We start from the raw sequence: 144,179 nt of genomic DNA, 5'->3' as shown, positions 1-144,179 counted from the left end.
CTAAGTTCTTCACTGGGATGTATCAGCTCTTGCTTTTCTTTCCTCTCCTTTTAACAAGTGTTCAAGAACATTCCCTAAACATCCTACATGCTAATCTATGTTTTGAAGTCTGCTTCTCAGAAAAACAAACCTGCAACAGTGGAGAGACTTATTTGCCCAGTGGCTGGAAAGGCTGCTAGAAGATAGCCATCAAATGTTAGTCTCTTTTAGGATTTATCTCAGTTGAAGAATACTTTGTCTACCAAATCATGTCTTCCTCCAGAAATGGTCCACATTCAATGACTAATCGATGTGGCAGTATAAAGGGCTTGTCATTCTCACTCCAACTGAGGACAATTCTGATAGGCCAACTGCATTCAAAGCTTCCTATGGCATCTGCTGAGGCCTTAGTTGGGACTGAATTACTGTTCAGTTTTTCCCCCAACCCAATTTTCCTTCCTTCCTTTACCTTCTATAAGGGCACTATTACTTCTACTACTACTACTGCTGCTGCTGCTGCTGCTTCTTCTGCTTCTTCTTCCTTCTTCCTTCTTCTTTTAAGATTTTATTTATTTATTAAAGTGAGAGAAAGAGAGAGATCACAAGCGGAGGGAGCAGCAGAGGGAGAATCAGACTCCGCTGAGCAGGGGCCTCAATGCAGGGCTTGGTCCCAGGACCCTCGGATTATGACCTGAGCCAAAGGCAGATGCTTAACTGACAGAGCCACCCAAATGCCCTTATAAGGGCACTCATTACTCAACTCTATCTGAGAGTCCACTTCCTGTGACCCCTAACCTCTTCCATCTGGCTAACCCAGGTTTTCTTTTTTAACACTTTTTTAAACCTTAGCAAAGTACTTTAATAAAGTTCCATTTTGTTATTTCACTCTTCTAAAATTAAATAAGTGGTAAATGCATTTTATCTCATTTCATGAAAATATTTTCCATCAGTGCCCATAGTTTAAATTTTTAAGGCTCACTGATAATGCCACCTGGATTAGAATGTTTATATGTCATCTTCTGTTTTATTGATTTCAATTATTTTAATTTTTTTTTAGATTCTTTTATTAAACTAAATTTCTAATTGTTTGACAACTCTATACAATATCAATCAATACCTATGACTATTTAACCACAATATGTAGAAGATGATTTCTGGTACTCTTTTACTGAATATTGAACAAGTGGTCTTATCATACTGATAACTTCAGTCGAAAATGACAGAACCTGCTGGTTGTTCTCTAATAACCATTTCTTATGATTTAGTTTAATCTCTCTCTCTTTCTTTCTTTCTTTTTCTTTCTTTCTTTCTTTCTTTCTTTCTTTCTTTCTTTCTTTCTTCTTTCTTCTTTCTTTCTTTCTTTTTTTTCTTTTGCAAGCATAAGGCTGTCTTGTTAAATACTATTTTCCCTTGCAACTAGGTGTGGCCCACGTGACTAAATTCTGCGCATTTGCAATATTAATGGGAATGACGTGTGCCACTTCCAGAGAAGGACAACTGTCTTCTCATGGATGTGAACACAAGGGTAAGAGCTAGATGGAGGAGAGACCTTGAGCCATGTTAAGGATGGCAGAATGGCAAGACAGATGGAGCCTGGTTTCCAACATGGGCCAACACCTTAGCCAAGACTTTAACATGAGACAGAAACATGTATCTTATTTAAGCCATTATTATTTTGGGTCTTTCCATTATAGCAGCCAAATCAATTCCTTAACTAATCCTCTAGGAATATGCATATCTTAGGGTGCTTCCTAATGTTATATTCATATCATCAGTTAGTAGTAGTTGCTTGCCAATAGATTGGGAAATGTATGAATTCTGCTAAAAACATGCTTATTAATCTGGCCTTTTTGTGTCTGTATGGATAATTGGTGGTGCGCAGAGTTCAAGAACTCTTAGGATCAACATGACATGTCTTCTCCAAGTATTGGCTTTATGCAAAGTTTAATAAAATATTAAGCTTCAGAAATTTCCCAAAGATAATTAAATTAAGTCGTTAAAAAATTTATACAGATATATATTAATGTTTAATGCAAAGCTACCATGATATTGTAGGAGAAACACAAGACTTAAAGACATTTAATGCTGGAGATGAGCTATTTTTGCTGTGTCCCCTGCCTACTAGTAGGCTCATATTCCCAGTCCATTTGCTTTTACGGCATTTCTGGGGAAATTTTTGGGAAGCACTTTTCTATGGAGATGTTCTGTCTCAATGTCAGGAGCTCTCAGGCTGCATCAAAATAATGTTTTCCTTATTTATATCAGCATTTAATTTGTTGCATGGAGGTCAAGACACCATTTATTAAAATGATGCCTTGATGTTTTAGAAGTAACGTATTTTAAAGTTTTAGAACTAAGTTTTGTCATTTTTCTTGACTTTATTCTTTGAGTTTTTTAAAGATATTCTCATTACCATTTTCAACAGAGGTCTTATTTATTCCAGCTCAGTAGTTATACATGGCTGAGTCTGGCTCAGACCACGGAGGCCAATTTATTGTTTTTGGCTGTCCTTTTCCAACTTTGTTATTCAAACCCTTGGGTGGCTGCATGCTCATTTTTGAGTGTCTGATAGAGTTTCAGAGATTCCAAGCACATAAAACAGAATGTTAGAATGCTTCTTGGGTTCTGTTCAGTGATAGAAATTTTGGTATGAAGTTCAAAATTACAAATATAAATGGATTTTCTTCCTGATGGCAATTAAACTTTAGCCTCATTTCAACCTCCAGAATATTAAACCTAAGAGCTAACAGTGGGGACAAAGTTCAGATAGAGAGTTGGATATGTTTAATATAGTTTGAAGAGGGACATTTTAGGGGAGCTTTGGAATGTTGAGTGGAGCTAATGAAGATACATAGTAGCCGGCATTTATGAAACCCAAGTAAAACACCTTCTATCTACATCCTTATGAAATGGATGTGTTTGAAAGGAGTGCAAAAAGGGTTAGAGAACATGTTAGCATCATACTAATTATCAACAAACGATAATTTGTATGGATAATGTAAGGATAATGAGCCTTCTCCTTATCAGGCTCACTGTTGAAATTAAAATTATTGGATAACAGGAGGCAATGATCTTATATTTGGGGTTTCAGCTCAACCTCAGAGTGCTAACCTTATGCTGAGCAGCATGAGGAGTATAAAGAACAAGGGACAAACAAACAAATGGGCGAAATGGCACATGAAACAAAGAACAATGCAAAGCCACCAGTGATTAACTGCCAAAATGCTGTGGAAGTTGCACTTGGAGCATGTTGGGCAATTGATCATGATACTTGGCAAAGTCCACTGCAGCTGAAGAAAGCCTGAAAAAAAAAAACAAAACTGAGGTGTTGTAAAGGGGACTCTTTACACAACCACAGTTATGTTTCAGCAACTCGGTAACAAAAGCTGTCACTTGGCAAGAAGATGGAGTGGAGAAATGAGCAGTGGTGAGGGGCCTGATACTTGTGCCTGCTCTGTGTGGAGAAATGCCAGCAAGTCACAGGTCTGCTCTGGGTCTTGTTCTTGTCACTCCAAGATGTTCCTCCTTGATTCAGTGAGGGTACATAGTCTGCCACCGTAGAACCCAGTTTGGCCTATTTAAGCAGAAGAGGAATTTATTGGAAAGCTGGGAGGTTGTTTACAGAATTGAGGAGAATACTGAAAGAACCAGATTAACTTTGGGAGTTTAGGATGTAAAATAGGAAGAATGTCAACCCTGGGATGAATCCAGTATTCATGCCCTTTGCTCTAAGATCAAGTTTCAGGGAGACAGAATCTGATATGCCTAGTTTGTGTCCCATGGGGATAGACAAGAGATTTATCCCAGAACTTTATCCAGTGGAAAAGATATAAAAGGGGAAAATTATACTATCTTTTGCTGCCTTCCAGTTAATGCATAGCACCATTCTGACTTTGAGTGTTGGTTGTTACATTATATTGAGAAAGTTATTTAAAATGTTTTGAACTTCAGCTTCCTCATCTGTAATGACAGTGTCTAACTCAAAGCATTGGTTGAAAGTATACATTGAGGTATGTTAAATCTTAGGCTATTGAATGGAACATAGTAAACACTCAATGAATATTATTTTCTTTCTCTTAGTCTTTGGAAGATGGTCCAGTATATGATTTAGGATGTGTCACATATTTACAAGTATATTCTGAAACCATAAAAATCCTAGAAAAGAGAGCACAAGCAGTAATTTCTTTGACATTGTCTGTAGCAACATTTTCCAGACAAGTCTCCCAAGGCAAAGGAAATAAAAGCAAAAATAAACTATTGGGACTATATCAAAATAAAAAGCTTCTGTACAACAAAGGAAACAATAAAAGACAACCTACTGAATGGGAAAGATGACAGCATATGACATATTTAATAAAGGATTAGTAACTAGAATAAAGAAGTGATAATAATCCAACACCAAAAATCCAAATAATCTTATTAGAAAATGGGCAGAAGATATGAACAGACATTTCTCCAAAGAAGAGAAACACATGGCCAACAGACAAGAAAAGATCCACAATATCATTCGTCATCAGGGAAATGCAAATCAAAACTATAATGAGATTTCATCTTACACTTATCAGAATAGCTAAAATAAAATAAAAAAAAGAACAAGAAACAACAGTGTGGTGAGGATGTGGAGAAAAAGGAATACTCTTGCATTGTTGGTAGGAATGCAAACTGGTGCAGCCACTGTGGGAAACAATATAGAGTTTTTTCAAAAAATTAAAAAGAGAACTAGTCTACAATCCAGTTATTGTATTACTGGATATTTACCCAAAGAATACGAAAACACTAGTTAAAAGAATATAACCATCCCTGTTTATTTGCAGCATTGTTTTTTTTTTTAGCATTGTTTATAACAGCCAAATTATGGAGGCAGCCCAAATGTCCATTAAGAGATGAATGGACAAAGAAGATGTGGTATATATATAATATATGATATGTAACAGAATATTAGTCAGTCATGAAAAGAATGAAATCTTGCCATTTGCAACAACATGATGGAGCTAGAGAGTATTAAACTAAGTAAAATAAGTCAGAGAAAGACAAATACCATATGATCTTATTCATATGTAGAGGTTAAGGAAAAAAAGAACAAGTGAACAAAGGGAGGGGGAAAAAAGACAAACCAAAAAACAGACTCTTAACTATAGAGAACAGAGGGTGACCAGAGGGAAGGTGAGGGGATTAAGAGGACATTTACAGTGATGCGCACTGAGTAATGTATAGTTGTTGAGTTACTACTTTGCACGACTGAAACTGATATGACACTATGTGTTAACTATATTAGAATTAAAATAAAAAACTTAATAAAAAATTGAACTACATCACATATCCAGAAAAGTTTACATATTATAGGTAAGTGGCTTGATGAATTTTCAAAGTGAACACACCCATGCACCTACTACCTGGACCAAAAAGGAGAATATCTCTCTTGGCCAAGAAGCATCCCTTTGTGCTCCATCCAGTCAATAACCACATTTCACAAAAGGGTAAAATTCCTGACTTTTACCACTAAAGATTCGTTTTGTCTATTTCTGAATTTTGTCTAAACAGAATCATATATTATGTATTTCTTTGTCTCTGGTTTCTTTTGCTCAATATTTGTGAGAATCTTTCATGTTGTTGTGAATAGCAGTGGCTTGTTTATTCCTGTTGCTGTTTGGCATTCCATAGTGTGCTTATATTAATATTTACTTATCTATTCTACTGTTGATGGACGGTAGTCTTAACATGTACTTTTCTATCCCACTGTTGGCGGACATTAGGGTTATTTCTGATTTGGGCTATTATAGACAGAGATACTGTGAGCATTCTTGTACCAGTCCAGCAATCTTGGATAATTATGAGAAATTAGAAGTTTGAGGATATGGTAGTAAAAGAAACCACTGTATATTAGTTCCCTAGGGCTGCTGTAACAAAACCACATACTGGGTAGCTTCAACAATTGAAATGTATTGCCTCACTATTCAGGAAACTTGAGATCTGAGATGAAGGAGTTGGCAGGGTCCTTTCTTTCTGAGAGCTCTAAGGAGAAGACTATGTCCTATGTCTCTTTTGTAGTGTCTGATGATTTACTTGCAATCTTTGGCACTCCTTGTAGATACATCTCCCCAGTCTCCATCTTCACTTGCATCATTATATGGCATTTTCCTTTGTGTGTGTCCTTGTGTCTGAATTCCTCCTTTTTAAAAATTTATCTTTATTGAAGTTCAATTTACTAATATATAGTATAACAACCAGTGCTCATCCCATCATGTGCCCTTCTCAGTTCCCATCACCAGTTACCCCAACACCCCCACCCCTGCCTACTTCCCTTTATGCAACCCTTTGTTCATTTCCCAGAGTTAGGGGTCTCTCATGGTTTGTCTCTAATTTTTCCCACTAAGTTCCCTTCCTTTCCCTTATAATCCCTTTCACTATTTCCTATATTCCCCATATGAGTGAAACCATATGATGATTATCCTTCTCCGATTGACTTATTTTACTCAGCATAATACCCTCCAGTTCCATCCACATTGAAGTAAATGGTTCTGATGGCTGACTAATATTCCATTGTGTATATAGACCACATCTTCTTTATCCATTCATTTGTCGAAGAACATGGTGGCTCCTTCCACAGTTTGGCTATTGTGGACATTGCTGCTATGAACATTGGGGTGCAGGTGTCCTGGCGTTGCACTACATCTGTATCTTTGGGGTAAATACCTAGTAGTGCAAGTGCTGAATTGTAGGGTAGCTCTATTTTTAACTTTTTGAGGAACCTCCACACAGCTTTCCAGAGTGGCTGCACCAGTTTGCATTCCCACCAACAGTGCAAGAGGGTTCCCCCTTCTCCACATCCTCTCCAACATTTATTTTTTCCTGTCTTATTAATTTTTGCCATGTTCACTGGTGTGAGGTGGTATCTCATTGTGGTTTTGATTTGTATTTCCCTGGTATGGCAAGTTGGGAAAATTGGACAGCCATGTGCAGAAGAATGAAACTGGACCATTCTCTTATGCCATACACAAAGATAAACTCAAAATGGTTGAAAGGTCTAAATGTGAGACAAGAATCCATCAAAATCCTAGAGGAGAACACAGGCAACATCCTTTTTGAACTTGGCTATAGTAGCTTCTTGCAAGATACATCCATAAAGGCAAAGGAAACCAAAGCAAAAATGAACTATTGGGATTTAATCAGGATAAAAAGCTTCTGCACAGCAAAAGAAACAGTCAACAAAAATAAAAGACAACCTACAGAATAAGAGAAGATATTTGCAAATGACATATCAGATAAAGAGCTAGGATCCAAGATCTATAAAGGACTTATTAAACTCAACACCTGAGAAACAACAACAACAACAAAAAGGCAATCATGAAATGCGCAGAAGACATGAACAGAAATTTCACCAAAGAAGACATGCACATAGCCAACAAGCACATAAGAAAATGTTCCGCATCATTTGCCATCGTGAATTTCTCCTTTTTATAAGGTTGCCAATCATGTTGGATAGAGCCTACTCTAATGACTTCATCCTAAACTGATAATCTGCAAAGACCCCATTTCCTGAAATAGAATCATCATAGGGTACTGGGGGTTAGAACTTCCAACATTTTTTTTTTTTTTGAGACACAATTCAACCTATTACCTAGAGCACAGGGCTGTATCAGAGCACATTGTTGTTGAGAAGGGTGGAAATTTTGAGTGGGAATTAGAGATTTTGTTTTCATTTATGAGACTTTATTTTCATTTTATCACATATATTGTCATATTTCACCAACATATGTGAATGTATGGGTATGCAAAAGTTGAACATAAGTATAAGGCTATCTGGTCAATGCTTATTTGTTTTCTAGAGAGTAATAATTTCTATTTTAATTTCTTTTCCTTCCAGAATTGCCTGCAACTATTTGTATGCTAGATTCTGTCCAAAGATGTTCTGAATTTCATTATTATTTCTAAATAAGGGTTTTCTCATCTGTGATCAGTTACTAGGTCCTTCCATCTTCCCTTCCTTGTCAATATTTTCTTCTCAATAATGGGAAATTGGCTTCCTGAATCTATATGTTTGAACCCCTGGAACTGAGCATATTCTCTATGCCAGCAGCTCCTGCCCCTTCCACACTCCTAAAGTCTAGCTATTTAATTATGGAGTTAATCTTGGGAAATTCCTAGGAAAAGGAATTTGAAAGTGTTTCAGGTCAGCAGCTCACCAAGACTGGTTCCATTTTGATGTTGGCCTGTGGCTCTTATGCAGCTCTGCAGACACATATCTTTTTTCCTTTGTGTGTAGTGCCTAGACCTTTCAGTCTTATGCTTCAATCTCTGAATATCCTTAATTTTCACATTATATGGAGTCTTCTATGAGATTCAGCAGAATGAGAGGACTTTGGAAGAATAATAGGTGTTTGCTTGCTGGGGCTAGACTACCAAAACTTTCGTGCACATATATTTTTCTCTCAAGTATCTTTTGGTACCTCCTTTGTGCGTGAGCTTCATTCAAATCCCTTGGACTTGTTCTTACAATATACCTGTATGTTTTATTATTGCTTCCAGTTCTGTCTTAACCTGAGTGCTCTCAGCACTCTCCATCTTTCCTTTTCTTTTGAATTTAATCACTCCAGCTCTGGGCCCAGCAGTGATCAGCACTCATAACATTACATATGTATGCTTAGAATCTAGGTCTTCTAATTGATCCAAGAGAAAATATTAAGGCAGCATATTCATTATAACAAGGTCTTAGTTTATTAAAAAAGCCATCGTACATTTGAAGTAAATTGACCACTTTTTGTGAAAGAATGTTTAAATATAGCAATAGGAAAGTGGATGCATATTAAAAAATTGGGTGCCAATAGTTGGTTCTGAAGCTCATTAAAACAAATGAAAGATTTGGAATATTTTCTTGCATGTGGGTTTTTTTTTTTTTTTTTTGGCAGAATTTACACATCCACATTGCAAGTTTAATGATTCTATGCTTGTGATTAAAACTCAAGTAATAATTTTTTTTCCTTTGAAGAACATAAAAAAATGCATGTGGCATCCATAATATTCAGTACTTCTCTGTCATATGGTAGAGTTTCTGGGTGCTTAAAAATATTAGCTCCTTTGCATAATACCACTTGGGAATAATTTCCATCTTATGGCTCCCATTATATCAGTGAGGAAATAAAAATAGAAGGATTGTGTCAGGTTAGTGGCGGGATCCCAATAAAAATTCAATCACTCATGTAACCCAAACCCAAGGTTAGAACCCCAGGTGGGAAATTGGGAAGACTTCATTGGATTATCTACCATATGGGCTCATGGAGTCAGAATCATAGCACCTTGCCTCCCTCCCTTTCTTCCTATCATGGACGGAATATGGTGAAATTAATTTATAGGAATCCTTATGCAATTCTACTTAATCTATACAGAATTAAAAACACAAATCTTGTTCCCAGCGGGTAATACAGAATACATCGTTGCTGAGCCTCTCATTTGTTCCTTGCTTTCCTGAACAAACTCATTTATTAATTCATTAGTGTGTTTCCCCTATTCCAACACCCCACCTCCTATAAAAAGGAATCCAAATGCAGGGGAAACACACAGTAGGTTCCTAAATTTTACAGAAGCAAAATCAAATTTAAATTCCTCACAGGAAACCCTACACTTCTTTGATCAATGAGCCTCTCTCCATTCTGGCAATCCTCAGTTGGCTTAGGAGCTTGCCAGGTTGGCTCTGGGCATCAAAGGATGACCCTGGTTGTCTGTTTCCTGAAGGTGGAGTGTTTACTCTTGGTTTTGCTCAGTTGCCTGGCCAATCAAATAGGATTCTATTTAAAATAACATTTTTTTTCAACCTTGGCCTCTGAAGCCTTCCAGAATATTGGAAACCTGCTAAAGCATAAACATATGTCATGTAGAGAGAAGGATAGTCAAAGAAATCAGGATAGCAAAGTCAAAGATGCAAATTAAAACCCAAGAAGAATCAATTAAAAAGGCACCAAAGGTCTGTTTAAATGATTAAATGAGACAGAAGTGCATCTTGAGATGAATAAATTACAGGAATGTGTGAGAAAAGAAATGAAGGCATAAGAGACTCATGAGGGGGAGGATAACTGAATAGATGTGAGAGAAGAGATTTAATACAGAGGTGAAGTGTACATGGTCTCAGGTTTTGATTATTAGATTGATTAAGTATGCAAAAATGTCACCATAGCCTCTGGGTAATTATACAAAACATGACAAAAATGGTGATCTCCCTCTGCTAGAAGAATAACAAGAGGAAAGCTATTGCATCCCTCATGGTGCTAGTGAGCACATGTCTCCTGATCCCCCACTGTTCCTCTTTGTACCAAATGCAGCATGTCTTCAAGCCTAATCATGACCAACTGTGCCTTTCGGTCTCCCTCCTCCCTACTGCCTAGCTAGAGAGATCTGGGTTAGGCTGCTCTGTAATAATCTGTCATTGTATATGCCTCCCTAAGTGCTTTCATGTACATCATGTAATCCTTAAAACCAGGTGAGAGTGGCAAGCACGAATTATAATTCCAGCTTTCTAGGGACAGGAACCAGAAAACAGAGAAACGTGGGTATCCCAAGCTCACACAGAATCAGGATCTGGCAAGTGCAATTGGGTTGTGCAGTACACAGGATTACAAGCCATCAAGACAAATGGGGGCTGAACTGCCTGCCCTGTCCACTTCACCACACTGAGCAGCTTGGCATGGGGCTCATCTGTGTGGGGTAGGGGCATTTTTCTCTGGTTTGCAAGGGAATGACTTAAAGGCCAGTGGTGGCCCTGAGCTGAACTTGGGTCTGTTGATGCTCTCCTTCTCTGTCTTGGTCCTGCCCTAAGATAGTTCTCTTCCTTCCCTAATCCTATCCAAATCAGGGTCCTTTCTTCATCGTAGACCCACCAGCCTGAAATCACAGTGACCCTCCAGCAATGCAGGGGTTGGGGCACCGACCCACTTACACAGTCAAAAATCCACATACAACTTTTGACTCTCCTGAAACTTAATTACTTAATAACCTGCTGTTGACCAAAAGCCTTACTGATAACAAACAACACATATTTTGTATGTTACATGTATTCTATACTGTTTTCTTACAACAAAGTAAGTTATAGAAAAGAAAATATTATTAAGAAAATTATGAGAAAGAGAAAATGCATTCACTCTACTGTACTGCATTTACTGAAAAGAGATCTGCGAATAAGTGGGCCCACGTGATTCACACTCTTGTTCAAGTGTCAATGGCCTACTGTGTTATCTTTCAATGATTTTCCATTTTGCTTCACACAACAGTCCCTTCAATTTTTATTGTTCTTTACTGTTTCTTACGGCTTTCCATATATTGTCTTTAAAACAACCTTCTGTACAAATGATTATTCCCACATGAGAGAAAGTCACCCCAGAGAGAATGTCATAAGGGCGCAGTGCTCCCAGGAAGAAAAGCCTGGATTGGAACCCAGGGGGGTTGCCTGGTTCTGGGCTCCATGCGCTGTGCTATGCTGCCCCAAACCCGCCTCCTCCCCTACTCTATCTTACTCCCTCCTGGCTTCTCTATGAGTAACTATAACCATTTTTACCTCTTCCATGAATCTCTTTATGGATTAATCAGAGGTGGGCCAAAAATACCTGATATCTTCCCTGTTGAGTCTTGGCCTAAGGCAAATAAGACTAAGATGTTGGCCTTGGCTCAGTTCTTTTGTTAAAATTCCCATTTGAAGCAGGTTTTCCATGGGATCTGTCACTCTACCTCTCCATTCCTCGCAAAACCTCTAAAGGGGCCAGTTGACCTCATCTCCATGTTTTTCCTCACCAGACTCTGAACCAATTCTGAAATTGTCTCTGGGGTTCAGGAGAGAGAAATAAGTTTTATTTCTGGATATAAGGAAGATGTGGCTAGGACCCAACACCAAAGTGGAGTTCTGACTATGTACCTACTCTGTCATAGGTGTCATAGTTGGGGAAGGAAGCCTTCCTGCAAGACAGGTGGGCAGACGAAAGGAAAAAAGTGCTTGCTTCAGGGACAGCTTGTTTCCAGAGTGAGATCCATGAGCAAGAAGAATTGCCCATTAACTCCTGCCCCCACCCTGTAAGAGAGGCTCTCGTCATCTTTCTCCTTATTTGGGATGGGAGAATGGGTGATAGAGAGAGGAGTAGGAGTAACTTCTTTTTGGGGGATGGTGGAAGGGGTGGCAAAAGAGCAGAAGAGCTGTGGCAGGAATGTGTGCAGCAAGACTATCTGGTTCACAGAAATGGAAGGGCCTCAAAATAGCCTGCAGGTGAGCTCAGTCTCAGAGTGAGCACCTCTGAAGTTTTCCCTGTCCTCCCCATGGAAGAACCACACAAAGTGTATTGCCTTCTCTCCAAAATGGTTCTACAGAGAAAGACTTCTGGAGATAGTTTTTTTTAGAGATAGAGGGATGATCCTGCCTGTTGCACATAACGGGAATTCCTGCCCCATGGGTATATTTGCTGGGGACGACATTCCTGGGACAAAGGGAAAAATTGCTCTCTTTTTCCTGGCGAGCTATTGATGTTTTGCCAGGCCATCCTCTGAAATGGAATTTTATCCAGTATGCATAGCAAAATGGGAAACATGTCCATTTTGAAATTATTTGCATGTCAACGTGTTACTGGGTAATTTGAAGACCAAGAACACTGAGACTAAATTCAATCAGACTTAGGCCACTTAGACTGCCCTGGGATTTAGGAGACAGATGATTGTTTAGATACTGGCACCTGTGGGATGTTGGGTATGTCTGGATATGTCCCTTCACCACTGTGGGTATCAGTGGTTTTCCTACATAGCAAGGTTATTTAAGGTGGATCCTTTGAGGCTCCATGTCTCCCATGTAATGACCTCTGAGATTTTAAGAACAATAAGAAGGCTCCTGGTTGACTTGGTGTTAAACATCAACTTGCTCATCTCCAAAGTAATTTTTGAGAACAATAGGAAAGAGTTGAATTTGATACAGATATGTGCGGTATCTAGTCGTCACTATCCTAGCAAGTGGCAAGACTGCGTCCTTATCTGGTTTAGTAGTGAAAATATTTTATTTACAAACACTATCTACTCAGAAAAGACAAAATGCACCACAGAGCTGAGTAATGGTAACAGGTCAGAAGACTGCTGGGTAATATTTCACGGGCAAATTATCTCTATGAATGTAATCTTGTTGCTACCGAGAATGGGTTATTTCTTTACATCTCTGGAGCATTAAGAAAGACATTGATTTTCCATAGATATAAATCAGCAGAGAGGGTGAATATACATTTTATAGAAAATCTATAGAGGAGGAAATAAGGAAAGAATAAATGGATTTCTTTAGTGGTAACGATTAAATATGTGAAAGGCTATATTGCTATAGATACTCTTCATTTCCCCAGGATGGTAAGTGAGGATAGTCCTGCAACAAAGAAAGGATCATGTTAGTTGGACAATGTCCCTTTTTACTGAAATGAGAAGGTAGGGGGAAAGAGTGAGACAGCAATAAGCAAGATTCCAGGAATATATGCGGCAAGGTCTTATTCTTTAAAGTTCAAAACTGGTATTCTGCTCCTTTTTTTTTTTTCTTTTAAAGGAAATATTTTGAAAACTGAAACTTGTACTGGAAACTAGTGACCAGTCATAAGTCTTCTCTACCCTGGAAACTTGGTTGAAATCCAATTTGGATAGATTAGCTAAGTGTTATTCCAGTTATAGTCCAGCTTGGTTTTCTTTTTTAGAATTGGGTAGTTTTATTACAATTAATTCACCTTAACTTCAGCTAAGAGAAAATATTATACCAGCTGTATGAATCACCAATTTTCTTTTAAGCTTGAGGCCTTTTGTATGTCCTGACAGCGGTATCCAGCTTGTGTTTGCTGTTGAACCCTCTGAGGACGGCTTCTGTGTATTTCTGAACCCGTTAAGTAGACCATCACCAACTAATAAATTTTCAGCCTCTTTAAATTAAATATGCAACTTAAAAATTACAGTATGACTCAGAAGTGGAAGTGACTTGTGTAGGCTCACATAATTAGTTCCTGATATGGTTAGACACCTGTTCTCTAGACTTATAGAGAACTTGCTTCATGATTGCCATGGTTTTGAATCTTTCTATGTATCTGTCTGTCTGTCTGTCTCTCTCTCTCTCACACACACACACACACACACACTCATGTACACACACCTTAGTACTATGTGTGTATATATATAATAGGAATAAAGAAACCAAGTAGACAACTTAAGATTATGGATAAGGCATACATGTCTGGAAAATTCAGTCATCATTTATAATTTATCAACATTAGAATGACAGTAGGAGGCTATAAAGGGCTTGGATTAGCTTCCATGTTACAAATGCATTGCAAAATTTCAAACTAATATATTCTCTGTTGAGTAGAGAAAGAATTTCTGAAGGACTAAAGCTAATTTGAGATATATAGATGTAGTTGTAGGTATAGATACATGTGCATGTACATACACACACACTGCTGCATTTTAGGAGAATGACATATATCCTGGGCCACCAATTGCACACCTTCAGAAACCACCATTCCCATAAAGTACAACACGTATGGGAACACCCCTCTGCCCAGAACTGCACAATGTGGAGTGCTGGACATTTATATTTGAAATATGTCAGAGTTGTCATCATATAAATGCATAATTTCCTCAGGCCTGTTTTAAGATCCTTTTAAAAGTTCTGAATCACATGTAGTTCTTGCATATTATTTTTTATGAGTGAAAGAGTTTGGCCAGAAAACTAATTGTATTTAAGAGATCAATCTAATTTGGACGAGGCTGGTGGATTTTGCAAGACTTATTTCAGAGGTTGTTACCTTAGTATCAGAAGGTTTAATGTAGATGAGACCCCCTCTACTTGTTGGCAAAATAAATAGTGAAATTAGGAAGTCCCCAAGTAAAACACAAGCTAAGACAATTCTCCCCTTGGCATCTACCATGATGTCTGGAATTCCTAATATTAGTCATTTCTTTGAGTCATGGTGTTGTCTCCAGGACTCCTACAGGGCCTCATTAAAATTATGATGTGTCCCACTCAAGTGGGGCAACATGTACGCCACTAGGCATTATTATGAATTCAACCAATAATACATTTCTTAAGGACCTGATATTTTCCTAATAATAAGTTATGGTTCATGTATAACTCACTTGATTCCAAAGAGAATTTGAAGCAACCTACAATTAAAAAGCTTATACAAACAAACTTGCTCTAAATGTATAATGGTAATTATCTGAAAAGGCAGATGATGAGAAGTGTGTATGTTTCAGTGGGTGTTTGAATGGGTCTAATAGCTGTGGTTGTGGGGTGTTGGTCGTGGTTTACTCTCAGCCTAGCTAAAAGTGTGATCTGCTGTGGGATGAAACATTCATATGCATTTATGATCTTTCCTCCTTCTCCCCAACCCTGGCACTAAATAGTGCTCTCAGAACTATTATACATTTCCTACAGTTGAGTAGAAAGTCTTGAGACCAGAGTAACACTAATGGACAAGTCATCCAGGGTGTAGTTGTGTTCTTTCCTGCTTTTGCGTGTTTTTTCTGTTTTGTTTCAATGTGTAGATAAGCTTAAGAGATAACATTTCTCTCTATTTTCAACACATGTTTGATTGAAGAGTCAGCACTTATTTTCCCTCCAGAAACCCTCCCACGGCAATGGAAAGGGAGCCCTGTGAACGAGAGCAGATGGCACACGAGCTCAGGAGGAAGGATTACAAATCCAGAGTTTGCATCAGAGAAGAACAGGGATTCAAGGGACTGTAGAATCACTCATTGAAAGACAAATATAGGTTTAAGAATAAAATATTTACATAGAAGCTTTAATTCAAAAACCACGATATTTTTGTTTTCCTATATTCCTCATTGATGCTGCTTCATGTTTGATTGGAATGTAAGATTCATGAACATTCATTCAGAAGAATGAATATTCTGAATGAAGATATTTGTTTGAAATACCCAACATCGGGTGCCTCTCCCTTCTCTTTGCTGACCATCCTTTTCCAATCCATGTCCACTTGATTCAGGTAGACTGTCATATCTGATGCCGGGAATGGAGTCTGTGACACAAACTTGACCATTCAGTGCATGAAAGCCTCTTAACCAAAGTGATGGCTTCAAAGATGGAAAGGAGTGAATCTAGGGGGATGTTCAGGAGTTCCCGGGAAGAAACATTTTCTCTTCCTTGCAGGATTGAACATGGGAGAATGTGAGCCTAGAGTTATCTGAAGTCCCCAACACAGCAGAGGGCAGAGTCAAAAGATGGAGAAATTTTAATTCTGGTGCTTTATTTGAGCCTCTGAATTAAAACCTACCTGAGAGATCCCTGGGTGGCACAGCGGTTTGGCGCCTGCCTTTGGCCCAGGGCGCGATCCTGGAGACCCGGGATAGAATCCCACATCAGGCTCCCGGTGCATGGAGCCTGCTTCTCCCTCTGCCTATGTCTCTGCCTCGCTCTCCCTCTCTCTCTGTATGACTATCATAAATAAATTTCAAAAAAAAAAAAATTAAAAAAAAAAAAACCTACCTGAGATTGAAGCTCTTCCCTATGAGCTTCTTGAGTGTGCATATTACTGATAACAAATCCATAATCACCAAAAGGTTCTGGTGAAGTCCTCAGCTACTTGAAGTTATTAAACACAAGTGGCTGTTAAAGTCCTCAGACACAAGGGACATTGAGTATTATCTTGTTAAAGACTTGTGAACTATAATGAATTTGATTTTTATCCCTTCCCTATTTATTTATTTACGTATGTATTTATGTATTTATTTTTTTATTTCACAAGAGAGATGAGTTTATTAGATGCAAATAGGGCAAATGTATCACCTTTAAACATGTTCTCTCTTTTTTTTTTGCATATTTTTTTATTGGAGTTCAATTTGCCAACATATAGCATAAAACCCAGTATCCCTTTTTATTTTTATTTATTTATTAATTTTTAAAGATTTTATTTATTCATTCATGAGAGACACAAAGAGAGAGAGAGAGAGAGAGGCAGAGACACAGGCAGAGAGAGAAGCAGGCTCCATGCAGGGAGCCCGGAGTGGGACTCGATCCTCAGTCTCCAGGATCACGCTCTGGGCTAAAGGCAATGCTAAACCACTGAGCCACTCTGGCTGCCCTCCCTTCCCTTTTTAAACACTCTCATCTTAAGAATTTTAAATTAAATTTAAAAAAAAGATCTTTTGAATTCTTTCCATGAAATGGAACCTGTTTACTTCTTGAACACTCATAGTAATTTGCATCACATTGAGATAAAGGTGTTTGTATACCTATCTTATCACCATAAACAATGTTAAGATTCCTTTGAGGGATGCCTGGGTGGCTCAGTGGTTGAGCATCCGCCTTTGGCTCAGGGTGTGATCCTGGAGTCCTGGGATCTAGTCCCAGGTCGGGCTCCCTGCACAGAGCCTGCTCCTCCCTCTGCCTGTGTCTCTGCCTCTAGTGTGTGTCTCTCATGAATAAACAAATAAAATCTTAAAAAAAAAAAAAAAAAAAAAGATTCATTTGAGAAAGGACAGGCCTTGCACATAATATAACACAGTCTTCCATTGCACACCAGGATCCATTAACTGAAGTTACCTGAAAGCATGTGTGAAGTCAGGTTATAGAGGCCTGATATTCAGGATGTGAGCCAAATAATTAGGTAAAGAAATTAAACATGGAGCCAAGATTCACTGATACTTGAAGTTACCCATATTTAATGATTGGCCACCCATTAAGGGAAGGAGACATAAGCAGAACCTTAAAACAACAGCTAAGCCCTGTATGAGATAGGTTTCATTCCAAATCCACTCAAAAATTTACATGCATGTAGTTGCACACGGCCATTCACAAAATGGCTGACTTTAAATGATGGTAAATGTTCTCTGCTTTGTTCTTTGTTTGTGTGTCTATCTCTTGCACTAGACTGGAAGTTCCTTGACTTAATCTATAAGGACTGATACTCGGTATATTTACTGAATGATCACAGAGCAGAATACATGAAATATTTTCCCTCTGATTTTTATTGCTCAGTTTAAGCATTTCATTCTGATTTTGCCTACTGCTCTCTGATTGTTTTTGCCTGCCATTTGGGTGGCCCATTGTAGAGTATGCATGTGTATGTGCGTGTGTGTGTGTGTGTGTGTGCGCGCATGTGTGTATGGCAGCAGTGTGAAGAGTTGGGCCACTGTGAACCTCATACCTTTCTAGAACTCTTTAGTAAAAAGTATTTGTGCCTTCACCCTCAGTTTCTTGTGTAATCATGGGTTTGTATGTTGTACTTACATTTTATTTCATGTCTCAGGTGGACTATCAGAACACAAATGGATGTCTGTGATAGTGTGTACTGTGGATCTATTGGTTGGGAGAGTGGTGAAGAATATACCTGGGGGGGTGCCTGTGTTCTCCACATTGCCATAGACTGGCCTTGCTCACAGAGATTCTGGCTTTGTCTATGCGAAAGGAATAGCCAGACTGTGAAACAGTTTGCTTGTTTTGGCCCTTTATATTTTTGGATCATTTCATAGCCCAATCAATTGTGTAGCAATTGGCTCTAAATTTGCCCAAATGTAGTCAGCTGAATACATATGTACACTTCGGCACTTGCACACCCACCCTCACTGTGCCTGACCTGAGCCTCTTATAGCCGGGCCCAGAGTGTCAGTGGCTCAGGACCTGCATGGACATCATAAGAGGCAGGAGAGAGTTTGGGTTAATGGCCCAAATTCTGGAATTGGATATCTGGTTTTAAGCTTAGGTTCTGTTACTTACTAGTGTGTGGCCTTGAGTAGGATATTTGCCTAATACTTCTGTGCTTCAGTTTTCTTACTTATTAAGTGTGGATGAGTCTTATCTAATGGGGTTATAAAGATTAAACAAGATAATCTGTGAGAAATACTGAGGTTAGTGCCTGCCAAATAGTAACTCAATAGTTGTTGGCTATCATCTTTGCTGTTACCACCACCATCATCAACACCTCTATTAACATCAGCAGCTGCATCAACTTTGAAGGACAGCTATTCTGAGAACTAGGCCAGAGGAGGAACTGTTGGGATTTGAGGAAGGGATAGCAGGTTTCTTTCTTTACTTTTCTTTTCTTTTCTTTTCTTTTCTTTTCTTTTCTTTTCTTTTCTTTTCTTTTCTTTTCTTTTCCTTTTCTTTTCTTTTCTTTTCTTTTCTTTCTTTTCTTTTCTTTTCTTTTCTTTTCTTTTTTTTTTTTTTTTTTTTTGATAGCAGGTTTCATGTTAATGCACATTATCTCTGGAAGTTGGGGGCTATATGCAAATGAGGTTAGGATGTATTTGTTTCTCTTGGATGAGTGGCTACCTAGACGTGGTCCTAGAGGACCAGGCCAAAAGATGGATCATGATTTAATTAGTGAAAATTCATGATAATCCTCTGGAAATTTATTATGTGTGACTTTTTTGATGGAAAGTCATAATAAACATTGTCTTCATGTGAAAAGATACATGCACACAAAAATAGTCATGGGCAAGATGGGGAAACAGGAAGATCTATCTACAGTGGCTTCTGGGTTCCGCAGTTGGGTAAATGGCTGAGTCTTGGTTTCAGTTCAGGTTTGAAGTTGAGATGGAGCCCTGCATGGGGCTGCTCAGCATGGAACACACTTGAGATTCTCTCTCCTTCTCACTCTGTCTCTCCCACTTGTACTTGCACACACTCTCTCTCTAAAATCAATCTTTTAAAAAATTTTTTAAAAAAGATCTATCATTTACCTCTATCTATCATCTATCTCTCTCCATATATATAGATATATATTAGGAAAAGTTATATATATTTACATATATTTTTTCTAATATACATATGCATTTTGGAGATCTTTATCATATCTTTATATTTAATTCTTTTTTATTCTAGAAATGACAGCAAAGTATCTCTCTGGGAGAAATGTAGTTATATGCGCATGACTGCTTGCATGCATAGTATAATCTAGGGTGTGGGCTCAGCTGTGAGATTTGATGTGGAAGGCAGATTTGAAAGACTCTGGAAGACGGCTGTTTCTCTTGTTTCAAAGCCTGCCATGAATGGAAGGAACATATCAAAACAAGTTCCCTAATGGAAACAACAAACTAAAAGCCCTTATTGGGTTTTTGTGACTCTATCAGTTTGTTCTTTAATTGTGAGTTGTCCTCACATGGGAAATATAAGTATCAATAATTTCTAGGATGTTAGCTCCACAATTCTGGTGTCCAGGCTCACTCACTTTCCCTCCTAAACTACGGCTCTGCCTAAGATGAATGCTGCTTGATGGCTTAGAATTCTTGACATTTTTCTTCCACATTCCCAGGGGTGAATAGTCAGTTATGAAAGGGCCACCTTCTATTCACTTTCTGAGAAGGAAGGATATAGAAGGAGAAGGAGAAGGAGGGCGGGAGGTGGGGGGGGGGCGGAGAAGAGGAAGAAGAAAGAAGGAAGGAAAATGTGAGATATGGTGACAAAAACACAGAAACAGCCAAGACACTGGACAGAGATAGGAGAAGCTGACCCACATGTTCCACCTCTGGTCTCCAAAGGAAATGATAATCCACACATGAGCTGCAATTCTGTTGGGTGGTTTTTTTTTTTTTTTTTTTTTTTCCTCTTTTGAAATTTTTTCCTTTTTACAGAGCTGAAAATATTTTGTTTTCCTTTCCTCTAGTTTTCTTTCTTATCCTGGGTTGTGTACCTTTTTAACATGTATTTCTTTTTTTCTTTTTAAAGCTTTGTCTTCCTTTCTGGTATTCCTTTACTTTTATTAAATTCCATTTGTGGGTGTGTATGTGTGTGTACATGTGCATGTGTCTGTTTGAATAAAGAGTGTTTTAGAAGGAAGAGATTTAAAAATCGAGGAAACAAACTGAGTTTGGAAAGAGCCGTGTTCTCTGAGGCACATTCTGTTTGCCATGTGCTTTGAAAGACATGTCCTCAGGCATGTGGTACACCAAAAACCCACAGTGAGTACAAACAGTGGAAAATATGTCTCCTTTCCTGCTTTCATATAGGCTAAACTAGCTGAAGTCATGGGCTCCTGGGTTGAGCGGTGTCTCTTCTGCTTTCCAGTGAAAAGTCAGTCAAGAGATAGCATGTTGAGCCTGGTGTCAGAGGCGGCAACAGGACACAAAAGTGGAGTTATTTTACATGTTGCACAATGAAAGAATGTTGTTTGTGCAGGATCTGATGAGGAGAAGTGCTTATTAGGTGTACCTTGTTAAAACCAGTGCACGATTTAATCATAATGATTGTCCTTGGTGGTGGGGATTAAATTACAGAGCCTCTTCTGTGTAAACAGGTAGACAATTGAAATCTTGCTGAAAAGAAAGGCATCCATCTTGGTGCTCCAGGAAATATCTGATTTCTCCGAGGTAGAGAAGAATTTGAAAAATCTGACATGACAGCATTCAGGCAGTTAGAGAAAGAAGTAGCAGCTTCTACTTCAAGATATTATATATATATATATATATATATATATATATATATATATATATATTTTTTTTTTTTTCACTCTGATATTCATTCCCGCAGGATGAAAACCAAACCCAAATACAAGCTAACTTATCATCACTTTTCCTATTCTGGAAAACCCTTAGGAACTGCTTTAAAAAGTTATGATTCTTTTGGGTTTGTTTGATTTTTAAGTCTTAGGTAGAGACTGCAATCATAATTACTGTACTTCTCTCTTCCAAGACCTGAAAAATTTAATAGGCACCTGAACAGGAAGATTTAATTTTTGTTTTAGAACTGTGCTACAATAAAGCTTGGAAATGTTACTGTTTATTTTCTCATTTTGAATCAAAGTCATTATAAAACAGTCATTTTTGGGAGTCCAAATTATAACCTCAAGGCCATGTCAAAGTCTTTACAATGGCAATTCCCATGGAAATTGCAAGATCTAAGTACAAGGTTCATCAACAAGATAAGAAATAACAAGTGTTAGTGAGGATGTGGAGAAAAAAGGAACCCTTGTGCACTGTCAGTGGGAATGTAAATTGATGCAGCCACTTTGGGAAATAGCATGGAAGTTCCTAAAAGAATGAAAGATAGGAATACCATATGATCCAGTAATTCCATTCCTGGGTATTTACCTAAAGAAAAGGAAAACACTAATTTGAAAAGATATATGCAGCCCTATGTTTTGCAGCATTATTTATAATAGCCAAGTTATGGAAGCAATCCAGAAGTCCCTTGATAGGTGAGTGGATAAAGAAGATATAATATAAACACACACATGCACAAATACACATAGTGGAATATTACTAAGTTATAAAAAGGAATGAGATCTTGCCATTTGTGGGTATATATATATATATATATATATATATATATATATATAGACCTAGAAGGTATTATGCTAAGTGAAATAAGTCAGACATCAAGGGACAAATACCATAGGATTTCACTTATATGTGGAGTCTAAAAAATGAAACAAATGAACAAACAAAGCAGAAACAGACCCATAATTATGGATGGTTGCCAGAGGGGTAGAGAATGGGCAAAATATGTGAAGGGGAGTGAGAGGTACAGGCTTCCAGTTATGCAATCAATAAGTCCCAGGGATAAAAGAGACAATATAGGGCACTTAGTCAATGATATTATGGTAGTATCACATGGTGACAGATGGGAGCTACATTTGTGGTGAATATAGCAACCTACAAAGTTGTCCAATAACTATGTTGTACACCTGAAACTAATATCACACTGTATCAGCTTCAACAACAAAAATAGTAACTGTGCCCATCATCATCAGAATCATAAACCAGGATAATGGCTTATTTTTCCTATTTGTTTTGATGCAGAATAATTTTCATTTAAATGCTATAATGGTTTGAGAAGAAAGTGATTTTAAAGAGCTAAAGACTCTGCAACCCACTGAAATAGCCTACATTTATCAATTGGAAAAAATTCAATCCAAATTTATGCCTCATACTAAATATAAATGTAGAGTCTAATTATGATGTACATAATAAAGTAATGAATATGTAATGTTAAACATTTTTAAAATACAAGGTTCATTTTTTGAGATTATTTGAAAAGTAACTGAAAGGATGTTTTTCCATCTTAAGAAAAATACATACATTTAGAATGATGAAGATGATTTACGTAGTCTGATACAATTTTTTGATTATCTCTTTTAGCAATTGCACTGACTAACATGTAAACTTCTGCTAAATTCTGCTGTATCATTTGGTGCCTGTGAGTTGAAATGCTATCTGAAAAACCCTCTGTAAGATATCACAGAAAAAAGAAGGGAAAAGGAAATAAATTTGAAATAAATACCAAATAGATTCACACTCAAATGTAAATGATACCAAGGAAAAAATTAATGAAAAGTTTTATTTTGAAGTAGTGCCTTCAACTCTCTATAATTTCATGCTTATAAAGCACACACATGCTGTCTAAATTGGCTCCAAAAGCCTTTTGTGATTGTTCATGACACACATGCCTGCTTCTGGACCTCAATTTCTATCCAATCCCCAATATAATGTAAATTTTATAAGTGTGAAATTAAGTTAAATGATGTATATCCTATGCGAGTTCTAACTATGCAAAAGCATGACCTAATTTTCTTGATTTTCTGATTATGTACTATTCTATTTTTTAATAAATATTTGTGTTGTTTGAGCCACCAAAAGAAAGAAGCTTGAGCTACGTATGACTTTATAAATCTGATTATTAAGCAAATAATTTTTTTTGTTTTCTTTCCTAGGGGGTATAACTTTTGAGCCATTTGAGATGATCTTTTCCTTCCAAAAAATTTTGCTCTTATGTGAGAGATTTAAGATGCAAATCAAACACCATCATATTACTAACAAATCAATAGCAAGCAAAATAAAATATCTTGACTTCACTGCATCTCTGGGTTTGAAGGCTTTTCAATGACCAAGCTGTGTAATGAAATTCAAGCACCACCCCAGACCATAGGCACAGGAGATTTTGCATCTCAACCTTTACGTAAGACAGCCTGTCTTCTTGGAATGCCCTTCTCTGTGTTTTTCCAAGTCACCTATTTTTCAAGGACAAATAACATGCCACTCAGTGAAGACATTCCCATGCCTTCTCTCTGCTTTCTATCACTTGCAGAAGTAGAGGTTCCTTTGCCAGTCCCAAGATACCTCTTCTTACATCCATTGTAGTATTCATTTTATTATGATTTGTGTGTATACCTTAGAAGGTGAGTTATTTGAAGGAAGTAACCATGTATTGGGCTTTTTGTTCTTATAAGCGAATCCATTATCAGGCATAGAATAATGCTTAATAAGTATTTGTTACATGGACCAATATATTCAGCCAGGAAACTAAATCCTTTCATCTGGTAATGAGTGGCTTTCAGGCTCTCGGTATAGTAATCCTTTGTTAAAAATTATTTTCATCACAACTCAGAACATACAACCCAGGAAGTACTCACATAGAGTTTTATGATATGGCCTTCCCTTCCCTCAGTATGTGTGACATACATTATTTTCCATTATTCTATTCTATTCTATTCTATTCTATTCTATTCTATTCTATTCTATTCTATATTTGAATCCAGTCATTTTTAAATTTGGTTGTAATCCACGAAATTAATTTCCTGACCTCCTTGCTTGTGACCCATAGTTTAAAAAACACCCATCTTTGTGGTTTTAGGCATATCTATTTCTTTCATTATCATCTCAAGGCAAGCTGTCCTGTTTTTGAAAGTTACCAGAGATTCACATTATTATAGCTACCTTCTAAACATTTGGTCTCCTGGAGACACCAATGTATAAATAACATGTTCCAAAATCTTCCTATTACTATTTTTGCCCCAATGCTTCTCTCTTATATTTTGTCACAGAGGTTATTAGCAAGCAAAGAGTTCTCTAATTCCGGTTTTACTTACAGTGTCCGTAAGAGATCCTAAGGAGTGATGAAAATGGTCATGTGCCATGACATACAGTGTATCTGAATTCATGTAACAAGGAATCAGTTTCCAAGAAAATTGCAAAAGGATGTTCTTGAAATAACTGTATGGAAAACTCAAAGTAAAAGCCTTAGGAACTGATCATAATTCTTGACTCCAAACCCACAGAGGAAAAAATATTGAACAAAATCATTTCTATGATCCAGAAAGTGAAGACCACAAATCAAGTTACAAAAACATTTAACTACACACCATGGTCATCCTGCTGTGCTTCAGTTACAATGGGGCAATGACTCATTGGGCAACTCTTAGTGGAAAATGTATAGTCAGGAGACAGATCCTTCTCTCTGTGAAGTCAGAAGGAACTAACCAACCTCTTCCTGACTTCCATAATATTATCCACCACTGAAAGGCTATCAAAGCAGAGCTGGAGATTAGATAATACTTCTGAATAACTCAAAGGAATCCCTTTTGGAAGTGAAAATGTTTTTGAAATTTTGCTATGCTTGAGCTAAATATAAGCGCAGCATCTTATTTATTAATTGGGGCTTTTGAAAGGTAGATGGATATCATCTTTAAAATCCAGCAAAGCCACTGTCATCTGATAATTGGTAGAAATATAATGTAAATTTTTCAGAAATGTTTTGAATGTCTTGACTCAGTCAGTAAAATTTTATTCTCCAGGGTGGCACTGTCAATATGGTGGCATTAGCCACATGAGGCTATGTAAATTAAAATTAGTTAATATTAAATAACATTTAAAAATCCAGTTATGGAGTCACAGTGGCCACATTGCAAGTGATCAATATCCATTACTGCAGAAGTTCCTATTGGACAGTACTGTTCTTGATAGAGAACATTTTATTCAATTAACATCTGATTTCTTCGGTCACTTGTTTGGTTGTTGAAAGGGAAGGGTAGAAGTGGAGATGTGACAGTGAAGCCTTGTCCATACTGGGAAAACATTGACTTCAGCCTCTACCGGGCTTGTTTTCTTACAGTCCTCTATCCCCACTGTTACTGGGTCATTGCCATGGATCCATTTTAGCTTGACTTGAGTCTCTTCAATCTGTCTTTCTCACTGCTTCCAGAGTTACCATTCTAAATCAGAGGTCAAGTGTAAGCCATTGTTTTTGTTTGTTTGTTTGTTTGTTTTCCTAAGAAAACTTCAAATCACCCCCATTATCCACAGAGTAACTTTTTATTGGATCCAATGGGGTGCAGATCAGCAGCCCTTTATTCAATTCCTCCATGTAGCTCATGCTCTGGTGATGCTCTTAGCCACCTACCCATGTGTCTTTAGTCCTTTGCCTGCACATTTCCTTGCCTCCGAGAAAGGTGTCCTTGCCTGTTGGTTCAGCTTACATGCCAGACCTTTGTGAAAACTTCTGTGGTCCCATCAGACCGAAACTTGGCACTGCTTTAAGTGCTCGCCACATGCTCTTTGCCCCTCTGTTACTGCATCTTTTTCCAATTACATGTTTAACGTGTCTAACTCTCCCACTGGCTGATAAGCTTTCTGAAGGAAAAGGGACCCTCAGTATCCCCCAAAGCTTTCTACACGTGACTGCTTAACAGGCAATAGAGAGGGACACTTCAATTTAATTTGGAGTGAGGAATAGAAAAACTGGCTAACTGGAATCGAGTAAGCGTTTGCTTAGAGAAATGGTGCTGGGGCTTGTGTAGGGTTTTAAGGGATGCAGACAGGAGGAGGGCTGAGGTTAAGACCAGAAATCTAACCTTGGCAGTGCTGAGGAGCAAAATGGAATGGTGAGGCGGCAACTGTGGGCTGCCAATGTTTCATAGGTCACAAAACACCACAAGGCATTCGAGATCAACCTCAGGCAGCATGAGTCATTCTCTCCCTGAGCTCACATGGCAGTTAATCCATAGCTCTGCTGTATTCCGTGTTCTCAGGCTGGGCACTTCCTGGTGTCAGTGGCACCATCTTACTCTCTCTGCTCTCCTCTCCTCTACCCCGTCCTTCCTAGGTGCCAGTTGCATACATCCAGCAAGAGGATTCTCTGCAAATTATGGCTGAATAAGTCCCACTGCGAGCTGAGTGAAAAGTCACCACAGGTAGAATGTAAAACATGTAAGATTATCAAGTACAAATAGGAATGTGGAGCATGTTGCCAGAGTTCTTTTATGCATTTTCCAACAGCACAGGGTCGTGGGGTCATCTCTACCATTTAACCTAGCAATATGTTGGCATGCCTGGAATTCTGAATCCCGTTTGATCAATCATCACTTCTTTTGTCCACCAAGGGCCTGTTTTTACTAGAGATAAACCTCCTTCCTCGTCTTCAAAAGGGAGCCCAAACTGTTAAAAAAGAAACAAACAAAAGACACCCCCCCCAGAAACAAATAACCCCAATCACCCCTCCCTTCCCCCACCCCACTTTGATTTTTCTCACTCTATGTTTCCTGGGGTCAATGCGAAGTGAAGGTGAATTTGGAGACTCAGAGCTGGAGGTGTTAGGAATGTGGAACTCTTTTCCATGAGTGGGCAGGAAGTTCATCAACATAACGGTGGTCAAGGAAGCTTAAAAATAAAGCTGCTTTCTAAAGGAGAGAAAGTAAAATTGAAAAAAAGAAAAAAAAGAAAGTAAAATTGATTAAGCTTTCAGTTAGCTACTTTTTTTCTTAAGGAATCAGTTGATTTACTAAAAAAGGAGGAAAAGGAAGGAAGGAAGGAAGGAAGGAAAGAAAGAAAAAGAAAGAAAGAAAGAAAGAAAGAAAGAAAGAAAGAAAGAAAGAAAGAAGAAAAGAAAGAAGAAAGAAAGAAAGAAAGAAAGAAAGAAAGAAAGAAAGAAAGAAAGAAGAAAAGAAAGAAAGAAGAAAGAAAAAAAAGCTGCCAGCAGAGGAAAAGTCAATGCACTCTTCCAAAAAGATCCTTTGACTAGAAGGAACACGTAAATTCCAAGAAAAGTTAGTTAGAAAGAACAGTTTATTCTCGCTGGTTCCTTCTCATCACATCAGTATTTATTTCCCCCAAATGCCCTTTATTTATTCATTTTAACCATCCTAGCTGTCTACATGTTGGTTCAGGGCATAAAGAACTTTTCTTACCACAAAGACCCTTTTGGGACACCAAGTGGAGACCTCAGCTCTCCTTTTAAATTCTCAGGACTCTAAAACCTAATGTCTGCAGAGACAAACAGGAGGGCTACTGCAAGAAGTCAGGAGCCTAAGTAGTTAGGATGTAGGCCTCTTACCAAGAAAAATCACGGGGCTGTTCCAACATGAGCTGGTTTGCCATCAATCCATAAGATGGAGATAGGGTGTGCCAGTTTCAGAATGTGTAACTTCTATTTACTGAAACTGTAACACATATTCATTGTAAGCTACAATTATCCACAGTTTGGTCTGTTTATGAAACCGTTTTGTGGTTATTTATTAAAAATAAAATTTATGTGTGCTTATTGAAGCTATATTTTGGCAGGCAAAGGAGGTTGGCAGAAATGTCTGAGTCAACAGCCAGGCTCCAGCCACTCTGTATGTCGTCATATAAAAACTTGTCAAATAATATTTAGTTTTTAATCTTTAGTTGCAAACATAAGGTTAGTCATGAAAATATTCTGTGAGTAGGTCTCCTTGAAACAAGAACCCGGGTGTTTGGATTTCAGTAAAGGTGATAATTAAGTTGCTGGCTTGTTTAGGGGCGATTTGTCATTCCTTTTCTTCCACAAACTTCTATTACCTGTTGTTTGTTCAGGTTCCTCACATCTTTAAAGAGCTGTTTTATAATGATTTTTTAAAATATAAGCAATCTGTTTATCTATCAAATTTAAAACCCCAAACAAATACGTCATTCATGATTAAGGAGACATTATCCTGCCAGTTAAGTCCTGGTCCTCTTCTACTGGAGGTCTTTCAAATGCAAATAGATTATTTTTTCAGACCTTTCAGTTATTTAAATCATTATTCAGTTGACCCTTGAGCAATAAGGGTTTGAACTGTGCAGGTCCATTTATACAGTTTTGTGTTTTTTTTTTCTGATAAATACAGTACAGTATTGTAAATGTATTTTTTCTTTCCTAAGATTTTCTCAATAATGTTTTCTTTTCTCTAGATTATTTTATTATAAGAATGCAGTACGTAGTACATATAGGATATAAAATATGTGTCAATCAACTATTTATGTTACTGGTATGGCTTGCGGTCAAACAGGCTTTTAGGAGTTGAGTTTTGGGGGAGTCAAAGTTACATGTGGATTTTTGACTATGTAGGGGATCAGTGCTCCTAACCCCCATGCGGTTCAGGGGTCAACTGTGTTTACCTTTCTAATGCCTTCTAAGAAGGAGGTTCTTCTCAAAGGGGCCACAGCTGTTTGTTTCAAGAATGTATATTTCATCTTACTTAGCCATGTGCGTGTATATATAAGCCAAAATGATAGAAGTTGGTTGATAAGGATCCTGAATAGAAAGAAAAATGTCATTAAATAAAGGGTCTTGGAATTGGAGAGAAGGGATGTACTCTGCATGAATAGGGAGAATCAAGTATTCTTTCCTTTGGATCTACTTGCACAAGATTCAACGAGGGAAGAGGAAGGGCGTAATGGACTAGAATTAATCAAGCATGAATTAATTGAGAAGAAAATTTTCCTAAAAGGGAGTTTCTGAGATGCGATAATCAAGAATTGAAAAAAGAGGGAGGCCTGGGTGGCTCAGTGGTTGAGCGTCTGCCTTTGGCTCTGGGTGTGATCTGGAGGTCTTGGGATTGAATCCCTCATCAGGCTCCCCCATGGGGAGCCTGCTTCTCCCTCTGCCTATGTCTCTGCCTCCCTCTCTGTTCTCTCGTGAATAAGTAAATAAAAAAATCTTAAAAAAACAAGTTGAGAAAAGATAGCCCAGTATACTTCTTGCTGTTTCCTTAAATACCTTGCAGATGAGTCATTGCTGAGATTGTGATTTAGTTTGCCTTGACAGACTTTCTATCCCAACTTTATAAGACAGTTATACATTTTATATATCAATTGTCTTCTATCGCTCCATCCCCTTTCTTCATTGGAATTTGGCTTTAGCTGTAGTAAAAAGCTATTTGAGGATTTCTTCATTGATAGTGACTTGGTCCTGCAATTTAGAATTTGTAGCCAAGACACATAACTCAATTCCATACACATTTTATTTGTTGGGCGTCTTCTGTGAGCAAAGCTCTGTGCCAGGTGCTATAGAAAATGGTAAGTTTTCTAAGACAGAGCCATTCCTATACGAAGCTCATAAAGTGATGAAAAGTGTTATCTATGGATGATCTGTTCCCATAGCCTATAGTGGTTTGGATACCATTAACATGGTGAAAGTTTATTTTGGATTCATCAGTGCACAAATCCCAAGGAGTTTGCAAAAACGCCTTGTAGGAGCTTGGTGCATTTGAAACAGAGACTCAGCATGAATGGAGCAAGAGAATGGCAAGAGAGGAATCTTTCTGGATCAGTAGAACCCCCAAAATAGCATTGTGGGGAGTTAAGCAGGGAAACAAAAGATAGCTGCAGACTACTGCAGCCTTAGAGGATGCAGCCTTAGACAGAATTGAGTGGGAAGGATGTTTATTAAGGAGTGCTCTTGATTAGCATCTGTGGGAGAAGGGATAAAAGAAGAATTGAGCAGAGGGAGAAGGTGACCTGGGGTTTAGGTCTAACCACAGCCTTGCTTAAAGGGAGCAGTGGTCCTCCAGAGTGGTACCGGTGATGCTGAGATATTTGGGCATTTATTCTTCCACTACTTAAACAATATTGGATATGGGTTTCCCCAGGATGGGGTGTGACCTGGGGCAAGGCAGTTCTTTTGCAGCCATGGCCACCCTAAAGGGATTGACATCAATATCCCTTTCTGGGCACCAAGTCTTTCATGGAAGCAGAATCTGAGACATTGACGCATCTTGATGACCAGCACAAAAAGACTATTATTTGCATTTAAAAAAAATGATGCTGGTAGTTTGGGAAGAATGGATTAAAAATAGAAAAGAGCAGGAATGGAAGCCAGTTAGGTGCTGTTGGAATTTTTCAGTGGGAGTTGATATATTTGGACTCTAGGGAAACTGTAGGGTTGCAAAGAAGTGAATGGGATCCAAAGATATTTTTGACATAGATCCTGTAGGAATAGGTGGGTGAATTGGATGAGGGAAGTAAGGAGGATGAAGGTACCAAGGATGAATCTCTTGAGTTTTGGCATGAGCAAGAGAGAGGATGGAGAAACCACATATAGAGGAGGGGAGGACTTGAGGAAGAGAACTGTGAGTCAGAGTTGAAATGTTCACCTTTCAACCAAGTGGAGACACCATGCAGGAAGCTGGGTACACCGTTCCTGAGCTTAGAAAAGAGGCCTGCCATGTTGTTTAACATCCTTGCTACTGTTAGTACCGAGCCAGTTGGAAGGACAAATTCCTAGGGAGGGAATGTGGTAAAATGGGAAGGAAGTTCGGCCGAGGAAGGAAAAATGGAGACAGAAGAATAAGGAAAACCAGGACAACATGAGGTTGTGGAAGTTTAGGGAGGAGATCATAGCAGGAGGTGTTGCTTTATTAGCATTTCTTTGAATATTAATAAGGAAGAACGTCTCTTTAAAGTTTATTAGTCCTTTTATTAATGACTTTGTTGAGGCACATATCCTATAATCCACCCGTTTCGAGTGTACCATTCAATGATTTTTTTTCTTTTTTAGTAAAGTTACCAAGTTGTGCAACCATCACCATAAAATCAGTTTTAGAATGTTTCATCCCCCAAATAAGATCCCTCATGCAGTCATTAGTTCTGTTTTTCTTTTGTGAAGCAGCTTTCGGTTATTTAAGATATCGATTTGCTAAAACTTTAAAAAGCAGATATTTTAATTTTTAGGGGCAGAGGCTTGAAAATAGTTGTTTGTTGTTCCTTTTTTTTTTTTTTTCCCCTCAGATTGCCATTTATCCTTCAGTCTGGTTGTGGGGAAATATTGCGATGTAAAACATCACAGTTTTTTGGAGTTAAATATGCTGATCTTTCTCCTTTATGGATATTTACTTTGTTTTTGATTTTTGAGATTGTTAGAAAGTCTTTTTTTCCCCAAGAGTGTAAAAATATTTTTCTTAGTGTTCTTATGTTTTTTTTTTATATTTGATTTCTAGTTCATCTGAAATTTGTTTTGTTTTAAAGAAAGAAGTAATAATCCAGTTTTACCTGTTTTTCCAAACTGTTGGCCCTTTGTTCCCAAATTATTTACTAAGGCACCCTCCCTTCAACCCTTGTTTGGTTAAATTACCATAATCTGTCCATTGTTGGATCTATTCTTGCCTCAGTGCCACTCTGTTTTACTTACTACCCCTTGGCAATACATTTTACTGTCTAATAGCCTGAGTCTACAATAGCATTTGGCTAAATCTCCAATGTGACAGAGTTGATTCAGAAATTCATTTACTATCCTTTCTAGTATGCCCTCTGGCCTTTTGTCTGCCTTTGGATGCAATCTGGCCCTCAACCCAAGTAGACCCTGCCTACCCTCAGGCTTTAAGTCTATTTATTTCGGTCACCAAACTCTCAAAATAAATCTGGTTCTTCAGCCAGACTGGTAATTTAGAAGTTTGACTGTTTTATTTGCATGAACATCCAAATTGGTGTGGCTGCCTGGTAATCTGAGGGTAGCTCACCATCATCTGCAAGCAGTCTATTTTGTGGGTAATGTAAGGTAAACAGTATCTTGTGATGCTGAAAAGAAGGGTTGACTATTGCAGTTTTATTGGCCAATTGACATATTTAATTGAATTCCCTGTAAGTAACAGGCTTTTGTGTCAGTTTTGTGTCATTTTACTCTTTCTGGTAGTCTTCAAATAAATTGGGAGTTGAGAGTTGTTTTTCCACTGGCTGCATAATGACACTGGCTATCTTTATTTATTTCATCAGCTCAAAGTATTGCCCTGATCCTGCAGAGCAGTTTGACGCATTCTCTTTCTCTCTCTTTTTAAAAAATTTCTTTTCTTGCATACAAGAAGGCTTCTGTCTATCAGCATGCAGACCCTGGGATTTTGATGACTGTGGCCTGTGAAATTAAAAGAATTCAAAGGATAGGAAGTGATTTCACAGCCAGTTACTTTGCCTGTTATTGTTCACGAATACAGAGTGATGCTGGGGAAGATTCTTACAGCATATGCCTTTCCTATACACTGATGAGTGAGAGGTTGTCAGTTATAACCAAAGTGGTACAGGTAGTTGATAGACCTTGGTTACAGTGTAGGATACTAGTACTTTTATTCAGAGCATAATCCTAGAGGTAATCATGGCAGGGTAGTAGAAGAAGTAGAGCTGGTACCTGAAGACATGCATTTGGCTCCTGGGTCCCTGAGTTAGTGACCTTGAGCAGGGGAGTTAACTTCTCTGGACCTCTGATTCCTGGACCTCTGAAAAGAAGTGATAATAAACACCTATCTCATAGGTTTGGCATGAGTACAAAACAGCACATGTGGAAATGTGTTAGGTAGGATAAGGAGCCGTAGAAATCTCGAGTAGTATTGAAGTATCTAGCCTTTCCATGGCTTGAAAGTGTTCAGGTTAATTGAAGGCAAACTAAATAATGCTGTTCATCTAATCTAATATGTCATAGATGGTAAGATACATTGTTATTTTATGTACCACAAGGGAAAAATATGCCCAATATTATCATCAAGCGTGAGACATAACCTGATTTCTGTGATGATAATATCTGAAACAATTCTGTGTCTTAGAATGGATGAAATCAGTAAGTAGAGAAAATATTGAAGATTTAGACCAACTGAGGAGAAGGCCAGAATGAATTAGTGATAAGTCAGACCTATTGAATCTTTTATGAAGGGATATGGTTTGTAACTTTTGAGTTATAATAGCTGAAATGGATTAATGAGTCACAAGAGCAATTGCCTTAATGAATAGATAATTGATTTATAATTGGCTTGTTTTCAGAAGTCAGAATAGGATAATTGTTTGGGTCCATTAGAAATCCATGCCACCTGGCCCCAAGCTGCTCTGGGTTCGTCCTCTGATGGAGCTCTTTGGGGATCTTGTTGAATTTTTCACAGGAGACATTTCAAGAGCTTTTTACACTCTCAGATTTTCAACCCCTGTGCCTGTTAGTCAGCCAATGATTTCTCCACTTATACTTGAATGTGAGCAACTACACTTTCTCTGAACCTCGTTCCAACATGTCTTTTCTTCTATTTTAATTAAAAATGTATCTTTTCTCTTCCAAGATTAAAATTGCATGAGTTTCTTTCTCACCTTTTTTTGAGATTTTGCTTTACAGTTTTTTCTTGACTTTCTCCACTAGCTTTTTCTGTTTTGCCTATTAGTGGGTTAACATTTTCCAAATAAAAAAAAGAATCTCTATAACCTATTATTAATTAGAGGCAATAGAGTTAAGCAGATAAAAGCATGAACTATAGAATCACACTCTGAGACTTCAAATCCCACCTCCCCTACTTCTTAGCTGGATGGATACATTGGGCAAATTGCTTAACATTTCTTCTTTGAGAAATTTGGGCCATAAAAAATTGTGTTTATGTCTTAGAGTTGGTGAAAAATTAAGTGAATTAATATATGTAACACACTTAAGACATTCCCTGGCACATGATAAATGCTGAGTAAATGTTATCTATTATGGTTATTATTCTTCATTTTACCAGTTTATTTCCTTTTATTCTCATCCCAACATTAATAAAGTTTTTTTTTTTTTTTTTTTAACCACTGCATTGGACTGATGTCTGGTTTTGCCATATTTCCTTTCATGCCTCTTTCTTTTATCCCACTTCTTTTGGTGAAACTTAAAGAAGTAAAGGCCAGTGGATGTGAAAGTGTTACCTAATCCCCAAATCGAGTTTTGTACATCTTCATATCTGATAACCAAGAGTAGCTCTACTGTTTTGTTCTCTCCAGGACAGTGACTTCCTACTGTCTTGTAATAGCTGCAGATTTGATCCTTGTGTTTTTAACTGGCAAGTATCAATAGTCTTATCTTTAGAAAATTACAGAAAGACACGTAAACACATTTTTGAACACTCCATTTTGCGAATGCAAAAAAGCTAACCTACATCGATAGTGGATGTCCATTTGTATAAGTGTACTTATTATATTTCCCTTTAAAAAACTGTTCAATGGAATTTTCACTGTTTTCTGACTTGTAATTCCTTAATGTTCTCTTTGGGAAGGTGAGATAAATGATTTGAGTACAACTCACATCTTGCAAAGTCTGAGACAATAACATTATAACTGTCGACAAACTGCTCTGATTATAAAACATGTGCATAGCTTTCTGTACCCAAGAAGCAGTATAAGCTCTGGAAGCACTGATTAACTATACAGAGAAGGCATAAAGCAGAGTTTGACAAAGTGTAGCCTAGCTGTTCAATCTGGCCCATCACTTGATTTTTGTAAATAAAGTGTCTTTTTTTAAGGTTATTTATTTATTTATTTATTTGAGGGAGAAAAAGAGAGAGAAATTGAGAGAGAGATCACGAACAGGTGGAGGGGCAGAGAGAGAGGGAGAAGCAAACTCCTTGCTGACCAGGGAGCACAGTGAGAGGCTCTATCTCAGATCCCAGGATCATGACCTGAGCCAAAGGCAGACACTTAACCAACTGAGCCACCCAGGTGCCCATTTTTGTAGATCAAGTTTTATTGGAATGTAGCCATATTCATTCATTTACATATGGCCACTTTTGCCTTACAGTGGCACAGCTGAGCAGTTGTAGCAATATCATATGCCCTGCAAAACCTAAAATATTTATTGTTTGGCCCTTTACAGAAAAAGTTTGTAGATGCCTGATATAGAGTATCAAAGAAATCTGGCTTTTCATCCTAGTTCTACTCAGTTACTCTCATTTAAGTATGGCCTTGGATTTATAACCTGTCTTTTAAAGGAAATAGCTTATTTGTAGGTGTGTACTGTGCAATGACAAAACAGAGATGATAGAAGTTAAAATTTGGAAGTTTAAGTTTAGGAACCAAAGTTGTCTTATAAGGGTGAGGAGGATGAGGTTAATCTTGAGTAAGTGACAGTCATCTCAGATGCCACGATCTAGGGGAGGAGAGGTTGAAGCTTAGAGAAATTGTTAACTAGTGTTCTCTGTTGATACCTTTGCTATTTAAGGAAAAATATTTTGTATTTGCTAAGTTAAAAGTGCCCTATTTTGTACGTCTTCTTTGATTGCAGAGTTGGCCCATGAGAGGACAATTTCCATTTTTTCCCCCATGCAAGAGCAATGATTATTGGTTTTAATTTACTTAAAAATGCTCTGGAAAAGGCATGAATCAGGATGCATAACAGCATGAGCTTTTGTGACTCATTCCAGTTTAGAGCAAGCATGATGCCTGTCTTATTGAGTACCTTTAAAGACCTGGTTCATTCATTCATTCATTCAAAAGTTATTTACTATCTATTTACTATTGACTATTCTGTTCCAGCACTTATTCCACATAATTGAGATTCAATAACAAAACAAAGAAAGAAAGAAACAAAGCAGGTCATTCCCCCTTTAGGGGGCCATAATCTTGTAAATTACATAGCATTTTTGAGGTAGATGAGGACTACAGAGAGACATAAGGCAAGACATAAGGAAAGGAGGCTGTACCACCCTTTTCCCAGCACTATGGGAAAAGGGTGATAAAGACAACCTCACAGAGAAGATGACATTTTTGTAAAGCCTTGAGGGAAGTGAGGGAGTCATCTATTCCAGTAAGTGCAAAGGTCCTGAGGTAAGAGGACTCTTGCCATGTGCTACAAATAGCAAGGGGAGAATAGTTATCAATGAGTTGGTGATATGATGGGGGCAGGTCAGATCATATAGAACGTTGTAGGTCTTGATAAGGACTTTGGATTTTTAACTAGATTTTCAACTAGATGGATTTTCTACTAAAAGAACTTGTAGAGTTCTGAGGAGAGGAGAGATCTGATAGTTGTTTTTAAATCATTTTTATTTATTTTATTTTTTTATGATAGTCACAGAGAGAGAGAGAGAGGCAGAGACACAGGCAGAGGGAGAAGCAGGCTCCATGCACCGGGAGCCCGACGTGGGATTCGATCCCGGGTCTCCAGGATCGCGCCCTGGGCCAAAGGCAGGTGCTAAACCACTGCGCCACCCAGGGATCCCTGATAGTTGTTTTTAAATATTACTCTGACTGATTGACTAAAAGGTGAGGTGATAATATTTAGAAACTATCTCAATAATCCTTGTGATAACACAAGGCTTTGTGTTATCATTGAAAAGTGATCAAATTTGAGGTATCTTTTAAGGACAGAGCAAACAGAATTACTGTTGCAGTAATTGTGAGATGTGGGAGATAACAGAAGAAGTCAAGGATGATTTGAAAGTTTTGATCTTAGCATCTGGAAGCATGTGGTTACCCTTCACAGAAAGAGGAAGATTATGATCAGAGCTGGTTTGATGAGGAAGAGGAGAAGTTCGGTGTCGGTCCTACTGAGTTTTTGATGTCTGCTGGCCAGTGGAGATGGTAGGCGTGCAGTTGAATATATCAGCATGAACTTGGCTCATAGCCTGGGCCACAGAGAGAAAATAGAGTTTATAGGATATTTAAAGCTTTGGGACTGATGAGATCACCAGGGGAGTGAATGAGGGAAGAATAGGAATAAGGGCTGAGAAGTGAGTGATTCCGCTGTATCACTCACTTCTCTAGTAGGCAGGGAGGTGAGAAGGGAGGTAAAGAAGGAGGGATTGACCAGGGGGTAGGAATATGAGGAGATCCAAGGGGAAGGAAGAGCTGGTGGGGAAGAAAAGTTGTGTCAACTATGGCTGACAGGTTAAACAAGTGAAAGACAAACGTCAGTGGTGACCTTTACGGAAACACTTTGGTGGAGTGTTGTGATTGTTTAATACAGGTGGAATGACAGCATATTTATGTAGATGTAATGGTCAGATAGAGAGGGAGAAGCTAGTGAAGCAGAGAAGAGTGGATAATTCCTAGAACAAAATCCTTGAGTAGGCAAGAGGGGATGAAATCTGGTGCACAAGTGGAAGGGGTTGATTTCACCCAGAAGTGCACACCGTCTGTGGAAACTGGAAGGAAGGCAGAGGGTAGGGGTGCCAAAGCTGGTCGGTGAGTAGACATGATAGAAGGTCTGTTCTGGTTGTTGCTGTTCTTGATAACACCGGAAACAAAGTCATCACGGAGGAGTGAAGACTGAGGAAGAAGTGTGAAGTTTCATCACAGTCATCCAGGGGGTAGGAGGACCAAGAGAATCGGAAATCTGCAGGGATTGTCTTGTGGCAGGAAGGGACCCTGAGAATAGCAGCTGCAAATTTAAAGTAATAGTAGATTTTCTTTAGCCATATTTAGCTCTTTTGCTATAGACCATAAATGGGTTGAAGTTTGGGCTTAACCAGGGTTGAGTTTGTTTGTTTTTTGCCGAATGAGTAAAAGGACAACAATATGAAGAAGTGATTTGAAATATACAGGGTGTTCAAGGGAGAGATGAGGTCCTGGGAGGGTCAAAGGGCCATCAGAGTGAAGGCACTAGAGTTAACTTGAGGTCAGAGTGTGGCATTCTTGGAACTGGATTATGAAGGTATGGCATTCTTTGGTGATAGTGAGGTCAAATTTGAACAAGTACCAGTATCAGAATCACATGGGGGAGCTTATTAAACACGAATTGCTGGGCCTCACCCCACATTTCCTGACTCAATAGGTCAATGTGAGGTCTGAGAATTTTTATTTCTAACAGGTTCCCAGGTGATAGTGAGACCTAGCTTTGAAAACCACTGTTCTGGTATGAGCACGGTGAATAAATGGCTGAGATAAGTTGAAGAACATTGTCATTAGAATACAGGGACTCAAGAATCTCAGAAGTCAGAATGTAGGAAAAATCATCTCTTTGTTTCAAGAGAAGGAACATTAGGTCCAGGAGCTAAAGCATTGAGAAATGATGAGGATGGCTGCCATTAGGGAGAGGAGCTTGGTGGTAAAGTCTGGCAACATGAAATTCAAATTTGGATGTTTTAATGAAGGAAGCGTATACACAGGAGTGCTCAGTGGAAGGTTGGGCAGGTGATGCCCTGAACATCTCTAAGGGTTGTCATCCACATTATGATTCCTAGGAACAAGAATGGTCTGTCAACTTGATTGAGACATGAAAAAAATAAATTTACTTCTTAGATTCCAAGCCCACAGATATATGGGCTGTATATAAGCTTGAATAATTTCTGCACTAAAGGAAGATGATTGGCTCTGCTTAAAATTGTGGGGCTCTTAAAAATCTTTCTCTTTGGGGTAGCCAACGCAGGAAAAAAAACCTCACACATAATCACATACAGCCCTCCCTATATGTACGCACCTCTACGCCCAAATGAGAATGAGTCCTTCTGACATCCAAGGTCACAAAAGTAGGGTCCTCAAAGTTCAAAGAATATCACAAATGTCTCCAAATAAAAAATTAAACAAAAGCAAGGATTATTTTGATATTTTCTATTTAATGTAAAAAAGTCTGCTTCACAGTCCTGTGAGGCAAGGGGTCATGTCATTTTAGAGACAGCAGCTCAGAAGTATTAAGTCTGCTGCTCTGTCCCTGTCTTCTTCATTTGCTCTTGCAGCATGTTCTCTTCTTCCCTTTACTCTCTTTTGCTGCTAATTATATGTCTATCTTTTTAGGTCATCCCAACACTCAACATGGGACTTGAACTCACAACCTCAAGATCAAGAGTCACATGCTCTACTGACTGAGCCAGACAGACACCATATGTATATATATTTTGGCCAAACACCATCATCCATTAAATCAGATTGACAAATGCCCGACTCTTACTCATTTTCTGGACAGCACTGATGGACAACAGGAGAAGTTGAGGGAGCATGCAGGATAGCATGGGTCCATCCCTTTGCTGAGGTTACAGGTGTCCTGTGTGGGTCCAATGGCCTCAGTGAGGGTGCTCCTTTCTGTGGGTGTGGTATAACTTGCTGGAGGATCTGGTTCTCCCAAGTTAGTAAGTAGGATCTGATGATAGCCCAGAATTGGCAAGTAAAATGAGATTTTAATTTTCATAGCTTAAAAATCCCGCCTTTACTTTCAGACTTATGTTTTAGGACCAGCTAACAACAAAACATAGAAGTGACTTTACAAGGAGAGTTTCGATTGGCTGGTTGGGCGGATAATACCCTCAGAACATAGGTACAGAGCAATTATTTTCAAATGGCCATGAAAATCCATATGCATGATTTCCTCAGATGAGCTGAAATTTAAGAAAAGGCCTGAGCATGAAGAAAACATTTGGTTTAAACTAAGCTTAGAAGAAGTTTTTGTTTTAGAGAATCCCTTTGGGGTTAAGTTTACCTCTTGTTTTTAGTTTTATTTTCTTGTTTTTGCTTTTTCTGGTATTGCATTTCTGGTATATATTGTATTCTTAAAGAAAAATTATGTGTTTTAATATTTTAATATTTTCCCTAGGGTATTTGAAATAATTGTGTTTGGAGCATGTTCTTATGAAGATGGAAATATGCTCACTCTGCAACAGCAATGCGTAAATAATTGCAGAGATAATATGTGAAGGGTGATAAAAATAGTAATTTACTTTTCATGGTCCTTCTTAAAAATGCTATTGAGGTATAAATACACATAATACACTGCATGGATCTTAAGTGTTCATGCTGAGGGATTTTGACAATTGTATATGGACAAATAATCATTACTGAAAAAATTTCATCACCATAAAAAATTGAATTGTATCCCTTCTGGTCAATATCCACCCACCTTGTCTGCATGGCACTACTTCCTGAATTTAAATTTATACAATAACTTTGTCTATTTTTGAAACTCACTAAAGAGGACCACAGATATGTATTTTTGCTGTGTGTGTGTGGGTGTGTGTGTGTGTGCAACTGGGTGAGTATATTTGTGTGTCTGTTTTGCTCAACATGATGTTTAGGATTTATCCATGTATAATGATTTTAAGATTCATTCATGCTGTGCCCTGTATTAATAATTCATTTCCTTTTATTATTAAATAATATTTCATGGTATGGATAGATCAACTTGTCTATCCATTTATGTGTTTATGGGCACTGTGGTTGTTTTCTCATTTGGGCTATTATAAATAAAGTGGTTATGAATATTCACATATAAATCTTGGCATGGACACAGGTCTTAACTTACCTTAGATCTTGAATTTAAGAATGGCTGGATGATATATTAGTCGTACAGTTCCTCTATTAAGAAACTGCCAGACTGCTTTCCAAAGTGGCTAAACCATGTTACATTCCCAGAACAGCAGTATTTGAGAGTTTTAGTTTCTCCACATCCTTGCCAACACTTGGTATGGTTAGTCTTTTAAATTTTAGCTATTCTAATTGAGATGTGGTGGTAGCTTACTGTGGTCTTAAATTTTCATTTTCTTAATGAATAATAATGTTTAATATCTTTTCATGTGCTTATCTGTGAAGCCTGTTCAAATCTTTTACTCGTTTTGTATCTTTGTATCTGGGTTGGTTATTTTCTTATTTTTGAGTTTTGAGAATTATTTATATATTCTTAATGCAAGTCCTTTTTCAGATATATGATTTATAAATTTTTCTTCCTAGCCTTGTCATTCTCTTTACTTAATTGCTTAAATAGAAATTTCAATTTTGAGGCCCAATTTATCAATTGATATTTTTATAGATTATGCTTTTGGCTTTATATTGAAAGCATATTTGCTCAATCCAAGGCACTTATACTAAGACACTTAAGGTTGTCCCATAGCTCTTAATGTTCTGCTTATTTTTTAGATTCATCATCCAAATAAAGTATCCTGTGCTTTATTTTGGGTAATTTCTATTGTTATATCTTCAAGTTCACTGATCATTTTCCTGCAATTTTTTTATTATCTGCTATTAATTCCATAGCATGTATCTTAAGTCTCACACATTATGTATGGTAGCATTTCTAGAAGTTTGATTTTGGGTCTTTTAAAAGTATCTTCCAGGCCTTTACTTACCTTATTGAAATAAAATATTTTTATGATAACCATCTTCTGTCTGCTAATTTTGACATCTGTATCAGTTCTTGGTTGGCTTTAATTGTTTATCCCCTCATTATGGGTAATATTTTTCTCTTTCTTTCACGTGTGGTAATATTTTATTAGAGGCTGGACATTGTGATCTTTCCTGTGGAAAAAAACACCTTGTGGGTGTTAATTATTTTTGCAGTCTTATAAATATTCTAGAGCTTAGTTCTGGAAACAGTTTGATACTTTTGGATCTTGCTTTTAAAATTTGTTAGGATAAAGTGGATCAGTGCTTGGGGAAGGCTGAGTGATTCCCCATTACTGAGGCAAGACTGAATTCACTTTCTGCAATTCTCCAAAGGTCACAAAAGTTTTCAGTGTGTCTACCACAAAAATATACTATGAACAGCTCTCTGTAAGGATGAAGAACTGTACCCAAAATTCTTTTGGGTAGTTCTTTCTCTAGCTTGGGTAATTTCCTTGGATGTATGTATTTGTCAGTACTCAACTGGACATTTGAGGGAGCCTCTCCAAAAAACCCCAGGGTTCTTTCTCTGTACACCTCTCTTCTTTTCTAGTACTTTGTCCAGAGGACTTTAGATGGGCTTGTCTTCCTGAATTCTCAACTCAGGGAGTCCACTGGGCTCCACCAGGTGTTGTCTGAGTTTCTCTTCCCTATGCTGCAAAGTAGAGGCAGCAAGCCCGGAATAATTTGTTTCCCATCTCTCAGGGATCATGAGCCTTCAATGCACTTAGACACTATTTTGCAAACCAATGTGTTATATATGCTATTAAAAACATTGTCTCAGGCAGGCAAGTAAGTTTAGCTCCTGTTATTCCGTATTGACCAAAAGTGGAAGTCATGTTTTACACTTGTTAGTTTTTGCTTCATGTATTTTGAAGCTCCGTGTTTATTGCATACACATTTAGGATTGCTCTATCTACTTGATGAATCAAGCCTTTTCTCATTAGATAATGTTTCTCTTTATCCTTGATGAAACTGCTTGTTCTAAATTCCACTTTGTCTGATACTGGTATAGCTATACCAGATTTCTTATGGTCAGTTTATTTTGTACAAGTTTTCTCACCTTTCTATCTTCATCTTGGCTGTTTTATATTGAAAGTGTCTTTCTTGTAAAGAATATACAAATCTTGCTTTCTCACCTTCCACCCCAGTTTGATAATATTTGCCTTTTGCCCAAGTATTTATTTACCTATTCCATTTACTCCATTTATTAATATTTATTAATATGATGTGCTTTATCTCCCATCTTGGATTTTAAATTTTGTTTAGTTTTATTCATCTTATAATAAAACTAAATTTAGTTTTGTTTCCTCTTTTTCTTCTTTATTATTTTGAATGAATCACATATTTTAGGTATATCTTTTGGGATTATCTTCTTATTAACCATTCTGGGTATCGTGATATACATTTTTATTATCAAAGTTTACTCCCAATTAACAATGTAAGAACTTTCACAATAGTGCCATATCAACTACCCTTTCCCAACATTTGTTCTATTATTATCTCACATTTTACTTCACTACATGTGCTATATTCCTCCCAATGCATAGATGCTATTTTTATTTTAAATGGCCAATATTTTATTATCATTATTATTTATTATTATTTATTATGTCCAAAAGTATATATACATGTAAAATAATAGCACATATTACTAATTCATATTTGCCCAGATTTATTCCTTCTGCTACTCTCCATACCTTATGCAATTTTGAGTTCCATCTGATATTATTTTCCTTCAGGTTAAAGAATTTCTTTTGTCATTAATATTGTATCATAAATTCTGAACACTCTCCTCCTCCTCCTTCTTGTCTTTCCATTTCTGTTTCCATTTGCATACTTCCTAATAAGTTTGCTTCAAGTTCAATGATTTTTTTCCTTCTGGTGAATCCAGTTTACCCTTAAATCAATACTTCATTTTCATTTTCTTTCTAGCATTTTTATTTAATTCCTTTTTCAGTTTTTATAATCTACTTAAATTTCCTATTTAATACATACAGTATTTGGTTCCCTTCAATTTCTTTGCATCTTCATATCATTGGTAGTTCAGAATACTACTATTTTTTATAAGTATTTTATTTTTTGATTATGACTATAAAAGCAAAAGTCTCTTGCAAATTTCTAGTACTGACCAAAAGCAGAAATCTTCCACTGATCCTTTTTTTAAAAAGATTTATTTATTTATTTCAGAGATACAGAGAGAGAGCATGAGGGGAGGAGGAGAGAAGAGGGGGAGAGAAAATCTCAAGCAGACTCCCCATTAAGCTCAGAGCCTGAAGCAGGGCTCAATCACGTGACCCTGAGATCATGGCTTGAGCTGAAATCAAGAGTCAGACACTCAACTGATTGAGCCACTGATCTACTTTTAAAAATTATACATTTGAGTGATCTTTTAAGATATAACCTCTATGCTCATTCACATAGGGCTTCCTTTTATTCTCCTACATTTTAAATAGAATTTTTATTTGTACATGTTAAAGACTAATCAATTGATTAATAGACATGATTTTCAAATTAATAATCTGATAAATTGTATACTACTTTACTAATGTAGTTAAATGATGAAAAAAGAGAAAAGATAATACATGGCTTATATAGCCATGTACCAAACCTTACTGAAAAAGAAAAAAAAAAGGTAGTTGTTTTCTCTCTGTGTGTTGGGAAATTTCTGAATAAAAGCTGTATGAACTTCACATTAATAAAAATTAAAGAGGAGAAAAGACCAAGTTTTTTAGAATGGTAGAGGAATATTTTCTAAGTCCTTTTTAAACCTTACTTCATGATAGAATTGAAATTGTCATTTTAAATTCTAATCAATGGAATTTGCAAGTTGATTAAGGTTGCATTTAAAGGTAGTATTAAGGTTGCATAAAACTGTGCCAAAGATAAGTTTTATATAAAAAGATTAGAATTCTTTCCATAGCCAAAATGTTTTTATTTGCTGTATAGAGTTTAGAGATGAGGGGATAAGAATATTAGGAAATACAGCAATGACTACTTGAATATCTGACCATAGGAGTTGATAAATCCAGACTATTATCGTCAAAGGCTCTCTAAAATCTGTTTTAACTAAACACAGTATATTTTCTTCCAGTTATGAGACTCCACTTAGCACAAAGAAGATGAAGTTATATGAATAAAATTGAAGCCCATTTAAACTATTTGGCTTGTAGCTGAAATTTACTTAAAGTTTGTTCCATTTGGTTATGGTTGAGATTATGTTACTGCTCCCAGTTATTGCTGCCCTCTTTGTAAGAAGATTGTATATTCCTACCCTTTGTTGTAATGACCACAGTGTCCTGTATGGTATGCATCCCCATCCCACTGAGCCAGACTTTTTTACTGAGTTGCATAAGCTAATGGAATGTGGATGGCAGTGGCTGATGTGAGCAGAAACTTCAGGAGCCTTGTTTAATTCTTTCACTGCTCCTTTTTTCTCTTAGCCCACGGTTAGAGTCATTGCTACCTTATGCCTCTGTCCACTGAATTACTTTTTAGAAATGTAGCCCCTGAAATTTTGAGTATAATCTGAATTATTGGAAACTATAGTTGGCAACATTCTTTTATAATTTTAATATATGTCTGAAAACTGATCATGAGTTGACACTTAGTGAAACTAGGTTATTAGGGCAAAGTTTAAGATATTGTAATACAGAGACTGTTGAATTATAGTGGTTTGAAAAGAGACAAAGTTTTCAATTCCTCATGTAACCATCTGTCTAATTTAGCTTGCTTGGGAAACCCTGCTCCCTGAAGTCATTAAGGGACTTGATCTCCATCCATTTTATTTTTCCACCCACAGTCCTTTTTTGCATGATTGGAGTTGGGCAGAGATTTATCTATATTTATAGCTCATGATAAAGGGAAAGACAAGAGGTCCTGGGCATGACATTTCCTTTTAAATAAACAATTTGGGAGTTGTATGCAGGTGAATCTCATTCATAGTCCATTGCAAAGAAAGCTGAAAATGTAGTTTTGAGAAGGTTGCCCACAAGTCCAGTCCAAAACTAAAGAAATAACTATTACCATGGGAAAGAAGTGAACTGATAAAGTGAGGTACCTTTATGGATCTTGTTGACCATCTTAGATCATTGGGCCTCCCTATACATTGCATTCTTCAGAATTCTTAAATTGAAAGAGACTCTAGATGCTGTTCCACTCAGATCCATGACAGAAATCAATCTCTCTCTTAATTTTTAGCTTTTGGAGAGAAGACAATTTAGAGCTCCTCTTGGTTGTTTACTTTGATATCCTGGGACACTAAATGATGAAGTCCTTCACAATGCCTGGCACACAGAAGAGGCCTGATTGAAAACTATTAGATGAATGCACAGTATATTTCTTAGGCTTGTAGGTCAATGCTTATTAGTTAGAGAATATTTAATAAATGTTTGTTGAATATCGAGTGAAAGGCTACTGAAGTAAATTTTCAATTATTAAGTATAAACAGGCCATTCACCCATTGAAAATGGTGAACTGTGTAAATGGATTAATTATTTCTGCCTCTGGAGACTTAATAATAATGCTAGTAAAATAATAAAAATCAAGCATTAGTCTAGAAAAAATCTAGCTGGGGCAAATTGAAGCAAACAAGATATTTAAAAAATCTTGGTTGATGAAATATAGCACGTATAGTCTGTGTTCTATATTTCAGAATAGCCATAGACTTGAACACTCTCAGACAAAGATGCAGCCAACAAGGAATGCAGGTGTCAGAGGCTGCTGGGATGAGGAGACACAGGAATGAGAAGGTGGTTGGAAATGTAGGGAATAATTTAAAATCTATATATCGATGAGTCAGCTCTAGTCAGACCCCTTTCTTCTAATTCCAAAGGGAGACAAAACTTTTTTTTTTTTTCCTATTGTGCAACCCATTCTCCCAAACTCAAATTTTTATTAAAGAAATAGAATCAACTTTATTGCAGGTGTGGGGAGACATGATGCCTCAGAGCAAAGCTTCTCCACTTTGTCATCTGGGACCTCAGAACAGAGACCCCTTACCTCAAAGAGTTAAAGAGCCTCTGAGTCCAAGAGCCCTGCAATGCACATGGAAAAGACATGAAGATACCATCACAAGAGTAAAACCACCTTTAAAAGTGATTGACAATTATAAACAGATTAAATATCCAGAAGGAGCTATTACTTTCTTCAATGGACTAAATTTTGTCCCCACCTCAAATTCCTATGTTTAAGTTCTAAACCTCAATGTGGTAATATCTAGAAATAGCATCTTTAAAAGATGAATAAGATTAATGAGGTCATAGGGTAGATCCCTAATCTGATAAGATGGTGGCCTATAAGAAAAAGGAAAGTCTACACCTCACCTCCATTCAATATTGGCTTTTTGAAGATGTACCAAGAAAGTGACCATCTGCAAGCCAGGAAGGAGGCTCTCACAGGACCAGACCATGCTGGCACTCTGATCTTATACTCCTAGATTCCAGAACTATGAAAAGATACATTTCTGTCATTTAAGCCACCCAGTCAATGATGTTTTGTTACAGCAGCTCCAGCTTCCCAGTATGCCTTCATTAAAAACCCTTCTATGCTATTTGATTTTTAATATTTTGTGTATGTCTACATTACTTCAAAAACCCTGACAAAACAATAACAACAGCAAGAAATAAATGAGACCTTCAAGCTGGTGCAGAGTGGACCAATCAGCTTCCCTTTTCATGGGTGGAAAAACCTTCTAGAGCTAAATGATTTGCCCAGGGCCATTCGGTTTGAAACTCAGCCTATTTATTTATTTATTTACTTATTTATTTTTAAGATTTTATTTGTTTGGGAGAGAGAGAGCTCAAGAGATAGCACGGGAAGCATAAAAATAGCATTCCCCATGGGAAGGGACAGAGGCAGAAGCAGACTCTCCACCAAGCAGGGAACCAGATGTAGAACTCAGTCCAGGGACTCTGGGATCATGACTTGAACCAAAGGCAGATGCTTAACTGACTGAGCCACCCAGGTGCCCCAAAATACAGCCTATTTAAAACCCATGATATTTAAATTCCATGTCCAGTGCTTCCAGTATTTGTTGCATATTCTGTAATATGTTTGCATTTTAAATATATTTACCAATTTACATATTTTGGCCAGATTGAAAACATATCACATTCTAATTTAAGATTGCCTGATTATATATAATGGCACTAGATTATTTTGATAGTATAACTGGAATCATAATCTACATAGATTGCTTACACAGGGAAAGTAATATATCCACAATATATAAACATTCCAAAGAATTTAAAATATTTGAGCATTTTCATGTTAACATCTTTGAGAAATTGCCTAGTTTAGTGAAAAGTCAGGAAAAGGATGGAATTATGGCTCTCCACTATATTATCTGTATGAAAATGGCAATCCCTAAAATTTTCTAGGTCTCAGCTTCTTCATCTGTAGCATGAGGACAAGGCTTGCATACCCTACAAAGATGTTGCAATGATCAAAAGAATTCTAAATTATTAGATGTAAATATAGTGTATATGACCATAGACCATAACACAGAAGAATCCACAGACCTGACTATCTGGATGCTTTATTATACAACTCTTTTCAAATTATTGGATCCGTGGTCCTGCTTGATTCTGTTTAGGTGTCATGGATTGTTTTACCAGTTGTTATTGTGCATTATATTTGGGGATGTCCTGTGGATGTTATGGATGTATGATCTCAGAAATTAGCTCAAACTTCTTCAAATCTCAGAACCAGTGTTTTCCAAGATTGCTATTCTCTTGCTTTTGATGGCAGACTTTGGCAGGGAAAATGTTTGGAAAGGTAGAAGTGCCTGAAGATGAGGATGCTTTTTCCCATCAAGCCATCAAGTCATGAATTATTATTGATATGGTTTCTCCTACTATTGGCTTTTTGAAAGACTGACCTTAATTTTGTCTCAGCTCTGACAAGTGGTTTCATATATTCAATTACTCCCTTCTGGATCTATTAAAAAGGGCTCGGGAAAACAGACTATGATTTCTAGAATATTCAATAACGCAGCCATCCTGGTAGTCCCCTAATTGGTCTCCCACATTATTTGTGAGCTCTTGAATTCAAAATAGATTCTTTGTAAAAGAAACAGAATGAGCTTAACCTTATGTAAATGTTTTTTTTTCTAGTGTTAGTTTAGAGGAATTGTTTTTTCTTATTTTACATGACAAAAATATGCTTTAATGTTGGTAAAGCTATTGGAACCTTTATGTGAAAATATCAAGTAACATTTTGTGTCCAAATATATATTAGTCACTATTAATTATTTACCTGTTTAGCGTGATGGCTATCTAGCCAAGCATCTCCAGTTGCCATAGAAAATGCTCATAATATTTTTCCCTTTGTCATTTTTATATCACCTGAGACAGGAGGAGCCATTGACACAAGAAATGCTGTTATTCCATGCTCAACTAACTTTTCAGACCCACCAATCCTCAGGAAGCAGTAGGATTCATTGCTCCTTCTGCACATTTACCATTTTTGAGCACAGAGCTGACTGTGCCTTGCAATGGTGTTGGTTTGTGCCAACTTGCTTGAAGCCAAACAAGTTCCTGATTTAAAATCTTCTGTGATCTATTTCCATATATACCTTTGGGATTGAATGCATTTATGTGGTTGATCTCATTTCTGAAACTAAGAAACAAAAAGGAAGAATGATTAGAGTTTATAGCAAAGTTAATTATCTATTTGCCTATTTCCACAGACTTGGGATTCCCCACTACTTCTCATGGTCATCAAAATATACAATCTATAGGTTGGAGTGTAGTGGGATAGCTAAGAATGAGGACTCAAGTTTCAGATTGTATGAATTTAAGAATACAACTAAGTCCTTTGATTATTAAGGAAGTATCAGTTTCCTTACTTATAACATTTAGATAGTAATTGCATTACCATATAAGAAAGGAGAAATAGGGGATTGACAGTTCCCAGTATTTTACTGGACACCTAAAATAAGGAAATGCTGGCTGCTATTGCCATAGGTTTTGTGCTTAAGAGAACTTCAAAAATTATGTGTTTGTAAAATAAAAATGAGTGCTGGCCAGAAGAATCCTACTAACCTTACCTGTGGGACTTCCTTAATAAATATTAATCAAAATGCTTAATACACTTCTCTGTAGAAACCAATACTGAATTTATTTCAAAAACAGATGAGTTCCCACTATGTGTGTAGTATGGGCACAGCAGACACACATGAAGCTTTTATTTTCTGGGACCTCATCATCCAGCAGAAGAGATGGACCAGTAAATAAATTGCAAAGGTTAAACATAATAAAATAAATTCAATGACAAAGTTCATATTGGTGCTGAATTTGTATACCCAGTGGTTACTGTATTGCTAGCACAAGGCAGAAATGCAAAGTCAAGGTCATCAAGCCCATAATGCAAATGTGAGCTTGATCTTAGTTTCAAACTGAATATTCTAATGGATCAGGGTTGTTATCTCAGCACATCTTAAATACTCTATTTGAAGAAGCTCTTGTAATTTTTTTGGATAAGAGACAAAAAGCCACTGCAGGTATCAAATTGCGTTGCCTTACATGGTCTGGGGAAGTGAGGCCAAACAACATCTACCGGATATGCCACTAACTGTTGTTTATGTGAGCCAACAGAAAGAATTAGTTTGCACATCCATATCAAATGCCCACACTCCCAACTCCCAACTCTTTATATAGCTGTCATGAAACAAAGATACGCCTAATTGGCTTTGCCAGCAGTAAGGGATAAGCTATCTTTTTTTCCCCCTCATCTTCATTGGCTGCAACTCCCATTCCTGATTTGACACAGAATGCTTAGCTCCCTCTAAAAATGATTCATATTAAAATGAATGCATGTTCGATGCAGTTTTGCATATAGTGTCCAAAAAGCAATGGAATGCTGGAAGTCTCCGGTGTTGTGGAAACTTGTTATTTAGGACACGTGACTGGCATTTCCTTTAGGGGTGTAAGTGGTTCAAGTGGCTCAAGATAGAATGCCACTCTATGCCTGGTATTACATTATGCACTGTCAGAAACCCTGACACTGATTTATTATTGCTGCTTATGTGTTTTACACCGTCTAATATCTTATATGAAATAGACTCCTAACTCAGTTCCAAACATTGTTTCACTAATAAGAAACAACCCAGACATATTAACATGTGCCTTACAGTAATTGTATTCACTATAACAATTTTTTCCCAACATTTTAGGGAACCCCATTGAAGTATTTCTCCCTTATTTCTTCTGATCTCATAGCTTTCTCTATAGAAGTAAAATTTTAATAATAGGGCAAGATAGCTGAGAGTGTGTAGCCTAACTTCTCTTGCTATTTGTACATTAAAATTAAATGTTGCTGAATCTGTGAAGTGGAGCTACTAAGTATTATACACTTGGAATCTTGTGACTTCTCACCAAAGTGATGGATGGATGATGTTATTTCTGTCATAAATGAATGGGAACAACTGGGAGTTTTATCATCACAAGTTAATATTTTCATGTTTTCTAAAGAGTTTGTTTTGTAAATCTTATTTCTGGGCTATATATTTACTTACAGAAATCTTTATACAGTACAGAAGAAAGAAAGTAAGAAAGCTTCCTGTTCACAGCAGTATTCTTAGCCACGTGTTATTTAGAGCACCGCATTTGTCATTTGTTTTTTACCTCACTGTGCTTTCAGCCAACTTTTTCTTTTTCTTTTTAAGATATTCCTTCGAGAGGAGCTCTATCTGTTCGGGCTTATTTGGTTCCAAGCGATATGCATTTAAATCCAGACTTTTTGAGGGAAAAAGAAGCAATTTATTGATTCGCGCGGTGTACAGTGTGTAGGACTGACTTTAGGCGAGGCTTCAGTCAGATCCTAAAAAACTGGCATCTTTCTTTTCAGTCTTTAGACTCATACAGGTTCTCTCCTCTACCTTATAAAGGGCTGCTTAACCCAACACTTCACAGTTTCAAGTCCAACTAAAACGGACAAGGGTCTTTTTGCTGGAAGTTGCAGCCAAAGTCAATGCTTCTGTTTTGTTTTGATTGATGTAGGTAAACTTCCTGGGAATCATCACCATCACCGGGCTAGTGGTTTGAGTTTGCCCTATTTTCTGCTTTTGTGTGGAAGTAGTGACACACTTGGCTAAGAGTCACTGGTGGGTAAATCCCCAGATGATATTATGGAGCTAATATTGGAAAAAGAGGACGTGCCTGCAGAGCCTGAAAACAAGCAAACAGATACAAGCAACGATGTCTACTACAGAAGGGACACATTAGTGCTCCTGACAACGACAATTTAGGTTGTGGTAGGAACAGCTGTGCTGAAGAATGATTAAATATAGGTGCCTCTGGGGGCACTCTGACCTTTCCAACGTAGGCACCTCACGTTCCCAGAATTTAGTTTCTCAGAGTGACTGCTGTCACTCTCTGTAGAAAATGGTTCTGGACCACAAGGGCTTTCTCAGTCCAGAATCATAGCCTGTGTAGCATGCTACATGCAACATCAATGTTCCTTTCTTCTCTCTTCCTTCACCCCTGTGGTCTTCCTTTCTTTCCACTTTAAGTTTCTGGGAAAGTGTCCTTCCTCACCTCTTCCTTATTACATTTAGTGCTCAGATAACTAATATTTTTTTTTAAAGATTATTTATTTATTTATTTGAGAGAGAGAGAGAGAGAGAGAGAGAAGCAGACACATAGGCAGAGAGAGAAGCAGGCTCCATGCAGGGAGCCTGATGCGGGACTCGATCCCAGGACTCCAGGATAATGCCCTGGGCCAAAGGCAGGTGCTCAACCGCTGAGCCACCCAGGCATCCCTCAGATAACTAATATTGTGATTTCTCCTGGCTTAGAGCAAATTTCATATTAGTTTTTTAGGACATAAACTTTTGAGCCTTGATCTTTATTGGCAAACCAGTATCAATGGCAGGAAGTTTCATGGAAATTCTAGGTGTACTACAGAGGTCTTTTCTAGGGTCAGCGAAAATCTTTTACCAAATGTGCTTGTGAAGTCAGCCCTGATGAGAAGAAAGACTGTGTCTATTGAATGAATACAGATCACATTTTATAGGACTCCAGAAGATTTCATTCTCTAGTTTCTCGGTTCAAAAAAACAGCTCTGAGATTTTTATCCCCTTAGAGAGCCAGTCTTATAAAGAAATATTTTGGAGTAGCATTCCATAAATTCTGCTGTGTGTGCACATCGCCTAGGATTCCTGGTAAAACACAGATTCTGTTGGGAAATCTATGAACAGAGGATGCCAAGGCTATGGGTCTCCAGGCCACACTTTGAGTAGTAAATTTCTAGCTCTGTGTTGTCTGATAGTTACTACTATTTGTGGGTAGCTATTCATATTCAAATTTAAATAAACATTTAGTCCTCAGTCTTATTAGCCATGTTTTAAGTGCTCAGTAGTCTCACATGCTAGTGTGTGAGGTATTGGGCAGCACAGACTAGATTTCCATTATCTCAGAGGCATCTGTTGGATGACCTTGCTTTATAAGATGGATTGTCCAACTTTGGAATAAGCACAATGCTGTAAACAGGGCAAGGCTTCTTCTCACAATGTCCAGGTAGCACCATTTCCCAGAGAAATGGTCTGTATCTTCAGAAGGTACCTAACCAAAATGTCTAGCATGTACTAAACCATGGTGTGATCTAAGCTCTGTGAGATTTCTCTTAAGACTTTCTTTTCTTATTTGAACACAAGACACCCAGCACCTGTTACCATACTTTGTCAAGATGCTTACATCTAATTTAGTCCTGTGTTTCTGTTGTTGGCTATGATTCTCATCTTGGTACTCTTGATATGTATTTTTGATCAAATAATTAAAAACCTGTAAAGGATCTCCTTAGCTATCCAGAAGTCTTATATGGCAATCACACACATTGTAATGTAGGTAAAAAGCCAAGAATTGGGAAGGCTGTTAGTGGCCAAACAACACACAACAAAAACTTAGCAATTAAACAGTGAAACACACATCTATAAAACATCCTATAAACACATATCCATAAAACTTTGCCATATATAGGTCTGGTGATGAGGGAATAACCCAGCCTCTGCTCTCATGGGGGGTTTATGTGGCTTTGACTTTACCTACAATTAGCTCCATTTTATTAGAGCCTATTAATTTCAATGCCTTAGAGAAGTAAGGTATATGAGTGCCCCAAGCAATGCTTAGCTGCTTCCAATTTAGCTCTGAAGCCCTTTTCCAGTGTATAAATGTCACTGTCTTACGCATGGCACTTGAGAATGCTTCCTGAGCACAGAAGGACTTATGTAATTCAGTCAATCTTATCCTTTGGATTTGTTTCAATATGGACAGGACCTTTGTGGTGATAAGTACGTGGCACACTTTTCAACGCTTCTCTGTGACTGAGACATGGTTCGGATTTTGGCGTCACACGCCCTCCAGTGCCATTCCTCCAGAGTCACATGAGTCTTTAGTATTTCTGTCTCCTGAGAGCTGGCATGACAAGTATACATTTGGCCTCAGCATTTGGTTATGTGAAATCATTAGCCTGGGTGAGGTTGTGGGGTACGTTCCTTCAAGTTTCTCTAAGGATAAGTGCAGAGCGTATTTGCTACAGGTTAAAGTTAATGTCCTTAGCAAGAGTCTGCCTTACACTGGAATAAATGTTCATAGTCAAGAAAGGGACCTGAGGTCAGTCTTCCTTGCCCCTGAAAGGTTATCTAGTTATGAGTGAAATAATCTCAGGGATGGTTGTTGGTGCCTTGAGGGGGCCCTATAAATGGCATTTTTCTTCCCTTCCTGAGATTGGAACCAATGGAGAAATGGGCATTGGAATCAGACTCATGGGAATAAGAATAATCATCTTTATGATTTTTTGATAAAACTGCTGGACAGTGGGGCTTAGGGGTTGTAGAAGGCAGCTTCTGATATGACCTCCAGTGACATCAATCTGCTGGTATCCTCATGTGTATGTGATCTCTTCCCCTTGAGGCCTAGTAACTTGCTTTAATGAATAGAATGGCAACAGTGATGCCTATATATAAGATTTTAACTTCCATTTTGCTGGTAGATTCTTTACTGACCCTCTCCCTTACTGGCTTTGATGAAGCAAGATGGAGACACTCAAGAAGCAAGAAATATAGGGCAGCCTCTGGGCTGTAGCCCATGAGGAACTGAGGCCCCAGCCCAATGTCGTGCAAGAAAGTGATCCTGTCAACAGCCAAATGAGTTTGGAAGCAGATATTTCTCCAGTTGAGCCCTCAAATGAAATCTCAGCTCTGGCTGATATCTTATAAGAAACCTTGAAGCAGAAGACATAGCTAAGCCACGTCAAGATTCCTGACCCACAGAAATTGTAGGATAACAAATTGTTTTAAGCAGCTAGGTTTTTAGCAATATTTTCCTAAGCAATAAATAAGTAGCACAAGCGAATTTGCTAAGGAGGCTTGCTAATCTACCCCCAAAGCAGACAACTATCCTTGCTTTCTGCAGCTGCATACTTCATCCTTGGGGGCTACCCGGTATAGCTTGCAGAAGTAGAGAAGACAATATGCTTTTGTTAGGTAGGTAGATTCCAAATTACCTGGGGAAGAGGAAGGATTAATTCCTTTTATCAAATTTACCTGCCAATAAGTCAGTTTCTCCTTTGCTGGGAAAAAACTGAGGGTTGAGAAAAGCTAGTAGTGTTATTCCAAATATGTCTCTCTACATATGTAAATGTAAGTGCAAATGGATGAGTGTCCTTAAGCCACAGGGTTATCTAGTGACTGGGTGAGTTACTTTACTTCTACAGGTAAGAATGAGGTTAGAGCCATAGGCCAGAAATGTTTTAAGGGAAAATTTCTTCTCATAGAAGTGATAATAGTTAAAAAAAAAAAAAAAAAGTATTTCTCTTTTACAATGAGGACCACCCCATGTTAAAGAACCCTTGCATAAATGGGGCACCTGGGTAGCTCAGTAGTTTTAGTGCTCCACTCTCTTTTGGCTCAGGTCATGATCTCGTGGGTCATGGGATTGAGCCCTCTATTGGGCATTACATTCAGGGCAGAGTCTGCTGGAGATTCTCTCTCTTTGTCCTTTCCCCACTTGTGCTTGCATTTTCTCTCTCTCTCTCCCTCTCAAATCAATCAATCAATTTTTTTTTTAAAAAAGGTCCCTCGCATAGAAAAGTGTTCCTGTGCTGATTTAAAATCTTGCATTTCACTCTTTCATCCTGGTTTTGATGTCTTATATTAAATGAAAATCCTGTGCCCCTTCCCAGGTGCCGAGTCTGAGCAATGCAGAGATACATTAAGACTCATCCCTGCTCTCAAGGGACTTACAGCCTGGGAGGCAGATGTATTGAAAGTAAGCCACTAGAACACACTATTGCAGGTTTGATTCCCCTGGAAGCTGGCTCTGAGAAGAAATTTAACATATAAAATGTTTATTGGGAAAGGCCTAAGGGATCAACACTTGAAGGAAAGGGGAGAGGGAGTCGTTGAGCTGTGAAGGAGGCCTCAGGTGAAGTTCTGGTGCTAAAAATGCCACTTGGATTTGGCCTGATAGGCTGAAATAGCGTGGCCTCCATCACTGGATTCTTCATTGGATATGGGCCACTGTGATAGGGCAGGATCTTGAAATAGGCTTTTTTCTTTTCTTTTATTTAAAGATTTTATTTATTTACGAGAGAGAGAGAGAAAAGAGAGAGAGAGAAGGGCAGAGACACAGGCAGAGGGAGGAGCAGGCTCCATGCAGGGAGCCAGACATGGGACTTGATTCTGGGACTCCAAGATCACGCCTTGGGCTGAAGGCAGGTGCTAAACCACTGAGCCACCCAGGCTGCCCGAAATAGGCTTTTTTTCTGTACCCGAGGGAGTCCCTGTAGGGGCTGAAAGCCAAAAGGATTGTGCCACTTGCTTTCCTAGCAGCTGGGGCAGCGAGTCTTCTCTTGGTGGGGCAGTTTAGAAGGTAGGATCCCTTCATCTCTCTCCAAAAAAGATAAGGATAAGACTAAATGGTAATAGCTTCTTTAGTGGAAATGTCCCACAAAATGCCCTCTCTTCACATATAGGCCCATTTTTTTTAACCCTAAATGGGGTTGGGGTGTGGTAAAGACACTCAGGGTTCTTATTTGCTTTGCCTACCTCTGCTAACCTACATCAGCCTCACCCTTACTTTGGCATCTGGTGTCCGCTGAAGTAGAAGTTCCCATTGGAACACCCCACTGCATACACTTAGGTACAAAATGGCAGTGCCTAGGGAGTGCCTGGCTGTGACCAAAAGGTTCCCTTGGATCAGTTTGTGAAGGGAACTATCTGTCACAGTCAAGAATTTGAATATTTTGGTTAATGAGATCTTATTGGAAGATTATTCTTCATGTTACCCATGATGCCCAGTGGGAATCCAGAAATGAGTGGCAGTGCAGAGCATGGGTTGAAGGAGTACAAGATCGGAGGCATGGAGACAAAATAAGAAACCAAGAAGCTGTTGGAGAGAGTGGTGGTGAGGTCCAGGGCAGAGCAGGGCAGGAACAAGAGCAGGGATGGGGGCTCTGAGAGAGGGTTTTAGAGATTAAATTGATAGGATTTGAAAATTGATTTGGGAAAAAACAGTAGAATAAATTTAGTTTTCCAGCTTGAGCTGATTTGTATGTGTGAGGGGAAGAAGAGTAGAGCTCTTTTCTATTGCAAAAATGTAATTACTCTAAAACAAACATATAGGAATATGCCGTTATTGAGATAATATTATATTTTTGAGTTGTTGCATAACTAACAGTTTTTCAGGCATAGAAAATGTGGGTGGGCATTAAAGCACCCCAAAACATTAGCTCACGGTTGATAATTAGAGTAATGGCAACCTTTTGTTGGGTATTTTCTGTCTTGCTGGCCATTGGGGCACGCATCTGAAATTTTGTTTTTAAATATTTTATTTATTTATTCATGACAGAGAGAGAGAGGGAGAGAGGCAGAGACACAGGCAGAAGGAGAAGCAGGCTCCCCATCGGGACTCTATCCTGGGACCCCGGGATCACAACGTGAGCCAAAAGCAGACGCTCAACCACTGAGCCATCCAGGTGTCCCGAAATTATCTTATTAAACTCCACAACAAGGCTACCATCCTGTGGATTATTATTATGTCAACCTACAGATGGGAAGAGGAAAATGGTGTAATCAAGATTGGAATGACCACACTCTGGCTTTAAAGCTCATGCTTTATTTGTAATAACCATTTCAAAGCCTCACTCAAGGTGCTCTCAGTCTTCTCCTATGCCTATCCCCTGGGCCATGGCATCTCTGCTGATAATGTGTACTTCCCATCCCTTGGCAGCCAAAGGGTTAAGGGTAAGGTAGCTGATTCTGCAGGCAGTCTATGCCAGTAATTTGTGGTATGGAATGTTGATGTGCTGAGAAAAAAAGATGCTCTGGTTGCCAGGATTTCTTGCATAGAAACAAAACTTCCATTCACATCCTGCTGAATTTCCAGGACCTAATTAGATGTGGGACCAAATATTACAGTTTCTTCACTCAACAAGAGCACAGATGAACACTGATGAAGGTTGGGAATAGGATTTTCAGCCTTTTTTTTTTTTTTTCTTTTTAAGAATTACAGATTTATTTGCTGGTAAGCTTTGGTTTAAATACTACCTACAGACAAATGTGTTCTCTCTTAATTTTCTAGTATATCACATTACATTTGAATGGGACTTTGTCTTTTACCAGACATGAAATCCTATTTGATGTTCCAATAATGTGAGGCTGGGTGACTCAGAGGGTTGAGTGAGTTGTCAAATCTCTCCCAGTTACTAAGAGTCAAGACCAAGTTTCAGACTTGGCACTTCCAATTTCAGGTTCAGTACTTTTTAAACATTTTTCACCACATTGAAGAATTTTGTTGGTCCAACAGTAATCAAAAGCACATGATGTCAAGTGTATTTTTGTTATTTGTATATCAATGTATAGAAAAATTATTTTAATTCTACTCCCGTTAAAAATAGAGTTTGAGTGAAATGAATAAAAGTTTGGATGTTTTGGTTTTTTTTTCTTGGCCTAGAAAAACAAAACAAAGCAGAAAACAGGAGAGAGATTCATTTTTTTATAGTGACACGGGACTGATGACATCTAGTTAACCCAAGGATTTGCATAGAGTTTGCATTGTTTTTGTGAAATGTGGCGGACTGCTATGCTATTGAATTGAGGAATGACATTAGAATTTGGACTTTGAAATAAAGACAAACAGATAAGTCTTGGTGATACACAAAGCCTGGCCTCTTTTGCCTTAGATTTGCAGACAGGGATTTCTGTGTCGTACAGTGATGAAGGGTGCCAAATGTAGCCAGGAACTGTTTCAGCAATCATAGATGTTGTTTTTCCAATTGGGCCAATCTGCCAGACTGGCAGACAGAAAACTAACAGAAATATTAAATGTAGACAGCTTCTATAGTTGAATCTTGTTTTTTCCTCTCTCTGCTGGAAGCCACTATAAAATAGTAGCCTGTGTGTAGGTCATTAAAAACATACACAGATACACACACTACGTTGTGTATTCTCACTGTTAAATAAGTCTTTGTGAGCTCAATAACTGGGTGCCAAAACAGCTGTTGCAGATGTATTAGGTGACTGAAGCTGTCCTTCATTTACAATGTTGTACCCAGATACTCTCTCCTGGCTCCGTGTCACACTGTAAAGGATTCCATCCCCTGTTGACCACACACCTTGGGAAATCATTGCAGGGGAAGCACCATTCTTGAGTTTCTAAATTCACACTCTTGAGGTCTGGTAAATGTGATGGATATGTGCTTGGAGAACTTGATAGAATAGTTGGTTTCATTTCCGGGATTTGTTTCCACGCATGGTGAACAAAGATGCATAATTACGTGCAATTCTTCTCCTGGCCACAAATGTAACAGAAGTGAGCTCAGTTAGCTTCTGTGACCACAATTTATATAGAGCAAACCCTCCCCTCAGATTCAGGGAAATGATGACACAATTCCATTGCAACATACATATGTGGCTTCCCCAGATGCCCCTGGGGTACAAAAGGGCCTTATGCAGCTTTCGTGGCACTGTGAGTCCTCTTTTCTCTGAATATTTGACTATTTTCTCAGCTTTCTTATGAAATGTATTTCTACCTCTTTTGGTTTCCATTTCTTAGGAAGGAAAAGAGTTTAATTGAATGATATAAAGATAACTTTGGCTTGGGAGAATTGATCTCTGTTCAGTTAGGAAAAAGATCTTCCAAATAATTTTATCTCATTGGTAGAGCATACAGGAATAGTAGGCTTCATTATAGCTGATTTGGAATGACCTCTTTTTTCCTTTCCATCAGGAAAAGTGGCAAATAAAATGATGCCGTCTTTGGAAATCTGTGTTCATTATACATGGCTTGAGAAATATTTCTCTCCAATATTAAAAGTAACATTTAATGGACATCTTTCTAGATGGATTGGGAATTATGCCCTTTTTTTTTCTCTGTTTTCTAGAGCTTGGAATGCTTGACCCTTTGACCAAAGCCATGAATGAATTTCAGGAACAGTAAACAATATCATCTTCCATCTTTAGTACTCTTTACTTCTTGACAGTCTTAGAGGTGTGAACCTGAATTGAAAAAAAAAAAAAAAAAAGGTCTATTTCCCCCCTTTCTTATGTCTGAGAGATGGAGAACAAGAGGGAGGGGGTAGAAAAGTTGCATTTTTCAAACAATCCACACCCCAGTATAAACAGGATATATATAGTCATTTCTGGATAATTATATGTTGGCAATGCTTGCTAACTAGTTTTGTCTGACTTCTTAACCTAGACTCTTCACCATTATATTGCATAGCAACACATTCCTTGGACCCAAAAGTCATTTGTGGCCTAGTTGCTTTATACATGTGGGAAGACACCAACTGCAATCTTTTTCTTTAACATGAGAACTTTTCTCTGCATAGGAGAGAGACCCTTCCTGTCTTGAATGTGAATGCTTCATTGATGGCTCAGAAGCAGTTGGTACCTCTTGGAAATTGTATTTTCTACGGAAACTTTAAAAATCACCATAAATTTGTGGCTTCTGACAACATAAATTTATTATCTTACAGTTTTATAGGCCAGAAGTCTGTTATGGGTCTCAGTAGGCTAAAATGAAAGTATTGGCAGACATTTATTCCTTTCTGGAAGTTGTAGAGGAGAATCTGTTTCCTTGTCTTTTCCAGCTTCTAGAAGCTGTTGGCATTTCTTGCCCTATGGTTCCCTTCCAATTTTGAAGCCAGCAATGGGACATTGGGTCCTTCTCATGGGTATGACTCCAATCTTGGACTTCATCATCACATCTCCTTCTGTTCCGCCTTCTTCCACTTAAAAAAAAATACCTCATGATTACATTGGGTCCACCCATATAATCCAGTATAATCTCTCCATTTAAGGTTAGCTGATTAGCCCACTTAATTCTACCTGCAACCTTTATTCTCCCTTGCCACATAACATAACATTTTCCTGAGTACGAGGGTTAGGGTGTGGCCATCTTTGGGGGGGCATTATTCTGGCTACCCTCATCTCAGATTTCATTAAGGAGGGGCTGAGGTTGAATTCTTGAACTGGGTTAGCAAAGGATAGCTGATCTTAGCAGAAGTGAAAAGAATATTGCTTGGATAAATGGTCAGGAGTTTTACCCTAAACCTGGGCATTGTTCTTCAGAGTAGCTCTGCATGCCTGCATGAGTACACTCTGCAGAATCAGGTCAGAACCAAGACATTCAGTCTATAGGAGTCCCAGAAGAATGTCACGAATGAACACCACTCTTTACTAATATAAGTATGGTATCCTAAAAAGGAGGGAATTTACATTTACTGACTATACCCTCTTTGGTCCTAGTCAATAAATATATTATTATTCTTTATACAAATTTGCCTTGAGATGACAATGCATTCCCTGAGAAGGTTGCTCACCAAGCCTGTCTATCTGGGAGCAGGGCACCTCCCATTAGTCCCTTTGGGATGGTTAAAGATGCTGTTTCAGAAGAGGCTGTCTTAATTCAACTTTCCCACTTCAGCTACTGAGATATGCTTTCAAGTATTTTGAAATGTGCATTTTTCCCCTTTCTCCTTTGAATTCCAGAATTCTAGTGATGTAGATAGGTTTTAGATTGGACCTCTGCCCCTCTGCCCAGCCTGGACTTCTGAATGTGGCTCCTGAACTCAGCTCTTTTAGCTTTGTCCATTTATGTTTGATTGGGACAATCACTCCAAATTGGGTTTTCAACAGTGTTTTCTTATTCCTTGCTTCTTACATCTCCCACTTTCCACCTTTACTCCTACACTTGGGACCTCCCAAGGCACACGGAACTCTCTGCCAGGTCTCACTGACCTTGCCAGTTTTTATCTCAGTCCTTTCTGATTTTTCCCTTGCTGATTTCCTGTAACTCTGAGCAGATACTTAGACAATGGTGAGGCTCATTAATGTAGAAGAAGATGCTTTCATGGGAGAAATATGGCAACTTCTGATAGAACACACTACACGTAATTTTTCAGCAATGCTTTATAAGGAATTGGAGTATAGGGAGTAACTCTCTCTTATTTTTATGTCTATCACAGTGAGAGCACAGCTATGGAAAAGAAGAGAATCTTAAATATCTTCCACTGAATAGGGAGATCATCATGATCGGGAAAGAAGATTTTGGCCACAGAAATTTGAGTCACTGTATAAAAAAAATCTCCCTTTAGACTGACAAGTTATTGTTTTTTTTTTTTTTTTTTGAAAAAATTATTTCTGGCTTTTAGTTGGAAACCTTTCTCAAACTTCTAATTACCCAGAGGTAGATTTCTCTAGGCTTTTTGGAAATAAAATGAAGGATCCAGAGAGAAGGAGAAAAGTAGCTGAAAGTCAGAAGACAAGTTAAGGCAGAGTGTTGTATTTCTTTGGGATATTTTCCAAACTGTCACGAGTGTTTGGGGCAGTCTGGGGATGCTGAGGGAGTAATTCAACCATGTCTTCAGGAGAGGAATGAGGGATGTCATGGCTGTGGTGGGTGGGATGGAAACTCACTGGCCAAAGACACTCTGAAGCCAGTCCTTCTCAGAGGAGAACAAAAAAATCTCCTTCTTCCTTTAACTAGAAGACAAGAACAAAAAGGAGAGAGGACAGTAGACATGTGGTCTTGGAGCCTAATATGGCCTAAAATTCTTTAAAGAAACACTTCGCAACATGAAGGGCTGTGAGTAGGAGAGTCTTAAATGAGAATTTTATGGAGACCATAGGACAAGGGCTAGAGCCCATCTGCAGCCTTCACATTCCCGTGAAAACCTTTAGGCTTCAGCTCCAGGAGTCACAGGATGTTGAAAGGTAAATGGTTTCACAGTCAGGCAAGTGTTGAGGGAAGTACTGCACTGCAGCATCTACTGCCCATCTGCTGCTTTCTGACCAGAGATTTTTGCCTCAGAATAGATGTTTTGTCACAGTTTGTGCTCCATGAAGTCAGGTGGCCGGAGTTGGATCCTGGCTTTCTTTATTACTCTCCAAGTGACTCCAAGCAATGCATTCAATCTCAATCTGCCTTCTGGGTAACATGGGAGTAATAAGATACTCTCCCTTATTGTGGAATTTTGAGATGTATGTGAGGTAACACAGGCCACACATTCAGCACACCTCAGAGTGCATAGGAGGGATCGTTAAAATGGGGCTGCAACTGTTATCATTATTAATATTATTACAGTTAGTTAAATTCAATAACTTGAGAGATGAGCTTGTAGTAGTGGCTGCATTTCTGTTTCCTTTTATTTAGATTTTTTTAAAAATTATTTACTCATGAGAGACATAGAGAGAGGCAGAGACACAGGCAGAGGGAGAAGCAGGCTTCCTGTGGGGATTCTGGTGAGGGGCTAGATCCGAGGACCCCAGGATCACACCCTGAGCTGAAGGCAGACGTTCAATCCCTGAGCCACCCAGGCATCCCTGGGATTCTGTTTCTTGATCCTGTCCTACCTAAGGGTTAACTTGCAGTTATAAACAAGCCCTCCCTTTCAATTTCCAGGGCATTGACTTCAAAGTTTTAGGCTCTTTACACCCTACAATTTGAATTGGTACTACTTTTGGTTCAACTGTGAAATTGTGGTATGATAGAGCTTACTCAGCCAGCCTTACTTTTTCTATTTTCCCTTGGAGCCAGTTTGGCATTACATAGATCTTAAAGCTGGTTTCACACTCCATTGTATCAAAGGTTAGAGGTCAATTTGAAACATGGCAGGAGTGGACAGTAATAGCATTTGGCACCTAGCTCCCCCTTTTATACAGTGTGAAGCATTTTAGAAACACCAACCTCAGTGGGGTGCTCAGATTAGTTCTGTTTTGAATTAGTCCCTCCAATCTGGGTGGTAAAATGCAAGCAGGGAGGTTAAATGAACTTATTCAAGTTCAGAAACAGAGAGCTTTTCGAAATTGATATTCATATTTAGAACATAAGCCTTACTGCTTTCCATTTCCTGCCCCTTCCTCTTGGCCTTCTCTGGGATCAAATGCATTCTCTGACATTTACAAATCTTCTGTATCTAGAAGGAAATGGCATTAAAGTACAACATTTGTCTAATTTTTTTCCTCATTCTGGTGGATTTTGCTACTGGACAGAGGGCATCAGGAGGGGAAGAAGGAAAAGAATTTTGTCCTGGGCCTGCTATCAGTTGTGATTGTGTTTACAAAGTCATCAAAGTGAAGGGGATTACAAAGACTTCCTTGGGAACCAGCCATCCTCATTGGTGGTCCAGCAAAGGGACTCTGGAGGCTTGGTGTTGGAGAGGGAACAGTTCTCAAGTGATGCTGAATATTCACTTCTATTTTTCTAAAAGGAGAATTTTCAGCAGGTGACGCTCCCCTTCCTCCACCCAAGAATTTAAGGCTGCTATTGTTGGCTCTGACATCTTTCTAAGGTAGAAATGATAAGAAGAAGGACAAGAAAAAGGAGAAGGAGAAAAAAGAAGAGGAGGAGAAGAGCTAGAGAAGGAAGAGAAGGAGGAAAGGGAGGAGAAAAGTAAGATTTCTCCTACATAATTGCTGAAGATAAACATCTCTCTTGGCAAAATTGAAACATCCCAACAGTCCTTTATTGCTATTATTATTTTTTTCTTCTTGAAGAAGAAAAACACTTCAAATATTTGAATGCAGATTCAACCATAACTGCATTTGAATAACAGGTAAACATGTTAATGAGGGGAATATCTAATATTAATGGACGATGCTAAGGTAATCTAATCACAGATGGACACCTTTTTCTTTGGTGTCCCTGCTCTACAATGTAATGCTGAGCTTTTGAATTTATGATAAGAGAGATTATTCCATTGTAGCTAAAGATTTTACTGATGCTTAAATTGTTGACCTATCTATAAAGCAAGACATCTTTTTGTTACTTGCCTCGCTAGCTTCCTGACTGGTAAAAGTTATTGTACATTGTTTAGCAGGAGCTTTCAACTTCTCTCCCTATCACTTGGCAAGGAGTAGCTTTCCAGTCATTTGCTATTTTAGGCTTTATGAATGTGTCTACTTTATGAAGCTAACAAATGCCTTTTTAACATTCTGGACAATGTGTACTCATTTCATATCGTGACTCTTTCTATTCAGCATTGGCTATATCTATAGACAAAGACAAGCAAGAGAGGTAGGATTTTATTTCCTTAGGCTTCTGGCACGTTGAGTAGAAACTCGACATCCCAACCTTTAGAGCTCATGCTAGAACATACATCAGCGCTCAGCCTAGGCTCTCAGTCAAACATAAAAAATCTCAGTCAAATATAAAAAAATTCTGAAATGTTATTTTGGAGGGTATTATAGGTGTGTTTCTGGCAAATTTCATGTGGTGTTAATCAGCTGTTCTAAAGAGCATCCAATGGGAATGGTGAATCTCGGTGTTTCCTAGTGGCTTTTGAAGTCCCACCTAGATGGGAAATTGCAAAATATACAACATTTTCCCTGTAGATCCAAGCAATATGTTCACAGAATCCTCAAATATACATTCCAATAAAATCATTATAATGCAGCTCATTTATTATAGTTCTACTTTGAAAAATAGAAAGTCGGTGTCCATCAGACTTCTAGATTTTTTCTTCTATGGTTAATTTTGATATTTCTAGGCAACTAGGGTCAATAAGTCTGAGTCGATATGACATTCAGCATCTTTTCCTTCTTAAATGCTTAAGGATATCAGGGAGAACCTCAAGCATTAAAACATTTGCCTTTGGGTAGTATCAGTTAGTTTTGCAAATCAAAATAAATTGATGTAAGTTGTACTTTAATAGATATAAGATGTACTTAAAGTCACTTGGTGTGTTATCCTAACTTGAAAAATGCCTTATAGGGCCAAAAAGATATCGTTCTTAGTTTTCTCTGACAATATTCACACATATTCACTTATAGATTAATATTGTTGGCTCTCAACAAGCAGTCCAGACTCTGCCAGTCACAGGTCATACTGAAATGGCTTACCTTAGTTATAAGTTTGGATGCTTCTAATTTATACATACTCTATTTTTTTAAAAATTGTATTTATTTATGCATGAGAGACATAGAGAGAGAGAGAGAGAGGCAGAGACACAGGCAGAGGGAGAAGTAGGCACCATGCAGGGAGTCTGATGTGGGACTCGATCCCGGGCCTCCAGGATCCCACCCTGGACTGAAGGTGGTTCTAAACCGCTGAGCCACTGGGCCTGCCCTACACACTCTATTTTGAGTGTTATGCCATCAAGAAGAGAATTAGAATTTTGAAAAAATATCCCTGAGTAGTAAGTCTTTTATGATCATTCCCAGATCCTCTAAGGATGTGAAAATTCTCTGATAGTCTAAGTGCATCTAACTTTTTGGTGGAATAACAGATACTCCAATCCCCTGTGTTGTTAATTCTATTTAAAATTCTTCTGGACAATGAACCTGCAGAATGAAGCATCCTTTACTATGCTACTGTATCGTAGCTGAAACTCTGGGAGGGCAGTTACCAGTTTAGAGTGTTTTTGCAAATTATCTTGAATCCGTATGTAATTGAGGGAGAGTCAGGCTCCAGTACCATTTCCTAGTGAGAAATTATTATTTTTTCCATTTTCATGAAGGTTTAATGATAATAAAAAAAAAGCCTACAACATTTTTTCTGATGTTGGGTTGGGCAATAGTGGTGGTGCCCTTCCTCCCCAGTGTGCCTCAGCCCGGGAAGATTTCAAATAGTTGGGGGACACCCTAGGCAGCCATCTCTTGTGTCTGAATGGCTCTTTCCATAGCTTTGCCCATCCATCACCAATGACAACAATCTAGAAGTGCCTAAAGGAACACCTACTTCATGACTTTTCACACTATATATGATGAAGGACCAGGTTTTATGCTTTATTTCCAAGGAAAGAAAAGATCTACAAACATAAGTCTGCTGATTAGGCAAGTCAATTGACTAAATAGTTTCTAAATACTTCCAATTTCTGTGCTTGTGGCACTATGGACAGGTAATAAACAGTTTGAAGACAAGCACTAGTCCCTGGAGGAAACTTTAAATAGCCCTGACCTAGGTCTGTTGGTAGAAGGACATCTTGGTTCTACTCTCTGGACAAATTAGCATCCTAGCTGAGCCATGTGATGGAGACTGATATTTAGAGTTGGCTCAAGTTGTTTTTGAAGGAATTTTCTGTAATAATCTGGTATGCCACCCTTCTCACAGTCCAGTCAAGTTCCCTGAAATAAGGGATTGTTTTACTGTATTCCTTTGATGAGGGAGGAGGTGTTTTCCTGCTCAGAGGATACCCTTTGGATTTCCTGTTTCATCGTACTTGAACTGTTAGGATTCAAGAATTTAGAGAATTTGGCAAAAGTCCTAAATTCCTCTCGAATTTCTCCCATGTGACACAAGGACAAATATGCAATTGAGAATCAGAAGGAAGGGGGGTAAAAATTTCCTGGGGGTAGGTATGTAAATCAAACATTAATGAGAATTCTAGGCTACATGTATTAGCATTCAAATGTAGACAATGAAACTTTTAGAGCTTGGGAACAATAGCACAATTTTAATGCAGGAAGCTTCTTGTCTCCATATATGTGAAAACATTATTTATAAAAGGATGACAACAAGAGTGAAAACCTGATAGTAAACAAACCAGTTCTTTAAGTGTTATTCTGCAAAATAAATACTGCAATGCTGTCTTTCCAATGTTTGTTATTCCAGATATATCTTAATTGTGCAATTTGAAGAGCTTAAAAAAATTTTTTTTTTGTAACCTCTTTTTTTCTTTCTGCTCAATTGTTATTCCTTCTAGCTCTCTTTGTTGTGAAACCAAGGTCTCAGTGGTGCCAACAGCGACTTAATGGGTCTTTGAGGAATCCTCCCTAAGCCATTTTTAGCAATTAGGACCCAATCTTGTTCTATGATTACTGAGAATTTGAAAAAAATCAAACTCTCTCATATATATTTCTAGAATAATAAGGGAAACTGATTGACAGAATTTGTAGCATTAACTAGATGTAATTTTGACTTAAAAACAATGAGCTTTTACTTGACAGTTATGCTCATCCTAAAGCAAAATATTTTGGAGTTGGTCAACTTAGAAGAATACAAGGGAAAGAAAAAAAGCATACTTAGTAGACAAGGATGATGTGTACAAATGTCACATCTTCTCCTGGAAGGGATAGTTTGGGTAGCATGTCATAAAAAATGTCAATTAAGTATCTCTTAATAATACTCAGCATTTAGGCACCTCTAAGCTCTTCAAAGAAAGATAAACCAACTGGATTTATTAAATTTCAGAAAAATAGTTTCTGTCAAGTAGCAAAATATAAAAATTTACTTATCTTTCATGCTGTGAATCTTATTTGGATGCAACTCATTCTTTGCAGATGAATCCACGGTACTTTTTCCACACCTTCAGAAGATTTGCATCTGTAGATGCAAAATGAGAAAACTCATAAAACACCATAGTGATCAATCCAGTGCCCTGTAGTTATTGACAGAGTTCCAATACAAGGAAGATTTTTTTGGTGTTTTTCTCGTCTTTTGCTTTTAAAGAGAGAAAGGGCAGAGAAGGGTTTCTTGCATGGGTCAAGGCAGGATCTAAGAGAGATATTAGGGTTAAGATCCATCCAACCCATGGTGAGGTAACTTCTCCTCTCACCTCCCTTGAATCAAAACACTTTACCTTAAGAAGTTATGAGAGAAGAGAAATACATAAACTTCAACCTATGTTTTTGGAAGATTTTCAACAAAATGAAAATTTTCTACATGCATAGAAAAATAACTTATCTAGAGTAATTTATACAAGGAAGAAGCTTATCCAGAGGCTATTTCTAGCTGCTTGAATCTCAACAGAAGAGTAAAAAAAAAGGAGAGCTAGTGTTCCGAATTCTTGCATCATGCTTTTTTAGGGAGCTCCATGGTCACTTGGGCTTATTGATTTCCTGAATGAATAAAGGTGCTTTTTCATTAAGTCCCCTTGTCAATGCTCCATCCTTTCTTGCATGGCAGGACCCATGTTAGGGCTGTGGGACAATGAAGGTAAGCCCTTTCCCTCCTGCTGTACCCAGTCAGGTGAAGCAAGACAGGCAATTACACACAATGCATATGAAGTGGTAGGGATATTATGGAAGCACCCAGGGGAGGCATATAATCCAGGATTTGGAGCTTCAAAGAAGGTGCCCTGGAGGTGGTGATGTGTCCTTGAGACCAGAGAAATAGTAAGAAGGTGGGGCAAGGTGTTGAGTGTCATGGAAGAAGCACTTTCCAGGCTGAAGTGTGAGTGTGAAAATTGTGAGTATGGGGAATGGAAGGCAGGATGGCTATTTACAGGGAAAAAGGGTGAGAAGAGAACTTCTCAAATTGGAGGGGACCTTCAAGATCATGTCACTCACATACTTTTCAGATCAGGTAACTGAAGCTGGGGAAGAGGGATTGCATAAATTCTTATCATTGGTTAAGAATTAATCAGTACTAGAGCTCAGGCTTTCTGACTCCCAGCCCCTACTTTTCTTATAATTCTAAGGACTTGGTCATTTTTCTTCAGGATAAAATACATTGAAAAGAGCTGATAAAGGAAGGGAAGACTGAAGAAAGAAGATAAGCCACCACCAACAACAAAACAAGTCTTAATTCTTGTTATAGATTGATGGTCATAATGCTAACAATCCAGAAAAAGTAGATCAAATTTAGAATTTCTTGTTTAAGCAAACAAGCGTATCATATGGCTTGGAAATACTTAACATAAAATGATTAAAATCGAAATACCATACCCTTTTCAAAAAAAAGCTTTGAACATCTACTTCATGAAACACACATAGGGGTGAAGTTTTAATTCAAGATGTATTTATGTAGAATACATCATTCTGTAATAATAACAGATAAAAAGGATATAAGAATACAATTGGAAATCTTGAGTAGACCATGTTATCAAAGGAGAAAATACACTTTACATGCTTGTCATACCATGTTGCCTTTAAAATCATTCTTCAGCTAATCCTGAATAATACCTATACGAATAGTACCATTTTTAGACTGTCTTTGCCCTTGATGCAGATATAGCAAGAGCTTGGGGATGGCTTTAGGAACACCAGAAGCATCATATGCAGAATTCAAACATTTCAGGGCAGCAGTTAAAGGGGATGACATATAATAATTCTGCTTAAGGCAAATCAATAATTCTCTGAGATAGGCATTAATGTTTAGCTGGAAAACTTTTTGAAGAACAAATATATCTGAAAATGGAAGAAATGTAATAGAAATATAATCGACCAAAACTTGATGTCAACTGAAAATCCTAGAGTGGCAAGTATATTTAGAGTACCAGGACAGGTGATAAACCCTATGGGTAGTTAGTGATTAATGTGGGTACTTGGAATTCTCTTTTACCAGGGACACACACACACACACACACAGGGCAAGGGAGTAGTTAAGGAAACTTTCAAAGGGGAATTTTGGAGGATGAATAGGAGTCACCCAGATGGAGAATTTACTCTGGATGGTACAAGAACACATAGATGACTGGAAAAGGCAACTGGGTTCTGGAAATTGGAATGGAGGAAAATAAGGCAACAGAAGAAGGAGGATAAGCAGTCTGAGGTTCTGGTAGAAAGAACTACTTTAGCTAGATTCCATGATAGGAGGCTCCTCATGCTAGTTGGGTATCTGGAGTGGGATATATAAGAATATAGGGTTTCCATTTGCCATTCCTGTACAGGGCTAGTCTTCCTTTGCACATGACTTGTGGCTCTTCCTCTAGGGTGTTGCCACTCAAACTGTGATCCCAGGACCAGCAACATCAGAATGACTTCAGAGTTTCCTGGAAATGCAAAATATAATGCCCTACTGTGGATCTGCTGAATCAGAAACTGCATTTTAACAGGATCCCCAGGTAGTTTTTATGCGTTAAGTTTGAGAAACATTAGTCTAGGGCAATGTTTTTTTCAAGTTTTTTTTTTTTTTTTAAACTCACCCTTCCACATGGCAAGATACTCATTTTACATTGTGGCATAGAAGATGTGTGCTCATGCACTTGCATCTGAAGACAATTTTTCAGGGGGGGAAATGTATGTCGTCTATGCTATGCTATCCTATTCTGGCCTATTCTAAAACAAAATACAGGTCAACACCCACTCCACTGATTTCATAAGTCACTAATTTTTTGTGACACATTTGGTTTATGTTCCTAAAGAGACCAAAGTGGCCTAGTCCTGAAATAGAATGCAGGAAGTACTTTCCCAGTTTTCAGAAAAAAAAAAAAAGAAAAAGAAATTAAATAGAAAAGAGTTTGTCTATTCAAAGATTTTTTTTTCCTGTACAGTTTTTAAAAAGATCTGGCTTTGCCATTACTTGATTGCTAGCAACTGTCAGTAAACATAATAAAGGAAGAGGAGACAAATATTCATGGGAAAAGAAATGGAAAGAGTCAATTATGCTTAGTCTAATTAAAAAAAATAGTGATGTGATTTTGATTGGAATCTTATTATCATAGAATTAATATTTCTTGGCATGACATTTTTCTTGAGAAGAAAAGTCTGACCTAATGATATCACTAATGTATTAGTATTTAACATCACCTGATTACAGTTGACTATCACTATTCTAGAAAAGAATTTTTCAAACAATTTTTTACCATAGTGTGATTGGCAGGGCAAGAGACCCCAAAGCCCACTTATTCTATCCATTCCCACCCTACAGAGGAAAAAGAATATCGTAATAAGAGGGAACGTGTCACTGTATAAGCAAATTTTTGTGGTTTGCCTTCGCAGAGTGGTAGAGATGATTTGCATTTGAGTCACAATGTATATATGACTTAAAGTCTAGTGATTGCAAAATTATGGTCCTCAAGTACCATTGATAGAAGCATATATCACTCTACACTCTGGGGTTAACCAAACAATCCACAACAAAGTCCAATGTGAATGAAGAAGCTAAGCCAAAAGTAATTCATAAGTAGAAGGCATTTGGAAACCATGGCTACGCTAAGACCGCACAGATAACCAAGTACACTTCCTGAAATCTGCAGGAATTCCACAAGTTGCTCTCAGAGTTGTGCAACCTTCTAGTGTTACATGGTGAGGTAGCACCCTGTATTAGACTCATCAGTAAGCTCTACTCAAACAAGAATTTAATTTTGCAAATACACTATTTTAGTAACTTTAACTCATTCATTCACTAGGTGGCCAATATGTGGTCACTGAATGTATATAAAAATGACACTATATGAATTATGCATTGTTTAGCTGAAAGAACCACAGAATGTGCATTATTAAGAGGCCCAATGTAGATTATAATCCATATTTTAGAGCCGCTACCAGAGAATCATTTATTACCAAAGCTGAGCTACCTAGTAACAACTCTACAGTTTTATAGCTTTTTAAGGTAATTGTTTTTTCCCCCATTTTTCAGAGACTATAGGAGAATGCATTGAGATTTGCCTGGGAACCAAGCCTGAGTAATTCTATATTTCCACCTTCTCAGTCCTGTCAAGGCCAAAGATTACTATAAAGTTTCATCTCACAAGCAAGATCTGATTAATTTGTAATAGATGCCTGAGGGGCTGTGATGAAACCAGAAAGAGGTATCTTGACTGATCAAGGATACTGGCCATGGGTGTTGGGCAAGGGAAGGGCAGTTGCATGCCTTGATTTGTCCTTATTTTTTTTTAAAGAGATTATTTATTTATTCATGAGAGGCACACACAGAGAGGCAGAGACATAGGCAGAGGGAGAAGCAGGCTCCTTCTGGAGCCTGGGGAGCCTGATGCGGGGCTCCATCCCAGGACTCTGGGATCATGACCTGAGCCAAAGGTAGATGCTCAACCACTAAGCCACCCAGAGCCCCTTGATTTGCCCTTCTTGCTACAGGCTCTCCTAAACTCTAAGGCAAGGCATGGATCATCTGTCACATTGTTGAGCTATGCTTCTGGAATATCACCGGTTAATTAAGCTTTGACTTCCTCCTCACCATGTCCAGACTCAGCTAAGGTGGTCAGATAAAACACTGGATGTTCAGAGAAACCCAAATGTCAGGTAAACAGCAAATACATTTTGGTTCTCGATATGCCCCGAATATCGCGAAGGACACGCTTACACAAAAGATATTGTTTATTCAAAATTCAAATTTTATTGAATACTCTCCATGTTTATTTGCTCAATCTGGCATGCTAAATCTGGCATTTAGGACATGTATTAGTGTCCTAGAATCTGGATTTATAGGTCATCTACCTCTAACTTCCTTAGGGGACAGCAAACTCACCAAGCCCTGGAATAGTTCTGGGTATCCCAGGGTGACCCAAGGTAAATAAGCAAAGTAATCCTGAATTACACAAGTTGGGTAAATCCAAGGAATGTGGGAAAGGGGAGTGGGAAGTGATTTAAAAGATTAGGGGGTCAGTGGGATGTAGGAGTCAGGAATGTTCAATATTGTAGGTTGGGATTAAGCTGTCTGGAGGAAGCTGAGGTAGGGAAAACCAGTTGGCCAGAGGTGACTCTTTGAGAGGGATTTAGGAGGAGAAAAGTAGTGTGGCTTTGTGTTTGGTCCTTTCAAACTTCCGATGACTTTCACATCAGGAGTTTCTTGAATAGTGGGAAGGAGTAAGAATAAGGCATTTCCAGGGGTTCAGGCCGGCACTTGACTTGGAAGGGAAATCATAATTCTATGTGTGATTCTGAAATACGGTGATGGTAATCTTTGGAGTCCTGCAAAAGCATTCTAACGTAATATTCTTAACACTTTCACAAGGAAAGTGGTGGAGAGAAAACGCATTTGTACACAGAGTGCCAGGAGGGACTCTTTGCACTCCTTCTCTCTCTCTCTTTCTCTCTCTCATGTTATCTGGTATCTGGGAGTAAAATCTAGTTGTCGGTATTTGCTTCAAATGAATTGTGTGTGTGTGTGCATGTGTGTGTGTGAGAGAGAGAGAGACAGAATGAGAGAGAGAGAGAGAGAGAGAGAGGATATGAGGATATGGTTTAATTTTAACCATGATCATTTTTGGCAATGATTCAATTGCACCCTAAGCTTTGTAGGGCAAAACAACGGAAAAGCTGAAAACCAGAGCTTTGCCAAAGATTAAATTTCTGACCAGCCATAGAAAGATTTACAGTTGGGCACTAGGTTAAAACTAATTTCCCCAGTGGTTTCATTAGATTTTTCCGTATGCAGAAGAGTTATGCTGCAATGTGGCGATCTTTGTCATTCTGGTAAATTGCACGAAATCAACCAAGTGCCTGGTGGCTGTGATTCAGAACTGTGATCGAGTCCTGTGTTACCCATCTGAATTTGCAGGGAAGGTCTAACTTGGAGCTTCTTAGAATTCAGCCCAGTTCTTTCTTTTGCTTTATTGACATGTTTTATTAAGCGCTGAAACACCTACGGAATGCCCAACGGACTGCAGGCAAAACGGGGTTAAAGACATTCATCTGATGACTTTCACATAAAGTCTTAGATATTTAGCAATTTAGGAGGAAATGCTCTTACCAGCTCCCAACTGCAGCTTCCCAGCAAACCGGCTATACTGCCTTGGGTCCCAAGAACACTCTGCGGTGTTTCGAAAATATAATGGTCATTTTTGCGTTACTTACTGCAAGGTCCCCGGGAAGATGAAGGCAGGGGAAACAGCTTAATGTGCCAGGCAGCTGGATTTCCTCTAAAGCCTTTTCCCTTTAAAGACGCTTCCTCCTTTCGCAGGTTTATAAACAGCCCTTCCTGTGATTTTGCAGCATAGGATATGGTGAGTGCCCCTGCCAGCTCACAGCACAGCCAGGTGCTAAGCATCTGCTGTAGTGAGCTGGTGCCTCTGCAAGCTGCGTGTGCACTGTAGGTGTGTGATAGCCATTGTGTCATTGTTTGGGAAGCCAGGAGGCTGGCTGTAACTCTCACACGCGAGCCTCCTCAATTAGTCTTGCAGGTAGCAAGAATACCACTGTAGTGTGAATTGCTCATGCTCTGCTTCTTGCTTTGTCTTCTCTGCTAAGCCAGTCCCAGTGGTACCAAAAGAAGCAGGAAGCCCAGCCCGGGTGGTGCATTATGGCTTTGCAGCCAAGCGGTCCTGGAGGTTATGGGCAGAGATAGTTTCTCTTTTCCATGATGAACAAGGACAAGTTCCATTTTCTTCGTATAATCCCCTCCCCCCCCCCCGCCCATATAACTGTTGAATTTCATGATAGGAAAAGTATAGTGATAGAAGATAGTCTGGATGCAAAGACTTGGGAAACCCAGGTACATGCATAATGGAATGGGTTAGCAGTTGGTCATTCTTCTAGAGGTAAACAAATAAACAAACAAATATTGGGTAAGTCATCCCAGAGGCATGATTACAACGTTCTGGATGGCCCGCCTACTATGAATGACATGAAATTTAGATCAGGGAATAGCTGAGCAACAAAGCAACTGTTCCACCTTTAATAATTATGGATTTGATTTCTAAATTACATGAATAATTAGTAACCAAGGGCAGAATTGGTGGCATCAAAAATAACCCATATTTCTACACGATCCCACCCCAGTCTGAGTGTATGCCAGATGCACCTCATTTCATATGCTTTATCCAAAAGAGAAATGTGAGTACCTTGAATTTTAATAACTGGAACTGGATTTTAAGTCTACGAGGGTGAGACGATGTATGACAGTTGATATTTACATAGTGATTACTATGTGCCAGGCACAGTGTTAAGTACTTTGTGTGAGTTTTTAAATTTTAATCCCTGCAACAACCCCACGATTTATATGCAATAATAATCACCATTTGATCCACATAGATGTTGCCCCAGAAAGGTTAAAATAATTTACTGTAAGTACTTAGTGATGAAGTTCAGATTTCGACTCGGGCAGTCTGGTATTCCTGGGGTCCATACTCTACTGGCAAAAAGTGATCTGGACGTAGTTGTCACATAGGTAAACCTTAGACTTGCCATCGTTCAGACTAGAACCCACTAGATAATTCTGACCAGACAATTGGATACTTCATTCTGCTCTCATTGCCAGACCTCCCTTGTAAGATTGACATCCATGAAGTCAGACTTTGTTATCTATCTCTGTATTTTGAACCACAGTTAGCTCAGACACACAAGGCAAGACGTTTGGCAATATAGTTGAATAAATGAATAGGATATTTATAAATTAATTTTGTAGTAGTGTTTTTTTTTTTTGTCATATGTAAGAGGTTAAGGTAACATCGCTATGGTTACCGATATTATTCTACGTGTCTTTAGAATCTCTATCCTGCTAGAGTGGTAGCAAAAACAATTTTAGTCAACTTGGGGTTTCCTATGCTTTTTATATACATTGTAGCTATGTTTGGAGGGGGGGTGAATTGGAGGCCCTAACCAGGTGAAATGGACCCTGGGTACTCTTCCCAGATTCCTTTATCAGCACAGAGATATCTATTCCCCCAGCTGAGGAGAGTGTTGTCTCTGGAGAGCTCACAGCTTCATTCCACCCTGAAACTTGACCTTGGCTTAAAAGAGGTGCCCTAGGTTATAGCCCTTTCCTGGAAGCAAGACATATCCAATGATGATTGAAATGGGAGTACAAAGGCTCACCCCCTAGCCTCAATATGGGACAATTCTGAGAGTCTCTCCCAGCCCAGAGCTCCCTAAAGAATTATCTGAGACCTCAGTTATAACTGCATTGCTCTTTAGCTCCATCCCTGCCCAAATCTGCTTCATTTAGGTCTTTGCCTGTGCTCCCAAATATATTTCCAAACAAATTTCAGCACACAATTCTCTCTTTCAAGGGACCTGACCTAAGGTGGTAGGTATTAGGAGCAGTTCTAGGAAGCAGACTCCGAAATGAAGTTTGGGAGCTAGACTACTGTACCAAAGACCCAGACATAGGTGGGAATACAAGCAATCGCTGTATACCGTGACTGTGCTAGTGTTAACGTGTTCACCGCAGATGAGATGGAGATACGATCTCTGTGGAAGGGAATGCATTAGCTGGTACTATTTCTCAGGCATTTGGGAGATACAGGGGGAGAATTCTACTTATAAGGTCCAGGGAATCAGATTGCTGTTGGGAGCTCTGGATGCATTGCAGAAAACTGAGTGATTCATCACCAACTGAAGATGAAGTGTGAAACTCAGAAGGCCTCCTTACCTCTGTATGATGAGACCTTCATTTCTTGTATTCAGGAGCCAGGAAAACCTGGTGATGAGGATAGGTCTGTAGCAGAGTTCTAGGTATGGTCTAATATTCAACTCTGGCAAATATGCCAGGCCAAGGTCAAGGCCTTGACTAGAAATGCATGACATGTTGAGACTTGATATGAAGACATCTAATTTGATGTACTCAAGAACCTTGAAAACTTGGATTCCTCTAAAACTTTGTGCCTGCAGAACTGGCCTTCTCATTTCTATTAGAGGACCGTGCTCCCTTTGGCTTGAAGACATTTCAGTAGCCTCTAGCTTGTAAGACAACATGCACCCTACCTGCCATAGTGTCCACCACTACTTCCCTTCCTAGACACCAAATCAGGACCAACTTATAGTATAATCCACCTGGGGAAATGCTATCCTGCTAAGGAAAGAAAGAGGCTAATGTTGCGACATGGCCCAGCCAGTAGGTACCTGCAGGAGCTATGAGAGTAAATATAGACATGATCCACGGAGCACTGGACTGAAAAACTGATCAGTATAGGAATATTTTCCCAGGACACAGAATTTATCACCTGACCAGAAGCCAGGGAGACTGCACTAATATACTGCTAGGATGGCTTTTATGAGTTTGAAAAAAAGAAATGGCCTATACAAAATGAAATACAAGTATCAGAATTTCTGTGGAAGATAATGGAGTAATAATGTATCCAAGGCTTAGAGGAGTGAATACACTTGATGTAGCTTGGATATTCCAAGGAAGGCTGGAGACCCTACCAGCTAACTATGTTCTATGGGAGGATTTGAAATACCTCTCATTTATCAAAGTGATGAGGAATATGATGGTAAGGGGGTACTCATATTATTGGGAAGTTCAGTAGTGGCCATGCTCTGTATGCTAGGGCTAATGATAGGAGATGTTGTATATCTTGGCTTCTTAATAGAAAAGGGGATTATAGGATTCCAAAATAATAGAGACCAAGTAATAAAGCTTAACCTCTGAATGAATGAGGGCTTAATTTTTGTAATGAGAGTCAAGGTTGAGTAGCAGTGAAGAAGCCTGACATGCAGAGAGTTAGGTTGTTAACAAAGTACATCCTAGCAGGGAGATAGATGGGTGGCCAATAATGATACTGCTTAATCTATGTTATCAAAAGAAATCATGGATGGATGATCAGGAGGCTGAGGGCAGCTATGCCAAAGAAAGTCATGGTTCCTCTCCCAGTTTCTGGACCTATAATCCTCATATTTTTTCCTTGGCCTGTGGGGATAAGAAATACCTTAACACAAAATGTATAAGGCCAAAGAGAAATTTTTGAAATGGTCCCTGTCCCTACTCCACACCACTACCCCAGCTAAGAGGTATATAAAAGGCAGTGTCACATACCAGGAGAAATGGAAGATATTAATGTCACCTTTAAAGACTTAAAGTGTGCATTATATCCAGACTTTATCCATCAGCTGGGCCCAACAGAAACCAGATAGGTCCTGGTGGATAAGAGTAGACTACTTCAAACTTAACTAAGTGACATTCCCAATTGCAGTTGCTGGGCCAGGTCCGTGACTTTGCTATAGTAGATTAACACAGCCTCAGTACATTGTATGAAGTGATCAATATGGTGAACATATATTTTTTTTCCACCCTTATCAGGAAGTAGGTTCAGATGCAATTTGCGTTGATGTGGGACAAAAACAAAAATAGTATACATTTATTATGTTTTCCCAGGGATAATTAATCCTCCCTGCTTTTGTTATAATATAGTCCAAAGGGATTGGACCATTTGGATATCTGCAGAACCTAGTCTACTGTATTGATGAGATAATGTTAATTGGACTGATAGAGCAAATTGGACTGATAAATAGCAGATATTTGAAGTTCTTTGTAATTTACATGTGCTCCAGAGGATGAGAGATAAATTATACCATATTTCAAGATGTGGTAGGCCACATCAGTAAAGCTGTAGGGATCTAATGGTCTAGAATATGCTGTGAAATCCCTTGTGAAGAAGAGGACAAAGTATTGCATCTTGCATCCTCTACCACTGAGAAAGAAGCACAAACTTGGTAGGCTTCTGTTGCCACCACATTTGGAGATGTTGTTCTTACCTATTTACTGGATCTGACCTTAGCTGTGCCAAAATGCTTGCAGTGAAGGATGTATAATGCCTTTAATCCTTGATGTCATCTATCACAGACATGCATCATCCGGTCTGGTTCTTACTTACCATTTTCTATGTGACTGTGAATATGCCCTCATTCCCACCTGCAACTGCCTTGTTTGGGGATGTCCTAAGAAAGCACATGAGAATTATTCTGCTTTTTCTGTGCCATGCCAGAACATGAGAACCCATAAAGCAGTCTCTTGTTTTGTATACCTACGAGCACCTACACTGTGAAACCATTCTCATTCTTTTTATCTCTTTGATTTTGCTGCCTGTCTGCTGCTTCTGAGTTTCCTAATATTGGGCACACTCTTGGGGGCCAGTTGGCCCCTATGATTAGTATCAATTCACTTCTTTCTTCTCAGCACTTCCTTTTTCTTCCCTTCTCTCTTGTCCAGGGAGAAGATATCAACTACTGGGGCAGGTGTTAGTGGATGAACTCACTTCTCAAATCCCCAGAATGACTAAAATAAGCTTTTCAACTCCCTTAGGGTAAAGATTTTTGAAATAGAAGAATGAGTGGTCTTTATCACCTTTACTTTTGGTCTGGCTATATGCCTCCTCTGAGATAATAAATGAAGAAGGCTTAGGTAAAAGGGTAAAAGATAGGCTACAGAAGAAAATACCCTTAAATATCTGTAAAAGCCAGTTCAGATATTTCAAAAATATAATCACACTATATCTAGCACTTTCTTGCAGTGAATATCTACTTGCCCTACACAATTCTTTTAGGGCAACATTGATCTCTCTTTCTTATTAAATCTAGGATCTAATATGCTGGTCTATGTGTATTAATGATTTTTGTTTTTATTATTGAAGTTGTTAACTATAGCCAACACACCAGATAATAAAATGGTCAATTTGAAATACAAATACTGACATTAGATTCTTGAAACTTAACATTAACCATATCAGCTATACAGATGGGAATTTGCAGTCCTATCTTCAGAGTTGACTGACTTAGGCTTTCTTTTATATTTTAAAACTTACAAGCATCTTTCTTAGTATCCACAAGAATCTATTTATAATGTTCACACACTTCAATGATTCACTGTAGTCTACATTTCTAAGTAAATATCTCACTTCCTGGTTAGATAATGAGATTTCATGAATGAAGCTGGTATTATGAATGAAAGGATTGCCAAGAAGAGGAAACCAAATCCAGAATTCAAGTACACCTTGCTTCTTCCGCTTGTCCCTGCTTTGAGTAAGGAAAGTGCTGAGGAGGTCTGAGCTAGCAACATTTTGGCTTGAGTGAACACTTGACTAATAGGAATCACTCTGTTCAACCATGTTAATTGTTAAGAAAGTGCACGTAAAACTAACAGTGATGTACCATGTCATGACTCTTAAATTGTCAAAGATAAATACAAAAATGATTTCTATGGGTTTAAGAAATGGACATTTTTCACTTAACAGGTGTGACTATAAATTGGCCTGCTTTTTCAGAAAGGCAATTTGATAATTTTGGACAGGGGCCTCAAAATATTTGTTTTCCCTTTGATTTAGTAATTTCATATTCAGGGACTTATCCTACAAAAATTGTCAGAGATTAAGCAAAGATTTATGTACAACAATGCCTATTAAATATTTATTTGTAATATTCAAAAATTAGAACCAACCCAGTACTGATAATAGACTATGGTCAACCAAATGATATCATCATTGTACTATGGAATAAAATGCATCGATTTAATTTTTGAAAACATTCAATGACATAGAAGATACTTATTATATTAAATGAAAATTATCATATTTACAGAGTCATCAGAATTTCATAAGAAAGGAATAATCTCTCTGGGTGTGAAAAAATTCCAGGAGGAACCAACCATGCCAACACTTTGATCTTGGACTTCTAGCCTCCAGAACTATGAGACAATACATTGCCATTGTTTAAGGAAAAAAATAATTCCAGTATGAAAATACATCAAAGTGTGATCAATGTTTTTCTTGGGGTAGCACAGTCAAGGGGAATTTTCCCTTTTTCTTTGTAATTTCTGTACTTTCAAGGCTGTCCACATTGGCTATGTGTTACTTACCATTGTGAAGGAATAATAGAAGTATTCTCATACAAGGGATATTTGTCTTCGGAGACAACATTGGTTCCCTTCGTGGGATGAGGAAGAAAGCATTCTGTATGCACATAGTGCCCTGCAATGATGGACGTACATGAAGTTTATTCCCACAAAGTGTCTCACCATTCTCTGTTTTCTATTCTCAAAATCTCAGTCTGGGGTTTCTTTGGCATGCACTTATTACAAGCACAGCATTAAAAGCTCAATCTCTTCCTTCGCAGGGTGCCAATGGGAATTGCTTTCTTTTGTTATTCCTTGATGATTACTTCCTAAAATGCTTCCCTCATAACTATGCATAATTTGGAACTTCATTCTCTTCTTAGAAACAGCCAACACGTTAAGCTCTAAGCAAAGCATAGAATTTTGTGGCCCATAGTCTTTGTCAACTGCTGAGACATGAATTTTGACTTATAACCAGGGGGATATTTAGGAGAAAGGAATTCAAACATCCTTGTGGGGAAGGAGAAAATGTCAATTTCTAGACAAATAACAATAGCAAGGTGCTAGTTTCCATGTCTACTGAATGAGAAAAGAAATCATGAGTTGGTATGAATAGAAACTCATTCAGTGAGAAGTACAATGGGAGGTTGCAATGTTTAGTATTTCTCCAGGGAAATTGTTTTCTTCATCTGACCCTATATGCCCCTTTTATTTTGATCCACTCCTTCCAAGATTTCTCCCAGAACAGGCTTTGCATAGTGCAATGTAGAAAATAAATGAAAACAAATAAAATGCTGTAAAATAGCCATATGTGTTTTAGGAATAACTAAAAAGAGATTTTTCTCCCTTTTCCTTCTTCCTTTGACCCTCCATTCCTTTTTTTCTTGTTCTTATTCTTACTTTATTGCTCTCTCTCTCTCTCTCTCTTTGCTTCCTGATTTAGGTTGTTACACAAAGCCTGATCCTATCTGTTTCTTTGTAGGTAAGATTACACAAAATCAGAGTTTTAAAAATGGTATTTTAACATACACAAGCCATAACTGTTGTGATGGGAATATGCTCTCCTGTGTGAGATCGCATCTTCGTTTGGGATTCAACTTGTGATGTCTTTGCTTGGTTAAGGATATTGACAATAAGAGTGCCTTTCCTAATTTTTAGACTTTGAGATGCCTAGTGGCTGTTTTTGAATGATTTACTCACCATGGATTTAAAACCAGGGAATGTCTTGTTTCTTGTTTCTTTCAATAATTTTTACCAAACATCTGCTAAGAGCTCCCAGGGGTATATTTTGCAGAGGACTGAAAAATGACTGCTGGTAACGCTAAGAGCCTGCTACTTTCAGAATACGTAACACAGCTAATATGCATTACGATTTCATAAATCCATGAATGGATATTATATGGAGATTGCAGACCAGCTGTTCCTTCCTAAAATAAGCTGGAGGAACAGGGCTGCAGCTAGAGGGATTCGGGTTCAATATAAGGACCTGGAAGAAGTTGCTAGGGAGATTTTTGAATCCCCTAGGAGGATCCTTACTTAGAATGTTGAATGTTGTCAGCTCTGGCCTGTGATTTCCAAGTCTTGCAAGTTAAAAAAAGAACAAAATATCGACTTGGATTTTAAACTTAGATGGAAATCATTTTATTCACTGGAACAGGTTCTCAAACAGTACTGAAAATAAGGAGAAAATTTCCAATCAAAATTTCTGGAGTTAAAATAGGCCCTGTTCACCCTCTCTTTCTCTGTCTCAACATAGCGAAAAATGAATCCTCACAGACTACAGAAGCAAATTCAGGTCTTGTACCAAACCCCACATGACAGCTTTCTCACTGGGACTCCCAACAAACTCCCTGCCCATTACCCTGCCAACCAGGATAGTCCTGCCATAAAACTGAAGCTACACGGATCCTTCCATTTGTTCTATATTCTAATGTTGAATGCTGTCTTGTTTAGTGTCTCATTTAATCTTCTCAACAACCCTACAAAACAGGCATAATTATGCCCATTTCCCAATAAGAAAAGAATTGAGGGGTAACCTATGCAAGGTTACCCACTTCTTAAGTGGCAAAGCCCAGAAAAACCAAGTGTTTTGGATGCTAGTTAAGGGTTATTTGTACTACAGCTCAGCAATTTTGATGCCCTCATCATTTTTTTTTTTTTTTCAGAGGTGTTCCATCTCCTAACAGTGTGGTTTATTCCTTTGAAATGACCTTGGATATCCACTCTTCTAGGAAATTGCAAGGGAAATACTCAGGCTGGAGCTTTCCAGAAAGTACCCTTGATGTGCACGTTCTGACCTAGTCATTCACTATAAGCATCAGTGGTCTGGCTTTTCCACTCACCAACTGTGTGGCAAGTTATTTAACATATCTCAGTGTCCTCATCTGTATAAATGAATATAATAATGCACCTACCTCAAAAGGCTGTTGTGAGGGAAAATTGAATTCATGTATGCAAGGTCTTTCGAACAATCTTTGCTTGGAATGTAATAAGTGGTGTGCAAATGTTGGTTAATATTACAAATTAGCCATCACCTCCAGACTCCAAGCTTGACTTTCCAGGTGACAGCAGAATAATTAACTAATCTTATAAAGTCATCTATAAACATATCTCTTTTTAAGGCATTGAAAGAATGTAGGGATGAATAAAAAAAATAGTGTCTGCCACCAGGAGACATGTTATTCAGTGGCAGGGATGTGGAGTATAGGTACATTTCTATAGTCCAAGGCACAATAAATAAGGTAAGATCAGAGCACAAAGGAAGGAGATATTCCTAGCAGCTGGGAAGATATGATAAGATTTCTAGGAGTGGTGGGACTTTGAATATCTTGTTTGCCTTACATTTCCACAGGCCCTGGCTTGGTGCCTACTACATAGAAGGTGCTCAGTGGTTAAGTGTGAAGTGACTGAGTATGGCATGTGGGGGTCAAGAGTATGGGAGAGCATCCTGGAGGGCAAACAGTATAAACCACACATGGAGCCATGGAAAGGATCCATTTAGGAAGTTAGTGGCTGGTGAATTCATGAGTTGAGATAAGTGAATAAAGAAATTATAAAGGTAGGTTTAGTCCTAGATATTGGATAGTCTTACATGGCATTCTACAGATTTAAATTTTATTTTGTACCAATGGAGGCAAACAGAACATCAGAGAATTCCAAGAAAGACCTGGCATGATTGGATATGGACTGCAGAACCATGCCGTTTATGGTTCCAAGGAATGTTAGAACTGATGGTCTGGTATCCAAATACTAACAGGAATACAGCTATTCTTCTCATAAGGTTGCCAAGGGAAATATCCATGTGGGGGGGGTCAAAGGTAAGAAAAAGCAAAATAATATTTTATTATTAGTTGGACTGTTTGTCCTCAACTCTAGAGAACTCTATCTAGTAAGATGGGCTTAGAAGGTGGTATATAGACTAGAAGCCAGAGGAGCTTCTTTTTTATCCCTAGGTCTAGACCCTAACCTGGGCACTGTGCTCTTCCTGGCCTTAAAGAAGGACAGACTTTTGAGATTGGTGGACTGAAATGAGTATGAAAGGGAAGTGATGAGCAGGACATTAGGCTGACTCAGTCTCCCCTATGTGGGAGAAGTCCTGTACCATTTTGCCATTCTAGATCCATAAAAGGAGAAAGCAAAAGAAAGAGCCATACCCATGGGTCCGATTATTAATCCACAGTGACCTTGCTCAATAGTAAATGTGGCCTAGGCACATGCCTGGGATCTGACTCATTGAGTGTTCCTCCCCCTCCAGGGAAGAAAAAGAAGGCACAGGGGAAAGTAGCTGTTTGTATTTTCAGAGGCCTCCCTGGAAGGTGATATAAAGAGGAGAACCATTAGAAGCAGAGAGAATCTGAGCTAGGTCAATGTCCATGAGACTAGAAAATGAGTGAGTTCAAAGACATTGAAGATGCTGATGTTTTGGAGAGGAAGTTGCAAGGTTCTTGAAACTGATTCCCAGTTTCCTATCTCCCGCTGACTGGGAGGATGATGGTGCCTCTACCCTTAACTGAGATAAACAATAAAGAGGCCAAGTGGTTTCTGTTCTTTTCTAGTTTTCATGTAGCCTTCAAACAAAACACATCTGCTTCTATCCTGAGGCTAAGCAGAACTATAAGTTAATTAACAAGTAATATTACAGTGTTAGGAAAAAGGGTAGGATCAAAACCACCTTTCTTCTTTTCCTAGAGAATAAAGAATAGATAGGCAGCATTCTTCAGGAGGGAGGTAGACTCAGGATGCTAGAACAAATGGCTGCTTGTTTCACATTTTTTTGCATGTCTCAGAGGATCTCAGAAAACATCTAAGAGGTGCTGAAAGCTTTTAGAAGGATTATGTCAAAAAGAAAAGTTGCGAAAGAAAGCAGTCACAGAAATTACTCTCTGAGCAACATTTTCATAGTTGAGCAGAGAGCTTTTGCTCTGGGAATTGTTTAAGTATATTACAGAGAAGAGATTCCTCTTAAAAGCCAACACTTGTATTTTCAAAAAAAGAAGAGGAGCAACATGATGATTCTAAGCTCAGGAAGAAAAATACATTGTGTATCTTACCATTTGTTCTAGAATCACAGAAGAGGGCTGCTGATGGGTTCAGGATAAACAAATGAGATTAGAAATGCTGAAATGTAGTTGACAGTGTGTGACAGAGAAGGGACACAAACTCAGTGACTGCTAACAAATCATGTAATTTCAGAGAATATTATAGTTAATGAGGGTCAACTCCAGGCATAGATTAGAAAGGCTTATGGGCTGTATACGTAGGCAACCACACAAGCAAGAGTAGACAATGGCCAAGATCCAAGGTGGTAGTTTGAGCCAAGGGGAGTCGGATAGTGGTGGTAAAAGTAGAGCTGCAACTTTGGTCAGTGCCTGGGAAAAATTTTAAGAACCCAGAATAGAAGCAGGAAGAAGGGCCATGGTAAGTGAGAATGTTTTCATTTGGGTTCTTGTTAGGACAAGAGCCAGTTTTCAAAATGGGTTACCTTGGGCCCTTATAAAATAATGAGTGAGCTCTTCATGTATGTATATAGAATGATCTGATATTAAGCAAAAGAAATACAGAGTATTCGGTATGGTATGCTAGCAGTAGTGCAAAATCAAAAGTGTGTGGCTTAGAACTTCAGAAAGAATTTACAGGAATCTCTAATAGTGGTTGCTTGGTTAGTGGGTGTGGTTGTGATGAGAAAAAAAAAGAGTGGTAGAAGGAAGACTTTAACTTATACCTACAAATTGTTATATGACCTATGAAAAAAATTAAGGATACACATTTTAAGAGTATGTTGCTTGGGATTTTCATGTGAGAGTCAATGGGATTGTATGTTTTGGAAAAGGTAGAGAATGAGGTGAGCAGTCATCTCACATCATGGAAGGAAATATTTTATCTTAACAAGTTGTTTCAAATATGCATCATCCATAATTTGTACTTAATGTGTAACCTTAAGCCTTGAACATAAAATCAAAAGTATGATGTGCAGCTAGATTAGAGACCCATTTCTTTGGAGAACATAAATCAGTCAAATCCTCTTGTTTTTGGGACTGTATGAATTTCTGATTCTTTTTTACTGTCTTTAGAGATGTGGTTAAAATTCAGGAGCAAACCTAGAGGATGAACAAACTTCTAGTATGAGAGACTCTGGAGTGAATTCCACGTGGCAATAGCTTTGTGATCAAGCTCATCTGAAATGCAGGTGTTTCTGTTTTGTTTTGTTTTCTAGTTGGTGTTAGCATTGTTTTGATTTAAAAACATCAACAAATCAACCTAACCCAACAAAACAAAACAAACCCAACAAAATAATCCAGAAAAGAGAAACAGAATTGATGGTGATGATAAGAAACACTACACTTTTACAGTTCTGCTCAGGACTAGTTTTGCTCAAAACATTTTTCCCTAAAGTTACAGCTGCTTACAATACCAATTTATGTTTCATTCAAAGCCTTTCTCCTGCTGATAGCTCTCAATTGTGGCGTGGGGAACAAGAATGGAAAGTGATTTTAGATTGAAGGTGCTTGGGTTCTTCCTATCAATGAAGTCCCATCCAGAGTAATTGAGGGATTGATTGGGTAAATTATGGAGGCTGCATTAATTGTAAATAGGTGTTGGGGTCCACTTTGGGAGAACTGGGAATTCTATTGGTGTTGGGGTCCACTTTGGGAGAACTGGGAATTCTAGATTTATATTTGAGCATTACGATCTCAAGACAATGCTAAAAATTATGGTCGATAAAAATGTTTTAACAGTGTAAAAATAAATACTTAGATAATTACAAAAAATATTAAAAATACGCATTTTTGGATTTAGCCTTGATTCTGGCACTTTTTCCTTTATATTCATCCTCTGCAATCTCAATGCCTTTATTCTCATCATCTCCAAAATGAGGAGATCGATGCTGCTTCATGACGCTACTAAAAGAAACAACTTAAGAAATGTTATATTGGGGCACCTGGGTGGTACGATTGGTTGAGTGTCTGACTCTTGCTTTTGGCTCAGGTCATGGTCTCAGGGTCTTGAGATCGAGCTGTACTTTGGGCTGCACGCTCAGTGGGGAGTCTGCTTCAAGATTCTCTTTCTCCTCCTCTGCCTCCCTCTCCCCCTGCTCATGCTCTTTCTCTCTCTCTTTCAATAAATAAATAAAATATTAAAAAAAGAAATGTTATTGAGTCATTCTGCATGGATGAAATGTTACAAGAGTAAAACATTATTTATATTTATGCAAAATGATCATTGACTGGATTTATTGATAAAACTCACATTCTTACCTGCTCTTTTGGATTACACTCCCTAAACACATCAATTGTTTACTTAACTGCCCTTTGTTTTTTTTGTTTGTTTGTTTTTGTTTTTTGTTTTGTTTTGTTTTTTTGCTTTGTTTTAAGATTTATTTTTTTAGTTGAGATGGAGAGCAAGCATGGAGTGGGGTCTGAGGAGGAAGGAGAGAAAGAATCCTTAAGCAGACTCCTTGCTGAGTGTGGAGCCCAACACAGGGCTTGATCTCAAGACCATGAGATCATGACCTGAGCCCAAATTGAGAGTCAGATGCTTAACTGACTGAGCCACCCAGGTGCCCTGACTTAGCTGCTTTTTTGGAGACATTCTGATTGACACTGAACCAACAGTGTTCCTTTCCTTGTTTATCTAAGTTCTTCTTTCCATTTTTAAACTTCTCTGCTTTGATCTAAAGTGATCTTAGAGCCTTTTTCCTCTTCTCAACTGTAACATAGATTCATGAAAAATAATTCTTTTCCAGCGATCCAGTCTTGTTTATAATAGTAAGTTCTTTAGAAATTTCCTAGCTCATGTTTCCAATGGGTTCATGATTAAATAGTAAGGTATTGGGGCTGAACTACCAAAGAACACTTTCTGAAGGAGAGTATCAAATGGTCAACAAACCAACAGATAGGGAGAGCTATTAAATACTTTGAAATTCCAACTATTTATCATTGGTGTTTTGGTAATTGTGATTTATTGAGGAGAGTTTCAATGCTCTGAGTTCATCAGGCTCCACTTCTGTACTTTGGGCCAGGCTCACTGCTTTTGTTTGTAATATAAATCATGTCTGGATACCAAAGACTCCAGATCTGCTAAGCTTTAAGCTTTTTGTTTTGTTTTGTTTTGTTTGTATTCTTTGTGTTTCCTTATTAGGGAATTTCGATGCTATGCTTGAATGCATACTATTTCCCTTAAAAGAAATATTTGATATAAAAGTTATTAGAAGGCAGATGAGCTTCAATTTCATGGCACTTATTCCCCTTCCCTGTTTTTAAACTTGTGTTGGTGTCATTTTGTCTGAACCAGAATCACCTAATTCAAAGGTTATTGTTTTTTTGAAATCTTGACAATAAGTAGTTCATTCTTATGCATGAGTACATAATCAAAAAATTGGCATACTAAATATTGCTTTGTGAAGTCTCAGGTTCTTCTCTCTTTCTCTTTTAAAAAAAAATGGGGGGGATGCCTGGGTGGTTCAGTGGTTCAGCGTCTGCCTTTGGTTCAGGTCATGATCCTAGGATCCTGGGATTGAGTCTCACATCAAGCTCCCTAGAGGGAGCCTGCTTTTCCCTCTGCCTATGTCTCCGCCTCTCTCTCTCTCCCTGTATCTCTCATGAATAAATATATAAGTAAATAAAATCTTTAAATATATATATTTTTTTAGAAAGAGAGAGAGCTCGAGCAAGGGCTCATTTCCTATTTTTTGATCAAACTATGTTTTTATGTGCATGTTCTTATGATAAAAATTATTTTAGTAGCTCTATTTTAATTATTTTATCATTTTTAAAGGATTTATTTATTTGAGAGAGAAAGGGAGAGAGTGCACTCTCGGGCAGTGGGAAAGGGCAGAGGGAGAGGGAGAGATAGCATCTCAAGCAGATTCCCTGCTGAGGGCAGAGCCCCAAGTGTGGCTCCATCCTACCACTCAGATCCTGACCTGAGCCATAATCAAGAGTCCACCACTTAACTGACTGAGCCACCCAGGCGCCCCTTTAATAACTCTATTTAAAATAAGATAAGGAGGGATATCTGGGTGGCTCAGTGGTTAAGCGTCTGCCTTCGGCTTAGGGAGTCCAGGTCTGGGGATCAAGTCCCACATCAGGCTCCCTGTGAGGAGCCTGCTTCTCCCTCTGCCTATGTCTCTGCCTCTCTCTCTGTGTCTCTCATGAATAAATAAATAAAATCTTAAAAAAAATAAAATAAAAAATAAGATAGGATAAGGAATCCGGCCCTTTCAATTCCCTTCTCTTGTTAGTTTTCTCCTTGGTACTTAACAGTTTATCACCATTTAACATTACACACACACACACACACACACACACACTATTAATTTATTTATCTTCATGTTCTGTTTCTCTTCAATGGTTTGTAAGTTACACATCAAAGATTTTTTTCCTTTTTGTCTGTTTTGCTCTTGGGTCTACTGTGTCTGTCACTTATAAAAACATAACAAATATTTGTTGAATGAACAAATATTTCCATACATAATTTCTACATAATATTTTTTCATTTAGCCTATTGCCAGAAAAGCAGCACCAATGCTTGCTTCTGACTTCACATTGTCTATACTATGAAACTGGAAATCTGTGGGCAGAATCACAATTCGGCAAAAATAAATCCTTAAAAAATAGTAATTATGTAAGGACTTAGTTTTGTCGTTGTTTAGTGTACACTAGACATGTTAAACCCTTATAAGTTTCTCTTTAGAAGGGGAATGAAGAAAAAACCCATAAGCAGACATTCAAATTAGCTAGAATACAAAAAATCAACCTTACTTTTCTGGTGAATAGGAAAGGAAGCATTTTTAAAAAAAAATGTGATTCCATGGGTATACAGTTTAATAATCTCACAAAACAAGTCTTCCTATTTTTTTCAGTTTTCATTAAAGAAGAGGAAGGAAATTTTCTGTTTTTTGACAACCATACTTCTTTATATCTTGCCTATGAAGTATGAGGAAAAAGTTTGTTTTTTACATGAGTTGAAATTTCCATAAATTTTACATTTTTTCAGGATCATTTGAGCTTTTTGAGTGCCAAGCACCCTTTCCCTTTCTCCTGTTAAATTAGAACGAACTCAGGAAGAAGAACATGTTGAGCAGCATTTTTTTTTTTCTTTCCAGCACATAAAAGTAAAAGTTGTTCAATGTTTCAAGCAGGATGGGGTTACTCTGTGAGGCATTTTCTTTCACAGAAAAACATGGCATCCCCTGTTCACAAGACTGGCGAGCAGAACAACAAAGAGAGCTAAAAAGGAAATTGTTAGGACTTAATAAAAATCTGAATGACCTTTCCTTCTTAGAGGAAAGGGTTACTGATCCAAAGCATACTATTGACAAGAACAAGAAAGAAAAATGAATACATGGGGTTAGAAAAGTAAATTTTGAGTCAGTTAAATGGAAGCCACCTGTTGTCCCCAATTTATAGTTTATAAAATAAATTCAAAGTGCTAGAAATCCCAGATTATAGAAAGCTATTTTTCTTGGCATTAAATGAACAGAAAGCAATAATTTCCCTTTCTGAAACACATGTCCCTCCATTCATTTTCTCATTCATTTCTTTATTCCAAGATCTCATCGTCTACTAGACAGATCAACCTGGAAATAATTACAGTGGTATGACAAATGTCCTTATAAAAGTGTGAGCAATGCACAGAGAAGGATTTGGTTAGCTCTGCCTGAGAATTTCGACTAGGCTTTTGTCAGAGAGTGACATTTGAACCATGTTTTAAAGAATAAGGGGGATTTTTCTAGCAGGACAACGTGGAAGGAACATATTGAACAAAAGGAAATGGCATTTTCAAAGCAATCAAGATGGAAAAGAGGAAATCAAAAACATGTAAGTCCTTGCCTTGTTCATAAAGAGACTTGCTAGGCCACTTTCCTGAATGCTAATATCAAATGTTCTTCTAACAATTATATACCTGCTTTTCATGTCCAGCCCAGCAGACTTCCCAATAAGCCAGATTTAGATGACTGACTCCAGAGTGTCAGGGAGACATATTTTCAATGGAAATCATTCACTTGAATCACTATGGTGAAGAAATGTGCTCACAGACTGGCCAGTTACATAGTCTTCACGTTCTACGAGCATTTCCAGGATACCTATTCATAATGATCAGTCCTCTTGTGGGTGAAATGCTGTTGTTTTCCCATTACTGGTGATGGAATGTCTTGATTAATATCTCTCACTTTTCTTCGTTCTACCTCCTGGGTGTTTTGGCCATGACTTCATGGGAATTCAATGGTTGCTTGGTAGAAATATTTGTGCAGTTAGGACAGCTCATATATTCTTTTGAAACAGATATTTGTTTGCTCCCTTCACTCCTTCTGGCTTCTGGCCTCCTTTCTTAACAGGCTTCACCTTCTTCCCATTCTCCCAAAAAGGAGTTAGGACTCATTCATGCCATGATCTTGGTATTCGTTTTTCTTAATCCTTATCATTTATTTACTCGCTATGGTGGATATTATAAACTTAAATAAATATTCCAAATCTAGTTGCTCTTGCTTAATACTTTAAGTAAATGTATAATCATTTGAGTCTTAAGGTTATAATAGAAGTATTTTATTGTGGGGAAATAATAATAATGCTTCCTATTTTTATGATAAAATGTTTTCTATTTTATGATAATATTGTATTTGACTTAATCCATCTTTATGAATTAGTGTAACACTGTGAAAAATTATAATATTTAATGAAATAGAATTTTAACCTTTACATGTAGCTTTTAGGTATATTGTTATATGTACGCAATAAAAAGGAAAAAAACCCACTATTATACAGAACCTTCTATTTTTGTTTATATTTACCACATCTACCCATAAATCATGTTAAGTGTTACTTATTCCCATAAACATTCATTTCTATAAGTAAATCATTTGTATTTTCACTTTTCTTACACATGCCTAAAATATTTGAAACAGAGTACAGCCACCATATTAGTTACCAACTTAGCACCCCCCCCCAAAAAAAGAAAGAAATTTTCTCAAAATACAAACATAAAAACTCTTAAAGTCTTTATATTTTTAAAACTACAGTTGACTCTTGAACAACATGGGGGTTAGGGGCACCAACCTGCCCACCTTCCACCAATGCAGTAAAAAATCTGCATATTGCTTTTGACTCCCCTAAAACTTAACTATGAATAGCTTCCTGTTGCCCAGAAACCTTACTGATAACATAAACAGTTAACACCTATTTTCTATGTTACAAGTATTGTAACTGTGTTCTTATGATACAGTAAGCTAGAGAAAAGAAAATGTTATTAGGAAAATCATAAAGAAGAGAAAATACATTTATGGTTCTGTATTGTATTTGTTGAAAAAAATTTGTATGTAAGTGGATCCATGTAGTTCAAACTTGTGTGTTCAACGGTCAACTAAAGTATGTGTCAATTACTTTACCTTTAGGATGAGGTGCTTAAGTGATCCTGTTTTGTATATATATTTGTATATATATTTAAACATAAATAAATATGATTGAGAGTCTGATTAGTTTTTAAATTAAGTGGCATTATTTAGGTGGAAAAATTGAACTACCCTGTAAGCACAACTTTTTGTAGACTTAATCTCATAGGTCATCATTTCCATGAAATCATTAATTTTTTTAAAAGATTTTATTTATTTATTCATGAGAGACACAGAGAGAGAGAGAGACAGAGACAGAGACAGAGACACAGGCAGAGGGAGAAGCAGGCTCCATGCAGGGAGCTCGACGTGGGACTCGATCCCAGGTCTCCAGGATCATGCCCTGGGCTGAAGACAACGCTAAACCACTGAGCCACCTAGGCTGCCCCTCATTAGTTTTTAATATTACATAATAGCACTTTGTACAGGCATCTTTTTAAGTGTTTTACATTTATTATCTTATCGAGTAATCAGAATGGCCCTATGAGGAACGCACTATGGACCATCCCTGTTTGTTGATATGGAAATAGAATCAGAGTGGTGAAGGTGAGGTGGGATAGCCAGGACAGCAATGACAGCCTCAGTTCTCTGCAGAATCTGTATTATTAAACACTGAACTTTATTGTTTTAAATAATTTGGAGTGTAGTTGGACTACTCCTTCTACTCAATTAGCTGTGTATTGGAGGAAAATTTAATGAGTAACAGAAAATTTTATATAGAATCATGACAGAAAACCGACAGTAATATTGTGTAGTAATACTTTACACTTATTAGTTATGTCCTTTTGTGCAAATCTAATTTCTCTGGTCATGGTTTCTTGATTTATAAAATAAGAATTATGATATATCTTTCACCAGGTGATTTTAAAGCTTCAATAAGATAATTTAAGATAAGTATTTATAATCTGCAAAGAAACTTCCATGAAACAAAAGTTATTACAAAACACAAGATATTTGCAACCTGTTTCTCCTGCACTTAAAATGTACATGTTTTTCTTGTTTCTTTTGATGTTGGTAGAAGTCAGTGAAAACCCTATAGCCATGTTAAGATGAAATGACTTTAAAAGCTTGTAGATCCTTAAGAGTTGCTAGGTCATTATTGAATTTGTATTTTGTAAAAGCAACTAGACTATAATAAATATTTTGACTTTGCCTTGGCTCAAATAATTGATTTGGTCCATTTCTCTTTATAAAACATCTTATTGTTATATACTTGATAGCTATAGAAATTTCGGAAGGTCTACCACCGGCAATTTCACCAGAAGGTGTTGTGGGGGTGTTGTGGGTGCAGTTCAAACAAAAATCTCATTCAAGCATTTATTTAGTGTCCAATATGTACCTGACCATTTTTTATAAGTATTGTGACATAAACATGAATAAAGGAAGTGAATTCCCTCAGGCATTAATCATGCTTGCAGACAGACATTTAAACTTTTTATAACACACAATGAGTGAAGTGTGATGATTGCTGGGTGTCTTCAGAGGAAAGAGGAGAATCTTTAAACCAGGCTTCTCAGAGGAGATGATACTTGATCTGAGATCGAGAGAAGAGTAAGACTTAGCTTGGTAGTGGTGGTATGGAAAAGATGTCTGTTGAAGGACTTAGCATACACAATAAAATGAAGATAAGAACTATCATGTTTATTTAAGGGACTGGAGTATTTAGTATGCCTGGAATTAGGGATTCAAAATAGGGAACAGGAAGAGACAAGGCAGATCTAGATCATCTGGAGCCCTGAACACTTACCTGGACTATTAAAACTTGATCATAATACCTCTGGGGACCATTGAAAAATGTATAACTGTTGCATTACCAGATTAAGATTTTGGAAATATCACTCTGATAGTACAGCAAAGGAAAGCCCCCGTCTAGGATTTGGGAGTGGAGAGAAGCCTTATTTGCCTATCTACATAGGCTATGATGAAAGCTTGGGAAGAGGAAGATGAAAAGGGACGTGAAAGATGGAATCTTTTTTATTTTTGTGACTGCTTGACTCAAGGTTCCTTCATTTCTAGTCTGGGTAATTGGGAATGGGTGGGATCATTAGCTAAGATAGGGAACACAAGAGGAGGGAAGTGGGCATGCTCAGGAAAATTTGTGTCTAGAACTTAAGGTAGCAGTTTGGGGTTTGGGATTTAGATATAGGTTTCAGTATTTTCTGGCATGTGAGACTGACCTGTATCTGGATAAGGAGAAGTGGTCTCCTCAAACATTAGATGCTCCTTACTTGGCCTTCTTTATCCTCAAGTGGACATTCCCCTTGAGTCACATCTCTGATCTCTCTAGAGAATTCACTATCAGTCATATTCTCTCTTGAAGATAGAATCAAGGCCATTGCCAAACAAGGCAACTCTTCTCTAATTCTAAAAGACTGATCTGGTCCTTGTGAAGTTGGCCAACCATGGACAGGGTCCTAGGTAAGAGGACTTTGGTCACTGATCTTAGCTGATACCATAACAGATTGAGGAACAGTTTAGATGTTACATAATTAATGTGAGGTAGGCATAAGGCAGAAGCAGAGTGCTGTGTTGACTCTAATTATAAACAGAGGTAATGCTATAATTTAGAAAGACGCATGTGGTGGCTTATGGAGTCACACCTCTGATGTGTTGATATACATAACACACTCAGAAAAGTGCCTGACATATCACAAAGACAATGCAAATGTTTGCTTGTATATCAAATTGCTTCTTTGTAAAAAGTAAGTGAGAAATCCCCTATGGAGATGGAGAGCTGAGGTTTTAATTTTCCTTCAGAGACGGAACGAAGTGAGGAATAAGGTTTCTAATCAATAGGAATTTTTCTGTTTGGTTTGATAGTTCCCTCATTCTCAGAAAGGACTTAAAGGTCTCTGCCTCAACAGATCTTAATCTTTCTTGATTAGCTGTGTCCAAAGCTTCCATGAGTGAGCAAGCAGGTAATGGGTTAGAAGTTTTGAGGGAAGAAGCAAAATTTAGAACAACTGCTAAAGAGCATGTAAAAGAGGAGTTTGGGTAGCTAGAGGGGCTCCTGGGGTTATTAATATATGAGCTAGGAAATTATTAATACTGGTTCTCATCAAGATCACTGGGTAGAATGCGTTAGCAGTGTTCAGCAGTCTGAAAGACAGAAAAAACAAGTTAGACAATTAAATTTACCCAGGTCTAAACTATTCCAGGACAGGTGAGGCAGAAAAAAACAAGAAAGCAAGAAAACAAGCGTTTAGGGAAAGAACAAGGAGGTGTTTATGTGAGAATCCTAAACAAATCAGCTGGAAATGAAAAGAAGTAAGTCTGGAAAATGCAGGTAATTAGGAAGCATTGATGGGTGTCACAGCCAGACCATCTGTATGAGGGCAAGAAATAGAAAGAGTTGGAATGATGAGTTTGTGGTGGGAGAGCGGCATATTAGAATTTAACTAACACTACGTGGGATTTCACAAAAATATAACCAAGATTTGTAGAAACTGATTGTGTGAAGATAGGAATCACTGAAATGGAGGAGGCCAAGAAGCACTTTGCCTAAGATAGTAGGATTGTCAGAATGGACATGGACGTCATCTAAGATGTTGGCAAGACTATGGGTCTACGCCCATCAAAGACCATAAATCTACTGCTAAATATCATTAGTGAATGTGGAGAAGGAAGTAAAATATAAGTAGATGACAGGGATGAGGAGTCCCAGAGAGATATAATTACTCTAGGGGATCAGATTCGTAAAGCTGTACAAGTAGCAATGGACAACAAGAAATTATTGAATAATTTCCACATGCTTCCTGATCTTCACGTCTGCTCTCTATTTTTAACCTTGTGGGAACATGGAGTTGGAGAATGTGTAGGCTCTACCTGAGTGGACCAAAAGCAAATGGGAAAAGTCTTAAGGAGAAAAAAAATTTATCTTAAGGAAAAATAGAGGGAAACGTGATCTTAGGGATGGTTTTAGGTAAAGGGAACCTTTTGTGAGCAAATTGAAGGTGATGATAGATAGAGAGTTTACACTTAAACGTGCATTCCAGAGAGTGTCCTTAAAAATATTGGCAAGGAGAGACTCAAAGCGATGATGAGTAGAACGAAATGGGGTTTGCATGAGAGTTTGGCAGGGAATGGAGTACAAAAAGACTTGAATTTTGGGTAGAAGCCAACAATGCCAGGGATGTGAGAGATGATGGCATTCAATGGTCTAAAGATTTAGAATGGAACTCTGATATATAATTGTTTTTGTGCCAATGGAACACTGGGCCCAAGGAAAGATCTTATTCTGTACGTGGTCTGATCAGCGATTTGCAGCCTTTGCTTATTATTACAAATCGAGCCTTGATAAAATGATCTTTTCTGACTTGGCAAAGCTCAAAATTGTGTATAAAGTGCAATGTACTTAGAACCCAATCAGGATGTTGTCACCAATCTCTTAAGACCCATTGGATCTAATGGGTTCAATATTTGCCAAATAGTTGGTAGTGCTCATCCATATTCATTTTCTCTTCTTCTGGCCACACATCCAGACTAAATTATCTAGACTTCCTATGGTTAGATCCACACCTAGCTCCTATGATTGAATTCTACCCAATAGGATTGGTGGGAATGATGTATATCACTTATGAACCTGCCCCACAAAACCTTCCCCAAGCCCCTTTTCCATAATACCTGTCTGAATCCAGAGATCTCTGAGGACCTGTGGGAATCACAAGATGGGAAGATCTTAGAGCAGAGTATATTTCCCTCACTGCCTCCAATGACCTATAATATAATGGGACAAAAAAAAATATGTATAGTGTTAAACTAGTAAGAATTAGAGATAATTTGTCATAGCAGTGGCTTTACCTATCTGATAGAGTATCTATGGAAGACATCACTGTGGTATGAGCTGATGGCAAACTCCATAGAGCTTGGAGCAAAGGGATATTTTTGCAGCAGGTGATTTTTTATTTGGGAGAGGAGACCCTAACTTGTTATTGTGACCTCATAGAGACTAAACATAGAGTTACTGTGCTATCTAAGCACAGTATCTCCAGCATCAATTCAGCCTCATCTGATTGGATGAGCCATGAAGTCAAATGTTTCCTTGGGAACTCTTTTATCAAATGGAAATTGAATTTACAGGTCAGGATCCAAGCATGTCCTGATGGCACAAAGTGGCTGATATACCCTCAATGCCTGTTTCAAACATACTGCTGCTTCTCTCTCAAAATACTATCATGGCCCTAAGAGCAGTTTCCTATGAACAAATGACGTGGAGAGAAAAAGAGCCTTGTTTAAGATGACTATGCTTCATGTGCTAGCACCAGCATTACAACCTGCTGCATGACTGGCCTTGAGGGACAATAGGGGAAGAGAAATCCTCTCAGTGGGTGGAATTTTGCATAATACTTATCATATTTAAAGTTTACAAGTAAATCAGCTCTTTGCAAAATATATCCTCTAAAGATGTGAATAGTCTTTAAATATTAATCAGATGATATTACTTGCTTGCTCAAAGTCCTTCTGTTGCTTACTATTTTACTTTGTATTATTTTATACCTTGGTCTACTAGGCCCTAAGTGGTATGTTCCCAGCTTTACACTAGAACTTCAATGTGGACTGCCCTTTATTTTGCTTCTCTAGCTAGTGACCTTATTTTAATTCCCAAGCATCAAACTCTTGGCCTTGCATGGACCTTCACCTCTGCTAACTGACAACTTGGCTGGCTTTCTCATCTTTCAGATTTTAACTTAAGTTTGGTCTCTTCAGATAGACTTTCACTAATCTTCCAACAGTTGAGCTTCCTCTGTGAGTTTACCTTTTCCAACTTTTCTTCTGCTTCTTTCTCTTTTCCTTCATAAAAGGTATCTGTATTTATGTAATTGCTTATATATTATTTTACTAAGGGGCACCTGGGTGGCTTAGTCAGTTAAGTGTCCAACTCTTGATTTTGGCTCAGGTCATGATCTCAGGAACGTGAGATGGAATCCTGCACCTGGCTCCATGCTCAGCAGGACTTTTGAGGATTTCTCCTCAAAATGGATTTTTGAGGTTTTCTCTCCCTCTGGACTCCTGCCATTTGGGCACATTCTCTAAATAAATAAAGAAAATAAATCTTTTTGAAAAAGTTGTCATCTTCATTGCACTGTATATTTGGCAAAAGTGAAGACCCCATTCATTTTGTTTACCATCAAATGTAGGACGCTTAGCACAATTCCTGGCTCATAGTATGTAGGTGAGAAACTTTTAGATGGATGTGGGTCCCTCAGTGGAGTACAATTGTACCAGGAGATTCAGTTGACTTATAAGCCATGGCAAAGAAGAAAACCAAGAAGCTGGTAGAACAAAATTAGTGATCCTCTGAGGAACGGAAAGAGGTAGGTATGATATAGATGTGGAGGCTGATGGAACAAAATAGGTCTTGTGGCTATTAGTGTTCAGCCAAAAGATGAACAAAAACTTGCCCATGACTTTCAGTGGTATCCTTTAAGAGACAGTCTGTTCCACTCTGACTGGCAGCTTACATTTCTTCCTTTCCTATTTTTTCTTTTTCTTTTCTCATTATTTTCTTTCCTTTTCATAAACAAAATAAAACAGAACAAAACAGACAAACAAAAATCTAATCTTCTAAGATTTGGGGCTAAAATATTGAGGACAATAAAGTCATTTATAGTGAATGAAATTTCCAGAAGATTCCTCATTCATTCATTAAAGAAAAACAGTGTCTACATTGCTGTTCATTAACCAAATAAAGATTAATTTCCCTCATGAAATATTTAAATTTTACTGCCAAATTACTGTAATGATGCTTTCCTCAGCTGAGACAATCTGGGAAATACAGCTTCTAATAAAAACTACTAAAAACATCAAGAGGGAAAATTCCAGATTTCCAACTGGAGTGCATCTCTAAAGATGATTAAACATTAATATCAAAGAAATACACACCCATATATAAAAAGCAGACCATCAAAGGTCACATTTTTGAAGGTAGAATATTAAGGAAACAGATATCCCTGTGGGTGACTGCATGTTACTGCTAACTTCAAAATACTCTTGGTTTCAGTTATTTTTTCAAGATGTCAAAAAATCCTGCAGTCATTCCAGTCATTTCATGCCTAAAGTTTTCCCCATAGAAATAAGATATTTTTCAGGAAAATGTTACGAAAGGAACGAAGGATGATTGTATTAAACATCTGCAGAAGATCTGTAAGATTAAACAAGACTTGGTTGTTTCATGATATGTTTATTCCTTTCTCCTTCTCGCTTGTAGAGTTTCTTGGAACACAAGCATTTTCTTTACTAAAAAAAAAAGAAAAAAATTCTCTGAAGTATATGTAACTTCAGAAATTATACCTATTTAAATAGTCAAATATGACTCCAAGAAAAAAGTATCTATCACTTAGACCAATAGTAGGGGCATTTGATAGTGTAATTAATTGAAAGCAACAAAAATAAACTAATATAACTAGTAAAGCAATTTATTAGGAAATCAGTGGTGGCTCATTAATTCTCCAAGAGGATCGGAGAACTGGTTTGGGCGATGCAACCAGGAACAATACCTCAAGTCATGCCCCAAACCTACACATAAACTATGACTATGAGACACAACCAGAGTAGCCAGCATCATCAACACCATTGTTGGGCACTTCTGCCCCTGAAAACTGATACAGGTGATAATTCTTCTGTATCTCCACCTCACCATCCAAGACAAACCACAATGGATTCTATGTGGACCATTTTCTCGTCTTCCTATCTCAAAATCCAAAATTCAGGAAAGGTGATTGTGATTAGAGAAACCTACGTCTTGCATCTGCTCCCTAGTTTTAAGGGAGGCTGACATTCTCCAAGTCTACATTGGAAGATAGTCTTTTCTATAATCTAGGCATATGTCTTGGCCAAAGAAAGGATGATTGGTTCACAGATAGCCTAAAGAAATAAAAATATCTGGTACCGTGGATATTAGTTTCATTAAATATAGGTTTTGTTATAAAGAGTACATAGTTTTTTTAAGTAGTTAGTAAAACCGAAATCTCTTTGGAGTCAAAAGTTCTAGGTTCAAAACAAGTCTTGAGCATTTAAAATCATCAAACCCTAGTAGTCTGCGTGAATGTCCACACGGGCATAGATGCACGCACGCATATCCTTAGATGGTATAATATTTTGTATTTTTGTTCTGCCTCATATTGTTATTGAAGTATTCTAATGAGATGTATGTGAAAAGAATTTGAAAATGTAGAGCAAAGGAATTTAAAATCAGATAAGACCAGATTCAAATCTGCGCTCTAGGATTTTGATGGAATCTTGTCTCACATTTAGATCTTTCATCCATTTTGAGTTTATCTTTGTGTATGGTGAAAGAGAGTGGTCTAGTTTCATTCTTCTGCATGTGGATGTCCAATTTTCCCAGCACCATTTATTGAAGAGACTGTCTTTCTTCCAATGGATAGTCTTTCCTCCTTTATCGAATATTAGTTGCCCATAAAGTTCAGGGTCCACTTCTGGATTCTCTATTCTGTTCCACTGATCTATGTGTCTGTTTTTGTGCCAGTACCACACTGTCTTGATGACCACAGCTTTGTAGTACAACCTGAAATCTGGCATTGTGATGCCCCCAGATATGGTTTTCTTTTTTAGAGAAGAACACAGGCAACACCCTTTTTGAACTCGGCCATAGTAACTTCTTGCAAGATACATCCACGAAGGCAAAAGAAACAAAAGCAAAAATGAACTATTGGGACTTCATCAAGATAAGAAGCTTTTGCACAGCAAAGGATACAGTCAACAAAACTCAAAGACAACCTACAGAATGGGAGAAGATATTTGCAAATGACATATCAGATAAAGGGCTAGTTTCCAAGATCTATAAAGAACTTATTAAACTCAACACCAAAGAAACAAACAATCCAATCATGAAATGGGCAAAAGACATGAACAGAAATCTCACAGAAGAAGACATAGACATGGCCAACATGCACATGAGAAAATGCTCTGCATCACTTGCCATCAGGGAAATACAAATCAAAACCACAATGAGATACCACCTCACACCAGTGAGAATGGGAAAAATTAACAAGGCAGGAAACAACAAATGTTGGAGAGGATGTGGAGAAAAGGGAACCCTCTTACACTGTTGGTGGGAATGTGAACTGGTGCAGCCACTGTGGAAAACTGTGTGGAGGTTCCTCAAACAGTTAAAAATATACCTGCCCTACGACCCAGCAATTGCACTGTTGGGGATTTACCCCAAAGATACAAATGCAATGAAACGCTGGGACACCTGCACCCCGATGTTTCTAGCAGCAATGGCCACGATAGCCAAACTGTGGAAGGAGCCTCGGTGTCCAACGAAAGATGAATGGATAAAGAAGATGTGGTTTATGTATACAATGGAATATTACTCAGCTATTAGAAATGACAAATACCCACCATTTGCTTCAACGTGGATGGAACTGGAGGGTATTATGCTGAGTGAAGTAAGTCAGTCGGAGAAGGACAAACATTATATGTTCTCATTCATTTGGGGAATATAAATAATAGTGAAAGGGAAAATAAGGGAAGGGAGAAGAAATGTGTGGGAAATATCAGAAAGGGAGACAGAACATAAAGACTGCTAACTCTGGGAAACGAACTAGGGGTGGTAGAAGGGGAGGAGGGCGGGGGGTGGGAGTGAATGGGTGACGGGCACTGGGTGTTATTCTGTATGTTAGTAAATTGAACACCAATAAAAAAAAAAAAAAAAAAAAAAAACAAATCTGCGCTCTACCTCTTACTTGATGTCTGACCTTTGACTTGTTATTTAAATTATCCAAGCTTTAGTTTTCTGTTATGTTAGGAGGGTCTAAAAATGCCTACTTTTCAGAGTTCTCAAAGAATTTAAATGGTTACGATTTAAATGGTTAAGAACTCAATGATTTAGTTCTAACATAACATAGACCTAAAAAGCACTCAACAAACAACAGGCAGCAAGAAGCTGTAGGTATGTCAAAGTATCGGATTTTTTGTTGTTTAGTAAAAACTGTCGTATACAAGATAGGCATACACATATTTCTATATCTTCCTAAGGATACATCCATATGCAAATATCTTTTCATAGTTTTAAATGTTTTTTTACTCTAAGGAATAATGTAACACATTTATCTCAATCACATTATGAAAAGAGGAAAGGTTCTTGACATCTGTTGGAAATATTAGTGCAGAGATGTCTGAGCTGGTCAGCCCTATAATATTTCTTTTGTTCTGCATGTGATATCATGCATGTGGCGGTTTGTCTGTGTGCTATAAGAAGCTTTCTTTCTGATTGGGATTTGCAAATGTTTCCAGGGAGCTGATCACACTTGTTAAAACAAAGCGGGAAATTCCTCTTAGATGAAAGAGTGTATTACCTTTAGGACGGGTGGGATTATGTACTAAACCCTTAGAAGTGAGCTGCTAGAAAGGGCTATGACTTGGAGAGGATAACTGCATGATGACATCTGTTGCCCAGTGACACCTTTGTGCTCAAATGAATTTGGGCCCAACAATCTTGTGATATTTTTCCTATCTGGGAAAAATGCCATCCCTTTTCATGCTTCAATGCAGCGAAGTTTGAGATAAAAGAAAATGAATCTCCCCCTTTATTCAACAGCATTTATTGAACTGTACTATATTCTGGTCATTATTGGCTCTAGAAATAAACCGAAAATTGAATGAGACACTGCCTCCTTTTACATTCTAGTAGAATAAAACAAATTTCTTAACAATTATAATATAAGATGACAATTGTTATAATGGAGGCAGATAAAGCAGGGAAAGCAATCCACATGTCCTTTGGGAATTCAGAGGAAGTCACAGGAGCTAGGACTTCAAAGATACATAGAGATGTGCTTGGGGGAAAATGACCAAAAGAGAACAATGCAGGAAATTTATATACAAAATCCCAGGGGTTTGGAGTCAACATAGGTCTGGTTCAGAGAAGGGACAGTAATCTGGTGTGGTTATATGAGGTGAGTAGTGGGAGGTGAGATGGGGTCAGAAAACAATGGGCATTGTATGACTGCTAAGGATTGCTAAATTTTATCCTGGAAAGGAATATTATTGCCTTTGGCTAGCTCTGTTAGACCAAATGATTTAGCACTACATTGGATAATAAAAGAAGGATTAACTCAGTGTGAAATGTTGATGTATGTCATGCTAAGTGTCAGATACTGATTTAATTTAAATTTAATTCTTGCAAGCCCCTTTTTTGGGCTTATCTGGCATTATCATTTGCCATCTTGGTTAAGCTCTTATCCCAGAGTCAGATATTCAGAGAGCAGCAAAACAAGTTCCAAGCCCAGGAAGTCTTGCCCCTTGGGCCACCCACTTTAACCTCTGGTGTCCTGTCTCTCCAGACAGGTCTTCTATTCCTTTCATTCTTAGCCAATACAGTAGACTGTATTGTTTAATAGTAAGTCACTAGTATGTGCCAATGGATCAAGATCTTTTGAAGTTCAGAGGCTTAATGGATGTGATAGTTAAATGTCATATGTTAAGATAGGAAGCTGTTTTCTTCTTAGGACTCTTCAAATGTTATACCTGAAATGAGGGAGAATTCAGGACAACCCTCATCCTTCCCCTGGGTATTGAAAACTGAAGAAGGGAAATAGAGAGCCATTTTGCTTTTTGACCAAAGGATGTAAGTGTGTGACTTTAGAGTTATCAGTGGCCATGTCTCTATGATGCAGAGAAGCGTGAGAGCAGGGACCCAACTAGCAGAGAGATAAAGAGTGAGATTTAGGGGGAGAGGAGATTGACTATGTTCCAGACTTAAGACCTTGTGCCTTAGAGAAGTTTTTGCCATTCTAAGTATCTCATGATGTTAAACCATCACCCCTCCCCCCTTTTTTGACTGAGCTACTTAGAGAGTTATTTGCGGCATCCACTCTTGAGTATATGACAGCATATCTTTCTCATTTTTAGAATAGTTTAGTTCTTAAAAATGTAAATTTTCATTGCATAAGCTGATGCAATACTGCTAATTATACCTAACTGGACAATATAAAATGACTGTACCCCAAACCATCTTTCTTTGATCGCACACAAGTAAATTTTTATGTTGTTGCCATTTAACCATCCATTGCCATCCAATATTGGCACTTAACCATGTTTCTTTCTGGATTCATAGCAAGTGACAATGTGAAAGAAAGATAATAGATATGTGACTCAGAAAGAAGATAAGGGAAATAGTCCTTGTAAGATGGTGTATGACCCCTTTTTATTTTTTATTTGATTTTTTTTAAAGATTTTATTTATTTATTCATGAGGAACACAGAGAGGGGAGAGAGAGAGACACAGGCAGAGGGAGAAGCAGGCTCCACGCAGGGAGCCCGACACGGGACTCGATCCCAGGTCTCCAGGATCAGGCCCTGGGCTGAAGGCAGATGCTAAACCGCTGAGCCACCCAGGCTGCCCTATGACCCCTTTTTAAATAATAACTCTCTTTTAAGACCTCTAGCAAATTTCAACTGCTAGGCAAAGTAGGCTTTTGGTGCAAAGAAATTTTAGGAGAATGATATTAAAAAGATGTAATGACTGTAATGCATGAAACATTGATGCATCAGAATGGATACTGGCCTTCAACAACTGTATATAGTCATCCTGGTGTGGTGAGTACTTGCCTCACACAGGATGGTCCTTATTCCAGGTTCTAACTCTGCCTTGAAACATTATCTTTCTCCTTTGCCCATCCCTCTATTCTCCATCATTACTCTAAAAGACCTGCCACACACACACACACACACACTCACTCACACACACACACACACACACACACACACCCCATTCACTTAAGCAGGAATTCCGGATTTTCATTGAAAGCAGAATAGGGCCCCTGAGCTTAACAAACACATATTTTTCCTATTAAGGTGAGGGCGGCTTGTTTTAAAATTTAAACAAGGGATCTGTTTTGTATGACTATCATTTGACGATTTTCTGGCATTTTAATAACCTTTATTTATGGAATTCTTTTCCTATTACAACTTCTTCTGCGTCTTTTGAGAAAACGTTAAATTTCGGCATTCAAAAGAAAACCCATCTGACCCCAGTAACACTTCTTCCCAAGGGAGTTCAAAATGCTTTGGCCTTTGCGCCTTGTGTTTGAAGGCACTGCTTGTGCTGATTTTAGGTTCTGTACTTGGTCTCCTCACTGGCAGGAAGACATATGCATGGATCATGGGAGGCAGGGGTGCCTTGGATGTCTCACCCTTGACCTCAAGACCAAGAAGTCCCTGCAGTGAGGGCCAGGTTAGTGAGAAATGTAGTGACTAATGGATTCTCTGTGTGGTTTTATAGTTGTTGCATAAACATGTAGCTCAGAGGCTCATGCTTTTTGCCCTAAATCTTGTTCCAGTCTTGATTGTTAAGTAATATAGAGAATTCTAACATACATGTTACTATGACAAAAAGGTTGAAACACAGACAGGATTTTAAGGAAAGATCTCAAAGTGGAGGGGCATAACTTTGGGGTAGGGAGAAAAGCATCTCACAGGAATTGGATAATATGGAAAAGTCCAGAAATAGGGAGTTGAAAGGTGCAAGTAAAGGCAAAAGGACAAATTCTGTAGGGCAGTAAATAGGATGATATCATATGAGAAGAACACAGTTTATAGGAAAGCTATCCTGGAATTATTTACTTTCTGAATAGCTGGGAATCTCTCTAGCTATTCAGGTTGCCAAAGAGACCAAGTCACTGGAGTCTTTGATGGAAAGTCAGCAATTCACTTACACTGATTCTCAGATTCACACTAAGAACATTCTCCAACTCCATGGGGGTCCAGCAGAGATCCACCATGTGTTTTTGTGTTATAATCTAGCAATAGGAACTTACTGAAATCTAGAAATCATGCTAGCCACTTTAATAGAAAAGAAATTCAGGTTGTCCTATAAGTTCAGCATCATAGGACAATTACTATTAAAAAGACAGCAAAACAAAGCTTTCATTCATATAAGTTCTGATGTGATTACTCAACACAGGCACGGTAAATCAGGTCAGCAGTAATGAGGTTACATCCCTCACTAATGTGCTGTAACACATGCACAGAGCTTGCAATTTTCTCTACTTAGGTTTGCATTTTCAAATGGCTCCCAAGATTTTAAAAAATATATATTACTTCTTCCTCAGTAAGAGATTTTCAGGTTTGTAGAACAAGCAAAGTATGAACTAGGTATAGAAAAGTATGTTTCTTTTTTTTCCCCTTTGGGCCTGGACTTATTGGGACCCTGTAAAATACGTAGTTGCTGTTACTAAGAAACCAAGGATATAATGTAAGAAAGGAAAGGAGAAAGGCTGAAAAATACAGAATTAAAGCTTGGATGAATCAGGCAGTTTGTACCTCAGATGCTTACATACTGATCGGACACTAGGTTACACTGAATTTTAGAGCAGGGGTCCGCAAACTATGGCCTGTGGGTCAAATCCAGCCTACCATCTGTTTTTGTCAATAAAGTTTTACTAGAGAAAGCCACATTCATTGATTTCTCACTACAATGGCAGAGTTGAGCAATTGCTACAGAGACCATATGGCCTAGAAACCTACAATATCTATTCTCTGTCCATTTCCGGAAACAGTTTGCCAACACTTGCTTTAGACAGAGGCTGCAGTAATACTTTGAGATACTCCTAAAGGTTTACAGGCATAAGGTAGACCACAATGAGCCTGGTCTCCACAGGCTTTTTGGGGAATATTGAGGTTAAGATGAATCTCAAGGGTCGGTTTGAAGGCAAAACAGAAGGAAAGTGTATGTTCCTAAGAGAGCATGTGGAAGGGGCTGCTGCCCTCAGGGTCATTATGATTCACTGACTGCGTGTACACCAGCCTCAGATCTGTTTTCGGACCAGTTGACAGCCCTTCCCCTTCACTCCTGTCATGTGAAACCTTAGCCACCTGGTCCCAGGAGCGGTGAGGGCCCCCCAAAGTGAGGGGCTCAAGCTGATTAGCCCAATTTGTTATACCCCGGGATCTGGTTGTGAGAAGTCACACAAAATTGGGACATTGTGAAACATAGGCACTTATCGAACAGGGTGCTATGTGATAAAATACCCATCACGTGATGCACACAAAAGACATAAAATGTGTAACTTGAGAGAGAAAGAGCCACCAGCTGGCATCATGAGCCAAGAATTCCCAGGAATGGCAGGATTTGAGGTAGGCTCTTGAGGAATGGGTAACATGCTGCTAAATGGAGAAGAGCGAGAAATGCTCCCCTGTGGAATCAGTGGAGATTTTCTCTACGCTGCTTAGAGCAGAGCAAAGCGACAGCTGGCTGACTTCCTACAGAGAGTGGCCTTTGTGCACAGGAACGGAAGACTCCATCCAGGCTTTACACGCAAGGATTAAACTACCTCAGACCTTGAAGAGACGGCATCCCTGAGCACAATTCTCGCCATTGTTCATTCAGGAATTTTTATTTGTCTTATCAAATTTCTCCCCAATGCTATCACAGTGGAAAGCCACAGGAAATATTTTGCAATTTACACGTTGAGAAAGAAAGAAATGTGTATCCATAAATCAGGTGAAATGGAATTCACATGGAATGAATTTAGGAGAAATAGCAGTAAACGTACTTTCAAAGCAGGGGAAGTTGGGGTATTAGAACAATTTACCAGAATGACAATTAATGCCCCATTAGTTACTGAATTCAAGCCTCTTGCCTCAGTGTGTAGTGCAGATATGCAGTCAATATGCACGAATGAGACTTTACTTTGTTAACATATTTTTTTAAATTCTTTTTTGGTTAGTAAATAGTCATTGCCTTGAGTTCCAAAAACTAAAGTGACCCAAAATTCTGATGGTCCTGGTTTATACTTCTTATCCTAGTGTCATTAATAGAATGCCCTTTATCACTCTCAAAACTGTTTTAGTTTGGGTGATAAATTATGTGGTCACTCAACTAAGGGTCCTCCACTGTATCCTCCCCTTGGATCTCCCTACAAATAGCAGGCAGAGGGTTAATGACAATGCAGGCAGGGCCTACAGAAAGGAGGATGGCCCAGGATCAAGGCTGGTAACTCTGCCCAATTAGTTAGTAAACGTTTTGGCTATTATCCCTACAGACTTGGCCTTTTTCAAATTTTCAAATTCTGTAGATGGTGAGAGAGATTCTCCTTTAGCCTCTGGCTATAAACTACACCCCACAGAGGGGAGGATTCAAGTCCTCTCATGGCTTTTGTGGCTCTGTATGATGTGGCCCTACCCATATACCTGTACCTTTCTCCAGACTCACCCATATTCTCTGTCTTCTTGCCATGTGGGCATCCTCACAGTTTAATGAGAGTAGCTCTTCACTCTTTCTATCCCCATAATGGTCCTTCTTTTCCTCATCTAGCTAAGACAGCCTATAGTCTCAGATTCATGATGACTTTCTCAGGCAACCTTTCCTTGACCCATTGTGGTAGCAAAACTCTAGGATGGTTCCTAAGAAATATGCCCCCAGTATGTAGATACTTTGTCCCAGTTATTCAGTGAAACCCTAATCTAGGTACTGCTGTGAAGGGAGTTTGCAAATTTGATTAAGATCTCGATAAGTTGACTTTAAGATGAGGATCCTACTTTGGTGTGCTTAACCCAAGCAGGTAAACCCTAAAAAAGGAACTGGTTCTCCTAGAAGAAGAAGCAATGAATCATGAGAGATTCAACACAAAGCATATTTTCTGTTGCTTGCTTTTTAAATAAAGATTTCATTTATTTATTCATGAGCGACACAGAGAGAGGCAGAGACATAGGCAGAGGGAGAATCAGGCTCCCTGTGGGGTTGGGGGCTGATGCGGGACCTGATCCCAGGACCCTGGGATCATGACCTGAGCCAAAGGCAGCTGCTCAACCACTGAGCTATCCAGGTGCTGATGTTGCTTGCTTTAAAGAGGGAGATGACTCTGTGACCAGAGATGTAGGTAGTCTTCAGGAGTCAAGCATAGTCCTCAGCTGTCAGCCAGCAAAGAAACATGAACCTCAGTCCATCAGCCACAAGGAACTGATTTCTTCCAACCATCTGAATGGAGCTTGTTAGTGAATTACTCCTCAGAGGTTCCAGGCTAAAACTCAATGTGTCCAACACCTTGATTTCAGTTTCTGGGATGCCGGTAGAGAATCCAGCCATACTGCACCTGCGTCCTGACTTATAGAAGTTTGAGATACTAAGTGGATATTGCTTTAAACTGCTAAGTTTGTGGTAGTTTGTTACATAGCAAGTGAAAACTATATCCACAGTCTCACATTTTTTTCTTATCGTTTTATGAGATCATATTCTTTCCTTTCCTTGGTCTTATTTAGTTTCTAATTTTGTATTAAGTTGTGTGGTGGGTTGAGTATAGTCTCCCCAAAATTTATCTTCCAGGAACCTCAGAATGTGATCTTATTTGGTGATAAGACCTTTACAGATGTAATTAGTTAAGGATCTTGAGATAAAATTATCCTAGATTTGGGGTGGGGTCTAAATACATCTGCACGGGATCCCTGGGTGGCTCAGCGGTTTGGCGCCTGCCTTTGGCCCAGGGCGCGATCCTGGAGACCCGGGATCGAATCCCACATCGGGCTCCCGGTGCATGGAGCCTGCTTCTCCCTCTGCCTGTGTCTCTGCCTCTCTCTCTCTCTGTAACTATCATAAATAAATAAAAATTAAAAAAAATAGAAAAAAAAATACATCTGCACTCCTCATAAAAAAAAAGAGGGCACAGGGACACACACTGAGGAGAGGATGGTGGGGGTAGAGACTGAATGAAGTGTTTACCACTCAAGAAATGCCAGAAGCTGGGAAAGACAAGGAAAGATTCTGTCCTAGAACCCTCTTTAGAGGGTGCTTGGCCCTGCCAACATCTTGACTTGAGAACTGTGAAAGAATAGATTTCTGAGGTTTTAAGCCACAGAAATTTGTAGTACTTATTTATGGTAGAGTTGGCAAAGTAATATAGGGTATATGATTTAAAAATTTTCTGGATCTAGATTTGCATAGGCGATCCTACCCAGGGCAATTCAAACCAAAGTGTGTCCAAGGATTTTTGTGTTGTTTGTTTTCTGGGAAATATTAGAGAAAAAATATTCATTCACTTCTGGAGGCTGCTAAGATAATTCTTGAAGTGTAATTTCCATACAAAGGGAAGAGCCTAGCTGAGAGTGGATCAATGCAAAGGAAATTAGAACTGAGGAGGAAGGGGTACAAACCTAGCCCTAATGATGTGATTTGTGTCCCAAATTTGACCCCAATTCCAGACTTTCAGTTGAATGAGGCTTCTTCCTTCTTCCTTGTTTCCCACCTGTTTTCCTCCCTTCTTTCTTCTTTTTCTTTCCTCTTTTTGCTTCTTTTTCCTTTTTTCAGCCTTGGGAAAGTATGCATTGTAGTTTCTGTTGCTTGCAACCAAAAGGATTCTGAGTAAGTTGGAGGAAAGGAGAGACAATTCCACTCATATATGGTGAGGACAGCTGAGCCCCCCCAACTGGTCTCTGTGGATGCTTGCTCTGCCTTGGTGCATACGGAGAGCATGGTCTTTGCCTTCTTTCCAGAGGGCACATCATGTGTCTGTTGTTATATTTTTATCTCTATCTCTGATTGATTGGGTCCAATCCCTGGTATCCTCTGATATGGCCCCGTGAACTATCTTCCTACTCTTTCTGTTCCTGCTTTGACAGTTGCTTTCACTCTCTCAAAAGTTGTGAATGTTTCTCACTGTTGTTCTGAAAAGTGGGAATGGTGCAGAGAGGTGATATCTGTCAGCAGAGCAGCATTGTGAGATCAGCTTGCCAAGTTGGCAAGACCCTTCACATTGTTTCCCTCAGGGTGTGGAACTTTGTGAAGGTCTATTTGACTTTTGCTGTGAAGAAGTCAGTGCAGGAAGGCACGTGTGCCTGCCCTGTGTGCAGACAGTGCCTTCCTGAAGCTGTCTGGGTCACAAGGAGGGCCTGCATGAGGACCTAGTGTCATCCATCACTTTGGCTACAGCTCCCAGGCTCTGCTTTGAGAAATGTGATTTTCCAAGTTAAGACTGTGTTCTGAGCTATGGCCAAACTAGGAAAGACAGAGTTAGGAGAGGACTTTTCAGGGCTTCCCTGTTTATCCTGGAGCAGCTGTTGGCATGGATGTAATTTCTTGCCGCCTACCTCTGACACGGCGGCCTAGTGACTGTTAGAATGATTGGTGACTAAGTGTAGAGCAGCCATTTGATGATAAAGTAGAACGTCGTCTTTATGGACCTCAATATATTGTTTCAGTAGACAGGTGGCCTTCCAAATCCGTTCCTATGGAGGTGGGATGCCATTCTTTGTGCAGCCACGAAAGTGGGTGTCTATCACTGCTGTTCATGGCTTTTATTATGATCATGCCTTTTGTCTGAATTGATAGAACCATTTTGTTTGTAAGCCCAAATGACAGCAGTTGCCTTTTTATTTAAAAGAAAGCTTCACATTTCTATTGGTAAGCTGTTAAATCTCTTATGAAGAAATACTGCAATTATAAACAGAAGGCTCCTCAAAATTCATTTATTTACAATTTATAAATTTATTCTTATAGGATGTACCCTGGTAGATCTCCTGGAAGAGCATGCAGGGTGCTACAAGGACACGTTAGAAGTCTCAGAGAGTGTTCTGGAGGAAGCTTCTGGAGGAGAATGATTTAGGGAAAGGCAATAAAAGTTACCCAGGTGAAAAAATACAGCAAGGGCATTACAAACAAAGAGGATGACAAAATAAACATAGTCTTTCCAAACATTCCCATAATATTCATAAGACTCACTCATAAGAATGGAAGATGCAACAGAAAACTCCCTGATGAGTTTTTTTCATATAAGAATATTAGAAATTGGTATTAAGTTTTCCATGAAAGCTTGCTATCACTTGGACACTAAAGATTTTATGTATTTGAGAAAGAGAGAGAGAGAGAGAGAGAGCAAGTGGAGGAGCAGGGCTTGATCCCAGGACCTTGGAATCATGACTTGAGCTGAAGGCAGATGCTTAACTGACTGAGCCACTCAGGCACCCCTCACTTGGGCACTTTAAAGCAAATAAAGCAGAAAACACTGTCCTATGTAGAACATGCCAATTACCCTTCATGTTAAGAGAGAATAAGGCACGTCCATCTCCAGGGAGGAGCCCACAGATCTGTGCTCTCAGGTAAGAAAGCTCACAGTCTTTCAAACCTGCACGATCTGGAGATATCAGACCCAAAATTCACCTTCTATTAGCTCTGTGATCTTTGCAAATTGTTTAATTTATTTAAAGGCAGTTCTTCATCTGTAAAATGGAGCTAATTATTGGTAGCACCTGAGTTCTTGCCAGGGTCAAAGGAGAAATTACATTTAAGTGCTTGTCACTGCTTCCATAGAAAGAATAAAAATAAACCACTTCATCCTTAAATATAATTGAAGAAAATAACCTGAAGGAAAGTATGGAAAATGGTATAACACAGATAAAAGCAAAAATTATGACTTAAACAGAAAGTTAACTTGATAAACTCAAGACATTTTTATACTGGGAAAAAAACAAGATGAATAGTCAAATTTAACAAAAACTAGAAAAACGCAAAACACAATCTTATGCATTTTATGCTTTAAAAGACTCATGCGCTTAGATCCAGGATTTTCAATTTTAGAAAATTCTCACGAGGAAATAATCACAGAAGTGCATAAAGACTCACAAATACATGTATTATTTACTTTAGGCAAATAATGGAAACAACATCCATTAGTACAAAACTGATCAGTTAAATTATGTAACTCATTAGGTAAGTAATGGCAGAGCCAAGCAATCAAATATTCATGGGCATTGGAAAATATTGCAGAATATTTTGCAGAATTCTATGCAGAATATTCATGGGTATAGGAAAAGACTCATAACAAAGTGTAAAATTAAGCTAACCAGCTATCTACTTAGATACTGATTTGATTTTAAAAATCGATGTGAATTTAGAGGCATAGGGGATGGGTGTCGGGAGATAGCTAATGATAAAGCCTAGGATATTCAGATACAGTGGAGGAAGAGGATTATATAGTAAGTCTGATTTTCTTCTGTATATTAAAAAGAAAATCCTAATTTTGTACAATAAGCCTATATTGCTCTAGTATCAAGAAAAAAATACCGGAAGTTGCCATTTGTTCAAGCCATACTTTAACATGCAAATAACTGAAACATCTGTTTTTCTCTCCCCCTTTCTCTCCCTTCCTTTCTTAAAAAAATATTTATTTATTCATTCATTCATTCATTCATTCATTCATTCATTCATGAGAGACACACACAGAGAGAGAGGCTGAGAAATTGGCAGAGGGAGAAGGAGGCTCCTTTCAGGGAGCCCGATGCAGGACTCAATCCCAGGACCCCAGGATCATGACTTGAGCCAAAGGCAAACACTCAACCACTGAGCCACTCAGGTGTCCCCTTTTCTCTTTTTCTTCCTTTTCTCCCCCTCCCTCCCTCCTGTCAGATGCTTTGCTGGTTGGGGTAAAGTCCAAGCAAGGATTCTTGCACAAACAGGCATTCACATGAAGAAACATTTGTGTACAAAAATGATTGGTTTTCAAAACTCCTCCAGGAGCTATGGGTTGGGAGGTAGGGTTTGGAAATACCCACCATTTCTATGCAAACTTCTCACATTTGCTTATTTCCTTTTATATTTGGCTCAAGTGAGACACCCCTTCCCAATGAGGGAGGCTTGCAACTATTCTCTCTTCCAGACTCACCTTAATCGTATCTTTTTCTTCCTGGCTGGGCAGTGTCAAATCATATTCATGTGAATGTAAATACAACTTGCATGTGTAACTGGCTAATTTTTTTTTAAAGGCAGCTGCATATTTTAGGTCTCTTTTCATTTAGGAAATTTGGATGGAAAATTAAGTCCATTCAGCAGTTTCCTGAAGCAGTCAGGAGAAAAGATCCAGTTTCTACAAAGTCGCATAAACGTCCGACAGTGGATTCATTTCTCTATATGGACTCTTATTTCTTACATTGGTTTGCATTTCACACTTTTAAGGTTTTGATTTCCTATCAATTTTATTGCCTGTGCCTTACAGCAAGTGAGTCCAGTAGAGCAATAAACACGGGGCGAGGGTTGAGTTCCTTGGGTCGGTGCAAGGAAAACACTTGATCTTCCTGTACAGCAGCATTCTCTTCTGTAAAAGGAGAAGTTTATTTGCGTAAATTCTCTCTTGGTTGTTCTGGAAGGATTAAATAGCCAATGTCTGGAAGCAACATGAGCAATTCTGAAAATAAGGCCCTGGGAATCTGTGATTTTCTTTCTCAGAAGGATTTATTGCTTCAGCATTGCAGCTTGCGTGCGTCGTGTGTACAGAACTGACAGTGACGTTCCTGGTTCAGAAAGGAATATATTTCTTTAACAAACACATGTGTAGTGCTTAGGATGTGCCAAGTGCCATTCTAAGGTCCTTGCAAATTTTAACTCATTTAATCCTTGCAAGAACCCTATGAAATATATACTATTATGTTTTTTTTTCATGTTTTAAGATAAGGAAACTGAACCCCCAGAACCATTAAATAATTTGTCCCAAATGTTTCATTTACTGAGTGGTAAAGCCAGGTTGTAAACTCAGGCTACCTGTCTCTGGATTCCATGCTTTAAACCATGATTCCATGTTGCTTCAAATGAAGTTTTGAGACTGGACTGAAAGCCACCACCATTTATATTTTGAGGTTTGTTTGTTTTAAATGTAATATGACTAATCCTGCCTACTTCCTGATTTTTAGCTTATATTCATCCCACATGAGAAAGTGATTCCCGGTCTTAACTTTCAAGGGTGATTCTTCTGGGTAAATGCCTTCCACAAACTCACAAAATCCTTTCGATCACGTGTACGTGAACGTATTTGAACCCATAGGTTGAGAACTGCCAAAGTGGGGAGAGGGAAGGTCCTCTTCTGGATCCACAGAAGAGGAAGCTCAGCACGACTCTGTCCATCAGGGAGCTCAGAGCATGTTGCAGCAAGTTGTTTTGAGGATTTTAAATCCACAAGCCCAGCAGATTCCCCAGTGTGCTGATGGACAAAATCCTCAGGATTAGCCCCGCCTCAATGTAACACCATCAGCTTGGCCCTCAGTGGAATTAGCTTGGCTGTAGATGACATTCGGCGTTTGATCAAAATTAATGTAATGCAGCTGCAATTCCAAGTAACATTTGCTATTTTTTTCAAACCTGTTTGCTGTTTTACCTAACGTGTAACGTGGGCCCTTGTGATTATTATTATTATTACTATTTCTATTATTATTTGCTTCTAACAAGTAATACAAGTGGAAGTACCTGCTTTTTTCAATTTAATAAAAGAAAAATCCTGAAATGTACATTGCCATCAAGCCATCTCATTTCTTTCTGAATACACATACAAAATTAAATGCCACCAACCTCAAAATTGACTCTGGGGATCAGAATAAAGCAATCTCCTTGAAATAACTGCTATCTGTAAGAGCTATAATAAAACTTGTGAACATCATCTTCGTCCTCCCTAAGTGACTTGGTATGATATTCTTAGTCTTGGTGGCACATTACAATCGGAATTGTTCTATAATAAACTCTTTCCTAACAACCTCACACCACTCACTCAATAATTAATTTCATAATCCACTTAAGGGACAGACGAATATTATTACCTTTATAGTCCAAAGAAAAAATCGCCAATTACTATATTTGAAAAGTGGTTGTGTTAAGGCAATAATAATTAATGATGCTCACAGAGACAATGTTAAAAATCAAACATAGAACAGACAATAGAACAAAAGAGCTGCTTAAAAACTTCTACAGACAATGGGCAATGCTTCTTATTTTTATTTTAAAATACTCAGTTGACAACGCCTCTAACCAAGTTCTTTTATTTTATTTTATTTTTTTGGTAGAACAGTTGGTTTGTGCAGGCTGTTTACTAGGCCAAACCAAGAGATTTCAAGTAAATTGACAAGAGTAATATATACTTCTGCTGTAGTAACACTGTTGTTTAAGTACAGTCTATACAGATTAGATCTAAAGGCTTCTAAGCAACACTCTTGCCTTCTATACCTGCTCTCTGGAGGTAGTGTCTCCACATCTCAGCAGCCATGGGAGGCTGTAAAGTCTAGCTCGGGGGTAGTGATGTGCTTCTGTTCTCTGGGTATCAGCCCTGTTTCCTTTTTGCCTCCTATTTGCTCAATATTTATTTTTTATTGGTGTTCAATTTGCCAACATACAGAATAACACCCAGTGCTCATCCCGTCAAGTGCCCCCCTCAGTGCCTGTCACCCATTCACCCCCACCCCCTGCCCTCCTCCCCTTCCATCACCTCTAGTTCCTTTCCCAGATTTAGGAGTCTCTCATGTTCTGTCTCCCTTTCTGATATTTCCCACACATTTCTTCGAGCATTGACTGCTCAATACCCCTGTAAACAATTTCTTGTATTAATGCCCTTCTGTCTCAAGTGCCTAAAATAATTCAATTTTCCTGAATGGATCTAAAGCTTAATTTCAGCACACTTGGGAAATAGATGCTATTTCTTTGATTTCAATGGTATCACTTAGAAACTATTCTTCAACTGGCAAAATCTTTTAGAAGGAGCTTTTAGAGATACACTGAAAGCAATGTTAAAGTTTTTATCAAGCGATGATTAATTAACTGCATTTATTCATTAATCATTTATTGACGTGCCCAGTATTTTATTTACTGTATACATCTAATATTTATTTCTAGATTTTACAGAAATTTCTTTTGTCGTTTCTTACTTAAGCTTAGCAAGATTACAAAACAAGAATTTGATCAGAAGCAGAAATAAATGCGCTTTTATTAAAACCCCTGGTTAAAAAAAAAAAAAAAAAAAAAAAAAAAACGAAACCCCTGGTTAACAAGAAACAGTGCAAGGCTGATCAATCTAAGCAAGACAATTACAAATTTGTAACTGTCTAAAGAGCTGGAAACATGGCTAGAAAATTGCCAAGCATCCATAAACCTCTAAAGTATGTTTTAAAACACCTTCAAAGAAAATAAACTTTAATTCTAAGATGAACTTGGCAACTTTCTAATAGTAATATGGTATGTCTAGAGGCAAAAAGAACTACTTTCAACTTCTGTAAGGTTCACATAAATCCCAACAGAAAGTGGAACTGGTTAATGGTTGGCTTGGAGAATAAGAGTAGCAGACTCAGGTGCCCAGTCTAAGTGTTCTGACACTTAACTCTTTCTAAATAGTCTAAAATATCTCTCCTTTGCTTCTTTCAAAACAAAGCCCTCAGAACCAACTACACTTATTTGGCACGTGCCATTGCCCTGGTGGGATGTTTTTATTTGCGAGGAAATAACAGAGACAACTTTCTTTCACTCTAGTAAAGCATCAGTGGCTTCCTAGGCCCAAAACAGTAGAGAGAAAAAGGGAGATAAAGAAGTTAGGGCTTCTACAGGGTCTAATAGATTAGCACCTGCAGTTTGAATGTCACTGAAACACACAGTCAGAAAGTTGGGCAGCACGCAGATCTGGGGCCACATGCTCCAACCACTAAACAGTTGGCCAAGTAGAGGTTGGGCAGCAGCCATGGCCAGGCATGTGGCAGGGCAATTCCTGTCCCAGTAGGAGGAGAACTAGAGGCCCTCCCATGACCCTTTTTGGATATTATGAAGGTAACAATTCTGTGTCTTTAGGGTTGACATATTTGGAGTGATGCTTTTCTCTCTCCTCGCCTATATTTCAGAGCAACCAAGACCTTAACGGAATTCAGGATGAGAGGACTAAGAGAAATTTCAAATACATTCTAAGTACTCGTGATATCACCAGTGTTTGGAAAAGCAGATATCTGTGCGTATTCACTTATTTTGTGAAAGGTCTTATATAATACGGAGAAGAAGTTTTACTTGGTAGACAGGAAAGTTTCTATTATGAAGTACTTATGATAAAGCTACTTTATGAGAATGAGATTATTTTTTCCATATAATATTGTATCATTATTTCTATAGCTTTTCAAAATACTCAAGCCTCCCTGTTGTAAACAGAAGTGAAATTGAATGAAACCAAATTTGCTTTTCTTCTCCACTGAAAATTTTTCTTTTTTTAAAAGATTTTATTTGTTCATGAAAGACACACAGAGAGAGGTGGAGGCATAGGCAGAGGGAGAAGCAGGGTCCCTGTGGGCAGCCTGATGCAGGGCTGGATCCCAGGATCCCGGGATCACGACCTGAGTCAAAGGCAGACACTCAACCACTGAGCCACCCAGGTGTCCCCTCCACTGAAAATCTTTCTGCTTCGCCCCTAGTTAATCTGCAGATGACACAAAATGATGCAGAGTCTATCAGGGTCCCATGGTACCCTCAACGGAATTAAGATGGAAGCCAAAAAAAAAAAAAAAAAAAAAAAAAGTCAGAACTAAAATCACCAGCAGGATAACTGCATTAAACCAAGTGTCTCTATGTCCTCATACATTATGTTTTCATCAGAAATCTTAATAGAAATAGTGATTAAAGGAGATGATTGTCTCAAGAACACCTGGTCTTGGAGTCTGTCAGGTATCTGACATTTACAACATTGCTCACAGCACACGTCCATCTTTCTACTAGTTTGCATTTATGGAACACACTTGGCTTCATAAAGATCTTTTACACACATTACTTTATTTTCCATTTGTGGGACACCTTAGCATTCATGAAGCACTTTCACCTACATAGTGGCATTTGAGCATCTCAGAAATCTTGGTGCATTAAGAGGGACCCGCTGAAGACCAGATATTATAAATCATCCCCAGGTCACACAGGTAAGAGGTAACTCAATCCCCTAATAAGGACACACCTGAAGCCAGGGCTTCTGATGCCTTTGCTCACAGGAAACCACAAATCAGCACACACACACACACAATCTTGCAGGTTGGGAGTAGTGAACAGAATCCGGAGAGAATGGGAGTCACAACATAAAATTCCCCCATGTGAGGTACAGCCCTTGCTAAGGGTAGAGGTGTTGTCCTTTTTCACATTAAATCATTCCAGCTATATGAAATGCATCAAGATGACACCAGCAGAGCACCGACTTGATTTAGAACTGAGCCACACACCTGTTCTTCTAAATATAAACAAATTTGCAACCTGAGCCATTGGCAGTCCCTGGAGGGTAAGCAAGTGAAAGCTGGGGCTGGGATTTGCCTGCAGCCTGGCTCTGGGCTTGCAAATGCACAAGGGCCAAGGAAGCATAATGCCAGGCAGGATATTTGGGATTGTGATTGGGTGGTCACAGTGACCTTTTATCTCACTGGAGGGATAATAATTAGCTTCATTATCCTTATTGTTATTTTTAAATGTGCTTAATTTGTTCTTGTGGCTCAGCCTGTACCAGGCTTGTTGAACATTCCAGGTCCCCTTGGTATATATATATATATATATATATATATATATATATATATATAACCATTGCCTGAGTTGCCGTGTTTGGAGAAAGGTTATTCTAAGGGAAGTGGTTTGCTGGGCTCCGGAACAATGTATTAAATCATGAAGTATTTTTATTGTCTATGTGAAGGCAATACTCTTTTGGATTCTAGAGTTCCTGGCTATTCAAAGTATGTGACTACTCCTTAATACTGTCATGGGTTTTTCCATTCTTGCTCAAAGGGAAAGAGATCATGCTGGGGTCCTCGGAAACATTCCATATTATTCTTAACTGATGGGATGCTTCCAGAGGTGATGTGGATATAAGTAGCCCAGTGACAGGCATGTTACTGTGCATGTGGTGGCATATATGGAACTGGGAGACTTGATTGATCTCACTGGCCAAAGCCCTTGAGATGGTCCAACTTATGATCATCAGTAAATTCTGAAAGTATTACTTCTAGATGCCCAGAATCTGCAGAGAAATCTCTTGATTCTCTTTCAAAATTAATAGTTAAAAATCTTTTGTGTGTGTGTGTGCAATTGCAGAAGCTTTGCATATTGAAGTTTTGAGTATACAGAAAATCTCCAAGGAAAACCAAAACTATTGCCATCTTTTGTTTGCTTATGTGGTCCTCCCACCTCCAACCCAGTAATTTGATTAATTCTACTCAAATGTCTTCTAGGGATGCCTGGGTGGCTCAGCGGTTGAGCGCCTGCCTTTGGCCCAAGGACGTGATCATGGAGACACGGGATCGAGTCCCACAACGGGCTCTCTGCATGGAGTCTGCTTCTCCCCCTGCCTGTCTCCATCTCTCTCTCTCTCTCTCTCTCTCTCTCTCTCTGTCTCTCATAAACAAATAAATAAAATTCAAAAAAAAATTAAAGAAAGCCTTCTAGAGTGAATAAATATTTGAATTCAAGGGATGAGTCTTAATTATGTATGATGAGATATTACACATTGGGGCATAGATAGAGGTATAGAGATTGCTATATTAATGTAGCTTGATCCAGCTGTGCTGACCAGAGAGGTATAGTTCATTTCTTTGCTGCAAAGAGTAGTTGGCAGACAGTCTCAATTGCGGAAGCTTGGAATCCACCTTAGGTTCAGGCTCTGACCGCCCTCTCTTAGTGTTCTCAGCCAATGACTGAGCACAGCAGGAGGATTAGAATTGGGCCATTCTTGCTTCTTCCCATCCTCCACCAAGAGGGTGAATCAAAGTAGTATCATAGCCCAGGGGAATGGGAGCTTAATGCCTAAAATTAATTAATGACCTAAAAGATGCAGGGGCAGTGCTCCCCATCATCTCATTTAATTCACCAGTCCGGCCCCTGCAAAAACTATATTAATCCAAAAAAAATGACTACAGACTGCCACAAGCAATCAAGTGGTTCTGATCACAGCTGCTGTACTAAATGTGGTGTCATTGCTAGAGCAGATTTATAAGGCCTTATGTACCTGGCATGTGGCCATTGATTTGGCGAATGCATTCTGTTTCATTCTAATCGAAAGACAGGGGCAGAAATAATTCACATTCATGAGGAATACCTGACAATAATTACGGTTTTGCCTCATGGCTATGTTAACTCTCTCTCCTTTGACAATACAATCCAAAGAGATCTTGAGCGTCTATGTATCCTAAAGAACATCACGTTGCTACAAAATATCAATGACATCCTGCTGATGTGGCAGACGGAGCAAGAAGTTGTTAGCACACTGGAGAACTTGGTGACATCACATGCACTCTCAGGGCTGGAAATTAAGCTCCGTGATGAATCAGGGACCCATCTCTTTAGTAAACATTTAGAAATCAGTTTTCAGTAGAATTCCAGGACATAACCTTCAAAATAAAAGCCAAATGGCTACCTCTTGCATTCCCTACTACTAAAAAAGCAGGGAGTACAGTTCCTTGTAAACACTTTCAGGTTCTGGAGGTTTCACCCGGGTCCCAATAATGCAACTCTATCCCATGTGCTGGGTGTCATAATGGACTGCCAAGTTTGGGTGGGGCTTGTAGTAGGAAAGGACTCTAAAGTAGATCGGATTGTAGTGTATATAGTTCTCTCATTTGGGCAATTGGACCCAGCCAACTCTGTGTTGGAAGTATCAATGACAGGAAAAGATAAAGTGCAGAACTAATGGCAAGTCTGATGGGGAGAATTAGAAAGTTCTGAAGTTCTAAAGCAAGTGTATACCATTTGAGTGAGCATTATATGCTTTTGAAAAGCAGCTCTTGACATTTCACTGGGCTCTGGTAGAGGCAGAAGACTTCACTGAGGTACAACAAATGATCATGCATCTAGAACTACTAATTATGAGCTGGATCCTATTGGACCACCAAGTCATAGAGTCAGTTGGGCACAGCAGCCATCCATTGTAATGCAGATCATACATTAGGGATGGAGCCCAAGCAAGACCAGATAGTATGAGTAAGCAGCCTGAGCAAGTAGCTCAGATTCCCACATCTCCCACCAAAGTTGTACCAGCACCTCTCTCTGTTGGTCCCTCTGGCTACACTGTAGGGAGGGGCTCCTATATGGCCAGCTGAAGGGGCAGAAAAAACCCAAATGTGCTTTGCAGATGGGTGAGCTTGATAGGCTGGTGCCAACTGAAAACAAAAGGAGCACCCATTCATTACTGCTACAACCAGAGGTCACTCTGAGAGTCAGGGGAGAAAAAGAAAAAAATCTTTCCAAAGATGGAGCGGTGGGCAGTGTTCTCATGAAGAAGTAACCAAAGGGAGAGAAGTAGCTAAAAGTGGTCAGGGCCTGTAAGGAAAGGGATGGGAAAACTGGAGACCAGGAGGTCTGGAGCAGAAGCATGTGGATGGACATATGTGAGTGGGCATGGGGTGTGATTTCTGTCTGCCTGTTACAAAGCGCTGACCTCTGAAAACGCACTGGCAAACTAGGGAGACAGATGTTCAAGCCAGTTCATATTAGCCAGTCTGCATCATGAGCCATCCCAGAACTGGCAGGGTGGGCGTATGAGCTGAAAGGCTGAGGTGCAAGCTGCACATGGACTCCTACTTCCTGTGGTCCATGCTATATCTGAAAGTTCAACCTTTTGGCAACAGAGACCAAATATCCAGTCTGACACTTTTCTCCAACAATTGAATTTGGTACTTGGTGGCAAGTTGACCACATTGGGTGTTTCCCATTTTGCAGGGCAGAGCCTTGCAGAGACAGTGATCTATTTTGGTATGGATTTGCCTTTCTCACCCACAGAGCCTCAGCCAGCTCCGCTTGTGGGGACTCATGATTGCCCCGATCCACAGGCATGGGATGCCACATGACATAGAATCCAACCAGGACACCCACATCTGAACCAAAAGGGTGTAGGAGTGAGCTGGTTACTGTGAATTCATTGGTCACGTTGTATGTACATCCAGAAAGAGGCAGTCTAGTAGCACATTAGAATACCCTGCTGAAGGCAGAGCTGAAATGTTAGCTGGCTTGCAGTCGTTGGAGAGACCAAGTGTTATATTTCAGGACACGTGTACACTGAATAGGAGACGTCTGTATGATGCTGCATCCCTAACAGGAAGAATATATGAGTCCACAGACCAAAGGGGAGAGGCAAGAGCAGCACCATTTGCCACTGACCCAAATTACAGAGTTGCTTATAGCAAATACTTGGGACCAACAGAAATGTCAGATAAATTCTGGTACAATAATAAAACAGAATGATAGCTAACTATAATTATTGAAATTAATAACATTCATAATATAGTGACATTGTATGGGTTAATTTTTACCTTTCATCCCCACAACTCTGTATTCTGCAAGATTGGAGGTTCTGGTCCCCAGAGGGTGATCATGCCTTAAGTTGGGTTGCCAGGGACACAACTAAATTTTCATTTTAATATAAACTATGGCTGGCCTCAGGGCATGGACTCGGTATGCCCAGGGACCAGCAGGGAAAAGGAGGAGTTGCTTCCATTCCAAGGGCAAGTGACCTTGACCAGTAGGAGAATGAAGGGCTGCTTTGACACACTGGAGAAACACATTTGGAACCCAGGTAATCCACTCAGGCACCTCCCGGTGCTCCTTTGCTTCACTGTCACCATGAACAGACTTGTTTAGCAACCCCGGGCTGAGGATGGCATCATGACCAAGTACTCGTATCCCAAGGTACAAAGGTTTGGATCACCCCACCAGGTGATATCAAGACCAACTGAGATGATGGCTAAGGATGAGGGGAATTTGAAGTAGAGGATAGAGTGGAAGAGAATGGGTACCAGATGTGGCCCTAAGTCCAACCACAGAGATGGAGGCTGCATTTTATCCCACTAACTTCTTTCTCCTATGTTTGTCCTCAGGAAAAGAGGCTGTAGGAACAGTGGCCATGTGTCAGGTGGGTTTATGAGATGCGAGGGGTGTGTGATGATGGCCATTAAGTTGTGTCACTTGGAATATCACTCTTACCTAAATCTCTTTACCTCCTTCACTGCTTTCAAGTGTCATATCAGCAGTGCAGACATGTGAAGGCTCTGCCCGTCCCCTCTGGATTCCTCCTCCACTTACCCTTCACAGGCATTTCTCCTAAGTCAATGCTTCATGTCTAATCACATCTTGGCATCGCCTCTGCAAAGACCTGATGTGACATATGAGATTTAAAGCTTAAATTCTGGCTTCAACACTTTCTCTGGCTCCCCCACTGCCCCTCCCTCCCTCAGGTCTGCTTTTCTTCTGCCAGACTTTCATCCTCAGATCGGCTCTCTCCACCTGGTGGCATGGACAGCTGCAGGCAGGGCTGGCCTCAAGCGCATGCAAACTCTGCAGTGGCACAGGGCCCCGAGCTTAGAAGTGGCCAGTACTTAGTTTAATTATCTGTGGTCACTGTATTTGTTTGCTAGGGCTGCCGTAACAAAGTACCACCAACTGGGTGGCTTAAACAATTAAAATTTATTCTCTTCCAGTCTGGAGGCTGGAAGCGATCTCTTGTCCAAGATCAAAGTATTGGCTGGGTTGTTTCCTTCTGAGGCTGTGAGGAAGAATCTGTTCCAGGCCTTTCTCCTAGCTTCTGCTAGTTTTCTGGCAATCTTTGGTGTTCCTTGGCCTGTAGACACATCGCCATGATCTCTGCCTTCATGTTCACATGGTGTTCTGGGTGTCTGTATCCAAGTTTCCCCTTTTTATAAGGACACCAGTCATATTGAATTAGGTCCCACCCTACTGACCTCATCTTAACTAATTATATCTGTAATGACCCTATTTCCAAACAAGATCATATTCTGAGACACTGGGGATTAGGACTTCGATATGTGAATTTTGGGGGAACACAATTCAACCCATAACAGTCATTACCTTGAAATTCCCAGTGATTTTCATTTTGCATTGGTCTCCACAAATTATGTAGCCAGTCCTGGCTCTGGGCTGCTAATTCTAGGCTTTAATTGGCCTTAACATCTTGGATCCCAGGAGAGAGTGCTTGTTTTCCTATAATTACAGCAAATCTCCCTAGAAAGCTTGATTGGCTTTGACTGCAACATCTAGACATTTCTAACAGTTGTATCACCATAAAGACCTGGGACTCTGGACAGCCAGACCTGGGGCTTGTGACTCCCAAATCACATCACCTGCCCAAGCGGACGGGAATGGCAGCATAGTCTTTGATCCACTAGAGCATTCTTCTCAGGATTTGGGACTAGGTTTAGGTTTATGCTCATTTTATAGAATAGGGTTTATAGCTTTCCTATAACTTTTTGATCTGGAATGGTTTATGTCGTTTAAGAATTATCTATGACTTGAATGTCTATAAAACATCAATGAAGTCCTCTGTTTTTCATTTCAAAACATTTTTTTTTTAATTTGGTCCATCTTTACATCATGACTAATCTCAGAGTTTTCTATTTTTTGAGTCAAAATCTAAACTTTGCATTTTCTTTAAAAACGTGTTCATTAATGAAATGGCCATTTTAGCATTTTCTCCTGTGTGTAGCTATTTATGCCTGTTATGGGCTGAATTGTATTCTCCCAAAATCCATACGTGGAATCCTAACTCCCAGTAGCTCAGTGCCTATTTTTGAAGCTCGAGTCTTTAAAAAGGTTGTTAAAGGGAGGTCATTAGAGGGGGCTTTAATCCAGTGTGACTGGTACACCTGTAAGAAAAGGAGACGACACAGACTTTCCATGTATGGAGGGAAGACCATGTGAGGATACAGATGGTCATCTATAAGCCAAGGAGAGAGGCCTCAGAAGAAACCAATCCTGCCAACACGTTGATCCTGGACTTCTAGCTGTTTACAGCAGCAAGTCTAGGTTCCTTGGTTATGGCATTCCCTCACAAACAAAGACAACGCCTGAGGGTTTGTATTTGTGTTTTCTTGTATTTTCTCATTCCAATTTCTGAGACTTACAATCTTTATTTCCAGAAAATATATTTAGTTGAAAAAGCTCCTGAGACTTCCCATGTTTGATAATATCTGTTTCTCTCCTCTCATCTTGCTATAAATTTCTTGTTTTGTGGTCATTTTTCATCAAAACTCTGTGGACATTGTTTCATTGCCTTCTGTCATGTTCTGTTATGAAAAGAATTTTAATATAAAGTGAATACTTTATCCTTTGTAGACAACCTCTTTATTATTCCCTCTGAATTCATTCAGAATGTTGTTTTCTTTATTTCTGAAATGAAAACATATCGTAAGAATATACAGCTTTTTTCATTTGTTCTGTCTGGCAATCACGAGCCCCTTTGACTCCAAGCCTCAAACCTGTCTTCAGTTTGGAGAGAGTTCTTGATGGTATTTTGAGTCTGCCTCTCATCTGTCTCCTATTTCTGCTTGAAACTGCTGCTACGCGTGTGTCCTGGTTCCCAGATATCTTTCTGTGTCCCATCTTTTCTTTCATCATTTGCAGATCTTTAATCTCAACTCATGATTATTGAGTAGTCTCTGAACTAATAAAGTCTCTGAACTAACAAGGTCTCTCCCTTTATTAAAGAAGAAAGTCGATCTCTTCTCTAATCGACAAGGGTTTTCAGGATTCTCATGAAGGTGGCGCTGCCTTCACGGCACTTGTAAATCTGGAAATAAGCATCCCTTCTGGATCTTCAATGACTGCCGCTTTGTACTTGACTAATATAATAGACTCGTAGATGCAATATTCTCTTTAATTTTTCCTCAAATCTTTCTCTTTTCATCGCAATATATCTAGTGACATTGAGAAATATTTGCTTGATTTCTTGGATTGGCTCGTTTTTTTTTTTTAACTGAAGTATTTTTGTTTTGTTTTGTTTTTATTGTGTTGGGTTGTTTTTCTTTGCTCATCTTTACATGTCCAAAGTTGTCTAATGTCACAAATTTTGTTAAGTTTAATAGCTATTGTGTGGTCCCTGGTCCCTTGTTGGATCTCATAGTCTCTGATGAGGGACAAGGAGCACTTTTATACTTATGATAATTGTATTCACCAGGTGTGGACATGAAGTATGAGGGATACTGAGGTAATGCCAGCTTAGTCCCTCTCCTCTGCCAAGTAGTTTGTTTCTTTTCATTTCTTTTTCTTTTATTTTTTCAGGTTTACTGATGTATAATTGACAAATAAGTTGTATGGTATTTATAGTGTACAACGTGATGATTTAATATATGAATATACAGGGAAACCCCCCCCCCCAGTGAATTAACTAACATCCATTATCTCCCATATTTACCTTTTGTGGGTGCATAAGAATATTTAAGTTCTCCTCTCCTAGCAAATTTCAATCATACAATACAGTGTTAATCAGCTAAAGTCATCACGTTGTACATTAGATCCTCGAGCCTTATTTATTTAATACCTGAAAGTTTGGAACATTTTAGCAACCTCTCCCTATTTCTCCCACTCACAGGTGCTGGCAACTACTTTTCTACTCTGTTTCTATGAATTTGACTTTTCCTCTTTTTTTTTTTTTAAAGATTCTATTATAAGTGATACATGTAGTATTTGTCTTACTCTTTGTGGGTTATTTCACTTAACATAATGCCCTCTAGGTTCATCTATGCCATCATGCATGACAGGATTTCCTTCTTTTTATGGCTGAATAATATTCCATTGTCTATATATGACATTTTTTTAATCCATTCATTACACAGACAGACACTTAGGCTGTTTCCATGCATTAGTTGTAGCAAATAATACTGCAATGTGTATGGGAGTACATACAAACGTCTCTTTGAGATGATGACTTTGCTTCCTTTGTATATATACCCAGAAGTGGGATTGCTAGATCATAAGGTAGTTCTATTTTCAATTTCTTGAGGAACCTCCATATTATTTTCTCAGTGGCTGCATCAGTTTGTATTCCCACCAATAGTGTGCAAGTGTTCCCAATTTTCTACATCCTCACTAACATTTATTATTTTATTATTTCCATCTTTTTTTTTTTTTTAGAAAGAGAGAGAAAGCACAAGCAGGAGTGGGGGGGTGGTTAGAGGGAGAAGGAGAGAGAGGATCTTAAGTGGGGTCCATGCCTAGTCAAAGAGCCCTACACAGGGCTTGATCCCACAACCCTGAGATCATGACCTGAGCTGAAATCAAGAGTCCAGGCACCCCTTTATCCCCTGTCTTTTTGATAATAGCTATCCTAACATGTGTGAGACAACATATCACTGTAGTTTTGATTTGCATCTCTCTGATAATTTGTGATGTTGAGTACCTTTTTATGCACTTCTTAGTCAACTGTATGTCTTCTTTGGAAAAAGAATTTTTCTTTGGAAAAATTGCCTATTTGGTTCCACTACCCATTTTTTAATTGAGTTATTTGTGGGGTTTGTTGCTATTGAGTTTTATGAGTTCCTTGTACATTTTGGATATGAACCTTTTTATCGGATATATGCCTTGCAAGTAATTCCTCCCTTATCATAGTTGTCCTTTCATTTTGTTGATTATTTCCTTTGCTCTACAGAAGCTTTCAAGTTTGATGCAGTCCCACTTGTTTGTTTTTGCTTTTGTTGGCTGTGCTTTTGGTATCTTATCTAAGAAGTCATTGCCAAGACCAGTATCAAGAAGTGTACCCATTTGTTCTCTTCTAAGAATTCTTGGTTTCAGGGGATCCCTGGGTGGCGCAGCGGTTTGGCGCCTGCCTTTGGCCCAGGGCACAATCCTGGTAGACCCGGGATCGAATCCCATGTCGGGCTCCCGGTGCATGGAGCCTGCTTCTCCCTCTGCCTGTGTCTCTGCGCCTCTCTCTCTCTCTCTGTGACTATCATAAATAAATAAAAATTAAAAAAAAAAGAATTCTTGGTTTCAGATTTATGTTTAAATCTCTGGTTCATTTTGAGTTGATTTTTGTGTATGATATAAAATGGCAATCTAGTTTCACTCTTTTGCATGTGGTTGTCCAGTTTTCCCAACACCATTTATTAAAGAGACTATCCCTTCCCCTTGTATATTATTGGCTATTTTGTTATAAATTAATTGATTGTATATATATGGGTTTATTTTTGGAATCTCTATTATGTTCTATTTTTTTTTGTTTTGTTTTGTTTTGAAAGAGAGAAAGGGAGAGAGTGCAGGCAGCTGTAAATGGGGGTGGGGGTGAGAAGAGAGTAGGGGCAAAGGGAGAGGGAAAGAATCTCAAGTAGGCTCCATGCCCAGTGTGGAGCCTGATGAGGGGCTCGATCTCATGACCCTGAGATCATGTACTGAGCTGAAATAAGTCAGATGCTTAACCCACTGAATCATCCAGGCACCCATCTATTATGTTCTACTAACCTATGTGTATCTTTATCCCAATACCAAACTGTTTTGGTTACGACAGCTTTGTAAGATGATTTGAAACTGATAAGTGTGATGCCTCCGGCTTTGTTCTTTCCCTTTAGCTGTTTGGGGTCTTTTACAGTTCCATACAAATTTTAGGATTTTCTTTTTCTTTCTGAAAAAATGACATTAGAGTTTTGATAGAAATTGTGTTAAGTCTATAGACTGGATTGGGTGGTAAGGACATTCTGACAATATTAATTTCTCAAATGTATGAGCATGGATTATCTTGTCATTTATTCGTGTCTTTTTCAATTTTTTCATCATTGCCTTACAGGTTTTAGTATATAGATCTTTCTTTTTAGTTAAATTTATTCCGAGGAATTTTATTCTTTTTCATGCAATTGCAAATGGCAAAGTTTTCTTAATTTTTCTTTTTGATAGTTTGTTGTTGGTGTATAGAAAGGCAAGTGATATTTGTATAGTGATATTGTATCCTGCAACTTTTTTTAATTTACTAGTTCTAACAGTGTTCTAGCTCAGTCTTTACGGTTTTCTATGTATAATATCATGTCATCCACACAGACAGCTTTAATTCTGCCTTTTTGCTTTGGATCGTTTTCATTTTTTTTTTTTTTTTTTTTTTTTTTGCCTATTGTTCTGGCCAGAACTTCTAATACCATATTGAATAAAAGTGTTGAGAGAGGGCATATTTATTTTGTTTTTGATCTTAGAAAAAAAGCTTTTGATGTTTCACCATTAAGTATGATGTTAGTCCGGGGCTTTTGATATATGGCCTTTATTATGTTAAGATATGTTCCCTTTGTACTCAGTTTGTTGAGAGTTTTTATTATGAAAAGACGTTGAACTTTTCCAAATGCTTCTACCTGCATCTATGGGGAAGGCATGACTTTTATCCTTCTTTTTGTTAATGTGGTGTACACTTATTAATTTGTGGATGTCAAACCATCCTTGCATCTCTGAAATAAATCCCATTTGATCTTGTTGTATAATCCTTTTAATATTGTTGAATTCAGGTTGCTACTATTTTGTTGAGGATTTTTGCATCTAGGTTTATCAGGGATCTTGGTCTGTAATTTTCTTTCAGTGTCCTTGTTTGCCTTGGAGTCAGGGTGATGCTGACCTCATAAAATAAGATTGGGAGTATTCTCTCCTTTCTAATTCTTTTGGAAGAGTTTGAAAAGGATTGATATTAGTTCTTTAAGTATTTGGTAGAATTTGCCAGTGAAACCATCTAGTACTAGGCTTTTTGTTGTTGTTGTTGGGATGTTTTTAATTAACAGGCTCCTTGCTAGTAATTGGTCTGTTCAGATTTTCTATTTCTTCACAATTCAGTCTTGGTAGGTTGTATGTTTCTAGGAATTTACTTCTTCTAGATTGTCCAGTTTCTTGGCATGTGATAGTAATCTCTTATGATCCTATATATTTCTTGGGTATTGGTTGTAATTTCTCACTTCTCATTTGTAATTTTGAGTCCTCTTTTTTTTTCCTTGATAAGTCTAGGTAAAGAGTTGTCAATCTTTTCTCTTTAAAAAAGCCCAGTTTTAGTTTCACTGACTTTTTGAAGAATGTCCTTTTAGTTCTTGTTTCATGTATTTCCATTCTATGATTCTTATTTCCTTAACTTGTGCTAACTCTGAGGTTAGTTTGTTCTTTTTTTTCTAATTCCTTGAGATGTAGTTAGGCTGTTTATTTTAGATCTTTGTTTTTTCTTTTTTACTTTTTTCAGTGTTTTTGTTATTTTGACTATATAAAAACTATTGTTAGGGCAAGTATTTTGCTATTGTTACTTTTTTTTCTTATACATCACATTTTTTCCCTGTAGTTAATAATTGCATTAAAAATTGAGATAATTATAGATTCATATACAGTTGTAAGATAATACAGTAAAACTTTCTTTATATTTTGCCAAGTTTCCCCCATACTAACATTTTACAAAGCTATGGTATATTATCACAACCAGAATATTGGCATTGATACAATCATATTCAGATTTCCCCAGTTTTACTTGTTTACTGGCACCCAGGTTTACTTGTGTGTGTGTGTGTGCGCGCATGCGTGCACATCTGTTTTAAGTTCTATACAGTTTCATTACCTGTGTAAGTTCATATGTTCACCACCACAGTCAATATCCTGAGCATTTCAACACCATAAGGATGTATTGTGTGGCTCTGTTATGACCACATCTTGCTCTCTTTTAACTCTGTGCCTGACCCCTGGCAACCCTAGTATTTTCTCCATTTCTAAAATTTTGTCCTTTCATGAATATTATATAAGTAAAATCATTATGGAAACTCTTGGAATTGCTTTTGTTTGCTCATCATATTCCTTAGACATTGACCTATGTTTCTCTGTGTGTCAAGACTTTTCTCTGTATATTCGTGACTAGTATTCCATGGTGTAGATGCACTGTTTAACCATTCACCCATTGAAGTACATTTGGGTCACCTCCAGTTTGAGACCACTGCAAATAAAGCTGTCATAAACATAAACATTACTGTACAGGTTTTTGTGTGAACATAAAAGCTTTCATTTCTCTGGAATGAAAAGAAATGTCATTGCTAGGGTGTAGGGTAGTTTTATGTTTAGCTTTAAAATAAACTGCCCACCTTTTCCAGAATGGCTCCATCACTCTATACTCCTACCAGCAATATGTGGGTGATCCAGTTTTTTGGTGTCTTCACTAGCATTTATTGTCAATGCTTTTTATTTTAGCCATTATGATAGATGTGTAGTGGTATCTTACTGCATGAGGTCTTTTTTTCTTTTTGTAGATATTTATCACCAGAAGCTTCTTACCTGTAACTACTTTTGCTGCATCCCATAAGATTTGGTATGTTGTGTTTCCATTTTCATTCGTTGCAAGATTTTTTTTTTTTATTTCTCTTTTTATTTCTTCTCTTACCCATTGGTTTTTCAGCAGCATGTTGTTTAATTTTTACATTTTTGTGAATTTTCCAATCTTCTTGTGATAGATTTCTACTTTCATACTATTGTGGTTGGAAAAGATGCTTGATGTGATTTCAGTCTTAAATTTATTAAGGCTTTTTTTGTGGTCTAACATGTGATCTACCCTGGAGAATGTCCCATGTGCGCTTGAGAAGAATGTGTATTCGGCTATTATTGATGGAATGTTTTGTATGTGTCTGTTAGGTCCATCTGGTCTAGCAAGTAGCTGAAATCTAATGTTTCCTCTTTTTTTTTTTTTTTTTTTTAAATCTTATTGAGATAGTTGAATTAAAGAATTCTTCCTTTCTTCATTATTGCTCTCATTACTTAGCAACATGGTGGCATTACCTCCATTTTTTTTTGGCCAATAAATCACTCTAGGCTGAATTTACGTGTGTTTGAATGAATACTTTTGAGGAAATGGTCTGTTTCTGTGGTAGGTTTTTATTCTACTTACAGTTTCTGTAAATGCCACCTTCTCCACTCCATCCAAAGCCCTACAGCACTATCACAGGTGGTGCTTTCTTCTTCAAATTTTGATATGCTCTTGCGTTCAACTTGGTGTACTACCTCTTGCTTGTGTTTGGGGCTTTAGCATATAGTAATCTGTATGTTGGCAAATAATCCCTTATTTTAGATTTCTCTATACCCTGAAGAAGTCCTGAAGATTCTGGTCTATGAAAAACACCTTTCCCTGGCTTCTAAAAGTTGGACAAACTTTCCCCCATTTATATTTCTTTGGACTGTATAACACACAAGCTTAAGCTGTCAATAACAGTGTAACAAAACCTTAATGAACTTTATTTTGTGTGAAAATATCTATGACAAGAATAATTTCTACCTGGCAATAGTAATCCTAAGAAAAGCCTCTCCATTCTGGGATCACAGTAGTCATTACTAACAGTAAATGTGATGATTAAAAGGGCATATGCTTTGGTTACAGACTCACATACCTGTTTTCAAATTCTATTGAGTCCTTTACAAGCTGTGAACACTTAGGAAAATTGTGAAGATTCTCAGAGCCTTGGGTCTACTCTCTATAAATCAGTGATAACAGTAACTCCCTTGCAGAATGTTTTTGGAAAGTTCACAGTAATTGCAAATACACATTGATTGCTGTGTGACAGCCATTGCTGTAATATATATATATGTGTGTGTATACAAATATATATACTAATAAATGTTATGCATAATATATATTATACATAATATAATGCTATATGATATGCATTATGTTCAACAGAATATTAGTTTTTATGTATTATGAAATATATAATCATTAAGCTTCACAAGAACTCCCATAAGGTAGGTACTATTAATTTCCCTTTTTATAGGTTATACATATTAAGCATAGGAAGATTAAAAGCCTTGATGATATAGGAGTTAAGTTAGCACAACTATTGAGTCATGGCACCAAGATAAGACAAAGACTGGTTGGCTCTTAAGCACCTAATTCAATCATCTAGCACTTTCTATCTAACCTTGCAAATAATATATGCTCCAAATAAGAAAGTAGCTTACATTCGAGTAGGTACCATTGTACTTACTTAGGAGTACAATTGTATAGCCAATGTTTTAATGTGCATAAACATATACACACAAACACAGGTATAAAAGTAATACAAAATCTTATCTTTACAATATGCACACATCAAAAATAATAGATGAATAGTACAGATGCCAAAATGTTAACAGTGACTTTTTAAATCAATGATTACAACATATGCTACCATTTTTAAAAATAAACTTTTTCTTTTGAAATAATTATAAATTTACAGAAAAGTTACTCAATCAGTATAGAAAGTTTTCATATAGACCATATCAATTTCCTCTATTATTATCATCCTATATTAATTGAATGTGTTTGTTGAAATTTATAAACTGGTGCTTATACATTATTTTAATAAAATCCATACTTTACTGATTCCACACAAATCTTAAAATAGTTTGTTCTAACTCTCTGAAGAAAGTCCATGGTATTTTGATAGGGATTGCATTAAACGTGTATATTGCCCTGGGTAACATTGACATTTTCACAATATTAATTCTGCCAATCCATGAGCATGGAATATTTTTCCATCTCTTTGTGTCTTCCTCAATTTCTTTCAGAAGTGTTCTATAGTTTTGAGAGTATAGATCCTTTACATCTTTGGTTAGGTTTATTCCTAGGTATCTTATGCTTTTGGGTGCAATTGTAAATGGGATTGACTCCTTAATTTCTCTTTCTTCAGTCTCATTGTTAGTGTATAGAAATGCCACTGATTTCTGGGCATTGATTTTGTATCCTGCCACGCTACCGAATTGCTGTATGAGTTCTAGCAATCTTGGGGTGGAGACTTTTGGGTTTTCTATGTAGAGTATCATGTCATCGGCGAAGAGGGAGAGTTTGACTTCTTCTTTGCCGATTTGAATGCCTTGTGTGGAATCAGAAAAGACCCCGAATAGCCAGGGGAATTTTAAAAAAGAAAACCATATCTGGAGGCATCACAATGCCAGATTTCAGGTTGTACTACAAAGCTGTGGTCATCAAGACAGTGTGGTACTGGCACAAAAACAGACACATAGATCAGTGGAACAGAATAGAGAATCCAGAAGTGGACCCTGAACTTTATGGTCAACTAATATTCGATAAAGGAGGAAAGACTATCCATTGGAAGAAAGACAGTCTCTTCAATAAATGGTGCTGGGAAAATTGGACATCCACATGCAGAAGAATGAAACTAGACCACTCTCTTGCACCATACACAAAGATAAACTCAAAATGGATGAAAGATCTAAATGTGAGACAAGATTCCATCAAAATCCTAGAGAAGAACACAGGCAACACCCTTTTTGAACTCGGCCATAGTAACTTCTTGCAAGATACATCCACGAAGGCAAAAGAAACAAAAGCAAAAATGAACTATTGGGACTTCATCAAGATAAGAAGCTTTTGCACAGCAAAGGATACAGTCAACAAAACTCAAAGACAACCTACAGAATGGGAGAAGATATTTGCAAATGACGTATCAGATAAAAGGCTAGTTTCCAAGATCTATAAAGAACTTATTAAACTCAACACCAAAGAAACAAACAATCCAATCATGAAATGGGCAAAAGACATGAACAGAAATCTCACAGAGGAAGACATAGACATGGCCAACATGCATATGAGAAAATGCTCTGCATCACTTGCCATCAGGGAAATACAAATCAAAACCACAATGAGATACCACCTCACACCAGTGAGAATGGGGAAAATTAACAAGGCAGGAAACAACAAATGTTGGAGAGGATGCGGAGAAAAGGGAACCCTCTTACACTGTTGGTGGGAATGTGAACTGGTGCAGCCACTCTGGAAAACTGTGTGGAGGTTCCTCAAACAGTTAAAAATATACCTGCCCTACGACCCAGCAATTGCACTGCTGAGAATTTACCCCAAAGATACAGATGCAATGAAACGCCGGGACACCTGCACCCCGATGTTTATAGCAGCAATGGCCACGATAGCCAAACTGTGGAAGGAGCCTCGGTGTCCAACGAAAGATGAATGGGTAAAGAAGATGTGGTTTATGTATACAATGGAATATTACTCAGCTATTAGAAATGACAAATACCCACCATTTGCTTCAACGTGGATGGAACTGGAGGGTATTATGCTGAGTGAAGTAAGTCAGTCGGTGAAGGACAAACATTATATGTTCTCATTCATTTGGGGAATATAAATAATAGTGAAAGGGAATATAAGGGAAGGGAGAAGAAATGTGTGGGAAATATCAGAAAGGGAGACAGAAGGTAAAGACTGCTAACTCTGGGAAACGAACTAGGGGTGGTGGAAGGGGAGAAGGGCGGGGGGTTGTGAGTGAATGGGTGACGGGCACTGGGGGTTATTCTGTATGTTAGTAAATTGAACACCAATAAAAAATAAATTAAAAAAAATCCATACTTTATCTGGATTTCCTTAGTTTTTACCCTGGCTTTTAATTTTTTTTCTGTTACACGTTTCCATATAGGATATCTCATCAAACTTAATTAACATGTTTGTTAGCCTCTTCTTGGCTATAAGAATTTCTCAGACTTTCTTTAGTTTTGAATTTCTTGACAGTTTTGAAAAGTACTGGTCAGGTACTTTATATAATATCCCTCAGTTGGGATTTGTCTGACGTTTTGCAGCACCATTTGTTGAAAAGATCATACTTTCCTCATTGATTTGCTTTATTTCTTTGCCAAAGACCCATATTTGTGTGGGAATAAATCTGCATGCTCTATTCTGTTTCATTACTCTATACATCTGCCCTTTCACTATTGACACATTGTCTTGATTTTTGTAGCTTTATAGTAAGCCTTGAGATTGTGTAGTGTGGGTCCTTCATTCTTGTTTTTCTCCAACCTTGCATTGGCTATTCTGAGTTTCTTCCTTTCAATATAAACTTTAGAATTAGTTTATCCCATATATGCAGGATAGCTTATTGGTATTTTGATTAAGATTGCATTGAATCTATAGGTCAAATTAGAAAAAATGACATGTTACTCATATTGAGTCTTTCAATCCATGAAAATGGATTATTTCTCTGATTACCTAGAATTTTGATTTCTTTAATCAGAGTTTTGTAGTTTTCCCCGTGTTGGTCTTGTGTATATGTTGTTAGATTTGTATCTAAGTATTTCAATTTTTTTGGTGTTTTAAAATTATATTTAATTCTTTTTCAAATCCAGTCATTTCTTCTTGGTATATAGAAAAACAATTGATGTTATATATTAACTTTTATCCTACAACCTTGCTATAATCATTTATTTGTTACAGGAGATTTTTATTGATTATTTGAGATTTCCTATGTAGAGAATCATGCTATCTGCAAATAAAGATTGATTTTTTTCTTTACAACTTGTATTTTTTATTTCCTTTCATTTTGTTATTATAATAAGTAGACCTTTTTGTATGGCATTTAATGGGAATAGTGAGAGAGAACATCCTTGCCTACTTTCTAACTGTAAAGAGGTGTCCGGTTTTTCACCATTAAATATGTTACCTGTAGATTTTTTAAAACAAATGTTCTTTATTCAGTTGAGGAAATTCCACTCTGTGTTTGCTGAGTTTTATGCAACAAGTAGATTTGGGTTTTGCTGTTTGCTTTTTCTACATCAATTGATATGATCATATGATATTTCTTCTCTAGCGTATTGATGAGGTGTATTATATTGATTGATTTTGGAATTTTGGACCAGTCTTATAAGCTTCGAAAAAAGCCCACTTGGTCATAGTGCATAATTATTTTTACATTTTGCTGAATTCTACTTGATAATACTTTATAGAGGATTTTGCGTCCATATTTATGAGCAATATTGATCTGTAGTTTTCATTTTGTGTTATGTTTTTCTAGTTTTGATACAATGATTGTTTCATAAAATTAATTAAGCATTGTTTTTTCCTTTTTTACTTTGTGGAAGAGATGGTGTAGAATTGGTGTTAATTCCCCTTTAAACTTTTGGTAGAATCTCCACTGAAACCTGGGTCTGAAGATTTTATTTTTAGTAGATTCTAAATCATGAATTTAATTTTTAAAATAGTAATAGAACCATCAAATGATTTAATTCATCTTGATGAGTTATGGTACTTTTTGTAAATCTTTGTTTTTCTATGGGTAAGGTGGTTTTTTCCTCTGGCTTCTTTGAAATTCTTTTCTGTCTTTGGTTTTCTGAAATTTGTATATGATATGTCTATATGTAGTTGTTTCTTTTTAATTTTTTGATATTTATTCTGCTTAGTATCTCAGTTTCTTAGGCCTAGGTGTTAGAGTCTGTCATTAATTCTGGAATGTTCTTGACCATCTTCAAATATTTCTTCTGCTCTGTTCTTTGTTTTCCTTCTGATATTTCAATTGTGTGTATGTTGCACCTCTAGAAATTATCCCATGCCTCTTGGATGTTCTGTCCTCTTTCACTCATTCTTTTTTCTCTTTGCATTTCAATTTGGGAGGTTTCTGTTGACCTATTTTCTCGTTCACTAGTTCTTTCTTCAGTCTGTTGATGAACCCATTCAAGTCATTCTTTATTTTTCTGGCATTGTTTTTAATTTCTAGCATTTCCTTTTGACTATTTTTTAGTACTTCTATCTCCTGATAGATGGTGTACTAATGAACTCCTTAAGGGAACTCATTTATAGAACTTCCTTTGATTCCCTTTTAGAGTTTTCATCTCTCTGCTTACATTAGTCATCTGTTCTTGAATTTTGTCTACTTTTTCCACTGACCTCTTGACATATTAATCATAGTTATTTTAAATTCCTGTCTAATAATTCCAACATCTGTATCATATCTGAGTCTTTTTTGGATGCTTGCTATGTCTTTTCAGAATGCCCTTCCTTCCTTCCTACCTTCCTTCCTTCCTTCCTTCCTTCCTTCCTTCCTTCCTTCCTTCCTTCTTTCCTTCCTTCCTTCCTGTTTGGAATGCTGTAAATTTTTTTTGAAAGCTATATATGTTGGGTAATAGGAACTGAGGTAAATAGTCTTCAGTGTGAGGACTTGTGTTGATATGGCTAGGGATTTGACTGTATTTATTGTTTGCTGTAGCTGTAAATACCTGAGGCTTCAAATTCTTCTGCTCTCCTTACTTTGGTTTTTGTCTTTTGAGTTTCCTTAAGTATTCCTCCTCATGGAGAGTATGCTCTGTTATTATAACCACCATTAGTTCAGTGGTTAGGTGTGGGGATAGGGGGAGATTTTTGTAATCTTATGATTAAATCTCAATCTTACAGTGGACTTGCTTTTCTAGGCTGTGAGCTTCCCAAGTATTGTTCCATTGGTATCTGTCCTTTCCCCTTGGGTGAGATGGGAAAGCTGTGGAGGGCTATTATGAGAGGAATGCCCTTTCCAGCTAGCTTAAGGTTCTGGCAAATGCCTTTTTCTCATATATATATGAGAATAGGCAGGAATTGTGAGAAAAAAACACACTGTTTTAAATGTGGGAGATATAGCACAAGGAAGAATTGGTAAACGAATGATACAAATGCTTTTATATTATTTACTAGCTCTCAGATACTATGCTAAATATCTTCCTTTAATCTGTTTGATCTTCATACCAACCTTATGAAGTAGTTTATTCTCATTTTATAGATAAGAAGACAGAGGCACAGAGACATTAAGTCACTTGCCTCTATTCCCACAGCTATGAAATGGCAGAGCTGAAACTTGAACCCCTGTAAACTGCCTCTATCTTCTGCTTGGTTAAACACTGCTGTATGCAATCCTTCTTCTTTGTTAGCCTAACATTTCTAAAGGTGTTCAAACCTGCAAACTCTGTACAAATATCAGGGGCAAATGCATAGTCTCTGAAAGTCCTGATAGTAGGAAAAAATAATTTACTAAGCAACTTTGATTAGTACTAGGTTTGCTATTGCTTTAGATGATTTTTCTACTTATACTTTTTAGATTAAAGATAGTTATATCAGTCAGTATTAAAACTACATACAAAATAAAAATACAGGTAAGGGAGAAAATGATGAACTAAGAAAATATAAGGTGTACAAAGGGTTAAGTTAGCTCATATGCTGCAAGGCTCTGTGGGGCCTGGGGCTAGCTTGATATAGGTAAAGCATCCTGAGTGACTCCTCAGTTCTTGGGCTTTATGTGCCTTGCTGGCCTCATTCCAGCTGTCGTCCTGAGGCCATTCAGGAAGATATGGATTATGGGTTTGTCTGGACTGGGTTTTATAGCAATAAATACAAAAAAGGAAATGTGATAAATTCTACAACTCACAACATTCATAGGATAAAAAAACTAAGCTAGTAACTGAGGAGAAACAAATATTGTTGTAACTTCAAATGAGAAGAAATTCTCCAATGGTTTATCACAGAAAGACATTTTTGTAATATCACAAAAAATTTCCTCAACAACATCAGAGTGGTAAAAATGAGGAGTGTCATGGGAAGAGGCCCATATATTTCAAATGTAATTCAGCTAAAGTGGTGACCTCATATGAGGTTTCAAGACAAGATAGTTCTATGGTCCAGGATTATCCTTTATTGCATTACTTACTTCTAAGTCCCATCCAGAGGAATAGGGCCTTAAATTTTATTGACCCAGCTTGTTTATTTTATTTAGCATGACCAAATATAGTGAGTAATCATAATGTGTGTGTGTGTGTGTGTGTGTGTGTGCGCGCGCATGTGTATGTTTGGGATTGGGGAGCGCCAGGACTCCATTACCTTTTCACATTTATCTTCAATTTAAAAATATGAGGCACTTCTAAATGATGTTAAGTGCCTAACAATAGTTCAGAATGCAGGATTGATAAACACAAAATTAGATCTAACAATAAGAGGGAATGTGTCATTACTGGGGATGTCGTGGCAGCAAGAACAATAGGAAGCTAAAGAGAGTAGCACACTCTGACTTGGCTTGACTCTTGCAATGTGGGAAGCCCAGAAGGAATTAATTGGATATGTTCTTCAATCATTTCTTTATTTAATGATCAGTCATATTTGGTATCATGACAGATGGTAGAGTTCTGTGGAAATCAAGACAGCTTTGAATAAGGAAATGTGTGAAAACTCAGTAGCTCCTCCTACAAAAACTTCATTAATATTCGGTAATTAGATTTAACTTGTGGTTGAATGTGTACACGGTTGGGGCTCTGGCTTGTTAGAGATGGAAGCACTTCTATAAAGCAGCACCAGATTACACAGTGGTAAAGAAATTTAAATGTTCACACTCCTGGGTATGGGGCTAGGGTAATACTCTTTTGAAGAAATCTGCTTCCTCCCCATTACAATTACACTTTTAATTGGAGTTAATGAACTCCTATGGGATTGAATTATCTCTGTTATTTTATAATTCAAGAGATAAAGTAAAAAGAAAATTGTTTCTTAGACTAACCAGCCTTTATATCTTTGGGACAATATTACTGGGCTTCAGCTTCTCTAATTCCCTATTCCCCATTTTGATCCCCACTCCTGAAGGGCAATCCCATGGTTTTGGAAAGTGGAGACATATTTTGGGTGACCATAAATTGTGAATATGTTTAATGAGAATGAGTTAACTGGATCATAGGGGCTTTGTGGCCTTATCTGTATCAGATACAGCATAGCTGATTTTACCCCCAGTGTTTCTCTTTGTAAAGGTGTAAATGGTTCAGCAACAATTTGATTACCCCTCTATTCCTTAGGAAAGGTAAAATATCAAAGAATTTAGACTATATATTTAACATCTCCCAAGTACATAAGCTTTTTTTCTTGTTCTTCTCTCTTGACACTTTTGGTTCTTATAGGTGGGAGTGTGAACTGCATAATGGATTTGTTTTATTACCCAAATTTTATTTTTTTGGACTGTGAGCTTTGCATGGGAGTGGGATGCTTTACCATAGAAACCAATAGCATAACAACATTTTGAGTTGTGGATCACATTGCGTTTTTGGGAAACATCTGATTCATTTATTTTGATTTCAAATCTCTTCTTAGATGCAACCGAAGTGCTTACCTTTCCACATATTCTTTCTTAATTCCCTTTCCCTACAACAAATGTTTTACTCTTCCATTCTTACAGTGTTTTTTGCTTTCTTCCCTGTATTATAAGTAACAGTGCCCAGGTCTTATGTCCTTTTTGGGCTCTGTTCCACTTAAATGCAAGATGAACATTTGATTCAACACTGGATTCTTCAAAAACTTAACTGTGTCTCCTGAAGAGTTGGTGTTCAATGTACATTGTTGAATGAACATGTAAAATGTGCTAGGTGGCCAATGCAAAGACAAGTGAGAAAAAGGCACTCAGCTATTAATTAGTTTCAAAAAATTTTTGGAAAATAGACTTTATACCATACATGGAATATATGGTATATATGGAATATATGAAATTACTGAAACATGCCATAGGTGTCCCAAATGTCAGTTATACCTTCTCCTTCCTCTTAAAATTACCTGTTCATGTCCTCTGCACTCTCTAGTAAGAGAAAATCAAGCATTAGTGCAGAATCGATTGAAGATGTCCTTTAAAAAGCACAAGATTGGGTTATAGCATAAACAATTTAAAACTTAGAAAAAGTTCATGCATTGGCCTTTTTTTGTTTTCTTCTACCAAGTTTTCCTTGTCCCCTTTCATCTTTCTTTTCACGCAGCATCCAACTTTTCCTAAAATTTAATCTCCTTCTCTCAAATATTTCTCATGATCTCCAAATCCCTTGCCCCTCTATTAAATGTAGAAATTTGCCTCTTCTGACTTATTAGAGTGCTCATCAAAATGCCCTCTGGTTAGCATCATCTAACCTCTTTAAATGGTATTGGGGGATTATATTCATTCAATAATTCAAAAGAACCTTTATTAAAATGATTAAATATTATTAATAATTAATGTATTAACAAAAATTAACATTATCTGATATTATGCCTGTCCTAGATGTGGCAGATAGGAAAGTTCTGTAATATAGACAGGATTATAGCCATTTTTTTTTGTTTGAAGAAGATTAAAATAAATGAGCCCAAAGAAAATGCAAGTTATGACCCATCTCAGGAATCTTTCAATTTTGTGGACATAACTGAAAGTGAGTAGGGGGTTTCTAATTTTGTATGAATATTGTTTTTGTTATTCAAATACACCTTTACATGCTTGCTGATGGTCAATGGGAATAAGTTATTTGGATATTGCTCAGTGGGAATAAAGAATATGTGAAGTCCATGAAGCCATTTTAAGAAAGGCTGCTTGGAGCGAAATTTGGAAGAAGGTGTCACTGTTGTTTGCAGTACCGCCAAGCACTTTTCTTTCCATACTTTCATCATAAAATGTCCCCACTTCTATTCCTTTTGCTGCAATGTACTCTGAAAGATAATCAAACTAGTATTAATTTGTAGAGTGCTTTGTTATTTTGCTTATCATTCAGAGCTAGTGATTACACAGATATTATTATTGTTATCATCATTTTTTGTTGTCGGTTTTAGAGGTAGAATTGAGTGACTCATCAGTTGTATATAGCACCCAGTGCTCATTACATCAAGTGTCCTCTTTAATGACTATCACCCAAAATCCCTCCCCACTACCCATCTTTCCTCCAGCAATGCTCAGTTTGTTTTC

At 38.1% G+C, this 144,179-nt stretch overlaps 1 long non-coding RNA gene across 4 annotated transcripts; it reads right to left on the bottom strand.

Moving 5' to 3' along the window:
* Positions 1-39,328: 39,328 nt before the first annotated feature.
* LOC144296116 (uncharacterized) lies at positions 39,329-98,184 on the bottom strand. 4 transcript variants are annotated; one of them, XR_013363274.1, is made up of 6 exons: positions 98,053-98,184; positions 97,876-97,968; positions 81,390-81,501; positions 49,015-49,377; positions 41,724-41,892; positions 39,329-39,748 (listed from the first exon to the last, which is right to left on the bottom strand). It is a non-coding gene; the product is annotated as an uncharacterized LOC144296116 (long non-coding RNA). The 4 variants fall into 4 exon arrangements; XR_013363275.1 differs by lacking the exons at positions 39,329-39,748; positions 41,724-41,892; positions 49,015-49,377 and adding exons at positions 60,749-60,990; positions 79,414-79,477; XR_013363277.1 differs by lacking the exons at positions 39,329-39,748; positions 41,724-41,892; positions 49,015-49,377 and adding an exon at positions 58,214-60,253.
* Between the last annotated feature and the right edge of the window lie 45,995 nt (positions 98,185-144,179).

Source organism: Canis aureus, chromosome 24 (genome assembly GCF_053574225.1).
Source record: "Canis aureus isolate CA01 chromosome 24, VMU_Caureus_v.1.0, whole genome shotgun sequence".
Classification (NCBI taxonomy): domain Eukaryota; kingdom Metazoa; phylum Chordata; class Mammalia; order Carnivora; family Canidae; genus Canis; species Canis aureus.
The sequence above is the reverse complement of the archived record's forward strand: the minus strand, read 5'-3'. Positions and strand labels throughout refer to the sequence as shown.